The sequence below is a fragment of the Styela clava genome, chromosome 3, assembly GCF_964204865.1.
Source record: "Styela clava chromosome 3, kaStyClav1.hap1.2, whole genome shotgun sequence".
NCBI lineage: Eukaryota > Metazoa > Chordata > Ascidiacea > Stolidobranchia > Styelidae > Styela > Styela clava.
This window is the reverse complement of record NC_135252.1, coordinates 19,342,371-19,486,549: the sequence shown is the minus strand read 5'-3', so window position 1 is coordinate 19,486,549 and position 144,179 is coordinate 19,342,371. Positions and strand designations below refer to the sequence as shown.

General features: G+C 34.1%; 8 protein-coding genes and 1 long non-coding RNA gene across 13 annotated transcripts; 6 read left to right on the top strand and 3 right to left on the bottom strand.

The window, feature by feature from the left end:
- Positions 1–36,725: 36,725 nt before the first annotated feature.
- Positions 36,726–48,127, bottom strand: LOC120341958 (heat shock 70 kDa protein 1B-like). Its single transcript, XM_039410578.2, has 13 exons — positions 48,020–48,127; positions 47,485–47,614; positions 46,452–46,558; positions 45,739–45,990; positions 44,662–44,785; positions 43,714–43,867; positions 43,403–43,550; positions 42,856–43,026; positions 40,391–40,552; positions 39,534–39,764; positions 38,374–38,568; positions 37,818–37,896; positions 36,726–36,901 (listed from the first exon to the last, which is right to left on the bottom strand). The coding sequence occupies exons 1-13, from the start codon at positions 48,083–48,085 to the stop codon at positions 36,897–36,899; spliced, it is 1,824 nt and encodes a 607-aa protein (XP_039266512.2). The 5' UTR covers positions 48,086–48,127; the 3' UTR covers positions 36,726–36,896.
- A 5,412-nt stretch (positions 48,128–53,539) lies between these two features.
- LOC120341957 (heat shock 70 kDa protein 1-like) lies at positions 53,540–68,356 on the top strand. The gene is made up of 15 exons (XM_039410577.2): positions 53,540–53,826; positions 54,522–54,651; positions 55,184–55,290; positions 56,594–56,845; positions 57,163–57,286; positions 58,680–58,833; positions 59,703–59,850; positions 60,216–60,377; positions 60,580–60,732; positions 61,775–62,005; positions 62,741–62,941; positions 63,405–63,494; positions 63,631–63,747; positions 64,067–64,246; positions 65,577–68,356. The coding sequence occupies exons 1-15, from the start codon at positions 53,761–53,763 to the stop codon at positions 65,607–65,609; spliced, it is 2,148 nt and encodes a 715-aa protein (XP_039266511.2). The 5' UTR covers positions 53,540–53,760; the 3' UTR covers positions 65,610–68,356.
- Positions 68,357–68,642: 286 nt separating this feature from the next.
- Positions 68,643–133,157, top strand: LOC144420781 (heat shock 70 kDa protein cognate 4-like). 3 transcript variants are annotated; one of them, XM_078110423.1, is made up of 19 exons: positions 68,643–68,741; positions 70,696–70,787; positions 71,549–71,678; positions 71,982–72,094; positions 72,248–72,511; positions 73,298–73,421; positions 73,943–74,093; positions 77,732–77,885; positions 78,783–78,947; positions 79,762–79,839; positions 80,247–80,435; positions 81,190–81,258; positions 82,106–82,177; positions 83,574–83,675; positions 84,133–84,225; positions 84,771–84,902; positions 131,328–131,492; positions 132,439–132,516; positions 132,924–133,157. In XM_078110423.1, exons 2-19 carry the CDS (start codon positions 70,713–70,715, stop codon positions 133,026–133,028), a joined length of 2,259 nt encoding a protein of 752 aa, XP_077966549.1. In that variant the 5' UTR covers positions 68,643–68,741; positions 70,696–70,712; the 3' UTR covers positions 133,029–133,157. The 3 variants fall into 3 exon arrangements, 2 of the variants coding, with proteins under 2 accessions (XP_077966549.1, XP_077966550.1); XR_013474738.1 differs by lacking the exons at positions 131,328–131,492; positions 132,439–132,516; positions 132,924–133,157 and adding exons at positions 86,203–86,361; positions 86,623–86,702; XM_078110424.1 differs by lacking the exons at positions 131,328–131,492; positions 132,439–132,516; positions 132,924–133,157 and adding an exon at positions 86,623–86,999.
- LOC120343267 (uncharacterized) lies at positions 88,545–108,767 on the bottom strand. Of its 3 annotated transcripts, XM_078110420.1 has the most exons (26): positions 108,681–108,767; positions 107,289–107,489; positions 107,047–107,136; positions 106,310–106,378; positions 104,989–105,165; positions 104,260–104,295; positions 103,418–103,615; positions 101,854–101,928; positions 101,695–101,784; positions 101,037–101,132; positions 100,755–100,841; positions 99,330–99,392; positions 99,161–99,250; positions 98,484–98,573; positions 97,693–97,779; positions 97,278–97,367; positions 96,557–96,655; positions 96,013–96,099; positions 92,867–92,950; positions 92,712–92,792; positions 92,438–92,524; positions 91,658–91,738; positions 90,890–91,009; positions 89,329–89,412; positions 88,869–88,979; positions 88,546–88,795 (listed from the first exon to the last, which is right to left on the bottom strand). In XM_078110420.1, exons 1-26 carry the CDS (start codon positions 108,699–108,701, stop codon positions 88,691–88,693), a joined length of 2,499 nt encoding a protein of 832 aa, XP_077966546.1. In that variant the 5' UTR covers positions 108,702–108,767; the 3' UTR covers positions 88,546–88,690. The 3 variants fall into 3 exon arrangements, with proteins under 3 accessions (XP_077966547.1, XP_077966548.1, XP_077966546.1); XM_078110421.1 differs by lacking the exon at positions 99,330–99,392 and having other exon boundaries at positions 88,545–88,795; XM_078110422.1 differs by lacking the exons at positions 92,438–92,524; positions 92,712–92,792; positions 92,867–92,950 and having other exon boundaries at positions 88,545–88,795.
- LOC120343089 (heat shock 70 kDa protein-like) lies at positions 111,381–113,143 on the bottom strand. The gene is made up of 4 exons (XM_078110432.1): positions 112,600–113,143; positions 112,237–112,366; positions 111,803–111,909; positions 111,381–111,581 (listed from the first exon to the last, which is right to left on the bottom strand). The coding sequence occupies exons 1-4, from the start codon at positions 112,663–112,665 to the stop codon at positions 111,564–111,566; spliced, it is 321 nt and encodes a 106-aa protein (XP_077966558.1). The 5' UTR covers positions 112,666–113,143; the 3' UTR covers positions 111,381–111,563.
- Positions 116,251–116,997, top strand: LOC144420780 (uncharacterized). Its single transcript, XM_078110418.1, has one exon. It carries the CDS (start codon positions 116,251–116,253, stop codon positions 116,995–116,997), a length of 747 nt encoding a protein of 248 aa, XP_077966544.1.
- LOC144420783 (heat shock cognate 71 kDa protein-like) lies at positions 121,106–126,536 on the top strand. Its single transcript, XM_078110430.1, has 7 exons — positions 121,106–121,240; positions 123,185–123,276; positions 124,042–124,171; positions 124,476–124,588; positions 124,741–125,004; positions 125,789–125,883; positions 126,408–126,536. The coding sequence occupies exons 2-7, from the start codon at positions 123,202–123,204 to the stop codon at positions 126,409–126,411; spliced, it is 681 nt and encodes a 226-aa protein (XP_077966556.1). The 5' UTR covers positions 121,106–121,240; positions 123,185–123,201; the 3' UTR covers positions 126,412–126,536.
- LOC144420784 (chaperone protein DnaK-like) lies at positions 126,213–130,852 on the top strand. Its single transcript, XM_078110431.1, has 2 exons — positions 126,213–126,558; positions 130,277–130,852. The coding sequence occupies exons 1-2, from the start codon at positions 126,413–126,415 to the stop codon at positions 130,461–130,463; spliced, it is 333 nt and encodes a 110-aa protein (XP_077966557.1). The 5' UTR covers positions 126,213–126,412; the 3' UTR covers positions 130,464–130,852.
- A 904-nt stretch (positions 133,158–134,061) lies between the features above and the next one.
- On the top strand, positions 134,062–142,610 carry LOC144420785 (uncharacterized). Its single transcript, XR_013474740.1, has 7 exons — positions 134,062–134,853; positions 136,280–136,381; positions 136,829–136,921; positions 138,178–138,622; positions 139,728–139,829; positions 140,288–140,380; positions 142,411–142,610. It is a non-coding gene; the product is annotated as an uncharacterized LOC144420785 (long non-coding RNA).
- The last annotated feature ends 1,569 nt before the right edge of the window (positions 142,611–144,179 follow it).

The window sequence follows — 144,179 nt, the reverse complement described above, 5'->3', positions numbered from 1 at the left end:
TTTACAATCCCCAGTTCGGTCGTGATATTTATTTTAGTCTTATTCTGTAATATGGGCATAGGGCGTTTCAGACATTACTGGAGCGCGATAGGACCCCATTGACAAGTCCTAACGAGTGGGTAAACCGACACCCCCTGGGTCCACATGGAAGCTCGGTAATATATTCAGACACAAATTCGTATTTCCACTCAAATTTTGGTATGCAATGGAACTACTACATTTTTTGCAATATATATTTGTTGTGGCCGTTGTGTATTTTAATTTTACAAGTCTAATTTGTATCGAAGTGACAAATTGGGGTTATCATCAAATATTATACTTCCAGGTGTGCAGAGTAATTGTTTTTTTTTCTGAAATTTTTTAACGGCTATGATGCTTTGTTTTAATTAATCGCTTGAACCGTGGCGGTCGATTTTTCTGATTGTTGGAGGACCCTACAAGCGCCTAAAACCTTGCTTTTTAATATTATACCAATATACAAATGATTGTTTGTTCTGTTGTGTATACATGGGCATTGGGAGTCTTATCTTTGCGCCCCGACATGCGCATCCAGAACACTTATTGCACATGTACACTATCGTGCCACCAGACCTTTACACTAATGATGGAAAGTTGCATCCTTGGATCTTTATATCAGCAGACTTTTGAACCCGATTGTTAAGGGTATTAAGATGCGGTAAAATGACACTTAAAGGCTTGACGCTTTTTTATTGTAATGAAGTTGCGTTAACTAAAGTTTTATTAACAAATATTGAAGTTTTAAGATATCGCGACTGATATTTTACATTGAAATACCAAGGTTTTGCGTACGGTGATATGCTTATTGAACTCTTAAGACCTCTTCCCAAATTTTACTGCTCATGCCCTTTTTACGTCATTTACTGTAGCGAACAAGATTACAAAATTTACCCCCAATATATCCGTTGGTGATCATATGTTAAAATTTATTATTTATCCTTTCTTTTATCCCATTTTCTCCTCTCTTTAGCTTTAGTTCAGCGTGGAAAATGCGGAGGTGGGGTTTGGTGAGAGAGAGAGAAAGGGAGTGGTGACTAGAGGTAAGAATGGGAAGGAAAGCGTGTAGGGTGGGTGATAAGAATGAAAGTGTTGGGGTGGGTCAATGACGGGAGAGGGCAATAATGGACGCGATATGAGGAATTAAGACTGGTGGAGGTAAGAATGGAAGTGGGGTAAAATAGGTGTGGTGGGTTGGTTGTTGACGGTAGGATGTAAGGGTTGGTGACGAGGGGAGGTGAGAATGGAAGTGTGAGATTTTTGCTGGGTGGGTTAGTAGTGACTGGAGAAGGTAAGTGGGAAGAAGAGAGAGAGTGTTGGGGTGCAAGAGTAACAGGAGGTGGTGAGAATAGAGTGTGGGAGAGTGTTTGGGTGGGTTAGTGACGGGATGAAGTAGGAATTGAAGAGGGGAAGGAGGGAGTGTTGGGGTGAGAGGGAGTGTCAAGAGTAGGAGGTAAGAATGAAAGTGAGATGGGGGAGACGCAATGAAATAAACTATGAATGCTGCAATGATTATAGAAGATTACCTTAACAATTACCTAATTAGACTCATTCATGCAAAACAAAAATATTCAAAATGAGCAACGGGATACCGCAATAACTATAGAATAATTAACGTTTTATTCAATTAAACACAGTCATACTAAGTAAGAACAACGTGAAATAAACCACGAGATGCCACAGAGATGCAACAGCAACGTCTTTGAACAGGGTGTGTATCAACAACTGCGGAAAAAGATGACCAAGCATACATAAGTACACCAAGATGGCGTGCCTAGTAACGCACGATTAGCTGCGAGGGTTGAAAAAATGTATCAAACATTGCCAATTTATCAATGCACCGTAGGAGACATAATTTGTACAAAGTAAACATAAGAAAGATGCCCACGTGCTGTGTCGAACACGGCTACCAAAGATTAGATAATTTGCATATCAGAAGCCTACTACGTTTGATTGTAGATAATTAATCATTGTCAGATACTAAAAAATATTTTTCGAATGACACATTTGGGGACGCCAAGTATTATCAGCAATGGTGAATTATATTGGTATGCTTCAGATTACTAAAATCATGTGTTGGGTGTCAGAACTTATATGACTTATTCACAACTACTATAATTTGATGTAATAAACACCATAGCGCCCCCTTAGTTTAATGTGCTTAGATGTCCTTGTAAAACTGAGTATTCGTCCTGTATCTGTTCTATTGTGCGAAGTGTTTCCTATGTTTATTGTTAATATATTTTGGTGTTGTCAAATGAGTGTTGAGAACCCTCAAGGCCAGTTAGCGACGAAACATCAACAAAATGTTTCAGATTTTTAAGAAGTAAGAGCGGGTCACGCGATTGCTGTGGTGATATCTGCCCCAAATGTTACATGTACATTCATCATATCTTGTCCAGTAGCCTATTGATGAATTGGATGAATTATGACGTATATTTAGCGAGTTATGAATTGGTTAGTGAGGAAACACGCGGTGTTGCTATTGAGTCAGAGCATAGGAATCGAAACTGCAGTTTCTATTTTGGGGATCCCCTAACTTTCGTCGCTTTTTTTCGATTTTTTTTTACCTATGCAGATCAGAAATTTTTTCGACCTATTGGGTGCTTAACAATGCATTGTCTGCAATGTGGAACACTTAGGTATTTGGGTTACACGCTGCTTCGACTTTGTGGGGCTGGTCGAGTAAAATATTGAACATGCGGAAGATCGATAAGTCGGCGGTCGCCGATCGCTATATAGTTTTGAATTCAATGCTTTTTTCATTCAGTCCCATGATTTCATTTTTTCATTATTACGGTTTGTGTACAACGCTCTAAAAGTCTAAATTAATCTTCGATGCGACAACATACAGCGCAAAATGCGTGATTTCATCTTGCTTAATTCTACTTATGCAGTCAATCAACCTTTAATATATTAACGCAATGACAAGACACGCTTTCGCCTGTTTTTGACGCAAAACAACTGAACTTATGCAAAAATAACGACATAAAATGATAAAGGCATTTGTATATTTAAACTATGTAATTATTGCAAAAGGTCATCGAAATCATCATCCCAGGTAAGATTTAAAATCAATGAAAGTACGAGGTAAGGCTAAAAAGAAACGGGACTGACGCCACAGATTGCGCAACACGATTAACCATCGGTAATCAACACTTTTGCAGTGTGGCGTAATATGTGTTCTTTGTTTAACAGCTGTTTTGACACAATATCGCAATTATTTTTGCTTTTCAGGATCCATAAGTGAATGTGATAAATGCTGTGCGAGGTCTGATTGAGTTTTTTGGCGATAGGGGGTTCAATTAAAGAATGACGACTGAGCAAAGAATTAACATTAAATTTTGTTGAAACGATGAAGCCGACCTGATAACGAAGTCCTTTTTAAGTAAAATTAAGAATATCCGCGTAAAATACAATTATCTACAAAATTTTCATTTTTTGGAGAAAAATATATGACAAAAAATCATTCTATGCAACATTTTCTGTTTTGAGCCAAAATCAGTTGTGTGAAGTTTAAGCAACTGGAATTCATTTATCGTAGTTCAGTGGGTCAAAACTCGAAAAGACGTACATTTTTTTCACGCAAAAACAATGTAGTCCTAAATTAGGTAATGCATTGTGATATTTTCGATTTACTGTCCATACTAGGCCTTTTTATCTCAAATAAACATCGAAATATCACCAAGACTGCAGACTCAATAGCCGCAATAGCGTATAATATCAAACAATTAAAAATCACAGACCATTAAATTTAGCTAAAAAAATTTTTCTACGATTTAACTATTTTTTTTAAATCCGTTTCATAATTAGGTGCTTTTGATGAAAAATGGATACAACGAAATATTTTTATTCATCGCCACTTCATCGCCACGTATAGTTTATTAACTGCCTGAATCTATGTTTCACTTTTGAATCACTTTTGTATCAAACGACTTCTCACAATGTTTGCAAACATGAAATGTATTTTTATTGGGTGTTTCGATATGGCTAGAAGCAGTCGTTTGCGTCCTGTGTATTTTTTTATTACCAGACAAGATATACGATTGATGAAAACCAGTAAAAATCAAATAACTATTTGCTCTTCTAATGTCAAAGTAGAGATTGAAATAGGCGGCCATTAACTAAATTTAAAACGATTGAGTGTCACCTGTTAATACGTAGCATAGGCTGTAAACTGAAATGTAGTTGACAACATTGAAGCAAAACTTATCTGAATCGTTTTCTCGGTTTCTATCAACTCAAACATTCCTGCTATACAAAAATAGGATGGGCCATAAAAAAAATGCAGCAATCATGACAACGCTAACCAAAGGAAATCTAAGAATCCCTTCGCCACGCGACAATTAACATCTTTTCCTGGCAATGGTCGCACGTTGGCCACATTAGGTGGTGCTGATTCAATTTAATCACATAAACTAATACATTATAGTGGAGGAGGTCGCAACTGCCGTCGAATTACCGAACGTCGGACAGTCCATAGCCTCGGACAAAAATGTCTCGCCCATGTCTTGGCTTGAAATTGCTGTATTTTCCAATTTCCATTGATATAGCTAGCATAGTTATGTGTACATCTATTCTTAACTTTTAAAATAACACAGACGGCCGCTCTTGCTGAAGCTATTCTCGTCAAAATATCATTCACTACCGTCTACTGATTTAAATAACTATTCTATGTCTCTAGTCGAAATGACAATTACTGAACTATGAATCGATCGGAGACCACCGACTTATCGATCCTCCGCATGTTCAATATTTTACTCCACAATTTTGACGAAGTACGCTCCACATCGCAGACAGAGCATCAAACAGAAACTGCGATTTTGATTCCTTCGCTCTAACTCAATATTGATACCGCGTGTCCCATCACTAAGCAGTTAATACCTCGCGAATTATACCAAATAATTCATCCAAAATCAATAGACTTAAAATCTGGTCTGAGATATGATGAATGCACATGCAAATTTTGAGCAGATTCAACCTCGCTTTCGTGAGATATCGCGTAACACACGAAAGTGTCTAACAGACAGATAAATACCTATTAACACACTTACCGATCGAGGTCAATAAGTTTTCAAGTTCGGATGAATATATTTATTGAAAGAGAAACATTCATTCAATTTTTAACAAAAATCCCGGGACTTATGTCAATGGTAAATAACGAGATTGAATTGAAAGCTTAAAACTTCACTATTGAGTTCGCCGTGTGTTTAATATAAATTTATTACTTATGAATATACAAGCATTACATCAACAAAGCTATCAGTATATTATTCTCTCAATGACTCGCAAGCCCATCGTTAAAATATTTCATTGTAGAATAAAACGGCTTCCATCACTATATTTTGTATATTTCCTCATTAAAATGACTGACATCTTATTTAACTGATCTGACGTTACGAAAAAAAGTAGAAATTGAACGATGTAAACATAGGATAATACGATGAAAGTTTTGAATAATGCATTTTCACCATGACGTTGAGATGTTATGTTACGACGCGGGTTGAACTTATGATGTTTACGCAATCTCAACGTAATGAGTCATTTCCTCGTTTCGTCGCATTTACTCAGTGAGGAAAATGACTGTCCGAAGTTAGGGCAGTGAAGGATAATGTCCAGAAAAATAAATTATTTCATTAGTGAGGAATTTTAGTGAAACGCTATTACTGTAAAATTCTGATTGACGTGAAATTTGCAGAAAATGTCAAGTACCACATGAATGTTTTACTGAGCAATTTTTGCACCGTTTGGACAATAAATAGTCGGGTTATTGCTAAAAATAAGTGCACGAACTTTGTCCGAGGTTGGGCAATTTGACTGTACTCTTCATTTGTGCCAAATCAACTTGTAGAATTTATCCTACTTCTAATGCCAATATCTCTAATGCCAATGTCACTGTCAAGATGGCTTACAACCTGTACATATTATGTGTACCAGGTTAGAGTTCAGGTTGTGCGCCATCTTGGTGCACATGCAACGGAAGCGCCAACCTAGGTAAATAACGCGTAGTGAAGGCTTTCATTTATTATGATTAACAGGCCTAGTTATTCCACATAATCGGCGAACGAGTGCCAATGCTGTGTATGCACCCAATATATTATATTTATTGCAGTACGCTTCTATTAATTGAGATCACTGCTCATTGGTCGATATCTATACCAATGTATAGTTTGCCGATTTTTCTCGCCATTAACTAAACTAAGTTTCTATCGCCGCAAATTATACTTTAATATCTTTATACACATTCAAGGCACCGACTTGCTTACTTAGCAATACTGCATGAACACAAAAATAAAACGTTCGCTTCACTCGACGATAACATTCATAGCCATAAATATATATTGAAATAGTATATTTGTTCTCATCGGAAAATATTTATGGTTTTTCCGTGTGCTATTGTGTTTGAGTGTTTTGCTAAAGAGGCGGTTCCCAAAGGGGTCAATTTGATAAGTGCCGCCACGAAAATTAACAAAATTGTGTTAAAATTGCCTAATATATTATTTAATATTTTACATCTTGTATTTATTATAAATATTTAGTTGTTTTTCTATTTTAAATGCTGTTTTTATCAATCAATAAATTCATTTTATCTTCCTATATCGTTTAATTTATGTTACATAGTGCCTGCCTCTATTGTTATGTAACTGTTGCGTAATCTACTTGATGCAAATTTATCTGGACTGAGTTTAGCGAACATTGATCCTTAATTTGTTTTGTCACCATAATGAAAATATACACTGTTCATATAAAATGAAGTAAAAAAAATGCATTTCAGTCTTAAAGGAGACGCGGAACATGAGTGATGTGTTTAGTATTTTAAAGGAAAATCAGGCAAAGATGAGAAAGAAGACTTAATATTTTGCTTTTATTCTTTAAGCCTTCATATTTTCTTTGTGTAAGTGTGCAGTGAGTTTTTCCCAGATAATTTGGACCCGCACGAACGAAAAAATGAAAAGAGCGAAAGCATACAGTTAAGTGAAATAGGAAACTGCTTCATGTATATATGTGGAAATGGTTTTATAAGTTCAGTATTTATTCTTGAAAAACTTAATTTGACTTGTCCGTAATCGGCATTACAAGCGAGAAGCCTTTTAAAAATGTCAATATTACCTTTATGAAATCCTGGTATTTTAATTATATAAATTCAAAAATGAGGACGAAAAATACCGAATCAAAAACTATCATTTTGGTATATTGTGGATTCCATGCTCTGCCATTAAGATTATATCATGTTACTCCGCTCTGCCAGATGCTTCCACAATAGCGATTCATAAGCTATCAATTAATATTCGATGTGATAACGTACTTCCAAGTTAGCAAACAAATACTGTTATGAGTGACACAATTTGAAGTTCTGTATAAATATAATATCTGAATTCTGAATATTTGAAATCATCAAAACGAGTTGCTTAGGAGCACAAAATACGAATTTCGCCGAAAACATACTGAAGATACAATGATGCACTACTCTAGTATTACAATAGTTTCGACAAGATATTGACAAACATTATTATTATTTTCAGTGAGTGCTTCGAATTTAATGTTTATGGGCTTCTAGTTTCCATGTTCACCGTTCATCTCGTTCAAGTCATATACACTCTCAATTTCAATTGAGAATAAAAACTGCCGGATATGAAGTCACATATTATTTACACTCCGTGTTATTGATCATAAGTTTCATCTTCTAGTTTTAAGTATGGATCGCACCGATGTTCTCTTCAGTGTAACACCCAGATAGATTTAGGTGTTTGATTTCAAAACATTGTTTGATTTCAAAACATTCTTGATGTTAATTCAAACTTTTTATTGTTAATTCTAATATATTTGTTTAAATCGAAGATGTTCGTTCTTTTCCTTAGGTGTGGAAATATGTATGCCACATTTCTTAAAAGCACATGTCACGATTTGGATACATGTCTATTAAACTACACGATGTGTGAGTTAAGATGTCTTTTCAAATTTCAACTTGTTGTAAAACATTTACCGCAATGGTAGCAAATGAATGGTTATTGGTGATTTGACCAAAATGCTTGTGCTTGTGCCAATCGAACCGATACATGAATATATCTTCAATCTGTGTGACGGCTTATTCATAACAAACTTAACAGCTAACGTGTGAGATTCGACAAAATTTTAATTAGATCTAAATATAGTATCGACAACGGATGAATAAAATATTCAAACTTTTATTACGAATACTGAGTCTTAAGTCTTTAATATAAACATGGAGAAACTCGTTAATAAATTTATTTGTTGTTCTGATCATTTGGTCGCTTGCAAATTTCCGTAAGAAAATGCCCGGCCTTTGTCGAAATCTACCAAAAACGTGCAGAAAATGTCCGACTATGACCCAAACTAACTGGCTACGCCTCTGGCAGTTCGTCTCGCGTAACCCCGACTAATTACTAGGTTTGTTCGGAGGATATGAGCCATATTGTGCCGAACCAGAAGGTCTGGCTTATACGCTATACTTCATTTAAACGTTATTTCATGTCCCATTGTAGAGAGTTTGCACCATAAAAGGCGTACATTGCGGTCTCAAAGGAAAGGGATGGATGTGATTGGGTGAGTTATGGAAGCCAGGGGGTCCAGGGTAACCCCCCTCTTTTTGAAAAGATTTTCTGTATAATACATAGCATACATTCTTGTATCTCGAAATGCTTTTTAGACCCTCAAGACTATTGAAACTTCACATTTTTGCCGAATCCGCTATCTGTGACGGTTTAACTTGGCAATTACAAACTTCAGAAACCCCCGTTGAAAATGCCTCGCTACGACCCTAGTCCAAGAGGTAATACTAATTCAACCAAAGCGACCAGACTTTCTTCAGGCTCTAATTTTTGACGAAATTTTACAATTTTGGTCATTTTAATAATAATAAACATTCACATTTAACTAGTAAATAACATTTTGTCTCTGAATATTTCAACAGTAAAACGGGAATATTGCTTAAATCTGATTATTATTGGTCGTAGTTAATATATTGGCCACAATCGGACAAGCGGAGGTTACACTTTTTAATCAATTCAGAAAATATCCTGTCATTTGTATATTAGTTAAGTTAGTAGAGATCTAGTCTCAGCGGTGTGTTCATTGATGACTTATGTTCGTACTTGAATAGATTTTACATGAGTACTGTACCCTTTCGTCTATTTACTCATTTTACCGTTACAAAACGAAATTAGCGCAATTAGCGCAAGAGCGCTACCGATGAGAAAATCGAATGTATTTATTACTTCTTTGAAACACTAAATATATTGGGCGGCTAATTTATCACAATAGGAAGACTGTATAGCAGGCCTGCACAACATACGGCGGGTGATTCGGAAACACGCCACTTCTCGGGTCTAACAATCAAATCCGGCATTGTTATGCAAGCGCGCCGCTACTCTGATCATATTCGAAATCGTGAGATTTATGTTTTTCACTAGTTTCACTAAAAATCTAACTTTGTGTGAAATTTGTGTGCCTTTCGCGACTCCAAAAATTCGTCGCTAGACCCCTCACCCTCCAGTTTGGGAAACCCTGATTTAGATATCTCACTATTCAGACTGAATCACGCTTAAAACAATATCGGTATACAATCTCACACCCATTAGTTCATATTAGAAACCTCTTGAATAACCCCATTTTTTTTACTAGCAGTTTATGAAACTGAATTTCCTTTTTTAATTCAAATTTAAAACTTAAAAAACATTTCCGTCATTTATGAATGGTGTAAAAGTTCTCGCACAAATGATTTTGCTATGTACTGTAAAATTTAAAATAAATTAGGCAGATTTTGTAGAAAAATGTAATTTAACAGTCAAAAAAATACAACAGAGGAGATCTATTGCTACTAAACGGATTGTTCGTCTAGCCCAGTGGTCTCCAACCTTTCTACCCTGGCGGACCGGTAGAATAAAATTAAATGTACTCGCGGACCGGCAAAAATTGAAATGACCGGAACAGAAAAGCATAACTTAAATTTGCGTAATATAATGAAGTGTCGGGCACTCAATATGCTTCTAGACAAAAAGGCACCCTTAAAAACATATCACACGAAAAAAAACTATCAAATAATGTGGCCAAAAATTGAAATGGGTGAAACAGAAAACAACCCCATAAATTTGCGTAAAGAAATGCAGTGTTGGGTACCCATTATGCGTAAGAAAGACACACATAAAACATCTGACATAAACAACATGTACAAGCGATATCATGTACAAACATTATTAACTATAGTGATAGTTTTGCCGCTGGTTCGTTTCCAGTATAGGATTGCAAACGAGGCCTCAAAGAAGTTTCTGCAACACGTAGCTCTTCACCGGCGTGCGGTCGATTTCTTTGCTGAGTTTCAATTAAAGCTAGTGATGAAAATGCTTTTTTGCATATCGCAGTAACTGGTTGAAAATATGGACAATAGTTTGATTGCTAGATTACTTATCGATTGGTATTCGTTATCAAAAGATATCCTAAATTGTGACAGTGATTCTTTTTTTCAAATCTGGACTGTAAAGTAGAATCACAAATATTATTCAAGCTTTTTCTTTTTATCGGGTTCATCATATATATCCTTCTGTAGTTGATCGACGTCTCAAACAAAATGAAATTACAATGACAAGTCGTCGGTAACTTGGCACCAGGATCAAAATTCTACTGTGCCTCTTCAAAAAACTGGGAAAAATCTCTGCGGTCCATGCTTTTGCGCGTCTCGTCACCACCTGCAGGGCTGCAACAAGTTCATGTCTTACTGGAATATTATACTGTTCTTGACAGTTTTCTGGTTCAAACAAAGATATATGCATAAAGTTTTATGTGGATGGTTATATTAATCAGGAAAAGAACGCAGAACAAAAAAAGCATGCGTGTCGATTTTTAGTTTTCTGATTCTTGCGAGATTCGATTGAGCGCATTCGCAATGAATTGGAGCCGAAAAAGCGAAAAGTGTGGTTACTCGGCGCCAAGATGTCGCGGAAGACGTCGCCACAATGTCGCGAAAGACGTCGTCACAATGTCTCAATATGACGGCGGAAGAGAACTTGCGTAATAAACCAACGCAACCTCGTATCGGGTAAAGCGATTGAGACGACATAGAAACAACGAAACAACTAAATTTTCTCGCGGACCGGCAAAAAAGCTTCGCTGACCGGCACCTGCAATATTTTCCTGCACTCAGTTTATACTGCAACACGCAATACCTAATTCTAATAAAAAAGAAATATTGGAAATGAAGGGTGCGTTTTCAAGGTAGATGAACCACTAAATACATATTTGCCATCTCATATGCAAAAATACTGTACCTTGTTTTTACTCAAGAAAATAAGATTCTTCATATTTTTAAGCTCCCCAGTAATGAAAGTGTTTCATTAAATTTAATTGTTTTCCAATATTATTTTGATTTGTAGTACAACTTGAGAAATATGTATGTGGTAAAGTTTGCGGCCCGCCGGGACTTCAGATTTATGCTTGCGGCCCTCGTGGTAATTTGAGTTGTGCAGGCCTGCTGTATAGCATATATTAGAACAGCTGCAGGCGACCGGTGAACCAAAAACTATATATTAATGCTTATCCTTGCAATATAGGTCAGTATATATCGGGAGACTTGAAGAAAATCAAGTGACACTGTATGGGAAACAGCTAATTAAAAGGAAATCTCGCAAACCAATCATCTTCAATGAAGATCGTTTATTTTTCGGACAAGTGAGAACATCAATACAGAGTCTATAGAGTGTATATTGAAGCCAATCATAGTGTAATGAAGGGGACAGAAAGTTTGGATCAGGGGTTTGCAACATTTTTTGTCGGTGGGACATATAACCAACTTCAGACGTCTAGCTGGGCCACGCAAAAAATTAGATGGAAAGGCGAGAGTAGAGAATGCGTCTATTGCTTAGCCTCACAGTAATAAATGCATCGGGCAAAACGGATAAAAATTTAACGCAGCGACAAAAGCAAAAACATTATGTATTTTTACCCATGTAAGCGCCTTTTTAAACATAAACTGTCGGATTCGGATTTTATGCTTGGCGTGGGAAAATCTGAGTGTTGACAAGGGCCACACAAAATTGTTACGTGGCCGCCTGTTACCTACTCATGGTTTACTTTAGATTAGGGATCACCAAACTACGGCCCGCTGGCCAGATCCGGCCCGTGGCGTTCTTTCATTTGGCCCGCAATAATACGGAACAATGGTGAATTTAATATTCAATAGTTCAGAATAGTAGAATTTATATTGTTGAAGAAAATGGATTGGATTTCCCAATTTGGACGCTTTTGGGAATTTATTGTATCGCATTGACAAAATTAATTGTCCGGCCCCTTTCAACACAGTTTGAGTCGGCCGCGGCCGGCTCGCGGCGAAGAAAGTTTGATGACTCATGATTTAGATTATCAGTATGAGAATTATCAGCGATAATATATGAGTTAAGTAAGTATGGAGTTGAATAAAGATGATTGTTTTTTAAACTTGATATTCTCTTCCAAGACTAAATACTTACAGTATTCATATTAAAACCTTTTGAATATTTAAGCCATCCCTTGTGGATACTAATTCAGTTTCAATTAAAACAACTTTTGGCGAATCTCAAACGTTAATTGTTAAGTTTGTTATGAATAAGCCGTTACACAGAAATGAAGATGTATTTATGTTCAAAGTCTTTAAAAAAAATCTGTATTTATGGTCGTACTGTATTCATTTTAAGTGATCAAAACTGCGCGAGTCTCTCATGTATAAGTGAGAATTTTCTTGCAGAAATATGCAATCGACCAACTGATAAGAACAAAAATAATTTTTTTAACGAGTTTCTTCCAGTTTATTTTAGGGACTAAAGACTTTCGATATTCATATTAAAACTTTACCTTTTAAATATTTGAACCATCGGTTATCAATCCTATATTTAGATTCAATTAAAACAATTTTTATCGAATCTCACACATTATTTGTCAAGTTTGTTATGAATAAGTCGCCACACAGAATTGAAGATGTATTCATGTATCAGTTCGGTTGGCACAAGCACAAGAATCTCGATGGAATCCTTCCTATTCACGCGAAACTACGCATTTCCTTTTATACCCGTTCAGATGTTGTTCTTAGTTTGAGGTTAAAGGTTGGATTGATGGTGATTTCAGAAAAATTGTTTGAATTTGGATTACTGTTATTGTCCATGAAAAAGTTAATAATTTGGGCACGATAATAGTGGAATCGGTGAAAAGATCGCTCCGGAAGTATTCGTACAAAGATGACGCACAACCTGAACAACCCTAACCTGGTACACATACTGTTTTCAGGTTGTGCGCCATCTTGGTACGAATATCTATTGAGCACCGTGAAAAGTACTATGTTAGTGTGCCTACCATCTCATTCAAACTGTAATGAATTGTAGGAAAAACCGAACCGGGAAGTTTCCGCTTTTTCCGAGAATAGTAGCGCTTTACATATTTTCATATATCAGAAGAAGCGCTAGTTCGAAGTGATAGCACTTGTTTTAGATTAAAAAATACTTCAGAGATTCCGCATTTTCACGTAAAAAAAGTTAAATTTTTGTAGCAACATTTTCATTGGAAGGTATTACCGGAAGTAATCTTATACAAAGTATACGTGACATCCTTATTCTTGTTCGTATATGTGATAAAAAGTATATTAACCACCAGTTGAATCTCTTTGTGTTACGATTTATAGACTGCAAAATAGGATGTTATATTATTTTAGATTAAAAAAAACTTCAGAGATTCCACATTTGAAGTAAAAATAGTTGAGTTTTTGTGGCAACATTTCATTAGAAGGTATTAGGAGAAGTAATCTTATACACAGCATAAGTGTCTTGGCACTCCCGTAGTATATGTAACAGGTTGAGGTTAAGCCATAGTTTTATTTCGATATTTCTTATTTTAGTTCTATTACGAGTCCGTGACCGTCTGTGTTAGCTAAGTTAATATACCCCCTATCCATAGGTTTCAGTCCCTTTACAAAACTTGATGTAAAATAGGTGAACAATATTAGTTTCCTCCATATTGGTACACACTTCTTAACGCTAACTATTTTTGCGTTTCTTATTAAAGCAGTAATATGGCATTTAATAAATGTTGATATTTCAAATACAATTTTAGTTGATACTTTATTGAACAGCGAAATATGCTCTTAAGTAATCTTACGGAGAACGGCTATTTTGAATTCGGGATTTTCATTATCAAATTCAAACAAAAAGTCACTACATATCACATGAATAGCAAATTTCAGTTAGTGTTTCTATCATTATATTAATTCAAGATTTTAAACATGGACCACTACCATCTAAGACACATGTATTACCACATTGTAAATAGATATCCCATTCAATGTTGTTACTAAAATATTTACGATACGTTTGAATTGATTATTAAGCTGAATTTTGCATTTGTAGTTCAGGCTCGTTCTTCTCTCTTTACTTCGCTCTGTGGCTTCGTCAAAGAGTGTTTTACTGTACACCTACAAAGCAGCATCGTACCACCACGTTTACTGGATTCATCAGTGCAGCTGTGCCGTATCTGTTGACATTTACTGCTATTATAATCCCGTGTATATTTATGTTTCCCCAGACCTATACCTTGAAATAGTTTGGTTGCGTTGCAACATCTACAAAATTCAAAAGAACCTTTATATGGGTTATATGTGGCGGAACCTCATTTTTATTACAAATATGTTTGCCTTTACTATTCGCGTTTTCCTTGGTATTGTACAAATCGAAATCATCAAGTTTCAAAGGTCTAGAAAACAGAAAATACAGAGTTGTCTTACGAGCATTTTTTATTATTCTTGCATGTGTGATCGTAGATATTTCTATTGCTATCATACAATTAATAATCATACACTTTTAATAAAATTTAATAAATAAAATAGAAATGTTCATATATATTTTATCTTTTTAATTTTTTGAAAAAGAAGTAATGAATCTTCGAAATCGAATTCAGTATATCAAATAATGACTGCCGATGGAAACATTTCATAAATCATTCTGGTAAAATAAAAAACAAAAAAGAGTCTGCCGTTATTTAAACAGTCGTAGAAATCTAAATCCCCTCCTGCATCCAGTTTTGACAAATTCTGCACGTTTTCTTAGTGTGCACATTTTTCATTTCACGTTTTTATTTGTCTTTGTCTGGGATTCCTACCCTGAGAGAAGTTTGAAAATTGTAGAGAGAAGAATTATATCCTGTACGTTGCTTGTAGTATTACTAATATCTTTTACTTATTTGGTATGAGCGTAATATATATATATATATATATATATATATATATATATATATATATATATATATATATATAGATGCATACATTAGAAAGTGTCAAAGTACAGGTTGCACGTATTGCAAGCAAACGTTTTGTTAAAGATTGAATAACAAATACAAATAAAGTGTTTATGCGTAGTAGGGTAGGAATGAGGAGATTGAGATGAGGTGAGGAGAAAAGGGAGAACTCGTCAAAACAGGTCGGAAACCAATGCCTTAGTTCATAAAAATGCTATCAAGGGAGGCATAGTTAATGACCATTTTTATCGTCTGGTGGGGTATGATGCTTATTCGCTTCTGTCGTCCAGAACAAGTTCTTGTATAAGATTTCTCTGATATCTAACAAAATCTGCGGCGCTACCACTATTTTCTGCAGAACTAGAATCTTCCCGTTTCAGTATTGCTTACCCGATTTATTTACCATGGTTAAGATGAGTCTTGAACTCTAGATTTGTAATCTGCTATTCTAACGAGTTAAGTCTTAAGTTTTAACCGATAGAACAGTGGTTCCTAATTCAAGGCCCGCCAAATGAGCCATAGAGCAGTAGGAGAGGGGTCACCATGCCAGTTTCATTGCTCGATGAGGATATTTCACATGGTGTTTTCTTTGTTTGCTGAACATGAATTGTTCAAATATGATGGGATAAGGAATCTACCAATCAAAGTTACACTATAAATACTACTGGAATGATAAACAGGGACATGATTATTGAAAGCCTCCGGAATGGGGGCACGAGATATAAAAGGTTGGAGCCACTAAGATAAATAATTAATAATTGGCTTCTGCTGAGAAATAAATTGACGATGACTGGAACACGTTATGTTTCCTCTAAGATATCAATGGTTGGGATATGATTATGCCGGAGCCACAGTGCGACGTGCCAAGTAGAAACATTCTAATAGAAAAACGATGAAATTGATCTTGTGTAAAAAGCGCTAATTGAAATAGTATCATTGAAATATCGATTAGTCAGGAAACAAAATCATCATTGACGCTCGCAGTAAGTATAGGCAAACTATAACCTTTGGAAACATAAACAAATGAAAACACAAAACAAAATGTGCAAAAGTGCAAAGTTTGCCAAACCTTCAGGCAGAAAAATATTCATATTTCTTATATTATTTAAAGTTGGAAGTGAGAGCCTCTTTTCGGTTTTCATTTTATCAAAGTTTATTAGAGGATTATTGTTTCGGCAGTTTTTTAATGACACACTTAAGAAAAATTGAATAAAACTCTTTCAAAAAATTAATACAGACAAAAAATAGATGAACACTTCTTATTAAAACTTATTTGGGATGGAAGAGTGGGTCTGTTCAATGCTTTTACATTCGTCCTGCGGCATAAAATGGAAACAACACCATTTGCCAGTCATTCAACAGCATGCATGTAGAAATTACATTCGCCAAAAGTCTGGTTAAATAAGCGAGCGGGTTTATTATGTTGTATTCGAGTCTATTTGTGCCTTGTATGATAGCAATAGAAATATATACGATCATCCATACAAGAGTAACAAAAAATGCTCGTCGTAACACGACTCTGGATTTTCTGTTTTCCAGACCTTTGAAACTTGATGATTCTGGTTTGTACAATACTAAAGGAAACGCGAATAGTAAAAGCAAACAAATTTGTAATAAAAGTGAAGTTACTCCACATATAATCCAAATATAGGTTCCTGAGAGTGTTGTAGATATTGCAACGCAACCAAACCGCCCCAAGGAATAGGTCTGGGGAAATATAAACATACACGGGATTATAATAGCAGCCAATATCAACAGATACGGCACAGCCGCACTGACTAATCGCGTGAACGTGGTGGTACGATGCTTCATTGTTGGTGTACAGTAAAACACTCTTTGACGAAGCCACAGAGAGACATAGAACGAGAGGAACGAACCTGAACCACAAATCATTTTGATTACGTTGCTTTCATTGCATATATCCACTTCATAAACTTCTATAATACAGTCGAGTCCCAATAACAAAAATCTGGCAAGTCCAAATACTGAGGTCGATAAACTTGCAGCTTCCATGAGATATCGATAACGAACTTCAATTTTTTTGATGACGCATTTCCTTCCGGAACAGGAACCATTCTTGACCCCTCTATAGCTTAAAACTGCGACAAAGTAGGATGAAATTAGTATGAGAAAAGCTGAAATTCCTTGGAAAGCTGTCTGTCGTTTTGCTTGCAGGTCATTCAACCAGTCATCGTTAGTATCCGTAACTGCACTACCTTCAGGCGCCAACGTACAGTTTTCGGTCGCTTCCATGTTTAGACAAATCTAGAAGCTTATACTACAATAATAAATGAAAGATGAATTTTTAATGTATAAGAGTGAAATTATTCTATTCTATTCAAACCCACCGGATTATCAGTCCATGAGTTGCTATTGCCATCGAGTTTAACTTAAAACCAGTGCCGGGATTCAGGGCGCATGGTTTATGATATGATTTACATATTCAGCCCGGGGGAGAGGATAGTCGAAAGAACGATTTCATCATATGTCAAACCACGACTTCTTGTGCGGTTACCAGCTATGTTGGGTATTGGATTAGTTAGCCAGTTCTTTGTTTTCAGATTTATGTTGGCAAGAGAACCCGTAAAAAACCAGCAGTTATGTGGACCACCCTATGGCGGCGAGGAGTCCATCAATTTGCTCCGAGCATAATTATCCGCACGGGATTCGAACCTGCAAATTAATGCAGGGTAATCAGAGTGACTATAACGGCTACACTAACAAGGAACGCCGTTGATGATTCAGCCAGAAAAATTTTGTACCTAAAATCACCCTATAAAGCGGGGTATCGAATAAAAAGCTGATAATATAATTTATTGATAAAAAAAAAACGGCTGCGAATAAGTGAACCTGAACTTCTTTTATATTTCCACTTTTTTTTTGAAAGACCCATAGATAAGTCCGTTTTCACAATAAAATACCGAACTACAACTGTCAGGAATCGAAAAGTGTCAATACAATGTAGTACTTGTATATAACTGTCATTCATATAACAGGTTACATTATTTTCACAACTAAGTACCACACTATAAAAGCCAAGAATGGGTACAATAGTTTTACACCGGTGGTTTCCAACATTTTTGATATATTTCTCCTTTCTCCTATTTTGAATCTATTTTGTACTCCCTTACTATGCGAATAAAAAACTCCAATTTCGGTATTTTGTCCTTTCAATGTTTAATGAGCCATTAGCTAGAGCACTGTTTCTCAACCAGCTGGGCCACGAAAACAAGTTGAGGTGGGCCACAAACATATTAAACAGGGTTAGTTTTATTTGTGACACTAAAGATAATTTTGATTGAAGTAGCAATGGAGGATGTTTTTGTCTTTTCTGACACTGAGCAGTAACGGACATTCTAATTAATAAAGTAATTGACATGGTAGATTTTTCTCCGGAAAATTTTTTTTTTTTTTAGTTTTGCTATTGCATAAAATGGCAATGGGCCACAAACTTATGGGGCGACGAAAACGGGCCACGAAAAAACAGAGGTTGAGAACCTCTTAGCCAGAGTAATACGCGCCATTCGCTTTCTTATACAGTTTGGATAGTTCATAATTTTGCATAAATACGTATTACAATAATACTAAATTTTATGAGTAGACTATAACATCGATTACAAATTCATACTTTTATCTATCCTCGTAGGAAAAAAACAAATTCTTTCCTGTGGTAAAATTCATCTCTCGTTAGGAAACTCTGTTTTATGCAAAATAAGTCTGGATAAGATCAGAACTAGCACTTTCAGCGAACTGTCGTTTGTGTTGAGGCGAAGCGATTTATATTGTTTTATGCTCGTTGAAAGCCAACGAAAAACGGAACCCTATTAGTTATATATCAAGGATAGAAAATTTAATACCGCTTCATTTGGGATAAACAATAAATGGCGATATTTGAAATTGTATATTTTCAACATTGGTGTCGCAAAAAAAAATTGTAAACTTAATATAAATTATCAAGTACTATGTGATTGCTATAGAATCCTTGCATTATATTAAACGGATAAGCTGGCGCAAAAGAATAGAAAAAAGTTAGGTAGTTAGTTTCGTAGAAACCAACTCGATAACACAATTTATATTTTTATTTATACGAAAACCGATGCTTATGGAAACAGTATGCTGTGATCTCGCGTCACCGAAATTGCGATGCTTGTATACAAACATCTGCATCAAATCAAACGTATCGTTTATAATTTAGAAGAAACATTGAATGAAATAGCTATTTGCAGTGTAATTATACAGATGTCTGGGCTGGTAGTGGTTCATGTTTTAAAAATCAAATTTAAATAATGATTGGAACATTACCTAAAATTTGCTAACCATGTATTATGTAATGACTTTTTGTTTGAATTTGATATAGAAAATCTCGAATTCAAAATTGCCGTTCTGCGGAAGATTACTTAAGAGTATATTTCGCTGTCAATAAAATAACAACTACAATTTTTTTTGAAATATTAACTTTTGATTGATTAATGCTATATTACTGCTTTAATTCAAAAAGCAATAATATTTGGTGCTGCAAAAGTGTGTGTACAAATATGGGGCTAACTAATTTTGTTCGCCTATTTTACATCAAGTTGTGGAAAGTGACAGAAACCTATTGATATTCACTTAGCTAACTCATACAGTCGCGAACTCGTAATAAAACTAAAATAAATAGAATCGGAATAAAGTTATGGCCTAACCCTAACCTGGTACACACAATACGGGAGTACCTAATAATTTATATATATAATAAAATGTGGAGATATTTACATTAATCACGAATTAAAAAATTAGAATTACACGATAATAGAGATGAATTTTATTCAAGTTTAATTAGTGATTTTTTTTACACCTCTACAGAGAGTGAACACCCCCTCTAAATGTTTTTAACACCCCTTTCCTGTAATATAGAGGTGTGACATGACACTTCAAGAAATGAATGTAAATACATATAATTGTATTTCAGTATAAAGAAAGTGGCTTTTACACTTGTGCAGATGATCAGTCAGTTGCGTCACACATATATGTTACAAATAATATTATCACTGATATTAAAATATTTTCCACCCACTAATTTTGGAAACATCTCCGTAGCATAGGAACATACTGGGTAAGGCTATTTCCTCAATAGTTCCGCACTATGCCACCGATACTTGCATATATGGCGCATTTTCTATTTGATTTTTCTCAATTTATTTGTCTGTTTTGGTAACAGTTTAGTTTCATAGTAATATGTTTTGACTTTTGTAAGCAATACCCAATATCTAGTTTTCAAGTATGAAAAAGGCACAATCGGTGTGTGCAAAATGATTTATTTCTCGACATGGTTGATATCATGCGAAACCAATAGCTAGCTAATCAAGCATGAATATATATACATATGCAAGCGACAATTACTAACAAATCAATATGGACTCTCACATTGAGACCAAAGCTGTAAATCCGACGGAATATGCTCCACAAAGGAGATTGCATTCACGTAGTTAATTCATAAATTCGAATAACGTACACACTATGCTATTTATCTCAAGTACAGTTAACATTGTCAATTTACACCAATCGCCTATGAATATAGCAAGCAAATTTAATTTTCCAAATGCTTTATTTCAACTTGAAGCTTACTTCGTTTTGTGTCAGCGTTATTTTTATATGTGACGCTTATTCACGGGGTTCGCTGCGAACAATATCTCGCACGAGCGTCCACTGATATTCTACGAATATTAAAAATTGAAAAATGATTATCTCAGAAAATCTAACCTCGGTCAGATGTAACGTTACAGTAGTGCATTTGTGTTAATTTGTAGCAAGACTCAATAAAATAGCATCCTGCCATAGCATCCTTGCGTTACACGCATACGGATCCACTTGCGCAAAGGCAAAGAAAAGGTAGTCACGTCGCGTAACCCCAACTGATATTTATTGAAAAAAAACGAAGTTCCTCGGCTGAGCATCGCTCTCTCAACTTATTACAATATTATAATCTTCTGTGCGAATTTTTTTTTTTACATTGATCAGGTCTAACTATACTTACTTAAAAAACGCCAAACAACTCCACCGCCACCGCTCAGAATATGAAAAAATTTGAATATCGAGTTGCAATTTTTTTCATTTTTGGAATTCAGCACTAAATTCAATGATGTTCGTGTTAAGGTTAGGGTCAGCGCGATTACGTGGCAAGCACAATATGCGGTACTTAAAACGTGGATGAGGTTTTTTTTTTCAAATCTTGCCGAGGGCTTCCCACAAAACATCCACTGTGTTTCCACAAAATGATAGTTTACTGTAAAATTCAAATATATTTTACTTTTTTTAAAAACAACAAATAAATATTATGAACTCTTAATTTCTTTTCCCCGCGAAGTAATTAGATCATTTGTTTTATTGATCCCAAATGCCGCCAATTATTTTTTGATTGATTTTGTTCGGAATAAATTATAAATATTTATATCAACTTATTATAGAGAAGAGAAGCTAATTCAATAAGCCTAATTAATGACACCTAAATCAGTGTTTATAGCGAAACCCCAATAAAAATTTCAGCGTAACTCTTGTGTAATAGTATCGTCTATAGTAGGGATCCCCCCTCTTTAGATTTTGTCTAATCTCGCGCCCCACCTAGGGTTAACAACTTTGTGTTAAAAACATTCCGGGACACCTTAACGACTAGAATTTGAAAATTGATGAAACAAAAGCTTGTGAATCGCGAAAGACACCAAAAGAAATCGTGTGCGCTGTGCGTCGAAAAGTAATCATCCCGCGGCGTTATTTTCATAAATTCAAGCCTCTAAATAATTTTAACCTAATCAAAAAAACTGTTGAGTCTTTGAGGCATAAATACAAACGAATCAATCTACTCCAGTGGATCTCAAGCCGCGACCCCTTTCTATAATTTAGCAAGTCTCGCGCCCCACCTCAAAAATAACTAGCTCACAACAAGATACAAACTAGAATTTGGTTGGAAACCGGAGACTTATCGATCGAAGGTTAGGGGATCCCCCAAAACAGTGGTCTTACTCCATAGTGACACCTTATGTCCCATCACTAATTTATTAATAACTCGCTAATTATACGAAATAATTCATCCAAAATTAATAGACTTTTGATCCGAGATATCATGAATGCATATGCATAATTTGGAGCGGATTCATAACTTTCTTTCGTAACATATCGCGTGTATCTAACAGACACACAAACAGACAAATACCTATCAACATACTTACCGATCTTAAGATCGATAAGTAATAACTGATACTATTGTGAAAGTATGTTTTATTCAAAATAACGTTGAAAATGCCCAGACGGAACTTAAATAGTTGTTTTTAGCTGGCAAAATAGGAAATGTAAATATCCAAAATAGAGCGGGCAAGATCAAATCTAACGATTTTTTCTATTGTTAATTAGCTTCACCCCCCAAAAAAAGTTGTCTACGTGTTATCGAATTATCTAGAACTAACCGGCGAGATATAAATACGCTCGCTAGGAAGCTAATATTTGCTGTAGAGCTTTATGAAGTCTATGTTATTTACCGCACTGTTTATCTTGAAAAGTTTTAATCTTAAGTGTGTTGATGTTTTCAAAATAGTTTCATTTGTGCTCTTAATTCCCGGAACCTCAGCTTATTGTGAACGCATTTTTAGTGTAATGTCATCTAAATGGCGCAGCGAAAAAAAACAGATGCTCCATACAACTAATGAAAAGTGAGCTTTAATATACTTTAACTTGAAAGACACGATTCGTGAATTTTCGGAAAAAATAAAACATGATCCACAATTGCAGAAGTCAGCAAAGAGTCAAAAGAATTATAACTTTAGGAATTATAAACTTATGCAACTGCAAAATTAGAGCTTGTTTGGGTCAATGTTAAATAAACATTAAATGAAAAACACATGAAGCTTTTTTTATTATATCTTTTTAGCTTGTATATAATTTTTATTTCATTGTTTTATATTTTTCATTCCTGCAAGTTACAAAATAAATGATGACGAAAATTTATGTCCTTTATTGAAACTTTTCGAAGCTGGCAACCCTATATGAAGCTTACTTCGAAAATATTGAAGTATTTCAGTAAACCCCGATTTCGATATATAATTTCATTTATGTGACAAAACTTCCAGTGTTTGTGTAACGTTCACTTGTAGATAGGCCTACCATAAATGAAATCAGCATTAACTGTGATCAGCTGGTACTGGCTCGATCAGCACCGTAACGAGTGTACTGTACATACCACCAGAGAGTATATTCAACGAGGCAAAAAATATTCTTAATTCAAAGCGTCCGTCCCTACTTCCCGAAAATTGTAGATATGCTAATACATTAACGTGACAAAATGACAATGAATAGACGCTCCTGCAATAAAATCGTGAAAAATATATTCTGACCAGAAACCGATTCTAAACTTATTATTGTCAAATATTTTTTACATTTGTAGTGCGCTTACCAATACGGTTGGTAATATTTTATTAACCAAGCGTCTCAAGAGATAAATTTGCAATGAAATAATAATTTTTAAAGAATATGCACACCATAAAGGTGATTTGTACCGGAGATGTCAGTTAACGGTAAAAAAATTCTAACCGTTAACCATCGAAGCTCGACTAACTGATTACACAGTTAATCATTCCTAGCCCAAAGTTCTCAACCAAATCGTCCACCGTTATCACATCAGAGAAAACCTCTATGAACTGGCCAACATAGATATTATTTTGAAATACCATACCGCACAAAGATACTATTCTGAATCTTACTTTCAGTCAACGTTCTTCAATTTAGACTTACTTCGCAACATTTTCACATTTTTGGTTGCATCCAAAACTAAACGAAAGTTTTACACCAAATTTTACTCTAGTCTGAAACATAAGTAAATTTAATGAAATTTAGTTGCGCAAGGAGCATCCAGCATAGGATTGGATAACGTGCAGGTTGCTTATCATCATCAATATCATCACAATATATAGATTTAGCAGCCGCTCACAGAATAAATTTATCGACTTTTTAAAACATATTTGGGGTTGGGTCCATTCAAATATTACGATCTGGACACGTATATTATTAACTATTCGAAAATAAGCTGACTGCACCAAATATAGACACTGAGACAACACAGTAGCGAGAAAATCTGAAAATATCGACTATAGAATTATGTTTTCAGATTGACTAAGTTGATCTAATTCTAATGCGTTTGAACAAGTTTAGTCCGGTCAAATATACTATTGTCCATTCAAATATGTGCTGGTTCCACAGATACCAGGTGTTGTTTGAAACGCGTAAGTGCCAAAATACCAACTGACTAATTGTTTTGCAGAATATCTGCAGAAATAAGTTGACGTAATACAATGTTAAATTGACGGAGCAAGTCCACTCGAATTCTTACAACTATATTCGAAATATTACAACTATTTCATCCTCAAATAGTTTTTATTAGATATGCTAAAAATAAATTTCATTCAGGAAATTAAATGTTAACAGTAATTTATTTATCAAAACACATAACAGCAATACAATGTCATTATGATCGTTTTAAATAAGAAATCGGGTATAATGGAAAAGAATAACAAATTAAATCAACAGCAGTCACCGCCAACCTGGCCGAGCAAACAATACGTGGAAAATACAAAATCGACCGATATAAAAATTGCTGCGAGGGGCTGACCAGCTCGGTTATGGGTTCTATGCTGAATAAAATATTAAAACGACAGGACGATAGATGTTACGACTGCTTGTACTTTCATAAAAGGACACATTAGCCAGGAACAATGGTCTTCTCCACACAAGGAGGCAATAGCAATGTTGATAATAAATATACAAACAAAATTTTAACCTGAATAAAACAAATAGATCGAACATGCATTGAAATATAAACACGTCAATGTAAAATGAAACTCAGCGGTTTACCTACATGGGTCAACCTCAAAGAAATAAAGGCGAGACGAATCGCTTGCCAATATTTTCCCAGGTGCCACAACTTCATTTAAAAGTCATGATTTTGGTGCTTGGCGTAATAATACAAGCGGCGACCTGATGTGGCTATCCAATATGGGGAAGACACCTTCATCTAATATTGGTCCGGATTGGGCATTTGATGGACGTAAGTTAAAAGGAAAATATTTCAAACTTATACAAGTTAAAATCTTTTTTTTTTTATAAAGAGTTGGTCTTAACTCGCCCAATATATCAGCAATCTAACTTAGTTATGAATTTACGGTATAAGTTTGGCATCCAAGTTATCCTATAAACTCAACTTATTTTTATATCGTTAACAGAGGATTACCTCTACATAGAATGGAGCAGACCAGCGAATTACGGACACAAGGCGATTCGGAAAGACCCCAAATACCTGCGTGGTTGCTTTTGTATTCGTTTCGCGTGCCACATGATGGTCGATACCAAAACAGCTATTGCCTTGCTTGTGAACGGCGAAACTGTATAAAATCTAACGGATTTTCTCATATGGGATGGCAGGAAATAGTTGAAACCGTGGATATGCCAGGGGAATCTGAGGTAAGATCTTTATTAGGACATATATTCATGAAACAATCATCGTTAAATACTATTGGAAGCCAGAACTGAATAATACTGTGTTGATCATAAGGAGTAATTATAAATCAATTTGAATGATCCTAATCCTAATTTTCAATATATGTTGGTCTTCAATATTTCAGATTGAAATCGTTACAACAAGGGGAATAACATTTCGAGGGGATGTAGCACTCGATGACATCAGGGCAACATCCGGAATGTGCATTGCGGATATGTAAAGACGTCATTTACTATCGTTGAATCAACAATGTACGTTGTTTAATCTGTGATCAAGCCATGGCACATGTTTATAATTTTTACGGACCATGAGCTGAAAAAACTATGTTACGTAACACAGTTCCTAGTTTTTCAATTATATTCCATTTAATATCGGAAATATTGATATCTGCAATATTTCAAACAAGATTTAGATGCTTTAACCTACTACTAACATACTAAAAATCTTTTATAATACAAAGATTATAACTAATTTGATTCTTCATTCGCATGAACTTAGACGTTAGAATGCACACTTGTCTTTGTTACAGCGCTGAATCCATATTAGATATAGAAAACAATGATGCCCGAAAACAGCAATTTTGGAATTTATGTTCAATCAAATTGTGGGTATAGTATAGTTTTAAGTTTCTCACAATCTGCAAAAACAACATATTATGTTGTACATGTTGTACTATTTCGCGTCATATTTATCTCGAATGCTTGTATATAAAGTGTATGTATAGTGTATGTGTATGTATAGAAAGTTTCTTGAGTCGTGAAATAATTCGAATAAAACAAGTTCTTTGTTTATTTCTAAATATATTTTGCTTAAAATCATCGATTGTGTGTCTTGTACGTTAAAAAATAATCAGTGAATGCAAGATAGCTAGCAATGAGAATATATCGATTTTGTTTGGCAACTGACAGAGTGGTAAAAATGAGGTCAGCAATAAAATGGCATTAAATTAAATTAAAAAAAATAATGAGTTTCTTACACGAAAGCACAACGCTCGTTGTACAGCATGACAATCTCTCCGGGTGGCATATATGTAGTATTATTAATGCCTAGTCCAACTCCAAAAGGTATTAATGGTTATTTACGGTTAATGTTCTATAGTGGAGTAATATATTTCACGAAAAAGGGACCTCATCTTCGCTATAAATGCCAGTTCTATAAATATTATCGATTTGAAAATCGTCTTTCAGATATGTGAAATCGTTGATGTGACTCAGACGGGAAATGAACTAAAATAAACTCCCTTATAAGGGCTTGGTATTGGTTTATCATGTACTTTTAGTCATACATTCCATCCCTGGCCCTGTGATGTTTTTGAAAATATGATTTCAAGTGCATGCACCATACTTGGCAGAGGTATCGAGATTTTTCAAACGTGAAAAAAACGTAAAATTAATGATAATTTTCACTCGTAACAGCGCGCATTAGAATGTTTACGTCTTTCTACGCGCATTTCCGTCGGAAAAAGTAACATTTTTTGCATTGAGGGGGGCCTGTGCAGTAATAATTAGAGGTCATCAAAATTGACAATTGAAGCCTTGAACTTGAATATTCTGTCAATACAACCGTGAATTTTAGAGTAACCATTCTTTCTATAATAGTGGTTTTGGTGTTGTTCTGTTGGAAAATAACACAAGAAAACGTTGAAATAAAAATTAATTAATTAGGAAGAATTATTAACCCACTACTAGACACAAAATCTCCCAAGTTCAATAGAAATTTGCAATTTTGGCGTATAGAATAAATATTTTTAGAGGAGTGAGCTTAAAACATATATTGCTGAATAGAACTCTAGCACACGATATTAAAAAGCCAAAAGTGAAGTTTTTGGGATCAATGGTTGACAAAAAAATAATCCATGTAAAATGGCCCATGGGCGACCGGTTAGGGAGGGTTTTAAAACGGCCGGTTTTAACTGCAGTTCAGGGTCACCCAGGGGTTCGACTGTAAGAAAGCTATGTTGTTTAGAATCACTTCGGTATTGTACGTGTTTTAAGATTACATCTTTTGTTTCAGGTTGTACCTAAATGTTAACTAGGATTAAATTTGTGAAATTCGTTTGTATTTATTAAAATGTTTGAAAATAACTCCTGTTCATTTCGTTAGTTTGTGAATGGGAATCTTGCAGAGGAAGATTCTTCATTTTGTTTTTTAAATATTTAACCCGGGGTAATTTCGACGATCTCGGTCATTGCACTTTTGGCTGATGGAAAACTACTCTCTTTGATCAAGGCGATATCATCATCTCTCCGTTGACAGGATTATACATGCCGGCGTAAATAAAATATTTTATCAGTTTTCTGTTTTTTTTCTTATTCTTTTATTTGTGAAAGCATTGTTTGTTTGTTTTCTTTTGAAGCGATGTGGCTGCAGTATAATTTAATTAATTTGCTGCCTATTGAACCGAGAACGATAATTTAACCCTGTACAGATATTGTCTTGGTTGAAATTCTTTGGTTTACTTTGTCAATTTCTGTTTAATTTTTATTAATGTGTATATTTTTCCCTTTTCAAAAGACTTTCAAAATTACCTAATTATGATTAAATCTCCTGGCTGACACACTTTTTAGAGAGTTAATTTCACCAAGAATACCCATTGATGGACAAACTACAGCCCGTCGTTCTATGCGCCCTCTGCTATTGGAGAAAGCTGTAAAAATCTCTTACAACTACATAGTAAATTTAAAATTTTATAACATGAAAACTTTATTTAAAATATCTAAACAATAAATTGTTTAAAAGTATTAATATTTTTTCATCATTCCGGTTCTACGAAGTCAGTTTTGAATTTTAACTGAAGCTAACTGTTATTATTAACTGGTTAAGCATTATTCCCAATGTAGCCCTTTGCAAAAGAGATTTTCTGAAAGTGATCCTTGCAAAAAAGCCTTCAAACACCTACAATGTAACTTTTAATTTTCTTCCTCATCAACATAGCTGGTTTGTCATGTTTTCTTCCGTCTGTTATATAAAGTACAACTTGCTTCAATGTCTTCCTACTATTTTTTTGCTTTAATTGCATCGGTAAGTTGTAATTGCCGCTGGGCGTTTTGAATCGTTTAGTTCCTGATATTTCTAACAACGAGAATATGATCCATGTCAGTTGCATTTAAGGTGAAGATACATTATTTTGAAATATATAGAAAAAAAAATCAATCAAAAAAATCTGTTAAAAATCTGGCTTCGACCACAGCGAAGGCGACAATAATTTAGTGCATAAAAGCCATGAGTTTTTCTGTTAGCCGTTCAATCCGTTAAAAATAATAACGCAAATAAAATAAATTATTCCCTTCTTTTGATTTGACAAAGTTCCAGTTGTTAATAGGTGTCACTATCCGGATGAATTCATATACTTTTGAAGTACTTCATACATCAATTCTTGCATGACGGAAATAAGTATCATCGTAGAAAAATGTAAACTGCAATTGCAAAAATCATGTCAATAATTGTCTAATTTATTGTTTCTTCTGCTGGATTGCTTAATACCAGTTTCCATTCATAACTGCGGACGACAACTAGCACAAGCAAGTAAAGTGGGCTAAAATATCATACTGAATCATTTTATCTTTCAAGGTGGAAGAAGAGTTTAATCTTGAGTTATATACAACCTAAATCAGTGTTTAACTAACTCTATTCCAGCAGGCCCACTGGAACGATGTTAAGCAAAGGCCCTCTGACTAAAATGCTATTTGGTCAAGCCTAATTGAGAAAGAAATATAGCTCCATGTATTCTGTTTTGAAACAATTGTTTGTAGAACATTTTCGTTGAAAAAGCACTTCATGATAACTTCAAAGTGTTGAAACGTCTTATGTTCTAACTACTAATTAAACTAGTTAGATATTGTTCTGACTCCAAACCAGAAAGGTTAATAGGTTACGTGTTCAACTGAGATGTCTGTTAATTTGATATAAAAGCAAGGGATCCAAGGATTTGCCTGTATAGATTTTATTTCCTCGATAAATATATTACAATAACTCAAATCAAATAAACCAACTCACAATTCTAAGGTATTATTATTGATAGTTGACTAGTAGAAATTATCTGATTAATTGTACTTATGATCTCTTTGTTTGTTTGAGATTTGTTTGTTTTATTTAAAGCACATCCCAATTCAAACAGTCTTTTCTCAATGATTCTAGAGAAATCCATGTAAAACAGGGGTGATTCACCATATCATATGGAAATTATTCACTTCTGCATACGGCTATGTGTCGAAATAATATAGAATGTTCTAGAATCTAGAATAATCTACAATATTTTATGACGTCAAGAGTTAGATTTAGTCTTGATGTCATTATTTACAAAATTATTGGTTAATTTGTTACAGTGTTCATGATAACATAAACAATAAAACCGACGACCTCTCTCGTGCTATGGGCCTCTCCCCGATCTTTGAGCCCCGTAAAATTCTTCCTATACTATACCATTGCAAAATTTTCGGTGCTTATTTTAAGAGGGGTTTCGCCTGTAAAATAGGGTATTTGCTGCAAACCATTATTCTGATACATAGCATTCAACAATCTGTTTTTCAGAGATAACGGTAAAGAATTTTAACATAGTCTATCACAGCTATTCCTACACTAATTTTTGATTACTGCGATTAAACTGGAACTTCCAAGAAGAAAAAGTGGTCATTGAATTATTTGATTTATATTTAAATTTCCGAAACATAACTGAAAACTAACAAACAGAATTTGAAAACGCGAAAACGAGGTAATGTTCACTACCACGCCTGAAAAAAATCTGTCTGATTGAGAAAAGTATCTGAACGGATGCGATGTTACGTTACTTTTTGCATCTTGATGATTGGCCAATGTCACGAAGTAAAAAAGAAATCGATTCTCGGGGAATCATCCATTCACTTGATGTGCGGAAATCGGGAGTTTTTTGACATTACCGATGCTGTAAAAGAGGTACTCCCGAAGTATGTGAACCAAGATGGCAAACACCGGAATGTAGTAAGTGTACCAGGTTAGGGTTAGGCCATAATTTTATTCCAATTTTCCTTATTTTAGTTCTGTCACTTGATCGAGGACTAGCCAAGTGACTTCCTTAATATTTGTACCTGGAATTGTGGCCCAACCCATACCTGGTACATATACTACGTTCCGATGTCCACAATCTTGGTTCACATACTTCGGAAATACCGTAAAAGGTGAAGTAGACTACTGCTTCGCTTTGATCTTCGTGTTCATATATTTGAGCATCGATGTCTTAATTCAATGGTGTAATTGAGCCATTCTGTTCTTTACTGAATTTATAAAGGCACTAATTTTCCTTATTCTCCTATTACTATAATAGCTATAAAACATATAAAGGGTAATAAAATAATATATAATTACTGTACAATGTACATTAAACAATAGGTTTGGTTGTTCGATACAAGCGCGCTTATGTACTGTAGGGACTAGTTGCGATTGCTGTTGACATGAAGGTCCTGGAGGACGGCTCAAAAGTTGTTCAAGTTGAGTTGAGACGTTAGCAGTGACGAGATGGGAGTGCGCGTTCCCATAGTGCTAAGATGACCTCAGCAACATATGTTTTTATTATTTCGACTAATTTCAGAAATAAGTTTGAAACACCTATACCCGTGTTTCTTTTTCTTGTGTGCGAACCCCTTTTGGTTTGCCAATGTATAAGTCAGGGACTACAACAGCTCCAACTGTAATAAATGATAATTCTGAATAAGAAACAGATTTAATGCAAAATTGCCCCCACGCAATAAATTCACATGCTGGATTGCCAAAATAACTGCTCATAGTTGACATATTCCCAAGGTCAAAAAAATTCAAATGCAAACTGTTTATATTCGGGGAATTTATCGCATACTGTATCCGAAGGTTACGTACTATTTTAGAAAAGTGCTTCATTTTACCGTAAGTCGACGCAAATGCGAGATGCGATGCTTAGGGATTTGTTAAAAAATAAATTTTTAAACAATTGGTATATATCAATTTTTTTGCCTGTTTTGTTTAAAATGGCTGTATTCTATTTTTTTCGCTATAAACGTTACGAAACGCCACAATATCTATGCCAATTTTCGCCTTCTCAAGCTGTAGCGCAATGCGTCCGCACGGCGGTTGGCGGAGGAATACGCAAACGATAAGCAATTACGTGAACCACCCTGCGACGGCGAGGAGTCCAGCTATCCTCACATCACTCATGGGATTTAAAACCAGTGCCGGGTAGGCTGAGACTTATACCCTCAAACCTCGAAAGCCTTAACAATCAATTTTAAATTGTTTATAAATTGTGAACGCTCGTTCAAGAATAATGTCAGTTTAAAACTTTATAGATCTCGTATTTAGTTTAAAATCATTCGTAATATTTACCGTTCAAAAGAGTAAAGAAAGTTGAAATACGACCGAATAAATGAATTTCTATAACTTTGAACTTTATAGCTTTAAACTTAAAAAAAAAAAAAGTATGGCTATTAAAATTTACAGAATAGTCTTCACGGTAGTAAAGCCTCTATTTTATGAAAAAATAAATTGTAATCCCGTGAACCTTAGTAAAGCCCGTGAATAAATTTATTAAGCCGGTTTCATGATTTTCTTGCCTTTTTACTCGAAACGTCTACCTGATATCTCGGAAAAACATTCTCGTCAAAATCTCGTGACTTCGGTGGAAGTACTAATTTGTCGATAAAGTTACGCGGTAAAAATGAAAGTCAAAGCAAGAAGTTTTTTTTCATTTTTAAAATTATTTTTCATCAGCGTGTGCAGCTGCCAGAACACAACATTTTGACGTAGTTTCACGGCGATGCGAGGGTTTAACTGATGATGTGCGATGTTCTATCGGGTAAAACGTTAGCATCGAAAGTTACACATCTCGAGTTCAAGTACCATGATCTAATAAATTGGGTAATATTGAGTAAAAAGTAGTAATAAATATTCGCAATAACTTTCTTCATAAATGTCTTATTTAATGATTGCCAAAACAATCATTTCATAATGATTTTGGCAAAATGTAAACCAAAAAGAGTCTCCCGTTCTTTAAACTTTCTTAGAAATCTAAAACCCTTCTTGCATACAGTTTTGACGAATTTTGTACATTTCCTCAGTTTTGCACATTTTTCATATTTATTCATTTTTGTTGTTTTATATTTTATTGACCTGCACTGGTATAGCTCAAATCCAAATCCTAACCTGATTCTCTGCAACTAGAAAAGTTTAGTTAGGCAATATTGTTTTCATACGACATTTTCCCATCTCTTTCTTCTGTGTGGTGAAATTGATGTTGAGAAATTTAAACAGAGTGTCTTGTAAATAAAAAGCCAATTTTTAAATATAAATTTGTCTCATCAAAATACAGTATATCCCTGATTTATTTACGCTAAGTTGTTTAATATTTAAGATTTGTTCAAAATTTGCCCCCAAACATATATATACGCGCTATTTATTGCAGTGCAATAGCAACTCTTGCTCCTCCAAAAAGTATTTGGATTTTTTAATATTTTAATAGTATTTGTTTTACTTCAGTAAGTATATAGTCCGGCAGAATCGGGCCTTAACATTGTTTTGGGACATAAAGTTTTTTTTTCGTTCAGATATAATGTATATGACATATATAATGATACCCAGGTGGGTGTGGAGTATATAATGTTGAGCAATTTTGTTTAAGTAGATTCAAAGTATTCGGTTCAAGATGACGCACATCCTGAACCCTAACCCGGTAAACATACAATGTTCAGGTTCAGTGCTGCATTTACTTTGGCAAAATTAATATATCCTTGTGGAGATAGAAGGTATGCGTATGCGTAATCGAGATGTGCACCTGTTATGCCAACATAGTTGAGTCAAACGTTTTGAATACTAGTACATCACACACATTTTCCTGCGTGCTTCGGTTGTACGTAGTAACGCGCACATTTTTGCGCACGTGCATCAAATTTCACTTGATTATTGAGCTATAGGTTTTTGACGAGCTTTTGTGTATGATCTCATTCCATAGAATTTGTATGCTGTTCTAAAGAATACTAGTTTCAGCTTTTTCATTCATTCAAACAGCGTGTTTAAGGTAAGTTTTGTAATATTGCGTGTTGGTTTCCAACATCCTTAAATCGGTGATGCCAGTAAATCTTTAATACAAAAAGATCAGTGACATCTGCAATAAAAACAGCAGGACCCACTCAAATGAAAGCTGGGGGATAGATACTCTTGGGGCTCTGTCAAACAAAATTACATACAAAATATTGGTTGTTAATTGCAAAACATGATCATGTTGTTGGAATAACTTGGCATTTTACCACCCGTATATCATTCATTGTTGAGAATATTATTAAAATCATAAAATTTAAAAATTCATTTTCGTGAAAATTTTGTTGTAGCTGAATTTCAGGGACAGCATGACAACAGGCAAGAGAAGCACGGTCGCTTATTTTAGTTTATGACAGGGTTTATTAAAAGGGGTCTCCGTCCTTAGAGGCCGCTGATCGGTTATCTGGGAGCACGAACAAACAGATGGAAATGCGAATATATAATAACAATGTATTTTTATAGAAGAGAAGAAGCAAAAGTGTTGAGAGTCTTTGGTAGTTTGAAAAGCATTGGCATGGAACATAAGAATGAACTACATTCTTTCCCAGGGATATACTATAAAAATGAGCAATTTTCTCATTCTTGTTCTCGTGATATCATTATCTTTCACTGCGTCGTCGTGATCATCCGGCTGCATAACAATTCTCGCAAACAAATAATTGAATGTTCTCCACCGGGTGTATATCCACTTTAACCACTGGCGACTGCATTAGCAGGCTTGTATTGTTAATTGCAACAAAAACGGGTATTTTGAAATAGTACTCTTTATTTTACGCGTATGTTTCGACAGTATTTCCATATACTGTATATGGGTCGCGACCCAAAGCTGGGCTCAACAAATACCTAAAAGTTAATGATTTTATTTCCTAGTAAATTTGGTGCTTGCGTAGTTTGTGCCCCAAGATTTCGCACAACCTGAACATAGTATTGTAACATGTTATGGTTCATGTTGTGCGTCATCATGATGCACAGGTTTGACGAAAAACACTAATACAAATATCGAGCCGTAAAAAAAATTGCTCAAGGCTGCAAACTCCACACCCATGTAGAAATGACGGGCAATGACCCCAAGATGAATAATCACAAATAAAAAAAAAATTATGTCTGAAATCAAACTTGGGCCAAAAAGGTCCCCTTATCTGCCGGACTAATAGTAGTTTGGATGTATATTTGCTTAGCTGTATTAATGAATGATCTTGAGACACAAAATCACAGTCATTTGCCGCATGATAAATCTCCTCAAGAGCATTTCGCTGTAAAACAAATATTTGTGAAGCATGAAAAATCGCCGCAAGAGCATTTTGCTGTAAAACAAGTATTTGTGATTAAAACAATTAGGTTTATAAGATTAGGGTATGCTCCTAAATAACGAATCTTTTTTTAAATAAAGAGGGTCTTCAAACACCTGATTCATGCTTATATCACAAATACTTGTTTTACAGCAAAATGCTCTTGCGGCAATTTTTCCTATGCGGCGAAATTTCCTGCGGCGAGATTTCTTATGGCAAAATTTCCTGCGGCGACTTTTCCTAGAACCATCACAGTAGGTATCGGTATCAGGATATCGGTGAGTTTACCCTAAATGTCCTCGCTTTTCCAGGCCCTTTAACAATGATTCATGTTTCCAGTTTTCACGTGAATTACAATAAATATTGATCCGAGCTACGACTGTATTATCAAATCTTTAACAGTTCCGGTACCGTACCCAGTTAAAAAAAATCTTCCGACTTTCGCTAAACAAGAAATCCCATGACACGTGTTTGCGTAATCTCTACAAGTAATTTTTATTTCTGTTGACGTCATCACACAAAACGTCGAAGTGAAAAACGAATCCCATAAAACCCACAGAACTTGGAAATATATAAAAGTAATAGCCTTCTTGTGATAACAACAAACTTTAACCACCTAAAGCTATATTTCCAGTAGGGATTATGTCACAACAACAACAACAACAACTTGACGAATATAACACAACAACGTAACAACAACAACAACATTTCGGGTCCACAAATAAGAGCGACCACGGTAAGTAGCGTTTATTTGTATCCAAACAACGATGTAAATATTTAAAAAAAATATTCGGAAAAACATATTTTTCCGTTTCTAGCCTTCTTGTGATAACAACAAACTTTAACCACCTAAAGCTATATTTCCAGTAGGGATTATGTCACAACAACAGCAACAACAACTTGACGAATATAACACAACAACGTAACAACAACAACAACAACATTTCGGGTCCACAAATAAAAGCGACCACGGTAAGTAGCGTTTATTTGTATCCAAACAACGATGTAAATAATTAAAAAAAATATTCGGAAAAACATATTTTTCCGTTTCTAGCTTCGCTCGGAATAACTATGGAGCTTAAATCATTTGATTTCCCTGTTTGCGAGAAAGTGATGACGGTGGTTTACTCACAGTTGTAATTATTGCGGCATTAACAATCACTCAGTAGGATATGATAGGATTTACATATTTAGAGGGAGAGGAAAGTCGAAAAGACGGCTTAATCGTATGGCGAACCACGAAATCTTGTCCAGTTACAAGTCCGAGTTCGGTATGGGGTTAGTTAGGCAGTCATATGTTTCGGGAGCATGGACTTGATGGCGGAGGAAGCTGTAACCGACCAGCGGCTACGTGAACCACCCTACAGCGGCGAGGAGTTCAACAATCCTCTCACACATACCTATCCCGACATGCGAATCAAAGCAGAATAATCACAGGTGCGGTGGCAGAGGTAACGCTTAGCGCGATGCGCCACACCGCCGAGCCTGTTTTTGAATTTGGCAAACGTAAATTTCATGATTACTTCTATCATTTATTTGATTATTCATATTATTTATTTAAAATTCAAATCTGTTAAAAAGTCTTTGCAGAAATTAAACAAAAATTGGCATGGGATTTTATTTTGTATTTACAAGCAAACAAGAAAGCTTTACATACACAAATACAACAGATATTCAAAGCATGATATAAACGTTATACATAAAAAAAGAATGAAGCAACGAGCTTTGTTTCAAACTCTCAGCAACTTCACCTTCCCTTTGATCCAGACTTCTTGTCAATCTAAAATTATATATGAAGTAAACATTTATAAAGCTTTGGTTAATTGTGACTGGAATAGTGTGTTGAAAATTCGTTTCATAAATTATCTAATTAACAAAAAAAATCCGTTTTCTTTATGCATACCATCCTTGCAGGTACTCCTGTAGTATGCGAACCAAGATGGCGGACACCGGAACGTAGTATGTGTACCAGGTTAGGGTTAGGCCATAATTTTATTCCAATTTTCCTTATTTTAGTTCTGTTATGAGTTCGGGGACTAGTCAAGTGACTCCCGTAGTATTTGTACCTGAAATTATGGCCTAACCCAGGGGTCACCAAACTTTTTTGACCGCGGGCCGGGTTTGACTCAAACTGTGTTGAAACGGGCCGGATGAATATTTTTGTCAATGCAATACAATAAATTCACCAAAGTTGGGAAAGCCATTCAATTCATTCAACAATATATATTCTACATTTCTGAAGACCGCGGGCCGTAGTTTGGTGACACCTGGCCTAACCCTAACCTGGTACACATACTATGTTCCGGTGTCCGCCATCTTGGTTCGCATACTACGGGAATACCTCCATGCAGTACGTTGACACCTCGGTCATATTTTACCGATCCATAAGAGGAAGAAGAATTCTTTTTCATATAACTGTTTGGAGCTCCAGAAGTATGTGCACCAAGATGGCGCACAACCTGAACATAGTATGTGTACCAGGTTAGAGTTCAGGTTGTGCGCCATCTTGGTGCACATACTTCGGGAGCGCCAACTGTTTTACATATCGAATAAAATTATATGTCTGTACAGATATAATTGATTTATATTGAAAAATCATATACTAATCTTCAGTGAGAAATTTATTTTTATGCCATAAACTAGTGCATATAATAATCTTTGGATAAAACTAATAAAAAATAGAATAGTAAAACAACCTGTCGAAATTTCATGCATGCGGTTCAAAACATCTTTCAGTTCATTTGTTCTCTGTCGTATGCTTTGACTTTCGATTTTCTACAAAATAAAAAGAATAATGAATGAATATATATTTATATCTATACAGGGTGGTCGCTAGAAAAACAGAAAATTTGTCAAACAGCTATTTATTTTTACGAAGAATAACAAAAATGTTGAAAGGCATATTCCACCTATAGATGCTCAAAATGTCGTTCGTGCACTTCAGAGCATTGTCTTAATATAGAAGTCCAAGCTTGTGTTGCGCTTTAAAGATTAACTTGTGGGATATCGTTCCAATTCCACCTATACGCATTTTATTCATGACCTCAATCTGACCTTCAAATTTTCTGCTTTTCTACTGACCACCCTGTATATATACATTCATAGTGTTGTATCATAATGAAATGATAATACAAAAAATCGATTTCTTTGTTTATGTTTGAATGCCATTTTATTGTCGTTTATAAACATTTCAACTTTATTCATCAATGAATATTAAATATGATCTTCATTCAAAAGTTGAAATAAACATACTTTGTATGCTTTAACCCAATCCATAGCTGCTTGAGATTTTTGCAGAATTTTCTCCTGGTCACCAGGGCTTACACTGGTTGTGTCTTTTTGAACGATTTGCTTGATTTTGTAAACTAAATCCTCTAACTCGTTCTTTGCTGCACTCTTCTCTTTCCATTCCACATCTTCTATTCTGAATTTTTCCGCCGCAGCGATCTGTAAATACAGGATGTCCGAAAAACTTTCGCTCGAATATAAAGTCTTTATAATCAAATGATAATTTTTTTTCGAATTGTGAAGGTTGTAGTTTGCATCTGTCATACAATAAAATATATATAAACTTACAATCATTATTGTAAAATCGGGCAAAACTTTTTGGACACTCTGTATTATAGCATGTTTGGTGATTACTGAAATAAAAGTATAGACGGCAAAACGGAAATTATTCAGACAAGAAAGAAACTATGCACTCTGAGGACTGCGGTTAGGATGGGATAGAATTTACATATTTATCCCTGGGTAGAGGAAAGCCGATGCGACGTCAATACACGATTTCGACTTAGAATAGGATTTACATTTTGTCCCGAGGAGAGGAAAGCCGATACGACGGCTTAATGTCTTACAAAAGCTAAACTTGAAGACAATGAATGTCAAAAATGATTTTAATCGTCATTTCAACAAATTTTCTGAGCTAATTTCTATACAAAACATCAAAACTTGATTTTATTTTGGTTTTCGCAGCACCAGGCGTACCAGACTGAATTACCCAAATGGCCGGATTTGGCCCGCGGGCCGTAGTTTGACCATGTCAGCTCTAAACTGCAGTTAGCTACACAGTCAGGATTTTGTTGAATAGGAAAAAATAAAGAAGAATATTAAATTAAACTATTTAGTACATAATATATTTACTATGGTGGACTAAGTATAAAGTGGACTGTTGAATTTTTTGAACGCATTTATTTTCTGATAGAGTCATTTTTTTTATCATATTTACTATCTTCAAATAACTAATTATTAACAATTAGACATTCCGAAAACAACACATATATTAAATTGCTCAGCTGACTCGTTCTGTGCTCAACTGTGATGACCCTGGGAATAACATTAGCAAATGAACTAGCGATAAGTCTAACTTTATTTAATCACGACTTCAACAAGAAAAATCATTAGTATAAACAAACCATTTTTTCTATTTCATCCTTTGCCATCAGTTTCTCGTCATTAGTTATTTTTATTTTGTTTTCGCTGCCTGACTTTGGGTCGTAGGCTGTTACAATCAGAATTCCGGATCTGTCAATTTCAAAGACTGATTGAACGCTGGCAACGCCTCTCGGTGCAGGTGTAATTCCTCTTAATACAAATGTTCCAAGATGGTGATTGTCGTGAATGCAAGGTCTTTCACCTTCATACACCTAATAAGTGTAAAAATTTATTTTCAAAGTCAAAGAGACATTTATGAGACTTGACAGAGTTAACACAGTACAGAGTTTTTAAGATAAGTGTTTTATACAGGGTGTTTCCGTAAATTCCTCTTACAATTTGTTGTATTCTAATCAGTAATCGTTTTGATATTTTTACTTCATTTAATACACATGTGAGGGCCAAAACAAAATATGGTATTGATAAGTTCTCTTTGTAATTTTAAGACTTTATGGGCACCCTGTATTTTATTTAATTTGAAAAACTGTTTCACAAATATTTAATTCTTTCACAAAATATCTAAAATTGAATTTTGACCACATACAAGTTTTTTTTATTTAGTTTAATCTGGTATGTTCGAGTAATTCCAATTCCTTTGCGTTGCAAAGCGAACAACGCATGTCTAAGATCAATGACCAAAATTTTGGTGCCTGCGACTACTAGTATGCCAATGTTAAAAGGTAAGGCCCGTGGTTTTACCCAGTTATTTGTATCTGGCCCTACTGTCATAAAGGTTGCACAGAACTGATTCAAATTAAAGAATTTATTTGAAGCAATTACTGTAGCATTTGAGCAATGACCCGAATCCTGAATGTAATATGACATAAATTACACAAACCTTGAAACTAAGAGCGGTTTGGTTGTCTGCAGAAGTTATGAAATTTTGCGTCATTCTTGTCGGAATCTTTGTATTTCTTGGAATAACAACAAACATATCCGACACTCCAACATCAGTTCCAATCGAGAGTGGAGTTACATCCAGGAGTTGGAAACGCTCTTTCTAAATAGGTAGGATTTACATATTTATCTCGATGGAGGGGAAAGCCGATAAGACGGCTTAATTATATGGCGAACCACGGCCATTCGTCCGGTTACAGTCTATGTCGAGTATGGGATTAGTTAGCCAGTTATTTGTTTTATGGAAGAATGAACTAGATGGTGGAAGAATCCGTAACCAATCAGTGGTTACGTGAATCACCATACGGCGACGAGAAATCGAGCATTCTTCTAGAACATAGCTATCCCGCGTGGGATTTGAACTTGCGAACCAATGCAGGGTAATCAGAGGTGCAATGGCGAGTGTATTTCCAACGCTTAGCACAATGCACACCGCCGATTATTAAGGTTTGGTAATATGAAATAGATATGTTTCAAAATTATTAACCTACATTAATACAACGGAGCGATGCTCAAATATATGGAAACGAAAACCAAAGCGAAGAACTAGTCTGCCTAACCTTTAACAGTAGGGGAAGGTGGGGTACGTTGGGACATGGGGCACAGTGGAAAATCAGCTATCACACTGATACTATATCCGCAATCCTGTCCGTGGCTCGATGTTCCAATCCGCCCTTCGGTGAGTTACAACGTCCCCGCGAACGGACAACGGACGGGTAGAGCGGCGCAAGCTATGGGGTGAAATTGGTATTGGGAGGTTGAAAAAAAAATTTCACCGTTCCAGTTTTTTCTTTTTTTTAGTTTAGCCTTTCCAACGAGACAAACCATCGTCTGATATTCTTTAGCGTCAGTCCACTGTAAAATATTCCTAACGTTAGCGATTGGCTGTGCCTTCCGAATTTTGCCGTGGGATGGTTTGAAAATATTTGTTTCCTATGGGGAACAATGGACCGGGGTTCAGTGGGATATGCTCTACAGGGCACAATTCGACAGTGTTTGATACAATAAGTGCTTAGAGACTTAGAGATGCGTTATATTTTGTGTAATATAATGGTTTCTTTCGACCCATGGCCCAATATGGAATATATTCGAGAATCAATAATATTTCCAGATTTAGATTCGAGGAAGGAAATAATCAATTTTTTTTGCAAAATGTTTTGTCAAAATATCTGAACTATTTCAGTTGAACATTGATTTTAAAAATATTAAATCTTCAAATTCGAAGTCTCCCCGTACTTTAGACGATTATGCTGATTAATTGCTTATTTTTAAGGGCATACTTCGTTGAATTTTGACAGACTGACCCATTGTGCCCCAGGGTCTGTCCGATTGTGCCCCACAAGTGGGGTACAGTGGGACACTTGACAGACGTTTTTCAAAGCATTTTGGTAGTAAGATGTGTGTCGCAAGGGAATTTCTTTGTTGCTGAATAAAAACTACATTTACCCCTCTATGCATTAGTCCCGCAAACTTATGAGAATATGCAGAATTAACGGCTCAAAATATGCAAAAGAAAAAAAGTGTCCCAACCTTCCCCACTTTCCCCTACCAGTAGCGTCAAAACGGTCGTCAGGCGGATGAAAAACCGTGTTCTCATTAATAAAAAATAATACAGCGAAATTTTGTATGAAATATCAGTTCTCATAGGATTCATTGTAAATTCAGAAATAAACGAAAGTCAAAACCTTCTGGAGAAAAATACAATCGTTAACCACCTAAAATTCTAAAGCAATTGGTTCAGTAGTTAAATGAGAAAATCGATTTTTTTTCTTACGGTAACAAGAAAAAAAAGACTAACAACAACAAGATAATAACAAAATAATCCATATGTCCATTTCGTGTCCAATAATGTGATTATCCAATTGTATATTATTTCCATAGCAGTAATGCTTTTGATTTACCTGAACTAAAAAAAATTCACACCAAATGAAACGATTTTGGTGTCATTGTATAGTAAGAGACAGAACGCAAAAGCGTCTCTATTCGCGAGTAACTGAACATTATTTCAAAACATTATTCTGCGTCAAGTTAAGTGAAAACAATCCGTGATTAATTGCTTTCAACGGAAAATTACAATTTATTTGAAAGCATACAGTAAACATTCGTTAGATGACGCTAGCGCACACCTAACGAGTATTCGACACTTGTGCAACAATCTCACTTGACTGCTTTCATGAAGTAGTATTTGGATTTAACATTTGATGATATTAGAAATGACATCTCGTACGGAATTCTTAATGTTCGATTTGTCGGTATGCAAGTCTGTGTGCCACTTTCCTACAATTATCACGAAGTCAAATCTATTGCATAATTTACAATAGTTATACAACTAGTTATAAATGATTTTGATAAGAAAGGTATGCTCAATCAGTGCAAAGTGCCTCCACTTTCAAATTTGTGACTAACCACTTCAGATCCTCCTGAACTAATGTTTTTAGCTAATGCTGCAGCTCCATATGCTACTGCTTCGTCTGGGTTTATTTTTCTACATATCTCTTTTCCCTCGAAAAAATCTTGCAGAAGTTTTCGAATTTTTGGAATCCGAGTTGACCCTCCTACAAGGACAATATCGTCAATCTAAAAAATTAAAAATCTATTGATTGATTTGACAAATATTACAAAAATCTATTTTGTACATATAAAGGTACTCCCGTAGTATGTGAACCAAGATGGCGAACACCGGTACGTAGTATGTGTACCAGATTAAGGTTAGGCCATAATTTTATTCAAATTTTCTTTATTTTAGTTCTATTACGAGTTTGGGAACTAGTTAAGTGACTCCCGTAGTATTTTAACCTAAAATTAGGGCCTAACCCTAACCTGGTACAGATACTACGTTCTGGTGTCCGCCATCTTGGTTCACATACTACGGGAGCACCCATATAAATTTGTATCTTAGTTAAAAGATTTAAAATTATTATTCAAAGTACTTGGAGAAAATATGTTACCATACCTGGTTTTTGTTCACTTTGGCATCAGAAAGAACAGTTTTAACAGCAGTGAGCGTGCTATCAAACAGATCCGCATTCATGGCCTCAAATTTTGCTTGACTGATATTGCTTCTAAAGTCCAAGCCCATAAACAGTCCGTCAAGCTGAATTCTGGAAATGTTTATTTTGCATTAGATTTAGAAATATAGCTACATAACCCCATTTTGGCGAATCTAACATAGAGGTATTTCTTCTGCCATTTGGATAATTTTTAGAAGCTTTATACCGACTTTGATTACTTGTTTATATTTTCATTTATAATTTTTCTGCTTACTTTGCACTGGTAGACACAGAGAGTTTCCTTTTTGCTGCTTCGCACGCCACTCTCAGTCGACTAACAGCTCGTTTGTTAGTTGACATGTCAACTCCATGCTTATCACCGAACTCTTCAACAAAATGATCAACCATTCGATAATCAAAATCTTCACCTGTTGTATGTTGTAAATATTTTTTATATTTAGATTATTTCGCATTCTTTTTAAACAAGAAAGCGATGCTCAAATAAATGATCATATGAGTCGTACCTACCAACTTACCTATCTACCTGTATCAATTAATCTCCTAGTTTCGCTTAGCGTCGCGTCAAATTGCAAAATCCGTCATGCTTGGCGGATTAAAAACAATGTTTCCATGAAAAATAAAAATATAGCGATTTTTTGAATGAATATCAGATCTCATAGGATTCGCGAAAATTTACGAATAAAAAAAAGTAATACCCTTCTAGCAAAAAATACAACCATTGAATATTCGAAGCGATTGGTCCAATAGGTAACGAGAAAAATATTTTTCCATACGGCCTCAACAAGAGGAAGAATACTAACAAGATGATCAACAACAAAATATGAAAACGATCCAAAAGTCCATTTCGTGTCAAATAAATCGGAGGTTTAAAAGACAATCTGACGAAAGTGTGGTAGGATCAATATTATGTTTAATGGGAAATAATTTTTCTCTCATTTTGATATATAGTTGAATTTGAATTTGAATTCGAAAATATAGTTCCGTATCGGCATTGAACGAAGTTTTGTCTCAACTTAATAATACTGTTGTATTTACTTTAACATAAGAATCCAATATCTACTATTCAGCCTGACAAATACGCTCGAAATTTTAACATGTGATATAAATAGCAGAATTCCAAGAACTGAGATGTCTTTTTGTTTGCTCCCTCTATAACAACTTATGTAAATACAGAAAATTTCACAAGCAATTACCAACTCACCTCCGAGATGAGTGTTCCCACCAGTTGCTTTGACATCAAATATTTGTTCCTCGATTGTTGCGATAGTTACATCGAATGTTCCGCCACCAAGATCAAAGATCAACACGGTTCGTTCCTCATTGCTCTAAAATATTTCCAAATAGATATTTATTAATACCAAGAGTAACTTTTCAATCAAGTACGTATGAAACTTATAATCAGTGGTTTTCAAACTTTTTAAGCCGCGCCCCATTTTTAGAATTTGTCAAGTCTCGCTTGTCAACCTCAAACATGACTAGCTAACAATAAGCTACAAATAACAGATAATAAGGCGAAAGTATGTTTTATTCAAAAACACGTCGAAAATACGTGGATGAAACGTAAATAATGAAATGAATGAAAAGTTTTTAGATGTAAATATCGAAAATAAGGCCGGCAAGATCAAATCTAACAAATATTTCATTTTCAATTTACCCCCCCCCCCCCCCCCCCCAATAAAAAAAATTGTCTATTAAGTCTCTTGAATTGCATAGTATGGTTATTGCAACAGCATCCTTGCGTTATACGCATACCGATCCACTAGCGTAACAGCAATGAGGAAGGATTGGCAGTTAGTCTTGTGTAACCTCTACTGATAGTTTTATGATAGTTATGTTTACATTTGACCAATTAGTTACTTTTTTCTCTGTATGTGTCCCAAACAAACAATAAACAATTATTTGCTATTGCAAGAATCACGATAACACAGACGAATATAATACGCGTCTGATTTTTGTTTTCAATTCAATATAAATTAAAATTATTATGAAACCTGGAAATAACGTAATTAACGTAACCAAAGGAGAGTTGAAAACTAAGGATCATTCGGCGTTCAAATTTAAAAAGAAAAATTCGACATATATATTGGTTTTATAAGTTATTCAATAGTCTTGCTGCACACTAACACAAATATATTTTTGCAACGTTTTGTCTGACCAAGGTCTTCCACAGACATAGTACATAATTCAACTAAAACAAGACTAGCACATTTATACAATGGGTGTGTAGAAACCCAATCTTTAGTATTGGTTTTATGCTGAAGCGTTTTATTCAACTCACTTTGTTATCCAGGCCATATGCAATTGCAGCTGCAGTCGGTTCATTGATCATCGATAGAACATTCAAACCAGCGATTCTTCCAGCATCTCTAGTGGCTGTTCGTTGAGCGTCGTTGAAGTAGGCTGGGACCGTAATAACGGCGTCAGTGATTTTTTCTCCCATGTACGCTTCAGCCGCTTCCTTCAATTCGGTCAGAACCATGGCGCTTATTTCTTCGGGGAAAAACGTTTTAACTTCGTCTTTATATGTTACCTATAAAAATAGCCTTATCTTATTTTTTGCTCATCTGCCTATTTATCTATTTGAGTAAACGTTCTAGATCATTGGTGTGCAACATTTTCTGTTGGCGGGCCCTATAACCAACTTCAGACATCTAGATGGACACACAACGAATTGAAAAATTAATAAGGCTATAGCTATAGCCTTACAGTAATTAGGGCACCGGGCAAAACGGCAAAAGATTTATCGGAAAAATGGAGTATGGATTTTCACTCATGCGTGCGCCTTTTTAAACATAAACTGTCGGATTAAAATTTAATGCTCGATGAGATATGAGTGTTGAGGGCCGCACTGAATGGCTTGGCGGCCCGTTGTAGTCCGCGGGCCGCCTGTTGCACACTCCTGTTTAAGATGTCCTAAACGCGTTTAAAAATGAGTATGATAGAACAAAAAACATTTGCATATCTAAATACAATTAATATATAATGATTCACCTGCAATTTTGGTCTGTCACCCACTTCGACGATTCTGAATCCCCATAGCTTCATATCCTCTTGAACCGTTGGATCGTTGAACTTGCGGCCAATCAAACGTTTGATCTCTATCAAAAGAGATAAGCCCAATTACAATAACGAGTTGAACAACGTCAATTCAGGGTGAATGCTAAAATATGGGACAGAATATGCATTCACAGGCAGCGCAACCATTTGAAGAAGATGTGCGTAATATTAGTTTGATTGAGGAAGAAAAAGTTGCTTATATATACGTTGCTTAGGTACTCCCGTAGTATGTGTACCAGGTTAGGATTAGGCCATAATGTTATTCTGATTGTCATTATTTTATTTCTAATTCGAGTTCGGGGACTGTCTGTGTTAGCCAAGTGAATATTCCCCCTGCCCATAGAGTTCAGTCCCTTTACACAACTCGATGTGAAGTATTCGAACAAAATTAGTTACCTCCATATTGGTACACACACACACTTCTGGAGCGCCGTTGCTTTGTAATTAGTATATATAAGCCCATTGCTTCGAAGTAAATATCTACTAGCTATCTGACATATGCCATAATACCAATTTTGTTTTTGAATGGCTGCTTGAAAGACATAGATATAAAAAAAATGTATTTGCGTGATAAATAAGTTTGTTAAATATTGTCATCACAATATAACATCCAACTGTTAATAAAAAATATATAAAAGTTGCTTATATTTCTTAGCCCATCGGTAAAACAAATATATACGAATAATTTGAACACATGCCATGCATAGCAATTTTTTAAAGTATGCTTAGAATACATAGATATATATGTAAAACATCATGTTTTATACAGAATAGCGTTTAGAAATTATTACAATGAATCTACAAACGACCAAATACAAATAAAGTAGTTAAATTTCTGTAGTCTCATTGTGAGAGAAAAAAACGGTTGGGGATACTTGAGTATTCAGAAAAAACTTATAGGGGCGTACTATATAAGGATTGTTACAGTTATACTATGATTATCGTCGAAAAGTGAAAGATATCTCACGAAATAAAGTATTTTCGCAATTCATTGATGCTTCCTCCTTCGCCGCTTCTCCAACCAATTTTTGCGAATCCGTGAATGAAATCCATGATGGTGTTACTCGACTGCCTTGATCATTTGCTATTATTTCGACCTTAAAATTTTATAAGTGATATTACTTGGCTTATATTGGCTGTATGTGTATATTACATTGCTGCATATGCATATGAGTTGGCTGTATATACATATGACATTGGCTGAAGGCCTCTATATGTATAGGGCTTTGTCTGCATATGCATATCTGGTTCACTCTATATGTATATGGCCTTGGCTGTATATGCATAATTGGTTGACTCTATATGTATATGATTTGACTGTGCATATGGGATTCGCTGTATGTATACTCATATATGTATATGCATATTTTCAGCTATATTTGTATATCATGTTACCAACCCGAAGATTTCTATGACTCTCTGAGACTTTTGTTTCTTAAATCTATATGTTTGTTTATTGCCCTGTTCAACACAACTATAAAAATAACAACTTCAATACTTACTCGATTGTTCCTGTAAACAGCTACGCAAGAATTGGTTGTTCCCAAATCAATTCCTATGGCAGTCATGGTTAGGTTTAAAAGCTCTATAACATTGCTACAACTAGTCAATATGCTATACGTTGAAAAATTCAAAACCATGAGTATACTTATATGCAATACAAAATAGTATTTAATTAGCGTTATCAGAGGGTTTTAAGTTATGCTCCGGTTTGAAAAAATAATATCCTAAATTTTCTCTAGAACTGTTGTAATAATTATCCATAGAAACAAAAGGCACAAGAACTTAATTCAAAAGATATATACAAAACTATTTCATGTATGAATCGGAATGATAGTTCAAATCTCATACAAAATAACAGATACACTATTTTTAAATATGGGATTGCTGATGATTATCGTGATGACTTTCTCCATATGCTTTTTTTTAATCTTATCATTTCTCTCTTACTCATTTTTTAATAGAAACCTCGCAATATACGCCATTGTTTCATAATCTTGATGGAACCCCTTGGTTTCGGTGGAGCTTTCCAAAAGTTCGACCAATGTACATTGAAATAGTTTTATACCATAGTCTTTCTATCACGCAGCCTATTAAATATTTAAAAATAACTTTCAATAAACGCAGATATGCAAACTTCCACATTTAGGCAACTCACAATATCACAATAAAGCGTACGTGTAGTTTCACACAATAACTATTTCATCTTTTATCCCAGAACTTTCTTAAAAAACTTGTTGAATCATCACAGATGTTGCACGCTTTGGTGTACTTTTGTAGAGTGGCGTGATTAGACTAATGGTTGTGGTTTCAAATTAACTTTGGTTATATTGGTAAAATATTTTCGTGAACGACATCTTATTCACAACCAACGGATAGTAGTTCAACATACAATTTAAAAAACAGCTATTTAAAAGCAGTTTGATTGCATTCAATTCATCTTTACCCTGTCTTTACACTTTTATGAAGCCTTGCTATATCAAACAATATTTAGTCACCTCGATAAAAGAGGAACCGACAACAACATTCCACCATTCTACAAAGAAAGCCACTGGCGCGTTACAGTTGTTCCACAGTCCATTGGTCGTCGCTTGTTAATGCCTGTCAAGCTTAAGTCAGACATAAAGAACCCTTAGTTAGAGCCAATCGCACAACTTTAACATGAATTAAATGCCACGCGTGCCTGGCAAGATTAAAAATATTCGCCGTAGATAACTATTGAGACGTATATAACACGCAGACCATTGTTGTTTATAAAGCACAACCTTTTCAGATTTTTGCCAAATAAATTCAACCACACCAAAGTTGAAAACAAAATCTATTGGCAAACTCGTGCCCGATTCCTAAAAAAACGGAAAATTGGCTGGGTCATGTTCGTCTGCTTATTTCCTATTTATGTTAACGACAGTTTTAGCCAACTTACACTTAGGGAAACTGTTCCAAAATGTTATGTCTAGTCTGTGCCCTGAGATACGTTGCAATTGAATCCAAAATCACAATGCAACCGCTGTGACATGTGCATACCTAACTTACCTTTGTAACTCGACTATTAACATAAAATATTTTTTTTGCGTCTCGTTCAAGTCTCGGAAAATGTGTCAGGTTACAGTGTTCTTGACCAATACGTATTCTGTTCGTATATGATTTTGTATTGGCACTGCAGTATAAATAATACAACTATATACTTAAAAATATCTAGTTTTTTATTAAATAACTGGTTTAGGTTGTCAGTTTTTCATTACTCCAAAGGAAATGAGGTGTTACCTCGGAATGTTGCGTAATAGAAACATAATTTAACGCATCGTTGTCTTTGATACACATCATTGCTCAATGACGCTGCCTTGGCGAAATGATCATACATAAGCGAGCAAGTAGTATGAATACCAGCACACCCACTACAATCGACGACACTCCATATTATGTGAACCAAGATGGCAGGCTCCAGAACGTGGTGTGTGTACCAGGTTAGGGAATAATTTTATTCCAATTTTCCTTATTTTAGTTTTATTACGAGATCGGGGACTAGCAGAGTGACTCCCGTAATATTTGTACCTGAAATCATGGCCTAACCCTAATCTGGTATACATACTTCGTTCCGGTTTCCGCCATCTTGGTTCACATATACCTCTTGAGTACTTTATCGACTTTGCAAACAGCTGGTTGTTTGGTATACATTGTCGCCTTTTTATTATTTTTAAAGACAGGTGTCTATATGTTTATGATGGGAGTTTATTGTGTCGCTGTTCTGAGTACTGATCCTTATCAGGAACAATGTCTATTGTGTCATGTTACCCGTGCTCACACAAAAGCTAACCAATGAAGCAAAAACTAATTTTGCGGCGGCTGTATTATAGGAATTTGAATATTATGATCAGAAACGCTATAAAAACGCTTTTAATTTAATTCTTCGAGGAATATGGATCTTCGACATTATTGTTTTCCTCTACCACTAGGTTATTATCACGCAAACTTATCTATAGGCTGTCTCTTTAACATTCTACTTTACTTCCGTGCAAAAAGAAAAATCCGCAATATCACAACCCTAAGCCATACATTGGCTTAACGAGGTTTAATGGTACCATTGCTTTTCACGGTCGATTTTGTTAGGATCAACATTGTAACCGACGGATAATCATTTAAACTCTAACCTGGTAAACATACTACAGGAGTACCGGTATCCTGTTTTCTCATTTTTATTACGTCTTCTTCTTATTCACCTAAAACACAAGAGTACTTTGCAAAGAATAATATCAAGTAAAATTTTGTTGATGTGGACTTTGTAGTTCAATGCAGTCGTTTTCATTTTTGGAATGAACGTAATTGATCACTTGATTGTACTCGCAAGACCGGAACGATTTAAGGATATTTCAAATCAGTCGACGAGTTGAGTTGCCAATGGTTGCAGTTCTGTGTATTGAAGCGTATCAAATTTGCGTAACGCGTTTTATAAGTCTCGGGCGCCATCTATTGAGTCCATGAGCAACATGAATTTATCTAAAATTCAAAAAGTTAATATTTTCTAATTATCAGTTACAGGTGGTAATGACTTTTAGAAACTAATACAATATATATTCTTTATCATAAAAGATAATTATTTTATTCTCATTATACCTGTATTTGTCACAATAGTTAAAAAGGGTTACCTGATTTATTTTTTTGTATAGTAGTATGTTGCTATAAACATTCCGAATATTATAACATTTTACACAATTTGCGACAGTATAACAGTATTTATTGAATTGAGGATAATTAAATGCTCAGGTATGAATGACATTTACACTGTCTTCAATATCATTTAAAAATCAATTTTATTTTTTCAAATTAAATGGTACTCCCATAGTATGTGTACCAGGTTAGGTCATAATTTTAATCCGATTTTCCTCATTTTAGTTCTATTTCAAGTTCGAGCACTGTTTGTGTTAGCCAAGTGAATATACCCCTTGCACATACGTTTCAGTCTCTTTACACAACTTTATGTAAAGTAGGCGAACAAAAATAGTTACCTTCATGTAGGTACAAATATTTCTGGAGCGCCAATTAAATCGTGTACCTCCTTGAAATTTTATACTTTATACGACTCAGAGTGCTTTGTTTAATGCTACTCGTCCGTCGCACGGCACTTTAAGACCTTTGTGAATGCTCGATCTGTTTACTAAGAGACGTTTAGATATCGAAATAGAAACATTAAAAGAAATGACACGCGTGAATAGTTGCTGTAGCTTCGGTTTACTGTAAATTTTAGCATTACAGTATTTTTGTTTTACGTTTGTTTTGCATATAAGCACCCACTACATTAAATTCCAGATAAGATTTGAATTTCTGGTAATGCTTGGCCCCTTGGTCTTAGAGAAATCAATGATATTTTATAAGTATTATTTAAATTCAAGTTACGTAGTGTAAAAGTTTTTTTTGTTTCCAACAAACATTTAAATTCCTTAAATTAAAATTGAAGAAAAAATGATGTACATCTGATAAATAAATATGAATTTTTGTATTCAATATGTGAAAGGTTGATTATGTTTCATGAACTTACAAATACCGTCCATATTTTTAAGATTGGTCCTTATTTTGAAGGTCATGGTCTTGGAAAATACTTTTGTCTTTATTTCTGAGAAACGTCCTTATTTTGACATGTGTCCTTATTTTTCCTCAGGGATAAAGGTTCGATTGGTCAATTTGAATGATTGATTTGCTAGAAATATTATTAGAACCTCATTGCTTGCTACGCGCATTTATGACGCAATACCTGCACATAAATTGTCACAATGACGACTCGTGTAACTTGAATTAAAATAAAGTGATAATGAATAGATAGTTTCTAAGAATAAAGAATCGCTGAAGCATTTCGTTTCTAGTGCAAATTATGATTAGACACGAGTGACACTGGCATGATTACATTTTGTTCATTACGTTTTGTTCCTATCCTACTATCATGTTTCCCCGATGTCCCTTTTTTGGGTTCATGTCGATGACAGCTCTGATTATACTCTAGCTAAAGATCTTTCAAATTATTGGGAATTTTGTTATCTTGGCTGATACCATGAGTCAACCAAAATTCATTTGTTATTCTAAAATTACAACATTTATTAGTGTACTTACTGTATTTATTGATAGGCGATTTCTTTCATAAACTACAAACGAGTATATTGTACGCGGGGCGCAGTAGAGCTATCAGTAAGATGCACCGTTTGTCGCGTCGTGATATTTCCTTAATAATACTTCATATATGGTTGATTTATGCATGGCCATATCTACATCTCGACTTATAAAGGATATTAAAATTGAATAAAGAGGTCCCAACTCACAAGAGCCCCGCCTTACGTGAAGAAAATATAAAGACACCCGATATCTTCTATAATTCTTCTATAATTCTTAGGTTGTTTTATGTATAGCCACATAAAAATCTAGATTAAATAATTATAGAGGGGTGTCCGTAAATACCTTTACAATTTCAATTTTGTTATGAATTCAGTTCTCAATATATCTTAACCAAGTTTGATCGATAAATTCCCAATTGCGATTTGAATTTAAAGACTTCATTGACACCCAGTATTATATTCGTATTAACAAACCCTACCTGAAAACTAGACGACGTATAAAATTCTTCGAAGTCAGCGAGACGTAGCAGAACATAACATTCGGATCTCAACACTTTTAACAATGAATGTAAATGCGCTCAATGAAGCAAAAATGCAAAAGAATATCCTATTTGATAATAATAGGATACACACGCAATGATAATGTTTGCATCAAAGTTTTTTTCAAAAATAAAAAAAAAATTTTTTTTTTTAAATTATTTACAACTTTATTCCGTTTTCAAGCACACAAAATAAACTTATACTCATCTTATTACAATCGATAGAAACTGACCAAATAAATAACCTATTATTATAATAATACCTGATATATAATTTTCCACTGTTTTAGGGTTTGACCGAGAGTCCACTTTTAATTACATGGGCAAATTAAGATGGACGGTTACTCCGTCTTTTTTCCTTGCCAAAAAAAAACAAAAAAAATTAGGTTATGTTTTCTGTTTTCTCACTCTTTCTATTGTGAATACATTGCATTTGGGGTGTGATATTCTCTAAGCTAACAAAGACGTGGTTCGCTGCTTTTGTTCACGGAATAGTCATTTTTAGTGAGTGTAGTCAACATTGTATTAAAAAGAGGAAGCAACTTGGGGCTGAAAGTTCAGGCTAAACGTAGTGTGTGATTTAGTAATTTTTGCTCCACTTCAAAGATGACTGCAATTGGAATTGATCTTGGCACATCCTATTCATGCGTAGCAGTTTTCAGAAACAATCGGGTAAGTTAATTTTAATGAGTGACCACTAAATACGTTCAATATTGAGTTTTATCTTGTTCGGAGCGAGAAGCACGAGTAAGCGTCGTATTGAAACAAAAATTGGCCACCCCCAAAATGTGTGTTGGCTATGCACTTAAAGTTTAGTTGTCGGCATGATAGGGAATTTAAACTTTCAATACTCCCGCAGTATGTGTACCAGGTTAATGTTAGGCCATAATTTTATTCCGATTTTCCTTTATTTTAGTTCTATTACGTGTTCGGGGACTGTCTGCGTTAGCCAAGTGAATCAAACCCCCGCCCATTGGCTTCCGTCCCTTTACATAACTTGATGTAAAGTAGGTGAACAAAATTAGTTTCCTCCATATTGGCACACATACTTTTGGATCGCCACTATGCCAACTTTTATTACATTCATGTCTTACAAGATTGGACATTCCCAACATATATAAATTTCGGTTGTTTAGCATCTGCGATACTGCCATGTTTTAAAAATTTAATTTGCTATTTCTCAATAGTTATAGTAAGAAACTGCAGCTTTATGTAAGTAATATATTGGCGACCATAATAATATTAGTAACAAATCTACATAACTACACCTACCCCTCTAAAATTAAAATATCCTCATTTATCTACCGATTTTTATTCAAAGTAACCGTATAACACTATAATATTGTATCCGCTTTTGCATATGACAGGCTGAAATCATCGCAAACGATGAAGGCAACAGAGTTACTCCGTCATGTGTATCATTTACAGATACGGAGAGACTTATTGGTGATGAAGCAAAATCTGAAGAATCAATGAATTATGCGAATACCTTATTACGTATGATATATTCCCTTAATTTATGTATATTCGATAAGTAATTGAAATACGTGCTTGAAAGCATTAATTAAAATAAGTATATATACATGTTGAAGTAATTAAAATGTGGAAATTTATTAGCTGTATCCCATTGTAAAAATGTCAAAAGTGATTCGATTCGTATTATGAGTTGTTGTTTATACTACGAAATTACAATCAGCAATTGTGTTCGTTTATACCATCTGGATTGTTTTACTGATACTACTTTAGCGTGAGGTTTACCGAGTAGCACTGTTTTACATTTATATTATTTCGCGTACTCCCGTAATATGTGTACCAGGTTAGGGTTAGGCCATAATTTTATTCTGGTTTTCCTCATTTCAGTTCTATTACGAGTTTGGAGACTGTCTGTGTCAGCCATATGAATATACCCCCTGCCCATAGTAATCAGTACCCTACACAACTTGATGTAAAGTAGGCGAACAAAATCAGTTACCTCTATATTGGTACACATACTTCTGGAGCGCCTTATTTTTTTCGTTCCATATTTTAGAAATCAAGCGTTTGATCGGTCGCACATATGACGAAGAAATTGTTCAAAAAGATTTGAAATTACTTGGGTTCGAAGTTCTCAACAAAGACAACAAACCACAAATACAGGTTGAGTAACTTTTAATTTAGGAATTGTTTAAGCTTTATTCATTTCAAAAGTCATGCTGCACACCAACACAAATGTAATTCTGTAATGTTCTGTCTGACCAAAATCAGACTTCTCCAGACAAGCAGTTTCTTGTCATTATTGTAAATCAGGGGTGGCAAAGTTTTTGGATCAGAGGCCAAAGATTTTGGCCACCTAGACTGGCGGGCCATGTAAGTATATCGTAAAAAGTTACATTTTATGAACAATATTCACAGTGTTACCAAAGAAAAAGTGGCAAATAATAAACTTCTTGACGAAACTAAATTTAATGGCAATTTCAACAAATTTATTGAGTTATTTTTAGCTCAAACATCAATACTTGGGTTTAGTTTGGTTGTTGCAGCATCAGCCGGTCCAGATTGAAATATTCAACAGGCGGATTTGGCACGCAGGCCGTAGTTTGCCCATGTCGGTTGTAAACTGTTTGTACGAGGAAGTCTGAATTTGGTTTGATCGAACGTTACTAAAAGGTAGTGTGCAGCAGGACTCTTAAATTGCCTAGTATGGTGATGTTTATTCTTGCAACAGCATCCTTGCGCTATACGCATACGGATCCACTAGAGCAAAGGCATTGAGGAAGTATTGGGAGTTAGTCTTGCGTAACGTCTACTAATAATTAAATATTATAGTTTGACGAAAAGCGTTACAAAAACAAGCCGAATCCAAGCATTGTTAATGATATGCATATGATAACAGAAATATAATGCACTTGTAAAAGAATCTTAATTTGTTTTTATTTTATTTTGTAGCTTATTATTGATTCTCTTGTAGAATTTGTTTTGTTATGTTAATATTGGATGTTTCCTAATCTAAACGGAAAAATAATTTAACTTTAAAGGTAGTTGGGCCATTATGTTTGATGATGTATAAAATCTATCATTGTATTTTATGAAGTATTGAATTCTTGCTCATATCAAATCTGTAATTTGATAAATTGGCACTGCAGACGTGTGCAATATGGAGGAAACTAATTTTGCTCGTCTACTTTACATTAAGTTGTGTAAATGGACGGAATCCCATGGGCAGGTGGTATATTCACTTGGCTAACACAAACAGTACCCGAACTCGTAATAAACTAATATAAGGAAAATCGGAATGAAACTATAGCCTAACCCCAACCTGGTAAACATACTGGGAGTACCAATGAATTTGACTATATGTTTTTAAACATAAATTTCGGGGCTTCCAGCAAGAAATATTTATCTTTTTATCATTTTTGAATTATATGCAGTCATTTATAATGCAAATAATTGTGTTTGACAGGTCAATTATTTGAACAAAGTGACTACTTTTTATCCAGAAGAAGTAAGTGCTATGGTGCTTACTCATCTGAAAGAAGCAGCAGAAGCTTATATTGGGAGTAAAGTCACTGATGCTGTTATAACAGTTCCAGCTTATTTCAATGATTCACAAAGAAAAGAAACCAAACATGCTGGCGAAATAGCTGGGTTTAACGTACTTCAGTTATTGAACGAACCCACTGCAGCCGCTATAGCATATGGAATTGAGAATGAGGTTTGTTAATCTTTTAGAGACATGCGTAATAGATCTTCAGTTAATTGTTGTCATTTTTTTTCGGTATCCCCGTATTTTGTGAACCAAGACGGCGGACACCGGAACGTAGTATTTGTACTAGGTTAGGGGTCGGCCATATTTTCAGATGCAAATACTACGGGAGTCACTTGGATAGTCCTCGAACTTGGAATATAACTAAAATAAGAAAAATTGGAATAAAATTATGGCATAACCCTAACCTGGTACATATACTACGTTCTGGTGTCCACCATCTTGGTTTGCATACTAAAGGAGTACCATTTTTCAATACCATACAGGATGAAGGCGCGCGAAATATTCTAATATTCGATCTTGGGGGAGGAACGTTTGACGTTACGGTGATGTCAATAAAAAATAATGTATTTGAAGTTAAAGCAACAGGAGGAGACACTCATTTAGGAGGTAACAAACATTTCCTTGTTATACATTGTTTTTTGTACATCGTTATATTTAATGCTATGCAAACTTTTACTTTTCTTGCCATTGTTGTAAACTGCTTGTCTGAGGAAATCTAATTCTGGTTAGACGAAACGTTACAGAAATAAATTTGTGTTAGTGTGCTGCAAGACTCTTCATACTATTACATACTTAATTTAAATATTTAGTTTAATTCATGTTACAGAATCCTCGCAATATATGCATACGGATCTACTAGCGCGAAGGCATTCGGGGAGGATTGGGAGTTAGTCTCGCGCAACCACTACTAATAGTTATATTTGATGTAGAAAATTCTAAAAATGTGTATGATTTAGTCGTTATTCCTTATGTTTGTTATTCGTTGCATAGCATACAAGATAGTAACAATATTAATACAGAGTGGAAAATTTTTGTAATCCTAATTCATTACCAAAAGTTTGTTTGATCAAACACGAGTCTGAATGAAATGAGCCATATTTTTTGAAATATTCGCTATTGATTTGGAATTGGTTCAATAAATCCACCAGTTACCTGATTTTAATTTTACTCATATCGAAAATATTAATTTTTGGCGCTCCAGAAGTATGTATACCAATATGGAGTTAACTAATTTCGTTTGCCTATTTTACATCCAGTTGTGTAAAGGGACAAAAGCCTATGGGCAGGGGCTATATTCACTTGGCTAACACAGACATGCCCCTAAACTCGTAATGGAACTAAAATAGGGAAAATCGGAATAAATTTATGGCGCAACTCTAATCTGGTAAACATACTATGGGAGTACCAAATTTTGTAATCTCAATTCCATACCAAAAAGTTTGTTTAGTCAATTACGAGTCTGAGTGGAATGCGACATATTTGTTATTGATTTGGAATTGGTTCAATATACCCACCAAATTCCTAATTTTACTTTTAACAAAAATATCAATTTTTGTAAGTAAGGATCCTCACGTTGCATAAACTTTTGGGGTCATTAATTTTGTAAAATATCTGTTTATGTGTTTAAATTTGATGAAGACCTTGATAATCCAATGGTTCATTACTTTTACGTCAAAAGTTACGTCAACCTCACATAGATCATTTTTTGCTCACGTCGCGGAAATGAATTTTGACGCCCGACACAACAGCGCCAAATTGCCAATTTCCATTCAGATAAGGACTGCGTTCCGGTGTAATATTTTTGTATTTTGTTCGGTCCATGTGTGAATATATGCCAAAACTACATTAATGAGAATACATGTCTTACCTGATCTTTGACGTCAAATATCAAACATGTAAAAACCAGATTACTTACAATTTTTGTAAGTGAGGAACCTAACGTTGCATAAACTTTTGGGGTCATTAATTTTGTAAAATATCTGTTTTATGTTTAAACTAGGTGAAGACCTTGATAATCGAATGGTTGATTACTTTTCCAAGATGTTTAATGAAATGCACAATGTAAATATGATGAATAGTAAAAGAGCATTGAGTCGACTGCGAGTCGCATGTGAAGCAGCCAAGAAAAAACTATCTGTTGCGACACACGCAAAGTAATTATATTGTTTTGTTACAGCACAAATACATTTAAACTCGATTTTATTAGGTATAGTGCTAATCCAAAATGGTTTTGTTTTTAGCAATATTTTTTGCTATAATAAAAGAATGTTAACTCTTTTTTAAACAAATAGGATTTTGAGCATTTATTTTATAAATGTGGTATGCAAAAAGTTTATTACGCAAAAGCTTTGGAACACTTTCCATATAGGAGGCAAAAGGGTACTCGAAGTATGTGAACCAAGCTGGCGGACACCGGAACGTAGTATGTGTACCAGGGGAGGGTTGGGCCATAATTTAATTCCATTTTTAATTATTGTACTTCTAGTACAAGTTCGGGAACTAGCCAATTGACTCTCGTAGTATTTGTATCTAAAATTAGGGCCTAACCCTAACCTAGTAAACACACTACGTTCGGTTGTCAGCCATCTTGGTTCACATACTTAGGGAGTACCGGCAAAAGATACATATGTACCATATCGCATATGAGTTTCAAAAATTCGCTTGTTTTTTTGCCTAATAGTTGAACATGAATGAAAACAAAATTATTTTATTTAATAAAGCAAAGTTCCAGTTCTACAAATTAATTATTGTTACAGTATGTGATAGTAGTGTCATATAAAAAAAGATCGCTCCAGAAGTATGTCTACCAATATTAACGTAACAAGTTAGTACCTTACATCAAGTTGTGTGAAGGGACTGAAACCTATGCGCGGGGACATATTCACTTGGCTAACACAGACAGTCCCCGAACTCGTAATAGAACTAAAATAAGAAGAATCGGAACAAATTTATAGCTTAACCTGGTTCACATACTACAGGAGTACCAAAAAGTTCAAATAATACGTTTATGTAAATTTACCAGGATACAGATAGATGGACTCTATAACGGCATTGATTTCAAAACTACTTTCAGTAGAGCCACGTTCGAAAATCTAAATAATTACTACTTTGACAAAACCATCAAAACTGTCGAAAAAACTCTCACAGAAGCAATGTTGGACAAAAACAAGGTATGTCTGGAATATTAAAGAGGAAAAAAAGTCAAATTGTAGCTTAATTTTGGATTTAATTTCAAACCTACTCAAACCTCGCTAGAAAAACAAAAAATTTGTCAAACATTTATTTTTACCAACAAAAACTTTTACGAAGTCCTTCCACGGTATATGTTATATTACACTCATAGATGCTAAAATTGTCATCCGTGCACTCCAGAGAAGTGTCTTAACCTAGATATCCAAGAAATGAGTAAGCACGCGCGCATTCTGTTCGTGGTCTCATTTGAGCTTCAAATTTTCTGCTTTTCTAGCGTCCACCTTGTTGATCGCTTTGAAATTGAGATTCGCGAATCTAAAGTTTAAATATTATGCATTATCAGATTGACGACGTAGTTCTCGTTGGAGGCTCTACAAGAATTCCAAAAATTCGTGAGATGTTGCAGAAATTTTTCTCTGGAAAAACACTTTATAAAACCATTAATCCAGATGAGGCAGTGGCACTTGGGGCAGCAGCACAAGCTGAAAACCTTAAGTTAGGCAAGGTAAATACAAATACTTGAGTGAACAAAACCTATTTACAACATTTTTTTACTAATCCTACCTAATTTACGCACGTTTTATAAGAGTTTTTTTATATAGGCTAGTGTAAAATATTTGAAGTGACTGACGCAAAGAACGTAAGTTTGGGACGCAGATAGATTAATAAATTGTCTTCTTGCGTGATAATTTCCTTTCTTTGTTTAGTTTATTCTTCGCGACATCGTTCCTCTTTCACTCGGAGTTGAAGTAGATGGAGATTTTATGTCAGCGGTTATTCTTAAAAATACAAAAATCCCAACTACACGCACTATAAACGTAACAACAGCGCGTGATGACCAGACAACTCTGAACATTTCAGTAAGTAGTAACTTGTTTATATGTGTTAATATTTCGAGAAAGCAGTTCACCATTTATCCACGAAGGAATATTTTGTGTTTTGGTGATAAGGACAGATAGGCTTTCTAGAATATCATTTTATTTTTTATTTCATGTCCGCTTTGGGAAAATCTTATTTTCAGTCGGTCTGTCTGTCTAGCTGCAGCGTCTAAACGACTGAATCGATCTGGATAAAATTACCTGCTTGTGTTATCGTGTCACCCTTCTAAATTGCGTTTAGCCGAAAGTTCGGATTTGATGTTTTATGTCCTTGGTAGCAGCGAAACAATCTCAGTTGCAAAAATTTCAGTTTACTCAAAATTTGTCGCAATTTTCTCATTATTTAAGACGGAAATTATATATCTGAGAAGCCATTCTTTGCGTATGAAAATACTCGTTTGAACGAACCGTCTTTTCACCACGGCAATTCATATTTTTGGGAAACCTTAAGAGTGTTAGTGAACATGTTTTGATTATTAGTCACAGTATTATCACTCACACACTGATGTCGACGAGACGCGCAGCTCCCAAATGAATTGGTTATTTCTGTAAACCGGTCTCCAAAGTATGCCACCGTAATATGCTGCTTTTGGCGTTGCCAATTTGAAAACAAACACATTTTCTGTCGACCGATTCCAAACTCTTTTTCAGGTGAATTTCGTAGTACATTTGTGTGTTGATTTCTTCTTCCTAAAAGGCAATTTAAAAAATAATATCACCAGTAATAGTATTTGTAAAACGATATTTTTGGAGATTTGAGGATAATCTTGTATTAAAAAAAAACAGATCATGCTCAGTTTAGATTTTTATTACTATGACTATGCTTGTTACTCCGTACTTGTTACCTTTCGAATGGAACTGCAGTTAAACAAGAAAATGTAAAACTTTTTTTGAAGTCAAGTATTCGCATAAATATACAACTGATGTAATTCATTTTTCACATTAATATAAATTTCAGACGAATTTCAAAATCGTCCCTTTTACTTGAAACGTCATTAATTGAATAAAAATATTTGCATCGCAGATTTATCAAGGAGAGCGTGCAGCAACCATCGACAACATGTTTTTGGGAGCATTTTTACTTGAAGGAATACTTCCTGCCCCACGCGGAGTGGCAAGTGTAGAACTTTGCTTTGAAATAGATTCAAGTGGAATTTTGGATGTGAGTGCTCGAGACATGAAATCTGGCCAGAAAAATAAAATTATTATTAATGATGAAAAACGATTACTGGCGGAAAAAGATATTGCTCGAATGGTATGTAGATTGGTTTGCACTAATACATGACTTTTATAACAAATTAATTAACAATAGAGCTATGTTCAAATATACGAACACTGAGTAGTGCCTTCGCTCAACTTCAAGATCGCTGTTGAAAGGCGGAATCGTCACAAAGAGCGCTAATTTTTTTAAATTTTGATGACGTCATCGTACACAAATACCGAATCTGTTAGAGACCACAGGAGTTTCTGAAATAAAAAAACAATCACTTTCTAGCGGAAAATACAAATTTTCACCACTGAAAATTTTAAAGCAATTGGGTCAGTAATAAAGAGAAAAATGCGATTTTTTGAAAAGTGATAAGAAGAAAAATTATACCAACAAGAACAACATACTAAAAAAAAACGATTCATATTGTCCACTCCATGTACAATAATGAATTGCTGACATGGTCTCAAAAGTCGCAGAGATCATGGTACGTCAGATCACATTGGTATAATCTACCTGTTTCGCGGTCAATAAAACAAAAGAACGATGCTCAAATATATGGACACGATTATTTTCATAACGATAGAAAGAACAATGACATGATAAAGAGTATCAACAACAACATAATAACAAAAGGATTCATAGATCCACTACTTGTCCAATGATAACAAAAATGTTAATTAGCATAACAAAGTTTATTTCGTAATACAATGTACACTGAAAAATATGGAAAGAACAAAAATTTACTAAAAATTAATATCAATGGATTTTTTTCTAATCTAGACTGCGGATGCTGAAAAGTTTAAACAGGCTGACGAGGAATTGCGGAATCAACATAAATCAAAGAATGAGCTTGAAGATTTTGCTCTCAGAACAAAACAATCCGCTCAAGATTTATATTCTGACCAAAAAATCACAAAACACGAAGAAAGGCATTTAGTGGAATTATGTACAGAAACCCTTACCTGGTTAGATTTAAATAAGGTAAGAACGCATTTACTCTTGTATTTGGGCTCGACTGCCTGTTTTAGGCTACTGTTCGATACCACCTGGTAATTTGTGTATTTTATTATCTTTTTTTTTCGCGTCTTAAGTATGAATTGAATATTACAATCAAGAGAGAAATGCGATTTCGGTAATAGATAAATAAACAACCGGCTTTCAAGCAATTTTCAAAACTGACAGGCATAATACTCAATTTTGTCAAATGTTTAGAAATGCTTAGAAAATGTTTTATTTTTATTTTGATTCTCTGCCTTCCATAGAAAAAAAAAACTCTTTCGATCAAATCATCTTGGATTTCGATAGCCCATAAACTGAAGAATTATTGGAAATTTGAGAGAAACTTGTTGTAAAGATTAGCCACAGTATACCGGCTCACACAAGAATGCATCCATATACTTTGATGTACAATATTTATTAACATGTGATATTTTCAATATTTCAGAAAGCCAATCCAGCAGTACTGAAGCAGAAGAAAATTGAACTGGAATCGATAGCTCATCCGATATTTTCGCAATTGTATCTTTTTGATCATGTAAGGCTCAATATTTTTTACACTATAGTATTTAGTGAGTTACAGTCATACTTGGTTGTAATGCTTAGCAAATGTTAGCTCTATTCAGTGAAGTGGAGATGAGCCTTTTTTAAACAAAAGTGACTTTATTGTTCAGACAAAAACAAATTTGCCGAAGAATTCCAGGGAAAATTGCGCAGAATTTGACAATGTCGAAAAATTTGCAGATGCTGATTCTATTGCTGCAACTTGGTCCCCATCGCCAAATTCTAGTGTAAGATATTCAAAAATTTAGAATACTTTTTCAAAATTATCAATATCATAATTGTATGCTATTCCTATGTGCAAGCAAACAGTGTCTCACGAAGGCCCCACACCCCCATTGTCCCCGAACAGGTCAACTAGGATATTGATAAGTTTGCGGAAAATATTTCCGATGCAGTAACTTGTTCCTCATCAGCTACAGGCGTAAGTGCCTGAAAACCTACCAACGATAAATAATGACGGAAAAATGCGTAGTAAAAATCACTACAAAATTTATAGTGTAGAGAGCATGTAAAAGGAACACAAAAGTAAAACAGATTTTCATTTAGACTGATGATAGCACAACTTTCAGTAACTCCAACAATGAGAACAGAGCTGGGCCATCGAATTGGGGAAACGGGAGAAGTACTCTACGCGCTTCATTAATTAGCACCGGGCAAAATGAACAAGAAAGTTTGAAGAAAGTGACAAGTTATGATCAAGTACTTAAAAGTCTACGCCAAAAATTGGTAATCATTTATTCTATAATTTTTTTTGAACAAAATATTAGGAATGTATAAGAGGTAGTTAAAAAACAAATATATTTGAAAAAATCCAGTCATCCAGTGAAAAATAAATTTGAAACCAAAAACCAATACGATACTTCAAATACAAAGTCATTAATAAAATGATTCCTAATTTAACAATTTATTCCGGTACTTTCTATGTGATTGACCACCGATATTACCATTTTGGTTTCAATAACATACCGGGAATACTTTGGTCTTACATCAGTGAGTCAGATGTTTATTTATGTTTTGATATCCTATTGGATTTGAGGGTTCTCCTGTAATATGCGGAAGTCACTTGACTCGTAATAAAACTAAAATAAGATAAATTAGAACAAAACTATGGCCTAACTCTAACCTGGTACACATACTATGGGAGTACCGTCAGATGTTTATTTATGTTTTGATACCCTATTGGTTTTGAATGTGACTGGTTATTTAGAACTGATGATGAGAAAGATGTTTAAATTAGAAACACATTCTATTTCACACGTATGCCCAAACCTGGCAATAAATAACGTCCCGACATAGCCTGTCTTCAAGTAAACATCTGAAACAAACGGCTCGGGTTCCAAATAGCGACGATCATAATGGCGACTTCATAATAGCAACGTAGTCAAGTGAGCGACTGTCAAAACAGCGACTGTCATAATGACGACCGCATTAAAACAGCGTCTGTTTTGATAATACATGACAAATTCATCAATTGAAAATTCTAGTTTTCACAGGAATATTTACCTCTATTGTTTTTCTATGTTCTGGCAATAGCGTTGTGAAGGCAATGTACAATTATGTATAAATGCTAAAATATGCCTGAAATTTTCAGGCAATTCTGAACAATTTTTTCGTATTGCTGAAATGAAAATGTCAATACATGAAAATTGGTATTGCATTATTCAAAATCATCTGCATCATCTATCCCACGATTTATTACCTAATTTAAATAAGGGTACTGCCGTAGTATGTGTACCAGCTTCGGGTCAGCCCATAATTATATCCCGATTTTCTCTATTTTAGTTCCATTACGATTTCGGTGACCGTCTGTATTAGCCAAGTAAAGATACCCCCTGCCCATAGGTTTCAGTCTCCGTACCACAACTTGATGTAAAATAGACGAACAAACTTAGTTACCCCCATATTGGTACTTAACAGACTTCTGGAGCGCTTAAAAATATCATAATAGAATTTTTACCTGAAATTCTCATGGATATCACACAATTTTATATTTTCAATATAAATATAGTTTTAGAAGTAGTAAGCTCTGGTTAAAATTGTTTCTCTATTTTAACAGAAAAATACAAATGACGAGGAAGAAGATTTTTGAGACTTATCTTGAACATTCTTGAGAATTCCTAAATAGATTTCCAAAATTCATTACTTGAATTTATTATGCTGAACATTAAAGACGTTCACATAACAATTTGTAAAATGATTTACATACCGTAACTGGTTATTTCGTTCAAATTTGTAACTATAAATATACGATTTATTAATTTTAATGAATTTATATTATAAGCAACTATGTATGTGTGATTTGATATGCCTGGAATAATTAATTGATGATCGTTGATTGCAAAATGAAATGCAAATGATTTCCATTCTCAGTGCTATAAAGCAGGCCCCATTAAATGACTCTACCTAGCCTAGCAAATTGAAATACCGCAATCTGCATTTCCAAATAATCTTTATGTAAATTTTAACTTTATTTTTTGAGGTAAAATATTTGTATATTACGAAGCATTGTATAAGTACGAAATCTATTCGATTGAAACGAGCAATTTTTGAAGTCGATTTAAAATTAAAGACAATTCACTTGTAAGTAGAGGTTACGCGAGACTAACTCTCAATACTTTCTCAATTCCTTTGCGCTAGTGAATCCGTATGCGTATAATGCAAGGATGCCGTAGCCAGAATAAACATGACCATACTATAAAATTTAAGAGTCCTGTTGCACACTAACACAAATTATTTCTGTAACGTTTCGTCTGACGAAAATCAGACTTTCTCAGTCAAAGAGTTACGACAATCACAATAAACTGTTTGTCTGAGGAAATTTGATTTTTGTCAGACGAAACGTTACAGAAGTATATTTGTGTTGGTGAACAGCAGGACCTTTGAACTGCATAGTAAATTCAAAGACAATTCTTTATTTTGGGCCTTATCGTGGTATGATTTGCAAATATTTCCAAGAAAGATATTTTATTGGTATTTTGGTTCTGGTGTTATTATTATCATATTAACTGATACCCGACTAAATTCTTAGCTCTGAAAGTTAGACAATGTCACTCAAAAATATTTACTTTTTCATGTACCTTTGGATCATACTGGACGTGATATCTCACTCAAATATTTGGCGCTCCTGAAGTTTATGTACCAATATGAAGGTAACTAATTTTGTTCGCCTATTTTACATCAACTTGGGTGAAGGGACTGAAACCTATGGACAGGGAATATTCACTTGAATAACACTGGCAGTCCCCGAGCTCGTAATAGAACTCAAACAGGTAAAATCGGAACTAAATCATGGCCTAACCCTAAACTGGTACTCATACTTTGAGAGTACCGAAAATGTTGCGGTTCATGCAGGAACACGATATTTTTCTGTTTCTGACGACTATTTTCAGCATATTCGATGCTCAACTAAAGCTTTACCGCTACTGGTAAACGAGCATGGTGTGCATATATTTGAGATTTTACATTTGAATGAACATGTATATATATATTTTGTATGAATTTTATCGAACTCGAAACACTCATCTTTTAGATGATTAAGTAAAGGAAAGTATGAGTGATATCGTAGAGTAGAAGTATCTTTTTGATTGCAATAATTTTGTACAAAAATAGAAAAGGAACTTTTCAAACTAATTTTTTTTTACTCAACTCACTTGCTGTCAGCCCTCTTAGCCGTTGTTAAATAGCCTCACCATCGCATTAGGATTTCCCAAACTTGTGGTAATAACCACCAAATGGGGGTAATTTTGCATTTTTTGGGGTAATCTGGACATTCACTCTTCAACAAGTTTTTTTGTAATCCACGTACTTTTGACAAGTGTGCGGAAAAGCTGGACATTCATTGCTCGCATCTAGGCCATGAGCCTAGTCATCCAGTCAAACGGTTCGTAGGGACATAAAAAATGGAACCTTGCAACAGAACGTAGGCTAGAATGCTAATCTAGCATCTTAAAATCGGATCAGAAGATTCAATAGGTGTTACTATTATCACAATTTCTGGTCAAGATGAATTGGACAACGATATGACTGTTATAGTTTTATGTTGCGGGTGATTGAGCTTTTAGTAATTCGATTTAGGGGTGACGATACTAAAAAGTTTGGGAACCACTGCACCAGACAAACTATATTTGCGCTTTTATTTATACCACGCACCAAAGAAATGTGTAAATCAAAGGTCGCTCATATCACTTAGGCTTTATTGAACATTTATTGATTGTAATTGCTTTCTAATACTGGATTTTTTTTGTATAAAAAAACCCTTAATTTTTGCCATGTCTATTTGAGTTTAAAAATATCTATTGTATAGATTTGTAGTAATTTTCTCATATTGCTTGACTTATCACATCATTTGAATTGACATATCTTGTGACTTGGGCGTTATAATTTTAGCAGTACTGAATACTGAATTGAGGGCGCTCTAGAAGTATGTGTACCAATATGGAGGTAACTAATTTTGTTCGGCAATTTTACATCAAGTTGTGTAAAGGTACTCAAACCTATGAACAGAGGGATATTCACTTGGCTAACACAAACTGTCCCCGAACACATAATAGAGCTAAAATAAGAAAAATCGTAAACAAATTATGGTCTAACTCTAACTTGGTACACATATTACTGGAGTACCCAATTTTTATACAAATTCAATATAGCATTTTGTTTAAAATTATTGTAAAGTTCTAGGCGTGTGTAACGCACTAATTCTGTAGCAATTAAACGCTTAAACTCAAACTGTAATCTTTTCGCACACTAAAATTATTTATATTCTTGCAGTCGTGTTTCTTCTTATAACTGAAATATATTTGCTTAAGTTAGACTGATCTAGAACATTATATATATACAATGACCCGATAAAGAGCTAATATTTGTGTTCTTTTATACGTCTTGCATCATTGAGTTGATAGTTGATAAAACAGAACTGGTCAATGTGATGAAGGTTTGACTAAAAGATCATTTCATTTATAAATAGGCATCTGAAATATTAAATGTATTCATGTACGTCACGCGTTCCAGAAAACAATATCAGAATAAATATTTCCGTTAGGTGGCGAACAAGATTCAGGTTTATTCAGTCCTGTTGGGCACGCTCTGCTGAGTATCGAACGACTGACTGGAAACAAATAAGGTATTATTGTATTGAGTCCGCCAATAAAGCTTGTGAATAGAAGGTATACATACCCAGTGGTAACAACGTTTAACTAAAAGAAAGGAAATACATTGTAAATTGGTGAGTTGATTAATATTAAATTACGTATTTTTAATTAAGATACATGGACTATTAGAGGCATAGAATTGAGTCCTAAAATGCGGAACATTTACGCAGTGGTGTTCCTTCTATAATAATAATGACAGCTAATATGAAGAATGGTGAGGTAGGCCTACATGTTATTATGAAGAATTTCGAAAACAGGAACGTGACAACAATAATAACAATGTCGCTCTCAAAAATAATTTTCACCTCGATGAGTTTACATTCGATATTACATTCATAGTGAACTACTTCGTATTACTGATAATTGTTAGTTATATATTTATATTGATGGAATTCTAACGAAAGTAACTCACTGTACGCTGAATGAATCAGATATAGGCCCGGGCAAACAATTTAATGATTCAATATCCAATCAGATTTGTAAATATTTTGATGCTCATCTTGCGTCGCTATCATACCTATGAATCTAGAATCTAGATGGTCATATAAACAAGCCTTAATGGAGTCTGTCCAAACCATGGGTGAGCACAACCGGGTATGCCAAGTCATTTAGCGGGGCCCTCATCAACACTCAGATTTTCCCTTCAAGTATAAAATCCGTATCCTTTATGTTTAAAAATGCGCTCACATGGGTACAAATTCATAATTTTTTTACTCTTGTCACTGTGATAATCTTTCGCCGTTTTGTCCAGTGCATATATTATTATAAGGCTAGGCGAAAGTGCATTACCTTGATTAGGAGGGCCCAGTTAGATGTCTGACGTTGATTATATGGCCCACCGACAAAATGTTACACCCCGGGTTTAAACGATATATTTGTGTTTGGTCACGTTTTCCCAAAATAATGAATAATTTTATTTCGAAAGCTCACAAAACGTGTTTAATTTTTGCGTTTCCTACATTAAATTGAAGGCTGCTTTGGAAATGTATTATTGCTATTAATTTTAGTAAAAAGATTCGAAAAATCAATTCTAAAAAATAGTCTTCTTGGCATTAGTATTAGCATTAAGTTTTAGCTAAAAGTGATAATAATGAATCATGAATAAAAAACTATATGATAATTGACTTACTGATGTCACTCAGAGACCTTCTAATATGACGTATTTAGGTCATCTTAAATTAAATTTGAATGATAAGTATGTATGCTTGGTGATTGCGCATTGCAATAATGGGTACTCCCGAAGTATGTAAACCAAGATGTCGGATACCGGAATGTAATATGTATATCAGGTTAGGGTTAGACCATAATTTTAGGTGAATATACTACGTGACTTGGCTAGTCCCCAAACTCGTAATAAAACTAAAATAAGAGAAATTGGAATGAAATTATGGCCTAACCCTAACCTGGTAATCACACTACGTTCCAGTGTCTGCCATCTTGGCTCAAATACTTCAGGAGCGCCCATTATTGTTATAATTCTGTATTACCAACTTCTTTGTATAGTATTGGCTCATTTTCTGAACCAACCGGAGAATCGGCCCAGACTGATTTTGTCATTTTATCGGCATTCCGAATAACTTGTCTAAAAAACATAATGTGTGTGATACAAAAATTAGAATAAATAAAATCATTCTCTGATAAAACATATATTATAGTAGAAAATGCAAAACTATAAGCAATGAGCAAATGCGCTTGCAAAACGTCAATTTCACAATATTCACAAATTATTTTAGCATTAATAAAGTAAACCGACATAATAAAGCTTCAGAATATCCAGTTTCCAGTAATTGTTTTTTTAAACGAAGAGATTAAATAAGTTTAGTATCTATTTCTCCATTCATTTTCGAAAAAAAGAGGTTAAATATATATCGATATAAAAACTGATCTCTTTGCTTTGTGCTTGTAATATTATCCGTGGAATTGAAAGAAAATAACCTCGAGAAAATGACTTGAGCGAGGTTTTAATACAAAAATAAATAGCGAGTCTATTTATTGGTTGGCTTCATATGCGTTATTTATTATTTTTAGAACCTAGAAATTTTAGCATGAATGAAGACTGCGCAATTGGAATTGATCTAGGAACAAACTTTGTTTGTGTCGGAGCATTCATAAATGGAATGGTAAGTGTGTTAAAGTTTACCCTATTAGCATTATTTTATATTCAAAATACCAAATAGATACTGCGCAACGTACAACACTTTTTACTTGCTATTAAAATTGAAAACAAGAGAACTATTCTCAAATATATGGACACAAAGTTCAAAAACGCCGTAGTGCGGATATGCAATCTGTCACAGTGGACTATTGGCACCAGCCGCCACGATGTCATAATAAAGTGGGAGGCAGCCAACACGATGACATAAAAGCGTGTCACGATGTCATAAAAGCGTGTTGGGAACAAACAAAAGTAATATCCTTCTAGCGAAAAATACGATCATCCACCACTGAAAAGTTTCGAATCAATTGGCCCATCAGTGAATAAAAAGATCGAGGTTTTCGAGTCATATAAGACGAAAAATTCTAACAACAAGAACAACAACAACCCAATTACAAAACGATTCATATGTCCACTTCATGTACAATAATTCAAATGCATGAAGCAATGGCGCGGCGGTGTGGCTCATCGTGCCCAAGCGTTAGGAATATGCTTGTCACCGCCAATCTGATCAATCTGCGTGGGTTCGCAGGTTCGAAGATTGCTGGACTCCTCGCCGCCGTAGGATGGTTCACGTAACTGCTGATCAGTTACGACCCCCAACACCATCGAGTCCATGCTTCCGAAAACAAAAAACTAACTAATTCCATACCCGACATAGAATGGTAACCGGACGCGAGGCCTGGATAAATATGTAAATCCTATCCTATCCTAAATATTATTCAGGTGAGGATTATTCCAAATGAACATGACAAACGGACAACACCAGCTTATGTCGCGTTTACCGAAGAAGAACGTTTATTTGGTGAATCTGCGAAACATCAAGCTCCTCTCAATTTGGGTAACACCATATATGGTGAGGACATGCATTTAATTAATCACCTTTAATTAGGTTCAATGAATAAATTAGGAAATAGGAATAGGAATCATCGATGACACCGTCGATGCAACGATATTTAACAATGCCGTTTAAATAAGTTAAGTCTATGCTTTCGAAAAAAACAACTGGCTAACTAAGCTCATAACCGACTTGGAGGCCGTTGTTCGCCATATGATTGGGCCGTTTTATCGGGTTTTCTCTCCTCCGAAATAAATATGTAAATCATATTCTATCCTATTTTAAATATTCTCAGAAGTTTTGCGTTTCGTTTTGCTACAGATGTGAAACGTTTAATTGGAAAAAAGCAAGAAGATAATGGAACGCTAATTCCGATAGATGAAACATGGGGATTTTCAACCGAGATAGATGATAACAACCGAATCCGTATACCGGTAATTTTTGTTTTTTGTAGCGTATGCTTGACCAACATAGAAAATAGTTGGAATATTAGAGCTTTTAGTTGCTGTGACAATGTGCTAAAAGTTACTAAATTTTTGTGAAATTACTGACCTCTGTCAATGTATTTATAATTCGAATTTTTTTAGATATCTTATATCAAGAATGAAATAAAAGTAGAAGAAAAATTATATCCCGAACAAATAACGGCCATGATATTGGGCAGAATGAAAAAAATAGCTGAATCGCACCTCAAAACTGAAGTAAAAAAAGCTGTTATATCCGTCCCTGCAAGTTTTGAGAATGCACAAAGATTGGCTACAATTGACGCAGGAAGAATTGTCGGTTTGGAAGTGCTTGAGTTAATAAACGAACCAACAGCGGCAGCAATTGCTTATTGTTACGACAACGAGGTAGGTTATTGTTTTTATTTAACGCTATTAAGCAAGACAGGTCAGACGGAGACCACGAAAAATTCATCAAACATATCAAACTTGATCTATTCGGGATATAAAAGGAGAAATTTCAAACTAATGACAAGTTCATAGAAATCTATATTTCGCTATCGAGCGCATTTACTATATAATTAATATACACTATATATAGCATTGAGTATACTGTATATATATATATATTTATACTTGATAAACATTAGTATCTGATATCTATAGAGGTAATTTTCAACCTTATTTCTTCCATGGCGCATTTGTATTTTCATGCAAGACAAAAACTACAAGAAAAACAATAAAACTTTTTTCGCAAAATTAAACAACTCCAGTTTAATTATTAGAATGAAAATTTCTTCTCAGTAACAAAAAACAGCTATTCATTGCTATCACAATCAAAATTTAACCATAGTGACACAAATAAAACCAAATTTATCAAGAACTCCAGCAATTTTTATTATGTTTGTGGCCCATCTAAAATGCTTCTGCAGCACAGCGGTGGGCCATGGCCCTGGTTGAGAACCAACCGGTGGTCTAGCTAGAGCCTTGTCCATGAAGTCAAGGACATTGCTTTTGAAAAAGTAAAATTCCTGAAAATGCTATCGGCCGCAATGACAATTTAAATTGTTACCTTGTAAGACTGCTTTTGTTTTATTTTGTATAAAATTTATCTTACACCTTCGTTTCCTAATTTATTTACAAAATACTCTAACTTCCATATACTATATACTGTATTGAATATTTTACTATTAGGTAAAAATGAAGAAACAGATCGTTATTGTTGACTTCGGAGGGGGTTTCCTTGACATAAGTATAGCATCAGTACACAAAAATGACATTGAAATAATAACAACAGATGGAGATTCAATTATAGGAGGTATGAGCATTATTCTATCACGTGATTCATTAAAATAACACAATATAACATTTTGTTTAGAACTTGCATGTATGTTACGTTATTCAAGAGTCCCGTAATGTAGTCATCATTATTATTGCTCATCATCCTTGTAATATGCGGATCTACCAGCCTTAACTTATCGCACGTATCCCCAACATATTGCTAAAATAAACTTATATTAAAACGATCGATAAGTTATTTCGGTACTCCAGCAGTGCATATACCAGGTTAGGGTTAGGGCCTAGTTTTATTCAGATATACCATATTTCAGTCCTATTACGAGTTCGGAGAATGTCTGTGTTAGCCGAGTCAATATACTCTCTGCCCATTGGTTTTAGTCCCTTTACACAACTTTCAAAGTGGGAGAACAAAATCAGTTACCTCCATATTGGTACACGTACTTCTGGAGCACCGTTATTTCACCTGACAATTTTTAGTTGTCTCATATATATATATTATTTCGCTGAATACTTGCAATCGAAGTCTACACTTTAATTTAGGTGAAATGATTGACAACAATATATTTACCCATTACATCAATAAATTGAAAAAGCAAAACATTGACTTGTCAAAAAGCAAAAAGAACAAGACAAGATTGAAAAAAGCTTGCGAAAAAATAAAAAGAAATTTGTCTGCATCTTCCCGAGCTCGGTTAGTTATAAAACAAAGCTTCTATTGGACACGGAGTGGATATTTTTGTTATTATTATATCTTAATTTTTTTTTTATGTTATTATTTTAACCTTCTGGCGACCGGGAGTACTTTACGTAAGATGTGAGCTGTTCCAAGAAGAACGGTTTTTTGAAGCTGTTCTGCATTAATATTTCCTGGAATATGTTGGACATATTTTTCAAATTCTTTTCCGATACGTCAAAGCACTCCCATCACAACTGGTATTGTTAAAGTTTTGAGTCCCCACATCTTTTGTATCTTGATTTCTAGATCTTTGTATTTTGAGTGTTTTTCAAATATATTTTTAGAGGTGTTTCTTTCGGATGGTATAGCCACATCAATTAGCAGACAGGATTTTTTTGTGAAATCTTCTACTATAATATCAGGTCGAAATACATTTTCATTTTCTGTTACCGGTTCAAGCTTGTGATTGTACCACCTGTCTTCTGTAGGTATATGGTAGTGTTTGCAAATTTTCCAGTGCAAATAGGATGCGGTTTTGGTATGTCTTTCTGTATATTCTGTCGGTGCCAAAACTTTACACCCGGATACAATGTGGTCAACGATTTCATCAAACGATTGGCATATTCTGCATTTTGGATCAATGTTTAGTGAGCGTTGGTCGGGAGACTTTTGTCCTGAGAAGCAATTATAAATCCTTCCGTTGTGGGTTTCAGACCTGAACTTTTTAGCCATTTATGCGTTTGTTGTTCATTTTCATCCAGTGCACATGTTCTAGTGGTATATTTTCCATGCAATGGTTTATCATGCCAAATTCTTAGTCTCTGCATTAGTGGATCTTCTGTTTCGGTCAAATATATTTTCAGTCCTACAGTAGATGCTTTGTAACTTTTCTCAATTTGAATCAGACCTCGTCCATCCTTGCCTCGTGGTAAGTACAAACGTTCAGTGTCTGCTCGAGGATGATGTATTTTATTTATCGTCATTAGTTTTCTTGTTTTGGTATCAAATTGTTTGATTTCTTGCTTAGTCCACTTGATGATATTGAAACTGTACGAAACTACTATCCATACTGCAAAACTGTTAATTGCCTTGAAGAAGTTTACAGAGTTAAGTACACTACTCAAAACCGATCGAAGACTTCTCAAATATTCCTTTTTGATAATTTTTTTCATTTTTTTGTGTCTGATTCCATCAGCTTCATGTACTCCAAGGTAACGATAGTTGAATCGCTACCGAGTTCTTTTGTCGAGGTTTCTTGATCTAATTGTAAATTTGATTCTCTAAATAATTTACCTTTGCGAAAAGATGCTTTTGCGCATTTCTCGAGGCCAAATGTCATTTTGATGTCATCACTGAATGATTTCACAGTTTTCAATAACATTTCAAATTGGTTATTATTTTTAGAATACAGCTTCAAATCATCCATATAAAATAAATAAAATATTTTTTTTTTTCAAAATTTCGTAGCCACAACCGGTTTCTTTCAGCAAAGTGCTAAGCAGGGCCAAGGCAAGGCAGAACGCAAGAGGTGAATATGAGTCTCCTTGGAAAATTTCGCATGAAATCGAAATGGTGTCACTTTGTATCATTCCGTCATTGTGCCTCAGGATCAAATTTGTTTGCCAATTTTTTATTGTATATTTGAAAAAAGAGATTAGAATAGGTGACAACTTGTAAATTTCGAATACCTTTAAAAGCCAAGAATGCGGTACACTGTCAAACGCTTTTCTGTAATCAATCCATGCGGTACTCATGTGTTTTTGATAAGTTCTGCAATTTTCCAAAATCCTTTTATTTACTAGTAGTTGGCCTTTGCATCCATAAGATCTACGCCTGCAGCCTTTCTGTTCACTAGGTAACACTCCCTCTTCTTCAAGATGGGTGAATGTCCTATTAGTAATTATGGACGATAGTATTTTGTACATGGTAGGCAAACATGTGATTGGCCCAAGTTTATGGCAGATTCTGTCTCTGGGGACTTTGGTAAAAGATAGGTCAAACCCTGAGTTTACCATTTTGGTGTTAGTTCAGGTTGCTTAAGATATTTGGAAATACCCTTGCCAAATCTTTGTGTAACGCCGAAAAGTACTTTAAATAGAAATTTGGTATTTTGTCTATTCCCGGGTGATTTCCAGTTTAAGGTGCCTCTGATTACACCACATATTTCTTCATCCCTAATGTCGCTCCATTGTTGTTCGGGTAAAATGGCGTTTTCAATTTTGATGTCAGTGATCCACGTTGCCTCAGTATTATGGGACTCATTTTTACTCCATATTCCTGCCCAATATGTTTCCAATTCCGATATTGACGGGTAACGTTTTACGTCGATATCACGTTTATTCAATTCTCTATAAAACCAACTGGCATCCTCATATGTTTTGTTTTGCATGAACTGTTTTGTCGTTTGGTGTATCGTCGAAGCCTTTGCGCCTTGAGTTGTATTTTCTGCTTTAGATTTTCTCTGATTACCGCAATATTACTGTGTAACCCATCTAATTTGTACCGATTTGTTATTTTCTTCATTGTTCGTTTATTAAGAACACTACCGTTTTGTATTTCTGATAAGATAGACAAATCTGCTCTCATTTGTTTAATTTGGCTCTCAATTCTTACTTTCCATTTTGCTTTGTAATTGTGCCTTGGTCCAGTAGGTTTCCTAATTATTGCTCCAACTTTTTCAGTAACCATAGTTGAACATGCATAAATAATGTTTGATATTTCAATAACATCCAGATCAAATTCCAAATCTTGCTTCAAAAGGGCAATAGTTTTGTTGCCCTCTGCTAGCCAGATTTTAGTTTCTTTCGTTAATTGTAATTTTGGCAATTTGAGTCTGTTTTTAAAATCTTGTTCTCTGACAGAAAAATATCTTGATTTTAATTCCTTTGAGAATTGTTCAGTTTCTTCTTTTGGTTTATCTGGTAGAGGAGTTGGTGTTTGAGGTGAGTTTATGCATGGCAGTTGTAATATTTCTTGAACATTGTCACATGGGCCATTTTCGTCATGTACATTGTCATTTTGACTCATATCCCTTGATCCCAAGTATTTCTGTTTGATGGATTTGAGTTCTATATCTGTCAGTCGGTTATTCCGAATTATATCTCGTCGGACATTTGCAAGTCCATTTGCTGTCATATTTTGGACATTCAAAGAGTGGGGTCCTTCAAGCCAATTTGTAAGTGTTTGTTTAGTAATACATTTTGAGGAAGAGCTCACAGCTTTGTAGTACGCTTCCATCACTTGTATATACTCTTCACGTTTCCAACGATGTTTTTTAATTTTTTCTTTTCTTTCCGATATTTCACGTATGGGGCTCGGTTGAGGAATATCCTCTGTCGAGGGACCACTTATATCGTGATGTGAGAGTGTGTCAGTAGAAATACTGACAATATTTTTATTATTATTATTATTAATATTATTATTATGTTGTTGTTGTTTTTGTTGTATTTTTCTTCTTCTTATCGTTCTGAAAAATACGTTTTTCTTTTCTAACTACTGGATCAATTGCTTTGAAATTTCCAGTAGTTAAACATTGTTTTTTTTGATGGAAGGCTATTACTGTTTTTTTTTTATTTCTTTAATACTCCATGTCCATATATTTGAGCTATCTTGTTTTAAATGTATATACTTTTAAACATTTGTTATATCAATAGAATACCAGAAGACTTGGCTGCTGATTTGGGAGTGGAATCATCGTCTCTAATTCTTACCAGAAGTGATTTTAACCAGCTCAACAAAAGTTTGTTTAAAAAATTTGAACGTATTGTCGACAAAGTTATCAAAAGTGTTCCAGATGCTAAAAAACAGGTGAATATAGGAGAAACTACAATAAACTATTGACATAAAAGCACTGCTTACATATTTAGGTACGAAGTTTGTGCACCAGCGCTTGTGCGGCTCACAGTACCGTTTATTAGATATGCAAGGCGCAGGCTTTAATAAAGAGTGACGAAATGTGGAATATTTTCTCTTATTAAAATAAAAGTAGAAAATTCAGATGTTAGTTTGAATATGTATCCCACAAAATTTAAAAATAAATTTGAAAATAATAAAATAGGATTTCTAGCGAAATTTTCCTATTATATTATTTAGATGTTGAATCTGATTTTTTTAGTAGCATTGAACAGCTACACCAACGGTCCCCCAAGCATGATAAGATAATTAACAACAACAATTTTAATTTAAAACAAGGGTGTGCAATATTCATTATCGGTGGGCCATATAACCAACTTCAGACATCCAGCTGGGCTACACAAAAAATTTAGCGGGAAGGCACGAGAAAAGAATGCGTCTAAAGATTTAACGCTGCAATAAGTGCAAAAACATTATGTATTTCATCCATGTGAACGCCTTTTCAAACATAACATAAGTCAGTCGGATTAGAATTTATTTTCTGGTGGGAAATAAGTTGAATGTGGCCAAGGACTAAATGGCTTGGCGGGCGGAGTTGTGGCCCGCAGGCCGCCTGTTTTACACTCCTAATTTAAAACAATACATAGGTACACTTCTTATCCAATCATCATAACTATATAATATTTTAAATCAAGATATATGATAGTACATTGATTTTATACAATAAATTTCGATTGAATACATAAATTAATTAAATCATTGTTTTCAATTTTATTCAAAATGATAATTTTATCATATTCAAACAATATTTTACAATTTTTTTTCTGAATTAAGTGTGTTGATATATTTTAGTTTGACGACATCGTTCTTGTGGGAGGATCAACTCGTATTAGAGAGATCAGAAATATTCTTTCAGATTATTTCAACGTGGTGGAGTTAAACAGAACTATCAACCCGGATGAAGCTGTAGCGTTCGGCGCTACATTATACGCAGCAAGTCTGACTGCTGCTCAAGAGGTTTTTTGTAGTTATTGAACACGGAGTGGACATATGATCCTTTTGTTATTACGTTGTTGTTCCCGTTCTTGATGTTAAAATTTTTTTCTATTGTTATAGTAAATCTCTTTTCTCTTTAATTACTTGACCAATTTCTTTAAAATTTTCAGTGGTAAAAGATTGTATTTTTCGTTTTATCGTTTTCGTTTTCGTTTTCGTAAGGTTTTATTACTTTAATTTATTTCAAAATTTTCTGTGTGATTAATGAGATTTGTTTTCTGTGTGCGATGATGTCACCAAAAATAAAAATTGCCCTCCTTGTGGCGATTTCGTCTTCGCGTTAGCGATTTTGGTTCCGGAAAGTCGTGAACACGGCGGGTACCGGTAGTCTACTGTGACAAACTGTATACCCGTACTACTCCGTGTTAATATATTTGATTAACAATCTTAGGTACTCCTGAAGTATCCGCACCAAGATGGCGCACAACCTGAACTCAGGTTGTGTACCAGGTTAGATTCGATTGTGCGACATCTTGGTGCGCACACTTCAGGAGTACCTATGATTGTTAATTGGACTATGCTTTTTAGCACATACCAAATAAATATGTATGCAAACAATTTCGCTTTTGTAATATACAGAACAAACAATCTTAAGCATTTAAAGGTAGTTGCAGATATACAAGATTTTTTTTAACTTTATAGTCTTTATTCCAAACTTGAGCTTGTCAAAAGTGATTCATAAAAAATAATTTTTTTATTGTTTGTCGCGGTGCATTTTTATGCATCGTAAAATAATTAACTTTTCACTAAATTGTATATTTTGTTTTATGAACAGAGTCTCAGATACAACATCAATGATCGCATAATAAACGATGGTGGCAAACAAAATAATGAAGAGGAAATTAAGCGAATGGTAAGAATGATTTATGTGCGACTAATTTTTGTCGCCGACTTTACAACAAGGTAATATATTCTCTTGGCTAACACAGACAGTCCCCGAACTTGTAGTAAAACTAAAATAAGGAAAATCGGAATCAAATTATGGCCCAACCCTAACCTGGTACACATTCTACGGAAGTACCGATTTATGATATATATTTTCTAGTGTATGCTTAAAGTCGTTCAAAATTAATTTAGTATTAAATATCTTGCTTAATTGGACATGAGTAACGCTTTGAAAAATTTCGGTTAAGATAAATTCAAACGGTTGCCTGTAATATAACAACAAAATATTCAATCTTTTCTTGACTCACCGTTTTTAACGTGCTTGTAAATAGTTGATCCTTTGCTTTTCCTGCACAATGTATTGCTTATTTTAAGGTGAACAAAAACAAAGAATTCGATGAATATGACGAAACAATAAAAATGCAAAACAACGCCAGGAACAGCTTGGAAAATACAGCTTATTCAATAAAGTTAGAAATAAAATCTTCGAATTTATCGGAAGATGACAAAAAATCAGCTTTACAGGAGTGCGATGACGCGTTGAAATGGCTGGAAAGCAATAAAGTAAACAATTTTATTATGTGAAATAGAACATTTTTGACATTAAATAGAAATATATCAGTTATTTATTGAAAACCTCGATTGGATTATATAGGGATATGTGATAAAAGTGCGAAATTTGGATGACGTTTGATAAGATTTTTAAAAGTATTTATTTGATTTATTGGACACCACGCGAAGCGCGTCTGTGGAGTGTGGACACGACAAATACTGTTTATACACTTACATTGAATTTAACTGAACTAAGCTTTGTAGTTTAATTTGGACTTTTTGACAGTAAACAATTTATCAAAACTAATTTCAATGTTCAAGCATGATACTAGCAGCTCAAAAAAATTATGCCGCTCCAGAAGTATTCGAACCCCGGCGTTTTCCTTTAGGATACTTTGCCTTATCTAATCCCCACATTGGGCGGTCCAGAAATATTCACACCAATGTGGGGATTAAGTAAGTCAAAGTAAAGCAAAGTATTCTAAGGGAAAATGGCCTGGTACGAATGCCTCGCCAGCAAAGTATCCTAAGGCTTAAATGCCCTGGTACGAATACTACGGAAGCAAAATATCCTGAGGGAAATTGCCCTGGTACGAATACTACGGGAGCAAAGTATCCTAAGGGAAAATGCCCTGGTAAGAATATTTCAAGAGCAAATATCCTAAGGATTAAATGCCCTTGTACTAAAACTACGGAAACAAAGTATCCTAAGGAAGAATGCTCTGGTACGAATACTACGGGAGCTCAAAATTATAACATATTTTAGATCGCTACAGTGAAGGACTGCAATAAAAAGCAGGAAGAGTTAACAACAGTAATTCAAAAAAGTGTAAAGGTATGTAGGACGTTGTATACCATCCTTCACTATGCACCAGCGTTGTGTTTTGTTTATCGACATGAAATGGACTATGAATCGTTTTGTTAATATGTTGGGCGCTCCCGTACTATGTGAACTAAGATGACGGACACCAGAATATAGTATGCGTACCAGGTTAGGCCATAATTTTATTCACATTTTCCTTATTTTAGTTCTATTACGAGTTCGGGGACTAGCCGAGTGACTCCCGTAGTATTTAGATTTGAAATGATGGACTAGCCCTATCCTGGTACATATACTACAATCCGGTGTTCGCCCTCTTGGTTCAAATACTTCGGGAGTACCAAATATCAAATAGTAAATGTAAATAAAAGTTTTCATGCGTTGTGGGGAGGAAAGGGGAGCTTAAAAATAGGCCAAAGGAGGAATCCGTCAAAAAGGTTGAAAAGCACTCAGCTATTACATTCATATTCATGTCAATTTAGAATGGCGTGTAGACGTCTGCACGTCATTCTAAACATAACATTATATTGCAAACGCAGTCAACTAGATTCTAACAATATTTATTTTTATGAAGTAAACTAAGTAAACCACGTTGTTTTAAATTCATTTTTTCCGATTTTCTATTTTTTTTAGTTATTTATAGCAACAGATATTTAATTTGTATGAATAAGTTCAAATTTATAAATGGTAATTTTTTTCTAATCTTTTGATTTCATTAAGGACATGCCATGAAAAATTTCAATAATTGACTAAGTCAATTATATTTTTTTTTATTTATTCAAACAATATTATAAACATATTATATAAATTGTAATCTTTGATAAAATGTTATTTTTATCTGTATTCCAATTTTAAATATGAGGAAAATGACTCAGCGAGTACCACACGAGAAGAAATCACAACAGATACGAAAACGCCTAAAAATGAAAAGCAGGTTGCATTTTATATTTGGTACTCCCGAAGTATGTGAACCAAGATGGCGGACAGCGGAACGTAGTATATGTACCAGAGTAGGGTCAGGCCTTAATTTTATTCCAATTTTCCTTATTTCAGTTTTTTTACGAGTTCCAGAAATAACCAAGTGACCCACGTAGTATTTGTACCTAAAATTAGGGCCTAGCCCTAACCTACTACACATTCTACGTTCCGGTGTTCGCCATCTTAGTTCACATACTTTGGAAGTATATTATATTCTACTCGGAATAAAATCCATAATAATAATATCTTCTTGAGGTAATTTCATTGTTTAGATTCCAAACGTGTCCGAAAACCTCACCGCAGCAAATTTCGCCGTACACGAAAAGTCGCTAGAGCATTTTGCCGTAAACAAGTATTTGTGATTAAAACAGTTAGGTTTATAGAATTATGGTTACGGTATGCTCTCAAATAACGAATCTTTTTTTAAATAAGGCGATTTTTCATACGGTAAGTTTTCCTATGCGGCGAAATTTCCTACGGCGAAATTTCCTGCGGCGAATTTTCCTAGAACCCCTTACACCAGGGATGGGCAACTTCTCTAGTCGGCGGGCCAGATGTGGGAAAATGAAGTCCTCGGCAGGCCGGATTATAACATGAATAGTATTCAATATCTTAATCACATATTTATTCGCTAATGCAAGAAAGAAAATTATAATTCGCGTTTAAAGTAAAGTTTAAACTACAAAAAACACATAATGAATTCATCATAATGTACTAAAAGTTTAATAATGTAATATCATAATGCACTGTGGTACAGTCAGCGGGCCGGTCAAAATCTCGTCGCGGGCCGGACTCGGCCGCGGGCCGTATGTTGCCCACCGATGCCTTACACAGTACAATTTTCGAAATCGTAATTCACAGTTTGACTTATCGTCTACAAAATTAATATTGTAACATTATTTGAATCCTTGAATGCATGAAACCAAAAAATACAATCTAGCAAAGTAAATTAATCAGGTATTTATATTAAAGGTCTCAACAACGAAACAAATGTTATAGATATAAAAATTAATTTTGAATGATAAAAACCCATCACTCAAAAGTTTTCTTAATAAAAAATTGACTCTAATGAATACAGTCTTGTGGGTAACTCCAACTTTTTGATCAGAAAACAAAGAAAAACATTTTAATCGGCTTTAATGTTGATTTTATTACAATGTTAACAAACCACAATATAACATAAGAATACAAATATATAAAGGGAGTACAACACATACAAAAGAAATTTCAAATAAGCAGAACGCAACAATCAAAAATAACGATCAAACTAATATAAAAAAACATTTTTTGATACGATTAATACAATACTTGCAGAATTTCTTACTTACTAATATTCAAATTTGATTTTATAGCTAGAACAATCCGACAGAAAAGAGAGAAAAAGTGACAACACGAATATGAAAGTTGAACAACCAAACTCTTCATCCAAGAACACAAATCCAACTTCAACTGAGGTAAAATTCTAGAATGTTGTCTTTGTAATAAAGTCTCAAACTCAAGCTAACTTTCAACTGTAAGACATTTTCTGGGTTCTATACCTCCCTTTCGATATATTCTATCCGAAATTACTTTACTCAAGAGGCAAAGAGTTTAGTATAGAATTCGAGGCTTTGAAGAACCTCATAAAAAGGAACCAAAATAATCTTAAAAAAATGCATTTTTTTCAATTTAAATTGGGAAATAGATAATAATACTCTGATATTAACGCTATTACGATATCTATACACTTACAAACAATGTTTTACATGTTTAGTGCAAATATTGAATCAGTAGAAGAAGAATCTATAAATATTAGTATGTTATGTACTTCGTGCAATGAGAAAAAATTGTAAAACATTAATAGAATATCAAATTTACCAAATTGTATTAATTTCCTCTATCAAATCGAACACCTAACAAACTATAATTTAGATGACAGAAAACCTAAAACAACTAAAAGAAGTCGCAAAAGAAAGAAAATTTGAAGCTAAAAAAAAAGAAGAACAACAAAACTTCAAATCGAAGGTAGTGTTTTTATAACAATACAAATTATTATAATTTGTAATTTGAAGCAAAACATAATTATGTGTAAAATAAATAGCGAATTGTTCATGGGAAAGATATTATTAGAGTAATTTGAAACGACTCACCTCAAAGATAAATTTTGATAAATTTGGACAGCTCTCTTCTTCAATAAAGTGAGAACAGAAAACTACTCAAGAATTCATTTATTATTTTTATTTTATTGTATGTTACAATTAATATCAATTTATCAATGATTAAAAAATGAAAAATTTGCACCGAATAATTGTGTTACGTGGTTCTAATAAAACAAAGTAGTACAAGCATCAGAATTTTGTGTTAATATTTTATTAAATTTTGGTATATGGTAGTAAATTGTTTTATACTATTGAAAAGTTTATTAACTACATAATTTACGAGCAAATTTAGGTTCCTTAATTATGCACAATACCTCAAGGAGCTGAATAAAAAAACTTAAGATACCATAAGAAGGAATTCTCAACTACAATAAACCGGTTAGTTTTAATCACCCCAAACACTTACACTAGTTCCAGGGAAACTCGCTGAAAAAGAAGAAAGTCAGAAAATCAAATGGCACGGTCTCTGTTGCATCGAGTCAACATGACATGGGCAAACCAAGTACAGACCGGACAAGTGTAAAACAAAAGCCAACCCAAAAGGTCTTATTTTTCGTGGTTTGAAAGTGTGTTAATATTTTGAATTTTTTCCTGGCTTGCTATCAATAATTCTTTTTCCAAACGAATATTAAGTTAATATACAGAAAAAAAAAATTGGCCTCATAAAAAAAATCGGGGGTGGCTACGCTACTGGTATCGTTGCATGCTTACGTAGGTTTTATGGGCTCAACGAGAAAAATATTTGCGATTTTATCTACAGTGAGCTTAAGCACAAAACTGGCAACAACATAATAAGCAAAAATAGATTATAAGTAAATACTAAATGGCTTTATACACAAATTAAGCTAACGCAAGCATAAACGCTTCCGAATTTAAAATTACATCCACACGCAAAACGCATGTTAACTTTAATTTCATGGTATTACTACGACAATTTTAAGGAAAATATACAGCATACCGTGTTTTCCCCCAAAATAAGACAGACTCTGAAAATAAGACCTAGCCTGAATTTTAAAAATGATTTTAATATAAGCTCTCCCCTTACAATTCAAGACCTGGTCAATAACGTGAAATCATTTTTGACCTAGTCGATAGCAAGAAATCTCTCCTACTCGTTTCGATAGATTGATAATCCATGTTTTGCAGTTTTTTTTTAAATGAATATCAAGTAAATGGATATCAATTTTCATATTTTGTATAATTGAAAATCTCGTAATTCTCTACCTAATTTTGTTTTTGATAAATGAAAATATAAGACATCCCCCGAAAATAAGCCCAAGTGTTATTTTTCGGAAGAAAATTGAAATAAGACCCAGTCTTATTTTTGGAGAAACGCAGTATTGATCAAAGTACGCTTCTACCCAATTCATTTGGTAATTGAGATTGACATTATAAATTGTATAAAATTTTATCATGAACCATTTTCTCTTGTATCAAAATTTTATTTACAGCGTTTTGAATGGGAATAAGCTAATAATAAAAAGCTCCTTAATTAATTAAAAAATTAACTAATATAAAATTCAACATATGGCAATGAAACACCTATTTGAAAAAAAAAGATTCCGAATTCAAAAGAACTAAAACATAAAATTTAAGGTTCTCCCGTAGTACACCGGAACGTAGAATGTGTACCAGGTTAGAGTTAGGCCATCATTTTATTCCAATTTAACTTAATTTAGTTGTATTACGAGTTCGGGTACAAGTTCACACTACGGTTCGCATACTACGGGAGTACCAAATTTAATATCAGTAGAATTTATTTGTATGTTTTTTGTCAAATTGTTTTTCTGATATATCAAAAAATGTCAGATTTTATAATATCATTATAATTTATTTTTTTCAGTTTTTAAAATTATTTTAGAAGTCACTAAATATTGTCTGTTATTTGAAGTATTGACTTCAAAAGATGAATTCAAAAGAACTAAAACCTAAAATTTAAGGTTCTCCCGTAGTATATGAACCAAGATGGCCGATACCGAAACGTAGTATATATGTGTACCAGGTTAGAGTTAGGTCATAATTTTATTCCAATTTACCTTATTTTAGTAGTATTACGAGTTCGGGTACGAGTTCACACTACGTTTCACATACTACGGGAGTACCAAATTTAATATAAGTAGTATAGTATAATTTATTTGTATGTTTTGTCATGATGTTAGATTTTGTAATATCATTCATATTAATTTTTTTTCAGTTTTTAAAATTATTCTAGAAGTCACTAAATATTGTCTGTTATTCGAAGTATTGATTTTATTGTTACCAGAAAGGTGAAATAGTCAAGAAAAAGGACGGAAAGGCAAAAAAAGACCAAACACCTTTAAAAGAAGTGGAATTTGAATCGACACGATTGTAGTTTTAACACTTAAAATACAACAGAACGTTTCAAAATTGTATATTAAAACAAATATGATTTGGAAATATTATGTAATCAGTATTGTATGTGCTTATTACTTGAAATATAGAAATAAACGACGTTCAAATGTTTTGTGTTGAAAAGTTCCAGATAACAAAGCAATTAATAAAAAAATTAGTCTTGTATTTTTTTAAATTGTGTAATTGTTATAGATTTTTTAAGTTATTATGTTTTTTAACAATAGAAAAATATCGATCAGTTTTTAAATTAAAATTTGTAAAATCCCCCACCACTTCCAATCAAAGGTCATATATGCTGACAAAGGTGTGAGGGTTGTGTTTTTACGACCACAGAATGATATTTAGAGATCTCCTGTATGTCGGCACTTTCCAATTTGAGATCTTCCATAATATTTTATTTAAATAGACATCAGCATACAGAATAGTAGCAATAATTGGGTTTGAGTCAGAGATTGCATAAATTTCAAAGGGGGCGGCGCGATGGCCGAGCGTAAACGCAACTGCGTTGGAATAGCAGATTAACCATATTGGGTTCAAGTCTCACGGCACTATCTCATCCAGAGTGTATAATATGGCCTTTCAAATAATAGTACCTCCTAACGTATCGTTAGATAACAGTGGATGCCAGTACACGACCTATTTCGGAGCGAAAGGAACGAGTAAGCTTGTAAAAATAATCCAGGCGTTGCTATACTTGTGCGATATTTCAATCTTATACAAATTGAAGTTTAGCTAAGAAGTATATATACAAGCATAAATAGCAAATAGATCGCTATGTACCGCCCAACTTTCGGACCGAAGTTACATCATCATACGGTTACAAATCATCCAAAAGATCATACAACTGCATATACTTGATATAATTACCACAAAACCGACTATAAATAAAACAATGTATTTAATTTGCTAGCTCTCTTAAATTAACATTAGGTTTAGTATGGGCAATAATTGCTACCGCGCGGACTTTATCATACCTATGTTCCTGTCTAACCTTTAGTGAAATATCCTTCTTTCTGCTCAATTATGCCTAAAAAAGCATAAACCTGTCCGGATAAGCCTTGTTGTGGCATTTGTGAAAACAGCCAACCCGCTCTTGATTTTGAAGCTATAGATCCGGCGTGTTTTTCTGAGGCAACCTATGTTAGTGAGTTAGATACAACTGAGAACCCGTTGGTAAAATTTTGAATCCCATCACTCATGGGCCCCATGGCAATATAGGAAGGACTAGGACATCATGTCAATTACTGAAATGCTATTTTTGCGGTCATCTATTCAATGTTTGTTCAAAACTTCCAGCAACATTGCAGAACAACCAATATCACGCCACTGCGGTTCATTATCAATATACTTTTCGCCAGGGCCGGATTTGGACGATGAGAGGCGCTATAGCTAGGCTATGCTATTGAGTGAAATATGAGATTCTAATCATTTTCGTAAAAATTGTCCAATTATTCTAAATTAGCATATTATAGTTTAAAGGTTAAGGGGGTGGAGTTTACCAAATTTAGACAAAATTCATTGGTCGACTTCATTAAGTTTTTTTACCTTTAAATTATACGGTAAATATTCGTTGCAACTCTTATTAATTGAATAGTTCTAAATTGGATGTCAATGCCCATATGCATCGGCCTACTTTGCCTAATGGTAAATCGGACCCTGCTTTTCACTAATTATTAGCAAGTCGTCACATATTTGCGTGTGCACTTCTTCTATTCTTGTACTTTCCCTTAAAATCACATAACGTACAAACTTGTTCGTTTACTGAATACTACTCCAAGTAACATTTGTTCATTTATTCAATTATTTACGTAAAACAATATTTATCATTTAAAAAAATAAATATAAAATTTCTGTTTGATTGTCTTGCTTTAATAAAATAACGATCTCATCACGATCTCAATACCGAGCATTGATATTCGATCTATCCGGATTCGTTGACTATACAATCGTTATTTTTTTCATCCAGAAGATGGTCGCGGCTCGGAATACTTTTTTTTGACAATTTGCCAAGCTTTGTGGAGTTTGTTCCACTTTTCTGTAAACTCCTCCTCTTTTAGATTTTTCTAAAGCAATAAGATAACAATGAAGCAAGAATTCGTATTAATATATTTTAGATCAAATTTTTATATGACTTACGTTCTTGAGCCAGTTTTTGGTATCGTTGCATTTCCCGCAAAGTTTTTGTCTATCTGCCGTATCGTACTGTTCAAACGTTCCTTCAATAATAGAGACGAGGCTTCTCAGATCCTAATTGAAATTGTCAAGCTTATTTTATAAATGCAACATGTTAAATGTAAAAAGCAAGAATATTAATTACCAGATTATTCTCAAGAAAAGAGAAAAATTCCATGTAGGTAATTTTTTTTAACCAAAACATGGATTTTATTTAAAAGATCTCGACTGCATACCACGTTGTGTATCTTATTTTAATATTTTTATATGCCGGGCCGTTACAAAAGTTGGTATAATTAGTAGCTCTCCACTTATTAGTTGGTTCTTGGTTGAATTATTTATTTAGAAAAGTGTGAAACATCTCATTGGAATTACGACACCTTACGGAGGTCAATAAAACTATATTAATATTATAAAAAATAACCTGTCGATTGCGTTTTTTATCATAATCTGCATCATTTCTCAGTGGCGCCGGTGTTGCTGCTGGTTTATGTCTCATTTTCGGCATCTGTTTTCCGTACATTAAAATTTTATATTTGTAAATTGTAATGAACTTTGTACTCGGGACTCACCATATTCTAGAGCTGGTATGGGCAAACTACGTCCCGCGGGCTAAATCCAGTCCGTTTAGTGATTCAATCTGGCCGCCTGAAGCAGCGACAACCAAACTAAAACCAAACTAAAAGCAAAAATAACTCGAAAAATTTGGTAAAATTGCGATTAAATTTAGTTTCGTCACATTGTTTTCCTTTTTTGCTTTTGTAATACTGGGAATATTAATAATAAAATGTTTTTGGCTCCAAGTCTAAGGCTGTGGTTTTCAACCTTTCATGCCTCGTGGCCCCTTTCCAGCGTCTTTTTGAACTCGTGGCCCACCTGTTCACGCTTGCAAAAAAAAACTAAACGTGTTGGATTGTATTATGAAATGCAAAAACAAGCCACAGACAAAAAAGTCCAAGCTTTTTAGTATACAATGAATGGGAATCTTGCGCTTGGGACTGTCTGACGAGATTTCTCATATTTGGAACTGTCAACATCAGGACAGTTTCTATATTTTGTTTTGATATAGACGCATAGATAGGCTGTGACAAACTGAATTGCTAAGTAGTGTGTAAAAATCCGATATGCCACTTCATCGCTGCATGCATTGAAGACCGTTTTTTTTTCGACAAAAAAACAGACTTGGCCAATTTTGCGTTCTTGTCAAATCTTACTCGCTTGGCAGCCAAGAAGCCGACGTCAACCTCATTACCCTGAGTATGTTTTTTATCACGGTGGTTTTGGAGTTTAGATGGACGTAATTACTCATTGCTCATTACATACGAGCAATGCAGGTATTGAGCACATTCTCTCTCAATTCGATTCATTTTGGTAAAGCCAATCCAACGATTCATGCACAAGAAAGTGAATGCACTCTGTGATCGCAATTAACCTATTTAGATAATGAAACTCAGTGAACACCTAAACGGGGAAAGATGAGTATGCAAACGAATTCGTTTTATGAAAATTATTAGCCTTGTGTCGTGGTCCCCTTGAACTACTCTGTGTCCCCATTGGGGAGCTATCGGTCCCCGGTTGAGAACCACTGGTCTATAGATTGATGCCTGAGTGGCTTCATGAATCACTGATGCTCCATAGGTCTATATCAAATCCAGCATCTTATGGCCGAATAGTTTCATAGATATATATGTGCAGCCGTTGGAGATTAGATAAACGACTTGGAATAAGATGCAAATTGCATGAATGTGTTAATAAATGTGACGAACTAACGAATAACGCTTACGTTATTTTATACGTTTTTGTATTGTTTACGTTGGGGATTTGTATGAATAAAAAATTGTGTGTTTTTAAAACTAAAATAAGCAGGCGAACGTAGGCTAAATAGCGTATCGACAATAACAACAATATTTGTTTATAATCCCAAGTTAAATCTCAAAAGTTTTAAGGCTTTCTTCAACTGGTGGGGTAATAAAAAATCGGCTTACTTGGACAGAAAAGTTCTGGCCTTCAGGTGTGATTACCGTGTAATTAGACAGATCCGATTGATTTTGATTTTTAATTCTGCTGGGGAGTTGTTGGCGGTTGGTGGCGGTTGATTGCTCTTGCTGTTAATATTAAATAGAAAAATTGATTTGAAAATGTTTCCGCAATATTTCTTGAAATTCTGAACGCCTTTGATTGATCAGTTAAAATTTTTTATACCAACCACTACATAATGACTCAGTGGTTAAAGCACTAAACTTGTTTGAACTTCCCCATCATTGCAAGTTTTACATCTTGGTTTAAAATACCACGGCCACTAGTCTGGTGTGTAACAAATCGAGTATGCAACACCCAGCTGTCAAAGTTTCGGTTCTTTCAAAAGATTCCGCTTCTTGCTTACCATTAGGTATTGGAAGATGCTTGTTGTTGTTATATGTTTTATGGCGCTTATAACTCCATGGTTCTGCAGCGATATTGATCGATTCAAATTTAAAATTCCTTTACTAAAATATTATACAATATTTGCAAATAAATAATTATGCATAATTAATTTCAAGGGCTTTGCTTGAATCAATTACAACAAAGCCTAGAGAATTTGATACTGACGAATGACGAATCTCAATTTATGTGTAAGGCCTCTGGTTGAAATCTATCGCCTTCACAAAATCCGGAACTCCAAGCTGTATTAAATTTCTACAAATAAAACAACTCTGTCATAAGAATTTAAAATAAAATTGTTCAACTCGTTGTTAGTTCGCTTGATTACTTACATGAAGTTTTTCCGAATAGTTATTTTTATTCAGTACTGGAGTTGCGTTCCTCTTCGTATTTCCAATATTAGAAGGCTTTGGCTAAAGTTAAATATCATAAGAGTTATGTCCATAGAAAATTAACAATGACATGTCCAGCGGTTGGCGTATGAGATTCGAAGATTTGAAATATCTAACTCAGGGATAATAGATTTGTTAGGCGATACATATTTTGCACAGAAGCTTGGCACCATAATACATGTCAGCGTCTTCTTGCACATAGCCTCATTCAGAGCGAAGGCAAGCAATAGTTACTAAAACAGGAAATAAATGTGAAGTTAAAATGACTTTTTCAAGTGAGGATGCGAATCTAAGAATTATAATACATGAAGACGAGGAAACAGTACGCTATTTTAGTTTATGGGTTTTTTCATTCTGGAAAGAAATTCAATCTTAACACGCTGGAAATATATTTCATATGATCTTTCATGAATAGAAATTTTGAAAGCTGTTTTGACTACGAGGGATTCAAAATTCTGGCTGCGCACTAACACAAATATAAATAGTTAACGTTTCATCTGAGCAAAGACGTTCATTAGACATTAAATAATATTACATCATTCTTACACTATATGCATACGGACCCATCGGCGAATACCAAAGAAGAAGAATGAGGAGTTAGTAAGCAGAAATTCAAGAAGATAATGATGAGTCAATGTTACCGAAAAAACCTTTCAAATGCATTTTATCACTTTTCTACGTTTTGAAAATGCACTTAATCATTTCCGACTTATAACCTACAGAATTCGGAAGTGAAGATATCTTTGACTTATACTGACTCTGACCATTGCCGACTATCTGCCTGTTTCTGTTTTCAGCTGACATTGACTGCAAAAGAAACAAATAAATCTATTTTTACCGACTTTCAAAGAAAATGCATAATAATATAACGTAAAAATGATGCCATAGGAAAATATAATTTGATATATAGAAACATTTATAGCAAGCAGTCCATATCGAATAGGAAATGAATGAGACCAAGTTTACATTTGCCTCGTTATTTTGTCTGTGTTACCTTTTTATCCTGATGTATATCTTCTCTTTTGGGCTCGTGATATTGTATGTGCCTAGTACTTTTATTTTGTCGTTTTGGCGTCTGAAAATGTAACAGAATGAAAATCGTAAATTTATTTTCTAACAAACGTCGTGATTGAATTTTTAAAATCATACCTCGGGTCGTATTTTTCTTTCGGATAAACTTTCCTTTCTTTCTGGTTCCGAAAACCGTTTATTTACTTTATCTAAAACGGCATTCTGACAAATGAAATATAGCATTAATGCATTGTTATAATAAAATTTTCCTCGTATGTGCTGTGTTTCATTTAAAAACTGTATTTTTACAGCTTCTTTGCTAAATATTATTTAATTAAGATAAATTACGTTGAAATTGTTAATCGCACATGATAAAGGTTTTAGAAGCCTGTGGGATAGAAATATCTTAGCTTGTTATAACCAACCTTGAAGTTTTAAACTAAATATTTGTTTGAATAACAACGACGTCTGAGTACTCCCGTAGTATGTGTACCGATTTGGGTTATATCATAATTTTATTCAATTTTTTTTTAAATTTTATTTCGTTTGAGAGTACTGGGACTGTCTATATTGGCCAAGTGAATATACCCCCTGCCCATAAGTTTCAGTCACTTTACACAGCTTGATGCAAAGTAGGCTGAAAAAATTAGTTACTTTCATATTGGTAAACATACTTTTGGAGCCGAAGACTTGTAAGTTAGGATATACGCTTGCGAGTCATCAGTTGGAGCAGTGGTTATCAACCGCCGGTCCGCGACAACCTTGCTGCCGGTCCGCCAAATATATCCCAATATAAATAAATTAATTGCAAAATACAAAGTATTGACTTCATGTCTATTAATTTTATGATTTTTTAACTCTCATTGATTTGTAGTACCGGTATTCTTCTAACAAGAAAGGTTCCCAACCTTTTCTATATCGCGGCACACATATCACAAAACACGAACATTTTCTACTCATAAAGAGTGCGATAGTCGAACGCAAACAAATGGTTAATAGTTACCGATTTTACAACCGTTTTCTTACATTAATGTAAACGAGAGCGTCTTCGGAGCACCTCAAATTGTTGTAAACGTTGCGCGACCGCACGGATAATACGTGGCCCTCAAACGCGCCACCGATCACGCGCTTGGGTTTTGCTCGTCGTTCCACGTTACGCCTTTATTACTATCATATGTATTGTCAGTTTTTCACAACTTATTCATTTTTGTTACAATTCAATAAGTTTCTCCCATTTCCAAAATCATTCAATAGTGTTATTGTCGGTACTTGCGACAGAAATGAAAGAGGCAAATAAACTGTATTTCATTACAACAATATTTTATTATCGCTAAAAACGCTAAATAGGTTCAAAATTGTTATAAAAAATTTTCACCGCTGGACTTATCTTTTCACGTTATGAATTTCGTGCAAGACCCGGACATAATTTGATGGCAAAGATAATATCATTTAGCATTTCGAAAAGCTTATTCGAATTTTCAGACTGCAGAAACTATCCGAAAATAATAACCGTTTTTGTGCTCGAGATATAAAATAATCGTCGATTCCACCACGCTTTCGTGAAGTAGTGCAATTTATCAAATCTATGAAGATTTTATTGAGTTTCATTGCATCAGTGTTTGGACTACCACGCGTTTCGTCAAATTGCTGGCGTGATTACAGATCGGGTGGGCAAAATAGTATATTTCCATCGAATCGAATAATTTTAACAAATTGTCGAATATCGGGTTGAATTCGGGATTTTATTTCGATGTTTATCTTTTTGGATCGACTTCGATCTTTCTGTCACCGTTTGTAAATTAACTGTCTTATTTTTGAGCTGAAAATATTATCGTTTCTGACGCCGGAATGCGGATATTTTTGAAGACGATAGTTGACCTTCTTGATTTTACTTTTTTATTGTGGCTGTTTTATTTTCGTATTGAATAGTGAATAAAAACCATGCAAAGTCATTGCGTAAATCTTGAATGCTATTTTGAGTTCAAATTGTGATTAAATAAGTCGGCAATAATGACAATTCTACTAGTCAAATAATAATTACTTGGCAAAATTCCGCAAAATAATTCCACTCAGTCTGACTGACTCAAACTGTAAGCGCAGATGGCTTTTTTTCAAAATAAGTATCAAATAAAATGGTAAAACCTACAATTTGTGAGAATATCTATATATGGATAACAAAGCCTTAAAATCCCGGGATTTTTCGGAAACAATTGCGGGATTGGGATTAAAAAAACAATTCAAACCCGGGATTTCGGGATCGGGATTTCCCGGGGTCCCAACCCTACATAGTACGGTACCTGATTGAAAAATTCTCAGTTCGCACGTTCCGTAATTTGACAGTAGGCATATAATTTAGCGAGGTTTTATAGTAGAATGGAGTCAAACAAACAGCAAAATATTATTCAGTTCAAACAGGCCTACTACGCCTTGCAGAAACTTCATTAGAACAGCGTTTAATATTAAAAATACAGCAGCAAATTTCTCATTAAATTGGATTGTCTTCTTTTGCACCGCCTACTTTTGTCTTAATTGCATTCCTTTGATTATGTTTTGTGTTCATGATATTTGTGGTGAATTTTGAAGGTCCGCCGGTAAGCAAAAATTATTTTTAAATTTTAACGGTCCGCAAACTGAAAAAGGTTGATTTCCACTGGTTTAGAGGGATGTTTCCAACAAAAATAATACCGCAAATCTCCGATTAAATAGATATTATAGTAATATTATAACCTTTTTGTGAAAAATACAAAATTTATAAAACATAAAACAAGTACAAACAAAAATGACTGATTTCAATAACGTTTTTTGAAGTTTTTACCTTTTCGTTTTTTTTTTGAAATTGGTTTTCGAGCGTAGAGTTGCCTTTTGAGTTAAAATTCTGAACTACGAAAAATGTATTACACTATTTCTATTAATTTGTGAAAAGCGTAGAATACGAGAAATATATTTCATGTGTTTCCCTGCTTGGATGAAAATCTCAGACTTTTGTATATAAAATATTCTACAGCAGGGGTCGGCAGCCTTCTGTCGTATACGGGCCAAAATTAAAGGCCGCAAAGGTATATTGAGATATATGTAAAAAAAAAAAAAAGTTAACAACAAGAACAGTAACAACAACAACATAATAACAAAACGATTCATAGTTCCACTACGTGTCTAGTGATCAAAAATAAGACCACAATTCTTCGATTAAATAGAGATTATAGTGATATTATAACCCAATTGTGAAAATTGAAAATTTATAAAACATAAATCAAGCAAAAACAAAAATAACTGATTCCAACAACCTTCGTTAAAGTTTTTTTCGTTTCTGGATTCGTTTGAACATGGTTTTCGGGCGTAGACTTGCCCTTTTGGCTATTTGAGTTTCCAGTCTGGAAAGCAATCAAAAAGGAAAAGTAATCTCTATTATTTTGTAAAAATCGTAGAATAAAAGTAATATATCTCTTATATCTCCCTGATTAAAAGAAAATTTCATAAATTATACTTTTGTATATACGATTTCTACAGCAGGGGTCGGCAACCTTTTGTCGCTGGCGGGCTAAAATTGACTAAAAAGGCTGCAAATCTTTTTTGACGCATATTTTTCGAAGAAAGTAACAAAACGATGTATAAGTCCACTGCGTGTCCAATAATGTGCTCTTCACGCGTAGATTATAAAATTATATCATGGTTAAAATTCGCAGCCGTATAATTTGCTGTCGCCGTTTTGTCGCTAAATTCCAGTGAAGCATCGCGAGGTGAATTAATTTACTCCGTAGGTTGAAGGTTGTCGACCACTATTCTGCAGTCTACTAGCTTTTTACGTTTTTCCAATAACTAATTACTTACCAAAAGAGCTCTCGGTTCAGCTAGTTTTATTTTAGATTCTCTCTGATAAATGTCAGTGTCAGATTTTTGCCCCTTTACTCCGTGTGCTGATACAGCAGGCTGAAAAAAAGTAACAATTTTTCAAAAGAAAATTTTCCTACGCAAAGTCTCACACACTTCACTCACATGCACTCCGACGTAAAAGACATTGAGTTCAGAGCAAAGTTAAAAGCAACTACTTGAACTCTTAATACTAAATATGGCACTCCTGAAGTATGAGTACCAATATGGAGGTAATTTATTTTGTTCACCTACTTCACGTCAAGTTGTGTAAAGGAACTGAAACCTATGAGGGTATATTCATGAGACTAATACAGACAGTCCCCGAACTCGTAATAGAAATGAAATAATGGAAATCGGGATAAAATTATGGCCTAACCCTAACCTGGTACACATACTTCAGGAGTACCCCAAATATTACAAAAGCTTCGAAACCTTCCATGAAAGGATGGTCACAAATTTAAATAAATTTAGTGTAAACCCAATATAAATTACTGACGGGCCATAAAATAATGCAAACATTAAAAAAGGGTCATAACTATTTAGACCAGGGCAGGAGGGTATATTGTCCATGATTAATTAGAACGATGGAGACAAAAAATATATCTAATGGCCGCATAGACAGCATAAAAAATAAAGTAGATTATGCATTTGTTCTGGTGTGTAATTAATTAGGTCTGACCTTTCCATTATCATGCATATCTTCGAACTTTGGTTCCGAAAATTGGTTGTGTGCGATATATTTGTGTACACCGTCTTCTTGTTTTGGCCTCTATAAATAAGAAATATCTTAGGTTGTTATAACCTATCTTGAAGTATTTAGCTAAATATTTGTGTGAACGGCGATTTATTCATAAACTACCAATAAAATGTAACTCGGTTCTACGGTCAAGACGAGGACTGTAAGTTAGGATATATTCTTGAGTCTTAAGTTTTGACCTAAGTTTTAGACGAGTTTAGAGGGATGTTTCCACCAAAAATAATACCTCAATTATCCGATAAAATAGAGATTGTAGTAATAATATAACCCTATTGTGAAAATATAAAATTTATAAAACATAAAACGAGCAAAAACAAAAATAACTGATTTCAATAACCTTCGTTGAAGTTTTTTTCTTTTCGGAATTTGTTTTAAATTGGTTTTCGGGTGTAGATTTGCTGTTTGCTCCGTTTGACTTTGCACCCTGAAAATCAAAAATATATTGCGCTATTTCTATGCTTTTGTGAAAAGTTGAATACAAAAAATATATTTCAAGTGGCCCCGATTGGATGAAAATTCTAAGTACTATATTACAACTTCTACAGAACTCTGGTACTGCTGAGCAAAACTTTTACAGTCTAATGATTTTATTTATAGTTTTAGCGCATCAATTATTATAACTTGCCAAAGGAGATCTTGGTAGAGTTACTTTTGACTTAGGTTGACTTCGATTATTGTCAATGTCTTCTATCTGCCTATTTACGTTTTGCCCTGATACTCTCTACACTACAGTATATTCTACAGTATAATTTAGAAACTTGATTCTTATGAAAAAATTTATCAAAGCAAGGTCAGAAGCAAAGGAGACTGATTTCTAAGCTATGTAACTGCATCACTGGAATAGACACTGCAACCGTCGATCTGAGATATACCGAAGTCTTATCAATTCTTTGTAGATAATGCTAATACATTTATGTAAACTAAATAGTAAAAATAATATATATAATTGATGGAAAATAAAGTAAACTTACGAGAACAGTTATAACAGTCTGGCGTGTAGGATATATTGTTATTGGATATTTGAAGAGATAAAAACAAATATATATAAAGAGTTATTCGGTGGCTTAACAGCGAGTAAAAAAAATGATGCCGATTGTTCGCTTGTGTTGGTATTTAACAAAGTCTGACCTCTTTAGTCTCATGTTCACCTTCTATCTCTTGTTCTGAAAGTTGTTCTTGTTCGGTAAGTTTCTGTACCTCGTCTTCTTGATTTGGCCTCTAAAAATTAAATAATTTAGAACTTAAATATTAAAGCTACGTTTTCAACAGAATTGGTACTATTGAATTTGTCTTGAATCATACCTTGGTTGTTGTAAGTTTGTGACGTTTTACGTCACACTTACATGGCTCGCCAGTCCAGGCGGGCAATATTTTTGGCTCGTGGTCCAAAAACCTGGGTACCCTGAGTAGTTGTTTTAGTTACCGAAGTATACAATTATGTGGAATTCGCTGCCCCACAGCTGTTTTCTTGGTCGTGTTAACATGAAATAAACGATATTTGATAGCACGTGCATATATAGATATTTGCTACTGGATTTTCAGTGGTCACCAGTAAACAATGATGTCTGAGCTGGTGTGAGGGAACTTCCGTAGTGTGTGTACCTGGTTAGGGTTAGACCATAATTTTATTCCCATTTTCCCTATTTTAGATCTAAATCGAGTTCGGGGACAGTCTGTGTTAGCCAGGTGAATATTCCCCATGCACATGATGAAGGAGATAAAATAAATACATCTAAAAAGACTTTAGAGATGATCAGTCGGATTGAAAAAATATTTGTTTGTTTTATTATTCCATATGAATTTACCCTTTGATGATCACCGATATATTCTTTTTCTGATTCGTACAACTGAGCTTGTCCGGCACGTTTGTTTACACTACCTTCTTGTCTTTGCCACTGAAAACAAAAGAATTAATTTAATAAATTAGAAACATAGTTATCAACAGAATCGCCTTGATTGAATTGTTCAACACACCTTGGATTGTTGTAAGCTTCCTTTATCGGGCATGTTTAAATTCACTCCAAGTAGATCAGCATTCTTGAAAAAAAAAAAAGTACTACCAAATTTTGCAGGGAGAGCACTTAAGTGCTTATAAAAATATGGTCCTAATATGATTGGTGAGTAAGAGTAAATATCCTTTATGTATACATCTTATCGTGGACTAAGTCAAAAGACTGAGTCAACACAAAATCAATAATAAACTTTTGCGTCGTTTTCAAGCATGATATATGCTTGTCCGAGTTTTATGAACCCTGGTTGTGCATCACTCCTTTTTGGCATATTTCCAATTCTACAAGTTTTATATCTGTAAGTATTTGAAATTTAAGATATGCACATAGGAGTATGTTATTACTTGAAAGAAAGCTATCTGAGCAGGCGAGTAATCGTTTTAGCTCGTAAACTAGGTAATAATCGCAATAATAAAAAAAACAATCAGCGTCCTCGCTGGGAATTTCTCGCTATGAACCCGCTCTTTTGTTTCTTGAATAGTTAGCCTTCGACGCCGTCTCAAGCGACATGCTTGGATTTGTATGAAAGCTTACGTAATTGTCTATATCGAGAGACTTTGTTGTCGAGTCAGTTTCGCTAAACAAACCGCTAAACCGATAAACAAAACAAAACTTAAAAAAAAAAAAAGTTATCTCATTTACAACGCACACGGTTAAGCGAATATCGCACGCATCACGAGACACAACTGACATAAAGCGGCGAAATACCGCTTTCCGATGAAATTAAACTGAAGGTTCTCGCACGTTTGAACAAAAAGTTATGACATTTTTAGGAGGGGTATACAAAATACTCCAGTCAGAAAGGCTACATAGGGATTCATACATTGCTTTAATAATTTTTTCAGTAGCGTAGAAGTGAAGCGCAGAACCAATATGGAGGTAACTAACTTTATTCGCACATCTAGTTGTATAAAGGACTGAAACCTAAGGGTATATTTTCATGGCTAACACAAACAGTCCTCAAACTCTCAATAGAACTAAAATAACGAAATTCGGAATAAAATTATGGCCTAACCCTAACCCGGTACACACACTACGGGAGTACCCATTTTCCGTATCGTTTCTTGTTCCCATTGTTGAACGCAATTTTGATCTTTTTGGCTTGATACAGTCGTTTTTCAAGATTGGGAGAAAAGGCAAAAAACTGATATATTGATTTGAAGACACTATATTTTCAAATCCATCAGACATGCTTGTGAGGTATCAGTCGTGACGTTATTTTGAAAGCGTTAAGATATCTACGTCTATCAATAATTCCGCCAAAATTTCCTGATAAAAATATTAATTGAATAATTATCAATTAAATATTTCAAAAAGCACGGACTTTACGAATGAGAAGAGGAAGAAATGTGATCAAAGAAAAAATAAAATAAATTAATTTTATTGGCACCTGTGTTAGAGTTTCCTTTTCAATTTTTTTCTGAACTTGGGGGTTTACAGGAGTAGATTTCCGATTCGCGCCTTTTGATTTTGAACCCTGAAAAATGAAAAATATATTTCGCAATTCTTTTGTGGAAGTTAAATACAAAAAATATATTTCATGTGACCCCGATTGAATGAAAATCTCAAGAACTATACTACTATAATACAATACACTAAACTACTTCCAAACAAACATTCATATTGCAGACTATACTAATTTCATACGTTTTTAGAAACACGAATTACTTACCAAAGCAGCTCTCCGTGCAGCTATTTTTGACTTAGATTGACTTTGGTCAATGTCAATGTCGGATTTTTGTCCATTTACGCCGTGCACTGATACATGCTGGAAAAAATTTATTTTATTTCTTAAAAGAAAATTTGCCCAACGCAATGTCATACGCATTCACTCGGACGCAAAGGAGACTGATTTCTGAACAAAGTTATGGGTAATTTCTGTAACATTTTTCATACATATATCACAACCCTTTATAAAAGTAGGATGATAAATTTATGTAAATTTAAAGTAAAAGTAATATAAATTGATGATGGACCATGAAAAAAAGTAAATATAGATAAGGTGTGATAACTTTCTAGGCTACTGTGAGAAGGATATAAAGGTTGTCCGTAAACTCTTTTTACAATTTCAATTTTGTTATGAAGTCAGTTCTCAATATATCTTGACCAGGTTTGTTGTTTTTTAGTTATTCATCACATTTGTGAGGGCCAAAACAATATATGATATCAATAAATTGACTTTGCAAATTTAAAAAATTTTAGGACTTCAGAGAATTGGAAAGATAAAAACAAATATTATATACATAAAAATATATTCAAGGACACATAGCAAGCAGAACAGAAAAGGCCGATTATGCGTGCGTGCTGATGTGTAATTAAGTGAGCCTGACCTGTCCATTATCATGTATGTCTTCGAACTTCGGTCCTGAAAATTGGGCCTGCGCGGTACATTTGTATACATCGTCTTCTTGTTTTGGCCCCTGAAAAGAAAATAAGAACCTAAAACAATAAACTCAACTTACAACAGAATCGTGATAATTGAATCGTACCTTAGGCTGTTGCATATCTTCGAATGCACGTTTCACGCCGTCTAACATCTTTTCCACTTTACTCAATGTAGCATCCTTAATATAAAGAAGTAGTTTTAGATTGATATTTGTTGTTGTTTTGGTGGAGGAAATACATAAATTTTACTTTGTATTTGGTGTAGTGTTTCACTAAAATAGTTCAAGTTATTTGGTAATTAGTGTAATTAATATTCATGCACGCTCTATAGACTAGTGGTTCTTAACCTTCCCGAGCCTGCCGAGCCCCTGCGCTATTGGGCATGCTCCCTCCGAACCCAATCGTACTGAACGGTTGAAGTTAGGAGCCTAATCGTAGCTTTATAAAGGGAGAGCTAATTTCGTGCAAGGTTTTAATAAATGAACATTATGGTTTAACCTTGATGCCAATACCCCGTGTGGAAATAGTCATTATTTTGTCACAATTGTGTCGGCCACAAGGAAAACAGATGTTTTTTGTTGTAATGCGGGTATGCGAGTGAAAAGCGAAAAACGAATAAAAAAATAGTAACTTTGAAAATTCAAAAGATGATAATATGCCTTGAAAACGTTGGTAGTTCAAGTCATTCGTTACTCAAACTTCAAACTGCATTTAAATGCGAATATAAAAGCTTTTGACAATTGTTTTATTTTACAGAAATAGAGATAGGATATAACTCGGCGCCATATCGAGGTGTCCGGAACGGATGATGATAATTTCAAGTAAAGCCCTTCAATTAGGTTTTCTTTGTCGCAAATTTATCACCTAGTGTCTTAGAGAAATTCAAACACGCTCTGATTTTGCATTCATTCATGTACATTACTGCTAGTCTTCAATTTACCCGTAAAACTGAGTTTATAAGTCTTGTTAGTAAGGTAAATTATAAATTAGGGTCACGCAAATATTTAGCTTAAAAATCCTTGGTTTGTCAAAACCATCCAAGATATTCAAAGGCATAAGCAGAAAGCATCTAAAAGCGGTATCATAGAGTACAACACCAAAGCGCGCGACATCTGTGGAGATATGAGTTTTCAATTCAACGTACTTATCTAAGAACATCGACTGGTCCACTAAAACTAATATCTGCGCGAACTATACACGCAGCTAAGCTAATTTATTGGATGTTAAACGCTTAGGTTTAAATATTTGCGATGAACTATAGTTATTTTTGCAGTAAGTCACATAATATAAAACTATTTCAGAGACCTTCGCCAAACCCCTGGAACAGCTTCAACGAACCCCATTGGTTTGATCGAACCCAGGTTAAGAACCAATGCTATAGACCAATGGTTTTCAAGCAGTGGGGCGCGCCTCACAAGGGGGCGTAGACAATTTTCGAGAACCAAGGTGTTTTTTGCCTTACTATCTGTTATTTGTAGCTTATTGTTACTTGACAAATTCTAAAAAGGGGGCGCGGCTTAAAAAGTTTGATACTGCAGTATAGACTAATCAAACTGTACAAAAGCAGGGTGAAAGCTGCGTTCACTGTTGCAATGAAGATTGGACAATAAACGGAACCAGGGTTATGATACATAGTTGAGGGAATTTAGACTGAATTTACAGTATCACCTGATGTTCGTTTAGCCAAATCAATGTATCATCGCAATTTTTAAGAAATAGTTTTGCTTCGTCTCGACCAATTTCAATGTTGCTGCTTGATTTGACGTTTTCTTTGACACGATAAATATAATTTTCTAATTCGTTTCTTTTTTCGTTAAGTAACCATAAATCTTCATCTTCTTTGCTAAATATAGCATTTTGATGAATCTGAGTGAAATATATTGAATTAATAGAGAAACCGATTTATAAAATCGATTTTTTTTATATGGCACTTACTCGCGAATTTTGCTCTGAACAAGGACATATACAGACAGTCACTGATATGTACTATTTATTAGTACCGTGTTTCCCCGAAAGTAAGACAGTGTTATTTCAATTTTATTCTGAGAAATAACACTAGGGCTTATTTTGGAGTATGTCTTTTATTTTTATTTTTCCAAAACAAAATAACAAAGTAGAGGATTACGAGATTTTCAAACAAACAAAATATGAAAACTCATATCCATTTACATATAAATAACACGTTAAGTTCTTATTTCAAGAGAAGGTCTTATGTTAAAATCATTTTTAAATTCAGGCTAGGTTTTATTTCCGTGTAAACACGATGAGGAACGGAATTTGATAGATTCAGCATTGTCTACAAATTTTTTTTTTCTACAGTTTGAGGTTTGGCATGGAATTTGAATCCAAGATATGCAACCTCCAATGCCATCTTAGTTGATCCTAATGTTTCAACCACCTCGCCTAATCTCCCAAAAATTCGAATCAACATGACGAAGGCGGTCTATAAACGGAATACAAGTTTGATACTGGGTAATTACTATGTTAAGTTTCAAAATATATAGAATTACCATTTTACGGATGTCATCGCTGTTTGTTCGGGGATCCTGGAATGAAAAAATCGAAGGTTACATTTTTTTGAACCAAAATTCATCACAAAATTAGAGAAACTTCCATTGAGAAACTTCATTATATCAGAATCGAAAGAAATCTTAATTTCTACTTCCAACTTTGAAAGGCTTCAACAATTCGTCTCCAACAATGTTGGAAGCATTACTATGTTATTAGAACAAAATTGTGTTTTGATTTTGAACCCCTCTGGACCCCGGAATCAAATGAAAAAATATTGGAACTTAGGGCGAAAAACTGCGATCGCTACCTAAATTTCTTACCAAATCATATCAAAGTAACTCTCATAGCCCTTCCCACTAAATAGGTTATACATCACTAAATTATATTTGGCACAAAACATATTATCCGGACTTGACTTCTAACCTTAACGAACATAATTGCAAAATAATGGAATAGAAATATTAGAACCGATAAAAGCTAAAAGCTAGTGAGCGTTTATTCGCTTTTCTAACCATTTCACTAAATTAGTTCAAGACATATAGTCCATCTTAGTATGTAGGCTAGTTGGCTTATTTATCATTATGCCAAAGACTACGCATTTGTTTTAAATGTAAAATATAGTAACCGTAACATCAAAAAACAACAGGAAACCCTGTGTCATAATTTGTCTGGTATACAATGTTTATAATAAAGCAACTCAAATCGAGATTTTAAATATGAAATAGGACCTCTTCTATTTTGCTGTTTTTGAAAATATTATCTGCTGCATAAATAGCAGCACCACATGCTACGGCTTCGTCAGGATTAACTGTTTGATTTAGAGTTTTTCCGTCAAAAAAGTCCGAGAGGATTTTCCTTATTTTTGGTATTCGTGTCGATCCTCCCACCAGAACGATGTCATTGACCTAATAATGAATGATTTACATAGATATTAGAATTATTCTAATAACATCGATTATATACATTCAGTACTATATTTAATACTAAATATATATCCGTGTATTTTGTGAACTTCACATATATGGAATTCACTACTGAAGCTAATTAAAAATAAAAATATTTGTTAGATTTGATCTTGTTCGCCTTATGAAATTTGAATTTTATTTAGAAATTTCAACTACTGCATTATCTATTTTCAATCCGCGTATTCCCAACGTGTTTTTGAATAAAACTGACTTCGCTTTACTACTTTTCATTTGTAGCTTTTTGTTAATCAGTTATCTTTGAAGTGGGGCGCAAGACTTGACATATTCTATAAGGGGGGCTTAAAAAAAGTATTCCCAACGTGGATGGAAACGATATCTCTAAGCAATAAAGAAATCTAAATATCCAAAATAAAGCCGGCAAGAACAAATCTTACAAATATTTTTATTTTTCATCAGCTTCACACCCCCTCAAAAAATGTCTTCGACACCCCCAAAGCCCCCCCCCCCCCCCCCATTGTTGTGGGACGTGCCCCACCGATTGATAACAAATGCCGTAAAACAGTTTATAGGTCCACTTCGTGGTCATTACACTGATGAGACGAAAAATATTTCAAATAAAACAAAGATATCAGTAAATTTGATTAACGATATGCTTCAATTACGCAAAGTTAGAACACACAGATAAACGCTAAGCGTTGCTCATATCATTTATTAACTGGAGTGTAGTTCTGTGGAAGAACGACATTCAGCTAAAATGTAGCGACATTTCATACCTGCTCTTTTGTTATATTTGCCACTTTAAGTTAAGTCAGAAATCCTAAAAGCATATCGGAACAATATTTCACAGAGAGCAGTCTGTTTAATATTAAGTGGTGTTTTTAAGAATACTTTCAATTTTCAAATAAATCCAAATATTGGAAAATCCTAGACGAGTTTGTCTAATATTTTGAATATTGTTCTAATTTTTGTTTTTGCAATTTTATGTAAAACACGAGTATAACAAATTTTGCATGCATGCAGTAGAATAGTCAAATAGTCAAATAATTGCCAAAATATTTGCCACCTCTAAATCGTAATAATCATGAATAATCGTTAATCGATTTGTATTTGGCGGTGTGTGTACCTTGTCTTGTTCTATGCGAATTTGATTGAATTCTATCTTCTTGTTTTCAGATGCAATACCATCTGCAATCTGAAATAAATATTAATTAAACAAATTATGCATACCGCTTGAACTTTTGATGGAAACAAGTTAACAATTTATTTGTCCGTAGATTTCAGTGTTATCTATAATTAGTATTGCGGCAGCTCTGGCGCAAGCCAACGTAGCCGCCAGTTAAATTAAACAAAAAAAAATTATTATAGCAATACATTTCAAATGCTCGTTTTGACCATGTATTAAACATTTTGTGTAAGAAAATAATCATTATTAGCAAACTTGTTAGCTATTTGAAGAATTGGCGCAAACGCGAATAATGTACCATGGGCCCTTACATTAAACTTTTCTCTACAACTTTTCACCCTCTATAATTTTGGCTGCGCCCCTGATTGTTTATGTACGCACAGTCCTACACAAATTATTTAAACATAATTTATATTAAAAGTTCTCGAAAACAATTATTGTGACATTTGTGAGTCAAGTTATTTTTTCAACTATAATATTTTATTAATTCTAATCTGCAAATAGCAATCATTCCTAATATTTATATTGAAATTTTGTAGGATAATTCATAAATCAAGCTAGATTTTACTTTGTACTTATTCTGAAGCTGGTTTTGTCTGTCTATTTTCAAAAAATAAATTATAACCGAATAACTTTTTCAACCAGAAACCTTGAAAAAAAAAAAATAATTGAAATACCTGTTTATCCCTGCATATTCGTATGAATATTGGGTGGCAGCAATTCTGAAATTCAATTTGTTGTTGAAATAGAGTTTGCTTTGAAGCATTCTGAAAGAAATGTATAAGATTTCAATACTCCTTTAAACCTCTCGTACTCAAGACTGGTTAAATTTAACTGAATTTGTAATTTTTGAAGAATTTGGCATTTATATAAGAAAAAAGTCAAATTGTTTTTGTTACCAACAAAAATCAAAAATCACCTTGTTTTTGTTTAGCCAGTGAGAAACTGATTCACATTTATTCAATAATATACATTTATCTTCTTTGTTCAAATTTCCCTGTGAATCAAGAAAAATGGCGGATTCCTCTGCGTTGAAAACCAAAGTTTCCAGATTTATTCTCATGTCTGCGATGTTTCCGAGCTCAATATCATCCAATTTATATTTTTCAGCCTCTTGCACCTAAGAAGAGTAACACTACAATTTCAAATTTTAAATTATTTTGCTCGATGTGGAATTTTATGCATTGCCATTTCACCACAAAGCTCAAGGAATAAATCAATAATGTTTTATATCAGGTCCAAGGTTCAAGGTTGGCGGGCCCCAAAAACTTTCGAGAAGGTCTCGCGGGCCGCAGTCGTAGAGAACCCAAATATGATCAAAACATCGCAAATTTCATCACTTCACATATATTTAGAAATGAGAAATCACCGTTCCAATCAGCTTTTAAAAAAAACTATAAAAAGACTTTAGTTATTTTAAAATTGCTTTCCGTGGTATTTTTGGTATCTTTTCTCGTGTTTGGTTTTGCAATGACGCTTCAAATAATATTCTTTCGTGATAGATATTACTCGAAAACAATTTTCGTGACTTGTTTCTTCACAGTTTACGTTTTTTATACTCATTGTATGATGAATTGGTATATTTGACTAATTTTATTACTTGTGGCGTGAGCATGCCTGGTGCTATCGTCAAAGAACAACCATGTCCGTCTAAGTTGGGACCCCGGACCCAGATAAAAAAAGACTGGATCGCGTGGCGCTAACTCAGTTCTGCGGTTCACAACGGCTGTCGCATGGCCGACGCTTGAAAATAGAGTGTTTTTACTAAAATAAAGGCACAAAACGTCTCTACAAATGAGGAGTTTCTTGACGCGAGCTTGAGATGCGAAGTTTAGATGAAAAGCGCAACCCATCTCATCGACTTAGTTCTGTCTGCACCACACAATTCATTCCCCTTGTACCGAACACAGGAGGTCATTCTCACATTGGCACCGTCTTAACGTTTATAAATACAACATTGAAATTCCATGATTTTAACAAACATGAATCCCGGCATTTGAATTAGGAAAAGGGCTATTCCCAGTTGGAATAGTTTAAATATAACTCAAAAATGTTCTACCAATGGATAAAAATATCTGCCAATGATTTAATGCACGCTAAAATTGTTTTGTGGGCCGCGGGGCCGCACGGAACGTGTCGGCGGGCCCATGCTGCTCGCGGGCCGCGGTTTGGAACAACCTGTTTTTTATATTGAAGCGTTTTAACGCTAATATTGGTTAGGTTAGAAAATGTATCACACATCTGTGCTACTTTTTTTTATAGCAAGGTAATACCAGAGGTTTTGTGGTTTATGATAAACTTCAAACCTCACCATAAGTTCTATTTCTTCCATGGTTTCAATTTAGCAGCTTCAAGTTTTAAATTGTTTTTGTTCCCAGTAATTTTATCTTTTGCTGTAACAGTTAAAATACTACTGGAATCGATATCAAAGCAGACATCTATACGGGGTACACGTCGTGGGGCAGGAGAAATTCCCGATAAACTGAAGAAGCCCAAGTGTTTGTTGTGCATGGTCGACGTTCTTTCGCCTTGGTAAACCTGTATTATAAATATTGAACAAAATTGTGAATAAATTTTGATATTATGCCACTACATTGTCAAACACACACATATACATACATATATATATATAAATGAGCCTTCTTTTGTGGAGACCACAACGTTACGCCTATCTTGGCCAACTTCTCAAGTACAAAAGATATACATATACCAATAGAAGTAAACGATTTAATTCAATCAATTTGTCAAAGGCTAATTTTAAATTATACCGACTAGAAATGATAACAATACTAACCGAAAAGCTAATTACTGTTTGATTATCAGCAACAGTGGTGACTGTTTTGTAGTGTTTAGAAGGAATTTTCGAATTTTTGTTAACAACCACCGACATGATATCACCGACAACGTTGATGCCGAGTGGCAAAGGCACAATATCATAAAGAGTAAACTCTTTTATCTGAAATAGATAATAAATAATATATTCATCTTTTTACAGCGCATATATGAGGGCACAATCAAGAAATCAATTATCATTCTAAATTTACGCAATTTCTATTGCTGCAGAGATCTTGAAATTTTAATTTTAGGATTTCACATAGTATTGCTATAGCACACTTTCTGAATTAGTCGTCACCAAATAAGGCAATCGAATTACAAAAATATACAAAATTCTAGACAAGTCTTGTTGATTAGTATTCGACAAATTTGTTTTATAGAGTTAATGTTGCTTTACAATGAAGTGGTCCCCAGAATATAAAATATTACTCTGTCCCCATAAAAAAGCTTCTAAAAATTTTATTAAAATGCCTCATGTATAAATAAATGCAGTTTTTTCTTTAATTTTTTCATGTCCATAACGCATTCATTAAAATTTTATATTGAAAATGTAACAAAAACTGTATTTACTTTTGCAGATGCATCTGTGCTAAGATCAACAGCAAGTGCGGCAGCCCCATGTGCCACAGCTTCATCCGGATTTATGGTTTTATACAATTCTTTGCCATTGAAATACTCTTGGATCATATTACGCAGTTTTGGGATTCGAGTTGATCCACCAACCAATACGACTTCGTCAACCTGAAATTATGATGAATACTAAGAAAATGCAATATATTGAGAGTTTTTAAGCAATATTCGTTCATCACACTTGAGAAAATTTTAAAACGCTTTCGTCTAGTCAATAACTTTAATCATTGAAATCATAAATAGACAGAAATGACCAAATATATTTAAAAAATATGTGTGTAAAGGGGGGAATAAGACTAACATTTTGTTTTATTAATTTTTCCACCAAAAACTGTTTATTTTTTACTAATCGGTCGTGGCATTTGATATTTACTATCTTCTTTTTATGAAACGCTTTCTGAAAATTTACAATACAAAAAGAAGGTATTAAGTTCTAAAGAATCGACCGTCGGTATCTTTGTTTTACTAGACTTTTTCGCCGAGGCCTAATATTCCTGGGCAACATTTCTCGGTTAAAATTATAGAATTGCTATTGGTCCCTTTAATTTATTTCAGCACCTTTTCTTTATTAAACTTTGCGTCAGATAGTGTAACATCCACTGCTTCGAGCATTTGCTCGAAGTAATCGTAGTTCAATTCTTCAAATTTAGCTCTACTAATAGTTGTTTTGTAATCTTTCCCGTTGTGAAAGCCGTCGACTTGAACTCTATAATGTAAAAGTTTACTTTTTATCTGCATGATGTAGTTCCGCAGGGTATATTAGTGTATCTTCATGATAAATTTTACACAAACGCAAGAATAAAAAACAATGCTGTGATCGACGAAGAATAGCATGACGAGTTAATTGAATACCTTCACCTCAGCTGTGAATTTGGTTAATGATGCAGGCTTAAAAAGATTGCTTCTTAAACTTACTTTGCTATCATATTTACGGATAATTTTCGTTTAGCTGCTTCACATTGAATTCTAAGTCGGCTCATTGCTCTTTTGTTTTCTGATATATCAACTTTATTTTGTTCGTTAAATTCTTCAACAAAGTGTTTCACCATCCTGTCGTCAAAATCTTCCCCTGTAAATTTGTTATGCCTAGTAATTATTGGAGTAACGAGTAGTAAGAGTAAAGTTGAGTTTAAAAAGGAGAAAATATGTATATAGTCTAAAAATCTTCATACTTTTAGTAAATGAATAGACTATTAATTCGTAGCTGATGACGTAGTCGATCAATGCAATTCTTAGATGTTTTACCAATAATCAGAAATATTACATTACCTCCCAAGTGGGTATCTCCTCCTGTTGCTTTGACATCAAACACTCGATCTTTTATTGTAATCAGTGTCACATCAAATGTTCCACCACCGAGATCAAAAATCAAAACGTGGCGCTCGTCTTTTTTCTGTAGTCAAAAAAATTGTTACAGATGTTGAAAAAGTAATATATTATTAATAAATTCACATCAATATGCCATATAGTACTGCATTTAACAAGAAATCTAACATGAAACCTTTTGTATTCATTGGAGATGATTATTTTACCTCTCTATCTAATCCATAGGCAATTGCCGCAGCCGTTGGTTCATTTATCATTTGTAAAACATTGAGACCGGCTATTCTTCCAGCTTCTCTTGTAGCCTTACGTTGAGAATCATTGAAATAAGCTGGTACTGTTATAACAGCGTCGGTGAATTTGGAACCCATGTAATTCTCAGCGGATTCTTTTAGCTGCTTTAATATCAGCGCACTAATTTCCTCTGGGTAAAATGTTTTTGCTTTATGTTTGTAATTCACCTAAATATGGGGAATTGTTTAAAGACATTAGTTATTGATTAAGCAAAATAAACATTGACATGATAATGATTGCCGAAGTGGCCTTATAGTGTAATATTAAAAAGCTTTATGTTAAATAAAAAACAAGCGTGCACTTGGTAATATAGTTGAAACTTGAATGTAATTTCATGAGATCAATGCATACCTGTATTTTGAGTCTATTATCTTGATTAATAATCTTGAATCCCCAATATTTTGAATCTTGTTGGACATTTGGATCATCGAATTTTCTGCCGATAAGTCGCTTGATTTCTATGAAAAATATAGGATGATAATGGAATATATAGTTTAAAGAAATAAGTGTTTCAGATATGTGTTTTAAGATAAGTATCAAGTGACATGCACATTTATTTATTGTTTAAATTTTTTAATACTAACTTTAGGAGAATATTTTTTTAATTATTTGTGCCAATCTGTGGAAATTATTTTTTGTCAATTTGCATTCATTCATTTTGGAGGGTTTTTTATTTTTTCCAAATTATATCTGATTTTCAATGAGGTCTAACAATAGCAATACGAGAATGAAATAACTATTAATTCATCGCGATTTTAGAGAAAAGTATATTAATAATTACTTACGATACAAAGTATTTTCAAAATTAAATGGTATTTCTTCCTTTGCCGCCTTCCCAGTCAATACCTCGATGTCGGAATAAGAAACACATGATGGTGTTAATCTGTCTCCTTCGTCGTTTGGAACAATTTCGATCTGAAATCAATAATAGATTAACATAATGATTGTAATACAATTTTAATATTTAGCCAAGTTTTGCTGAATGCTATAACTGAAACCTAAAATGGATTTTTTACTAAACAAGGAAACGTTGTTTTGACTGTTTTGTCTGTTTCTCGAAAGAAAACTCGGAAGAAATAGACATGATGTATGATTTAAAATTTTGAAATAAACTACTATACTAACTTTTACTAAAATGGAATACCTACTCTTTCATTCCTAAGGACAGCGACACATGAATATGTTGTCCCAAGATCAATTCCAATAGCCGACATGCCTTCGTAGACTATTTTAGGTCATCTAAACTCTAAAGTATCGTATTTAATTATGTTAAACATAACCAACTTATACAAACACGTTGCAAGTTTCTATCATCTATCGACAAATTCACAGCATGTGCCTGAAGATTCTGAAATTTGTGAACAAATATCTGGTATACCTGAACTCAAATCCTTACATAAATTATGAAAAAGGCTGACAGGCAATTAATTCTACTGCTATCGTTTTCTTGGTAACTCTTTGCTAGGTTATAAACTGATACAATAAAGAAGATTTATAAAAAAATTTCCATCATACTTACTCGATACTCATTTCCTCTTATAATTTATGTAACAATAGCTTTTAGTCGTCCCTTGCGTCATATAGTATATACTATGCGACTCTGTGTATTTGTTCAATAAACAACGCTCGTCCATGCTCGATACAAGTATACCGTGCCGAGTGAAATGCGCAATATGTTAAATCGTGTGTGGCAACATTAAACAAATAAGCTCCTATATTTGTGTATTGATATGAATAAAAAAAGGTTCAAACTTGAATTAATGAAAAATAAAATAATTTAAATTACTTGCAAATTCTTAGTCGTGAAACAACAAGCTTGAACGAAACAAAACTAGTTACCTCCATATTGGTACACACACTTCTGGAGCGCTGAGTTTTGTACATAAATGCATGGACTTAAAATATCATATCGTATTGTCCCCGTATATAAATATAAAGTTATCATTCCCCCTTTTGAGGTTTTCTCGAATAGTTAACGAACGTGATACGCCGAATGATTAAAATTTTAGCTTCAATATATGTTATAACGGCAAAATTCGAATTTATTATTGGATATATTTAAGTAATAGGAAGTTTTTCTGAGTAACGGTTTAATCTTCGCTGTTACTTAGAGTTACTTCCACCTGCATTATATCAGTACAAATAATGATTGGAGCTTTGAATTATCAGTAAGAAAATATAGACACAATACTATTATAGCAAACACTTCCAATCCTTGCCAATGCACATGCATCTGTAATTGTATTATTTTTGACCAGGGATACTGACTTTGGTCACGTCGTCGCCTCACCTTTCCTATCTTTACGTGTAGTTCTACAGCAAAACACTATAAACTATCGCAATCACTGTTATATCAAATCCTTGTATAAATGGTACTAGACTATTTGAGCTTTCACGATAGACTGTTCCGATTCGCTTCAATATTAAACTTCCTCTTTTCTCGCAAAGCGAACTGAAACACTCATTCCAGATAAGCGAAGCATGTCGCATATGAAGCAAAGGTTTTCGTTTTGTGAGTCAGGGTTTCCCTATTGTGTATGTCCCAACACTACAAACAATTCATTCAAGCGATGCGCTCAGGTATTTGGTGACAGCTCTATTTACAGTAACTATCTCTGAGCCGTGCCGTGTTTTTTATTTAACGAGCAAACAGACCTCTGTATGTAAGTCGCTTCGTTTGCACAAATTTATCATTATTTACTTGAGTTGGGATTTAAAATGTAATGTTGCGTTGTACAGCGATCTATTGGTAATTGTAAACGATCTTTCTGGAGTAAGTAATGCTGGACGAAGTGCTCGCAATAATGTGTCGCTATCGAACGCAAATACCTGATCAAACTTTGAAACATAAATGTGAATTCAATTTTGATAAAATCATAATTTATGTATAATATATTCAATTCGAACATTTTAGAATATCTATTGAAAAAATAACATACAAAAATACCACATTATTAGCGCTAAATTTCAAATAATATAAACAAGAATGCAATGCTCAAATAAATGGACAAGAAATCCAAAAAGTCGTAGCTCGGGTATGCACTCTGTTACTGCGAGACTTTTGGTATTAGCCATCACGATGTCATAAAACAAGTTCCACTAATTTAAAAAATTAAACAGCGCATTTTGAATACAATATCAGATCTCACATAAATTTAGGAAATAAAAGTAATAGCCTTCTAGTGAAAAATACAATCTTTAACCACTGAAAATTTTATTCTCGATTCATTTAGGCTACGCTAGCCTTCAAATATGCATACATATGAACAAGATGAAATTCTCAGAAGCCTGCGACGTCTGGGTGGACCTAGATCCGACCGCCAGGATATCTGTTACTCAATCTGTTGAATACAGAAGCGCTCAGAAACTATCACTTTTACACCATGGTCCATAATAGCCAGCAGACTGAGAATAGCATGTTTATCATTAACCCAAAATTATTTTATGTGTGTATTTTAGCGCAACAAGTGTGGTAGACTTGATTTGTGTGAAGTTCAGATTTGCGAACATTGCAATTTTAGCAACAAACCCAGATTTATTGCTAAATATTTGAATTACCAACCAAGAAGTACCAATAAAATATTTCGAGAAAGAACATGTAATTCACAATATTTTTTGAGAACCATAAGTTTCTGATCAGCGTATGTCTTGTCCAACCAATTTCTATGGTGGACCATCTTGCCAGATTTCAGTGTTTGTCAAACGACTTTCATTATTATTGTTTTTAATTACTCATAACAATCTTATTGTACAGTGGTTTATTATTTCATCTTTAGGGGTTTTATGCGTTTAAACGTGCTGCGTCGTTTGACAGTCCTCATGCCCAATACAACAGAATACAGAAAGTTTAAGACAGTAATAACATGCGCTCCGGAAATGTGTGTACTAATATGGAGGTAACTAATTTTGTTCGCCTATTTTTCATCAATTTTTGTGAAGGGATTGAAACCTATGGGCACGGGGTATATCACTTGGCTAACACAGACAGTCTTTTAACCCGAAATAGAACTTTAATAAGGAAAATATGAATAAAATTATAGCTTAACCTTCACATGGTACACATACTACGGGAGTACCCAAGAACATGAAAAACTCTTCTGCCTTTAATTTATGAAACGAAATCATTTTTTCAGGGGTACTTACTTCCTATTACGTCATCAACGGACTGTACTAATTTGCTGTCGACTCATGTTGATGGGTTATTTAAAAAAGATTAGGCCTTGCAAACTCAAATAAAGTCTTCTATTATAGAAGCAGTCAGAAAATAGAGTTATTTGTTACATGGAAGAAAGTTTTGCTTAATTACAGATCAACGGGCCCTGTCTTTCATTTTCCAAAAAAAACATAAAAGCAAAATTAAAAACACTAAATTGTCATTGTGGAAATTGGAACTTAGTTGCTACAATTATACTGTTGTTCATCGAGCCGGGATTGATAATGTAGCCCCTGATACTGTGTCTCGAATAAGTTGCCTTTTTGGCAATCCTGATTTTGACCTCAAAAGTATTCATGAAGAACTTGGTCACCCGGGTGTTAGGAGATTGTCACATTTCATCAGATCTAAGAATCTGCCTTTCTCTACTGAAGATGTAAAACACATTTGCTCCAACTGTCAGCAATGTGCGAAGCTAAAGCCGCGATATTTTAAAGGCAATTACAAGCATGAATTAATTAGAGCAACTCGTCCGCTGGAACGAATCAGCATTGATTTCAAGAGTCCCGTTTGCGGTAAAAAGCAGTATATTCTGATAATTGTTGACGAATACAGTCGTTTTCCATTCGCCTATTCTTGTAAAGATATGACTTCTACAACTGTGATACAGTGCCCTTCTTCCTTATTTTCACTGGTGGGATTACCTGAATACGTACATAGCGATAGAGGCCTGTCATTCTTATCAAGAGATGTTACGGAGTTTCTTGCAAGAAGGGGCGTTGCTAACAGCAATTCCACTCCGTACCATCCAACAGGAAATGCTCAGTGTGAAAGGATCAATCAAACGTTATGGAAGACTATAAAGCTACTTTTGGCTTCTCAAAAATTATCAGAGGCTGCCTGGCAAATTGTCTTACCTGATGCCTTGCATAACGTAAGATCTTTATTATGTACGTCTACTAACTCGACTCCACATGAACGGTTGTTTGGTTTTCAACGACGATCGATGCTGGGCCAATCGCTCCCCGATTGGCTACTTTCAACGGGTAGTGTGTTGCTTCGAAAATTCGTTCGGACAAAGACCGAACCTCTCTGCGACGTGGTGGATCTATTGGATGCCAATTCCAAATATGCACTGGTACGCCACTCAGATGGAAGACAAACTACAGTTTCTGTGAAAGACTTGGCGCCATGTCCCGACCAATCTAAAGCTAAACCAACCGAGACTCCAAATGATTTGAATGACGCTGGTTTGCCAGAAGCTCAGGATGAATTAAATTCTACTTCGGATGAAAATTCGGAAACTCCCGTAGAAGATACTGAAAGCCCTCAACGTCGTCGCTCTGGTAGAATATGTAAGAGCCCGGATTGGTACGGAGATAGAATCTCTTAACTTTATTCTACGAAGTGCTATTTTCATTTTGTAATTTCCGTGCATACTTTATATTCTGTTATATATATACATGATTTTTCTGGGTGGGGTGATTGTGATGAAATTGAATTAGCGCCACCTAATGTGGCCAACGTGGCACCATCGTCAATAGTCTCGTGGCTATGCGAAGGTTTTATTTGGTCAGCGTGCGTCAGGATGGCTACATCTTGTAACTTGTTCTTTTTCTTGTTTTAGTATAGTAGTAATCTTTAAGTTAATAAAAGCCTAGAAAACAGTCTAAATGAGTTTTCCTCGAATGGTTTCACTACAGCCTGTCTTCAAGTAAACATCTGAACCAAACGGCTCGGGTTCCAAATAGCGACGATCATAATGGCGACTTCATAATAGCAACGTATTCAAGTGAGCGACTGTCAAAACAGCGACTGTCATAATGGCGACCGCATTAAAACAGCGTCTGTTATGATAATACATGACAAATTCATCAATTGAAAATTCTAGTTTTCACATGAATATTTACCTCTATTGTTTTTCTATGTTCTGGCAATAGCGCTGTGAAGGCAATGTACAATTATGTATAAATGCTAAAATATGCCTGAAATTTTCAGGCAATTCTGAACAATTTTTTCGTATTGCTGAAATGAAAATGTCAATACATGAAAATTGGTATTGCATTATTCAAAATCATCTGCATCATCTATCCCACGATTTATTACCTAATTTAAATAAGGGTACTGCCGTAGTATGTGTACCAGGTTCGGGTCAGGCCATAATTATATCCCGATTTTCTCTATTTTAGTTCCATTACGAGTTCGGTGACCGTCTGTATTAGCCAAGTAAAGATACCCCCTGCCCATAGGTTTCAGTCTCGTACCACAACTTGATGTAAAATAGACGAACAAACTTAGTTACCCCCATATTGGTACTTAACAGACTTCTGGAGCGCCTAAAAATATCATAATAGAATTTTTACCTGAACTTCTCATGGATATCACACAATTTTTTATTTTCAATATAAATATAGTTTTAGAAGTAGTAAGCTCTGGTTAAAATTGTTTCTCTATTTTAACAGAAAAATACAAATGACGAGGAAGAAGATTTTTGAGATTTATCTTGAACATTCTTGAGAATTCCTAAATAGATTTCCAAAATTCATTACTTGAATTTATTATGCTGAACATTAAAGACGTTCACATAACAATTTGTAAAATGATTTACATACCGTAACTGGTTATTTCGTTTGAATTTGTAACTATAAATATACGTTTTATTAATTTTAATGAATTTCTATTATAAGCAACTATGTATGTGTGATTAGATAGGCCTGGAATAATTAATTGATGATCGTTGATTGCAAAATGAAATGCAAATGATTTCCATTCTCAGTGCTATAAAGCAGGCCCCATTAAATGACTCTACCTAGCCTAGCAAATTGAAATACCGCAATCTGCATTTCCAAATAATCTTTATAAATCTTTGTAAATTTTGACTTTAATTTTTGAGGTAAAATATTTGTATATTACGAAGCATTGTATAAGTACGAAATCTATTCGATTGAAACGAGCAATTTTTGAAGTCGATTTAAAATTAAAGACAATTCACTTGTAAGTAGAGGTTACGCGTGACTAACTCTCAATACTTTCTCAATTCCTTTGCGCTAGTGAATCCGTATGCGTATAATGCAAGGATGCCGTAGCGAGAATAAACATGACCATACTATAAAATTTAAGAGTCCTGTTGCACACTAACACAAATTATTTCTGTAACCTTTTGTCTGACGAAAATCAGACTTTCTCAGCCAAAGAGTTACGACAATCACAATAAATTGTTTGTCCGAGGAAATTTGATTTTTGTCAGACGAAACGTTACAGAAGTATATTTGTGTTGGTGAACAGCAGGACCTTTGAATTGCATAGTAAATTCACAGACGATTCTTTATTTTGGGCCTTATCGTGGTATAATTTGCAAATATTTTCAAGAAAGATATTTTATTGGTATTTTGTTTCTGGTGTTATTATTATCCTATTAACTGATACCCGACTAAATTTTTAGCTCTGAAAGTTAGACAATGTCACTCAAAAATATTTACTTTTTCTTGTACCTTTGGATCATACTGGACGTGATATCTCACTCAAATATTTGGCGCTCCTGAAGTATGAGTACCAATATGAAGGTAACTAATTTTGTTCGCCTATTTTACATCAATTTGTGTAAAGGGACTGAAACTTATGGACAGGGAATATTCACTTGACTAACACTGGCAGTCCCCGAGCTCGTAATAGAACTGAAACAGGTAAAATCGGAACTAAATCATGGCCTAACCCTAAACTGGTACTCATACTTGAGAGTACCGAAAATGTTGCGGTTCATGCAGGAACACGATATTTTTCTGTTTCTGACGACTATTTTCAGCATATTCGATGCTCAACTAAAGCTTTACCGCTACTGGTAAACGAGCATGGTGTGCATATATTTGAGATTTTACATTTGGATGAACATGTATATATATATTTTGTATGAATTTTATCGAACTCGAAACACTCACATTTTAGATGATTAAGTAAAGGAAAGTATGAGAGATATCGTAGAGTAACGGTATCTTTTTGATTGCAATAATTTTGTACAAAAATAGAAAATGAACTTTTCAAACTATTTTTTTTTTACTCAACCCACTTGTTGTCAGCCCTCTTAGCGGCTGTTAAATAGCCTCACCATCGCATTAGGATTTCCCAAACTTGTAGTATTTACCACCAAATGGGGGTAATTTGGCATTTTTTGGGGTAATCTGGACATTCACTCTTCAACAAGTTTTTTTGTAATCCACGTACTTTTGACAAGTGTGCGGAAAAGCTGGACATTCATTGCTCGCATCTAGGCAATGAGCCTAGTCATCCACTCAAACGGTTCGTAGGGACATAAAAAATGGAACCTTGCAACAGAATGTATGCTAAAATGCTAATCTAGCATCTTAAAATCGGATCAGAAGATTCAATAGGTGTTACTATAATCACAATTTCTGGTCAAGATAAATTGGACAACGATATGACTGTTATAGTTTTATGTTGCGGGTGATTGAGCTTTTAGTAATTCGATTTAGGGGTGACGATACTAAAAAGTTTGGGAACCACTGCACCAGACAAACTATATTTGCGCTTTTATTTATACCACGCACCAAAGAAATGTGTAAATCGAAGGTCGCTCATATCACTTAGGCTTTATTGAACGTTTATTGATTGTAATTGCTTTCTAATACTGGATTTTTTTTTGTATAAAAAAACCCTTAATTTTTGCCATGTCTATTTGAGTTTAAAAATATCTATTGTATAGATTTGTAGTAATTTTCCCATATTGCTTGACTTATCACATCATTTGAATTGACATATCTTGTGACTTGGGCGTTATAATTTTAGCAGTACTGAATACTGAATTGAGGGCGCTCTAGAAGTATGTGTACCAATATGGAGGTAACTAATTTTGTTCGGCAATTTTACATCAAGTTGTGTAAAGGTACTCAAACCTATGAACAGAGGGATATTCACTTGGCTAACACAAACTGTCCCTTAACACATAATAGAGCTAAAATAAGAAAAATCGTAAACAAATTATGGTCTAACTCTAACTTGGTACACATATTACTGGAGTACCCAATTTTTATACAAATTCAATATAGCATTTTGTTTAAAATTATTGTAAAGTTCTAGGCGTGTGTAACGCACTAATTCTGTAGCAATCAAACGCTTAAACTCAAACTGTAATCTTTTCGCACACTAAAATTATTTATATTCTTGCAGTCGTGTTTCTTCTTATAACTGAAATATATTTGCTTAAGTTAGACTGATCTAGAACATTATATATATACAATTACCCGATAAAGAGCTAATATTTGTGTTCTTTTATACGTCTTGCATCATTGAGTTGATAGTTGATAAAACAGAACTGGTCAATGTGATGAAGGTTTGACTAAAAGATCATTTCATTGTATAAATAGGCATCTGAAATATTAAATGTATTCATGTACGTCACGCGTTCCAGAAAACAATATCAGAATAAATATTTCCGTTAGATGGCGAACAACATTTAGGTTTATTCAGTCCTGTTGGGCACGCTCTGCTGAGTATCGAACGACTGACTGGAAACAAATAAGGTATTATTGTATTGAGTCCGCCAATAAAGCTTGTGAATAGAAGGTATACATACCCAGTGGTAACAACGTTTAACTAAAAGAAAGGAAATACATTGTAAATTGGTGAGTTGATTAATATTAAATTACGTATTTTTAAGATACATGGACTATTAGAGGCATAGAATTGAGTCCTAAAACTTACGCATTTACGCAGTGGTGTTCCTTCTATGATAATAATGACAGCTAATATGAAGAATGGTGAGGCCTACATGTTATTATGAAGAATTTCGAAAACAGGAACGTGACAACAATAATAACAATGTCGCTCTCAAAAATAATTTTCACCTCGATGAGTTTACATTCGATATTACATTCATAGTGAACTACTTCGTATTACTGATAATTGTTAGTTATATATTTATATTGATGGAATTCTAACGAAAGTAACTCACTGTACGCTGAATGAATCAGATGTAGGCCCGGGCAAACAATTTAATGATTCAATATCCAATCAGATTTGTAAATATTTTGATGCTCATCTTGTGTCGCTATCATACCTATGAATCTGGAATCTAGATGGTCATTTAAACAAGCCTTAATGGAGTCTGTCCAAACCATGGGTGAGCACAACCGGGTATGCCAAGTCATTTAGCGGGGCCCTCATCAACACTCAGATTTTCCCTTCAAGTATAAAATCCGTATCCTTTATGTTTAAAAATGCGCTCACATGGGTACAAATTCATAATTTTTTTACTCTTGTCACTGTGATAATCTTTCGCCGTTTTGTCCAGTGCATATATTATTATAAGGCTAGGCGAAAGTGCATTACCTTGATTAGGAGGGCCCAGTTAGATGTCTGACGTTGATTATATGGCCCACCGACAAAATGTTACACCCCGGGTTTAAACGATATATTTGTGTTTGGTCACGTTTTCCCAAAATAATGAATAATTTTATTTCGAAAGCTCACAAAACGTGTTTAATTTTTGCGTTTCCTACATTAAATTGAAGGCTGCTTTGGAAATGTATTATTGCTATTAATTTTAGTAAAAAGATTCGAAAAATCAATTCTAAAAAATAGTCTTCTTGACATTAGTATTAGCATTAAGTTTTAGCTAAAAGTGATAATAATGAATCATGAATAAAAAACTATATGATAATTGACTTACTGATGTCACTCAGAGACCTTCTAGTATAACGTATTTAGGTCATCTTAAATTAAATTTGAATGATAAGTATGTATGCTTGCTGATTGCGCATTGCAATAATGGGTACTCCCGAAGTATGTAAACCAAGATGTCGGATACCGGAATGTAATATGTATATCAGGTTAGGGTTAGACCATAATTTTAGGTGAATATACTACGTGACTTGGCTAGTCCCCAAACTCGTAATAAAACTAAAATAAGAGAAATTGGAATAAAATTATGGCCTAACCCTAACCTGGTAATCACACTACGTTCCAGTGTCTGCCATCTTGGCTCAAATACTTCAGGAGCGCCCATTATTGTTATAATTCTGTATTACCAACTTCTTTGTATAGTATTGGCTCATTTTCTGAACCAACTGGAGAATCGGCCCAGACTGATTTTGTCATTTTATCGGCATTCCGAATAACTTGACTAAAAAACATAATGTGTGTGATACAAAAATTAGAATAAATAAAATTATTCTCTGGTAAAACATATATTATAGTAGAAAATGCAAAACTATAAGCAATGAGCAAATGCGCTTGCAAAACGTCAATTTCACAATATTCACAAATTATTTTAGCAATAATAAAGTAAATCGACATAATAAAGCTTCAGAATATCCAGTTTCCAGTAATTGTTTTTTTAAACGAAGAGATTAAATAAGTTTAGTATCTATTTCCCCATTCATTTTTGAAAAAAAGAGGTTAAATATATATCGATAAAAAAACTGATCTCTTTGCTTTGTGCTTGTAATATTATCCGTGGAATTGAGAGAAAATAATCTCGAGAAAATTACTTGAGCGAGGTTTTAATACAAAAATAAATAGCGAGTCTATTTATTGGTTGGCTTCATATGCGTAGTTATTATTTTTAGAACCTAGAAATTTTAGCATGAATGAAGACTGCGCAATTGGAATTGATCTAGGAACGAACTTTGTTTGTGTCGGAGCATTCATAAATGGAATGGTAAGTGTGTTAAAGTTTACCACATTAGCATTATTTTATATTCAAAATACCAAATAGATACTGCGCAACGTACAACACTTTTTACTTGCTATTAAAATTGAAAACAAGAGAACTATTCTCAAATATATGGACACAAAGTTCAAAAACGCCGTAGTGCGGATATGCAATCTGTCACAGTGGACTATTGGCACCAGCCGCCACGATGTCATAATAAAGTGGGAGGCAGCCAACACGAAGACATAAAAGCGTGTCACGATGTCATAAAAGCGTGTTGAGAACAAACAAAAGTAATACACTTCTAGCGAAAAATACGATCATCCACCACTGAAAAGTTTCGAATCAATTGGCCCATCAGTGAATAAAAAGATCGAGGTTTTCGAGTCATATAAGACGAAAAATTCTAACAACAAGAACAACAACAACCTAATTACAAAACGATCCATATGTCCACTTCATGTACAATAATTCAAATGCATGAAGCAATGGCGCGGCGGTGTGGCTCATCGTGCTAAGCGTTAGGAATATGCTTGTCACCGCCAATCTGATCAATCTGCGTGGGTTCACAGGTTCGAAGATTGCTGGACTCCTCGCCGCCGTAGGATGGTTCACGTAACTGCTGATCAGTTACGCCCCCCCCCCCCCCACCATCGAGTCCATGCTTCCGAAAACAAAAAACTAACTAATTCCATACCCGACATAGAATGGTAACCGGACGCGAGGCCTGGATAAATATGTAAATCCTATCCTATCCTAAATATTATTCAGGTGAGGATTATTCCAAATGAACATGACAAACGGACAACACCAGCTTATGTCGCGTTTACCGAAGAAGAACGTTTATTTGGTGAATCTGCGAAACATCAAGCTCCTCTCAATTTGAGTAACACTATATATGGTGAGGACATGCATTTAATTAATCACCTTTAATTAGGTTCAATGAATAAATTAGGAAATAGGAATAGGAATCATCGATGACACCGTCGATGCAACGATATTTAACAATGCCGTTTAAATAAGGTAAGTCTATGCTTTCGAAAACAAATAACTGGCTAACTAAGCTCATAACCGACTTGGAGGCCGTTGTTCGCCATATGATTGGGCCGTCTTATCGGGTTTTCTCTCCTCCGAAATAAATATGTAAATCATATCCTATCCTATTTTAAATATTCTCAGAAGTTTTGCGTTTCGTTTTGCTACAGATGTGAAGCGTTTAATTGGAAAAAAGCAAGAAGATAATGAAACGCTAATTCCGATAGATGAAACATGGGGATTTTCAACCGAAATAGATGATGACAACCGAATCCGTGTACCGGTAATTTTTGTTTTTTGTAGCGTATGCTTGACCAACATAGAAAATAGTTGGAATATTAGAGCTTTTAGTTGCTGTGACAATGTGCTAAAAGTTACTAAATTTTTGGGAAATTACTGACCTCTGTCAATGTATTTATAGATCGAATTTTTTAGATATCTTATATCAAGAATGAAATAAAAGTAGAAGAAAAATTATATCCCGAACAAATAACGGCCATGATATTGGGCAGAATAAAAAAAATAGCTGAATCGCACCTCAAAACTGAAGTAAAAAAATCTGTTATATCCGTCCCTGCAAGCTTTGAGAATGCACAAAGATTGGCTACAATTGACGCAGGAAGAATTGTCGGTTTGGAAGTGCTTGAGTTAATAAACGAACCAACAGCGGCAGCAATTGCTTATTGTTACGACAACGAGGTAGGTTATTGTTTTTATTTAACGCTATTAAGCAAGACAGGTCAGACGGAGACCACGAAAAATTCATCAAACATATCAAACTTGATCTATTCGGGATATAAAAGGAGAAATTTCAAACTAATGACAAGTTCATAGAAATCTATATTTCGCTATCGAGCGCATTTACTATATAATTAATATACACTATATATAGCATTGAGTATACTGTATATATATATATTTATACTTGATAAACATTAGTATCTGATATCTATAGCAGTAATTTTCAACCTTATTTCTTCCATGGCGCATTTGTATTTTCATGCAAGACAAAAACTACAAGAAAAACAATGAAACTTTTTTCGCAAAATTAAACAACTCCAGTTTAATTATTAGAATGAAAATTTCTTCTCAGTAACAAAAAACAGCTATTCATTGCTATCACAATCAAAATCTAACCATAGTGACACAAATAAAACCAAATTTATCAAGAACTCCAGCAATTTTTATTATGTTTGTGGCCCATCTAAAATGCTTCTGCAGCACAGCGGTGGGCCATGGCCCTGGTTGAGAACCAACCGGTGGTCTAGCTAGAGCCTTGTCCATGAAGTCAAGGACATTGCTTTTGAAAAAGTAAAATTCCTGAAAATGTTATCGGCGGCAATGACAATTTAAATTGTTACCTTGTAAGACTGCTTTTGTTTTATTTTGTATAAAATTTATCTTACACCTTCGTTTCCTAATTTATTTACAAAATACTCTAACTTCCATATACTATATACATTATTGAATATTTTACTATTAGGTAAAAATGAAGAAACAGATCGTTATTGTTGACTTCGGAGGAGGTTTTCTTGACATAAGTATTAGCAACAACAGATGGAGATTCAATTATAGGAGGTATGAGCATTATTCTATTACGTGATTCATTAAAATAACACAATATAACATTTTGTTTAGAACTTGCATGTATGTTACGTTATTCAAGAGTCACGTAACGTGGTCATTATTATCATTGCTCATCATCCTTTTATATGCGGATCTACCAGCCTTAACTTATCGCACGTATCCCCAACATATTGCTAAAATAAACTTATGTTAAAACGATCGATAAGTTATTTCGGTACTCCAGCAGTGTATATACCAGGATAGGGTTAGGGCCTAATTTTATTCAGATTTACCATATTTCAGACCTATTACGAGTTCGGGGAATGTTTGTGTTAGCCAAGTCAATATACTCCCTGCTCATAGGTTTTAGTCCCTTTACACAACTTTTAAAATGGGAGAACAAAATCAGTTACCTCCATATTGGTACACGTACTTCTGGAGCACCGTTATTTCACCTGACAATTTTTAGTTATCTGATATATATATATATATTATTTCGCTGAATACTTGCAATCGAAGTCTACACTTTCATTTAGGTGAAATGATTGACAACAATATATTTACCCATTACATCAATAAATTGAAAAAGCAAAACATTGACTTGTCAAAAAGCAAAAAGAACAAGACAAGATTGAAAGAAGCTTGCGAAAAAATAAAAAGAAATTTGTCTGCATGTTCCCGAGCTCGGTTAGTTATAAAACAAAGCTTTTCCACGGAGTGGATATTTTTGTTATTATTATTTCTTATTTTTATTTTTTTATTTTATTTTTATGTTATTATTTTAACCTTCTGGCGACCGGGAGTAATTTACGTAAGATGTGAGCTGTTCCAAGAAGAACGGTTTTTTGAAGCTGTTCTGCATTAATATTTCCTGGAATATGTTGTACATATTTTTCAAATTCTTTTCCGATAAGTCCATGCGCCCCCACCACAACTGGTATTGTTGAAGTTTGGAGTCCCCACATCTTTTGTATCTCGATTTCTAGATCTTTGTATTGTGAGAGTTTTTCAAATATTTTTTTAGAGGTGTTTCTTTCGGATGGTATAGCCACATCAATTAGCAGACAGGATTTTTTTGTGAAATCTTTTACTATAATATGAGGTCGATTTGCTCCTATAGTTTTGTCAGTGTGAACAGTAAAATCCCATAAAATTGTTACATTTTCATTTTCTGTTACCGTTTCAGGCTTGTGATTGTACCACCTGTCTTCTGTAGGTATATGGCAGTGTTTGCAAATTTTCCAGTGCAAATAGGATGCGGTTTTGTTATGCCTTTCTGTATATCCTGTCGGTGCCAAAACTTTACACCCGGATACAATGTGGTCAACGATTTATCAAACGATTGGCATATTCTGCATTTTGGATCAATGTTTAGTTTCATAATTCTATTCTTGTGAGCGTTGGTCGGGAGACTTTGGTCCTGGGCATCAATTATAAATCCTTCCGTTGTGGGTTTCAGATCTGAACTTTTAGCCATTTATGCGTTTGTTGTTCATTTTCATCCAGTGCACATGTTAAAGTGGTATATTTTCCATGCAATGGTTTATCATGCCAAATTCTTAGTCTCTGCATTAGTGGATCTTCTGTTTCGGTCAAATATATTTTCAGTCCTACAGTAGATGCTTTGTAACTTTCCTCAATTTGAACCAGACCTCGTCCACCCTTGCTTCGTGATAAGTACAAACGTTCAGTGTCTGCTCGAGGATGATGTATTTTATTTATCGTCATTAGTTTTCTCGTTTTGGTATCAAATTGTTTGATTTCTTGCTTAGTCCACTTGATGATATTGAAACTGTACGAAACTACTACCCATACTGCAAAACTGTTAATTGCCTTGAAGATGTTTACAGAGTTAAGTTCACTACTCAAAACCGATCGAAGACTTCTCAAATATTCCTTTTTGATAATTTTTTTCATTTTTTTGTGTCTGATTCCATCAGCTTCATGTACTCCAAGGTAACGATATGTTGAATCGCTACCGAGTTCTTTTGTCGAGGTTTCTTGATCTAATTGTAAATTTGATTCTCTAAATAATTTACCTTTGCGAAAAGATGCTTTTGCGCATTTCTCGAGGCCAAATGTCATTTTGATGTCATCACTGAATGATTTCACAGTTTTCAATAACATTTCAAGTTGGTTATTATTTTTAGAATACAGCTTCAAATCATCCATATAAAATAAATAAAATATTTTTTTTTTCAAAATTTTGTAGCCACAACCGGTTTCTTTCAGCAAAGTGCTAAGCAGGGCCAAAGCAAGGCAGAACGCAAGAGATGAATATGAGTCTCCTTGGAAAATTCCGCATGAAATCGAAATGGTGTCACTTTGTATCATTCCGTCATTGTGCCTCAGGATCAAATTTGTTTGCCAATTTTTTATTGTATATTTGAAAAAAGAGATTAGAATAGGTGACAACTTGTAAATTTCGAATACCTTTAAAAGCCAAGAATGCGGTACACTGTCAAACGCTTTTCTGTAATCAATCCATGCGGTACTCATGTGTTTTTGATAAGTTCTGCAATTTTCCAAAATCCTTTTATTTACTAGTAGTTGGCCTTTGCATCCATAAGATCTACGCCTGCAGCCTTTCTGTTCACTAGGTAACACTCCCTCTTCTTCAAGATGGGTGAATGTCCTATTAGTAATTATGGACGATAGTATTTTGTACATGGTAGGCAAACATGTGATTGGCCGGAAGTTTATGGCAGATTCTGTCTCTGGGGACTTTGGTAAAAGATAGGTCAAACCCTGAGTTTACCATTTTGGTGTTAGTTCAGGTTGCTTAAGATATTTGGAAATACCCTTGCCAAATCTTTGTGTAACGCCGAAAAGTACTTTAAATAGAAATTTGGTATTTTGTCTATTCCCGGGTGATTTCCAGTTTAAGGTGCCTCTGATTACACCACATAAATCTTCATCACTAATGTCGCTCCATTGTTGTTCGGGTAAAATGGCGTTTTCAATTTTGATGTCAGTGATCCACGTTGCCTCAGTATTATGGGACTCATTTTTACTCCATATTCCTGCCCAATATGTTTCCAATTCCGATATTGACGGGTAACGTTTTACGTCGATATCACGTTTATTCAATTCTCTATAAAACCAACTGGCATCCTCATATGTTTTGTTTTGCATGAACTGTTTTGTCGTTTGGTGTATCGTCGAAGCCTTTGCGCCTTGAGTTGTATTTTCTGCTTTAGATTTTCTCTGATTACCGCAATATTACTGTGTAACCCATCTAATTTGTACCGATTTGTTATTTTCTTCATTGTTCGTTTATTAAGAACACTACCGTTTTGTATTTCTGATAAGATAGACAAATCTGCTCTCATTTGTTTAATTTGGCTCTCAATTCTTACTTTCCATTTTGCTTTGTAATTGTGCCTTGGTCCAGTAGGTTTCCTAATTATTGCTCCAACTTTTTCAGTAACCATAGTTGAACATGCATAAATAATGTTTGATATTTCAATAACATCCAGATCAAATTCCAAATCTTGCTTCAAAAGGGCAATAGTTTTGTTGCCCTCTGCTAGCCAGATTTTAGTTTCTTTCGTTAATTGTAATTTTGGCAATTTGAGTCTGTTTTTAAAATCTTGTTCTCTGACAGAAAAATATCTTGATTTTAATTCCTTTGAGAATTGTTCAGTTTCTTCTTTTGGTTTATCTGGTAGAGGAGTTGGTGTTTGAGGTGAGTTTATGCATGGCAGTTGTAATATTTCTTGAACATTGTCACATGGGCCATTTTCGTCATGTACATTGTCATTTTGACTCATATCCCTTGATCCCAAGTATTTCTGTTTGATGGATTTGAGTTCTATATCTGTCAGTCGGTTATTCCGAATTATATCTCGTCGGACATTTGCAAGTCCATTTGCTGTCATATTTTGGACATTCAAAGAGTGGGGTCCTTCAAGCCAATTTGTAAGTGTTTGTTTAGTAATACATTTTGAGGAAGAGCTCACAGCTTTGTAGTACGCTTCCATCACTTGTAAATACTCTTCACGTTTCCAACGATGTTTTTTAATTTTTTCTTTTCTTTCCGATATTTCACGTATGGGGCTCGGTTGAGGAATATCCTCTGTTGAGGGACCACTTATATCGTGATGTGAGAGTGTGTCAGTAGAAATACTGACAATGTTTTTATTATTAATATTATTAATATTATTATTATGTTGTTGTTGTTTTTGTTGTATTTTTCTTCTTCTTATCGTTCTGAAAAATATGTTTTTCTTTTCTAACTACTGGATCAATTGCTTTGAAATTTCCAGTAGTTAAACATTGTTTTTTTTTGATGGAAGGCTATTACTGTTTTTTTTTTATTTCTTTAATACTCCATGTCCATATATTTGATCGTCGCTATCTTGTTATAAATGTATATACTTTTAAACATTTGTTATATCAATAGAATACCAGAAGACTTGGCTGCTGATTTGGGAGTGGAATCATCGTCTCTAATTCTTACCAGAAGTGATTTTAACCAGCTCAACAAAAGTTTGTTTACAAAATTTGAACGTATTGTCGACAAAGTTATCAAAAGTGTCCCAGATGCTAAAAAACAGGTGAATATAGGAGAAACTACAATAAACTATTGACATAAAAGCACTGCTTACATATTTAGGTACGAAGTTTGTGCACCAGCGCTTGTGCGGCTCACAGTACCGTTTATTAGATATGCGAGGCGCAGGCTTTAATAAAGAGTAACGAAATGTGGAATATTTTCTCTTATTAAAATAAAAGTAGAAAATTCAGATGTTAGTTTGAATATGTATCCCACAAAATTTAAAAATAAATTTGAAAATAATAAAATAGGATTTCTAGCGAAATTTTCCTATTATATTATTTAGATGTTGAATCTGATTTTTTTAGTAGCATTGAACAGCTACACCAACGGTCCCCCAAGCATGATAAGATAATTAACAACAACAATTTTAATTTAAAACAAGGGTGTGCAATATTCATTATCGGTGGGCCATATAACCAACTTCAGACATCCAGCTGGGCTACACAAAAAAATTAGCGGGAAGGCACGAGAAAAGAATGCGTCTAAAGATTTAACGCTGCAATAAGTGCAAAAACATTATGTATTTCATCCATGTGAACGCCTTTTCAAACATAACATAAGTCAGTCGGATTAGAATTTATTTTCTGGTGGGAAATAAGTTGAATGTGGCCAAGGACTAAATGGCTTGGCGGGCGGAGTTGTGGCCCGCAGGCCGCCTGTTTTACACTCCTAATTTAAAACAATACATAGGTACACTTCTTATCCAATCATCATAACTATATAATATTTTAAATCAATATATATGATAGTACATTGATTTTATACAATAAATTTCGATTGAATACATAAATTAATTAAATCATTGTTTTCAATTTTATTCAAAATGATAATTTTATCATATTCAAACAATATTTTACAATTTTTTTTCTGAATTAAGTGTGTTGATATATTTTAGTTTGACGACATCGTTCTTGTGGGAGGATCAACTCGTATTAGAGAGATCAGAAATATTCTTTCAGATTATTTCAACGTGGTGGAGTTAAACAGAACTATCAACCCGGATGAAGCTGTAGCGTTCGGCGCTACATTATACGCAGCAAGTCTGACTGGTGCTCAAGAGGTTTTTTGTAGTTATTGAACACGGAGTGGACATATGATCCTTTTGTTATTACGTTGTTGTTCCCGTTCTTGATGTTAAAATTTTTTTCTATTGTTATAGTAAATCTCTTTTCTCTTTTTTACTTGACCAATTTCTTTAAAATTTTTAGTGGTAAAAGATTGTATTTTTCGTTTTATCGTTTTCGTTTTCGTTTTCGTAAGGTTTTATTACTTTCATTTATTTCAAAATTTTCTGTGGGATTAATGAGATTTGTTTTCTGTGTGCGATGATGTCACCAAAAATAAAAATTGCCCTCCTTGTGGCGATTTCGTCTTCGCGTTAGCGATTTTGGTTCCGGAAAGTCGTGAACACGGCGGGTACCGGTAGTCTACTGTGACAGACTGTATACCCGTACTACTCCGTGTCAATATATTTGAACATCGCTCTCTTGTTTTATATATATGTATGTATACATATTTAGGTCAGTATATCATTTTTCAATAAAAGTGGAAAAAATATACTAAATGTGATTGGTATATTATTTGGTATGTGCTAAAAAGCATAGACCAATTAACAATCTTAGGTACTCCTGAAGTATGCGCACCAAGATGGCGCACAACCTGAACTCAGGTTGTGTACCAGGTTAGATTCGATTGTGCGACATCTTGGTGCGCACACTTCAGGAGTACCTATGATTGTTAATTGGACTATGCTTTTTAGCATATACCAAATAAATATGTATGCAAACAATTTCGCTTTTGTAATATACAGAACAAACAATCTTACGCATTTAAAGGTAGTTGCAGATATACAAGATTTTTTTTAACTTTATAGTCTTTATTCCAAACTTGAGCTTGTCAAAAGTGATTCATAAAAAATAATTTTTTTATTGTTTGTCGCGTTGCATTTTTATGCATCGTAAAATAATTAACTTTTCACTAAATTGTATATTTTGTTTTATGAACAGAGTCTCAGATACAACATCCATGATCGCATAATAAACGATGGTGGCAAACAAAATAATGAAGAGGAAATTAAGCGAATGGTAAGAATGATTTATGTGCGACTAATTTTTGTCGCCGACTTTACATCAAGGTAATATATTCTCTTGGCTAACACAGACAGTCCCCGAACTTGTAATAAAACTAAAATAAGGAAAATCGGAATCAAATTATGGTCCAACCCTAACCTGGTACACATTCTACGGGAGTACCGATTTATGATATATATTTTCTAGTATATGCTTAAAGTCGTTCAAAATTAATTTAGTATTAAATATCTTGCTTAATTGGACATGAGTAACGCTTTGAAAAATTTCGGTTAAGATAAATTCAAACGGTTGCCTGTAATTTAACAACAAAATATTCAGTCTTTTCTTGACTCACCGTTTTTAACGTGCTTGTAAATAGTTGATCCTTTGCTTTTCCTGCACAATGTATTGCTTATTTTAAGGTGAACAAAAACAAAGAATTCGATGAATATGACGAAACAATAAAAATGCAAAACAACGCCAGGAACAGCTTGGAAAATACAGCTTATTCAATAAAGTTAAAATAAAATCTTCGAATTTATCGGAAGATGACAAAAAATCAGCTTTACAGGAGTGCGATGACGCGTTGAAATGGCTGGAAAGCAATAAAGTAAACAATTTTATTATGTGAAATAGAACATTTTTGACATTAAATAGAAATATATCAGTTATTTATTGAAAACCTCGATTGGATTATATAGGGATATGTGATAAAAGTGCGAAATTTGGATGACGTTTGATAAGATTTTTAAAAGTATTTATTTGATTTATTGGACACCACGCGAAGCGCGTCTGTGGAGTGTGGACACGACAAATACTGTTTATACACTTACATTGAATTTAACTGAACTAAGCTTTGTAGTTTAATTTGGACTTTTTGACAGTAAACAATTTATCAAAACTAATTTCAATGTTCAAGCATGTTGATACTAGCAGCTCAAAATTATGCCGCTCCAGAAGTATTCGTACCCGGCGTTTTCCTTTAGGATACTTTGCCTTATCTAATCCCCACATTGGGCGGTCCAGAAATATTCACACCAATGTGGGGATTAAGTAAGTCAAAGTAAAGCAAAGTATTCTAAGGGAAAATGGCCTGGTACGAATGCCTCGCGAGCAAAGTATCCTAAGGCTTAAATGCCCTGGTACGAATACTACGGAAGCAAAATATCCTGAGGGAAATTGCCCTGGTACGAATACTACGGGAGCAAAGTATCCTAAGGGAAAATGCCCTGGTAAGAATATTTCAAGAGCAAATATCCTAAGGATTAAATGCCCTTGTACTAAAACTACGGAAACAAAGTATCCTAAGGAAGAATGCTCTGGTACGAATACTACGGGAGCTCAAAATTATAACATATTTTAGATCGCTACAGTGAAGGACTGCAATAAAAAGCAGGAAGAGTTAACAACAATAATTCAAAAAAGTGCAAAGTTATGTTGGACGTTGTATACCATCCTTCACTATGCACCAGCGTTGTGTTTTGTTTATCGACATGAAATGGACTATGAATCGTTTTGTTAATATGTTGGGCGCTCCCGTACTATGTGAACGTAGATGACGGACACCAGAATATAGTATGCGTACCAGGTTAGGCCATAATTTTATTCACATTTTCCTTATTTTAGTTCTATTACGAGTTCGGGGACTAGCCGAGTGACTCCCGTAGTATTTAGATTTGAAATGATGGACTAGCCCTATCCTGGTACATATACTACAATCCGGTGTTCGCCCTCTTGGTTCAAATACTTCGGGAGTACCAAATATCAAATAGTAAATGTAAATAAAAGTTTTCATGCGTTGTGGGGAGGAAAGGGGAGCTTAAAAATAGGCCAAAGGAGGAATCCGTCAAAAAGGTTGAAAAGCACTCAGCTATTACATTCATATTCATGTCAATTTAGAATGGCGTGTAGACGTCTGCACGTCATTCTAAACATAACATTATATTGCAAACGCAGTCAACTAGATTCTAACAATATTTATTTTTATGAAGTAAACTAAGTAAACCACGTTGTTTTAAATTCATTTTTTCCGATTTTCATATTCTTTTTAGTTATTTATAGCAACAGATATTTAATTTGTATGAATAAGTTCAAATTTATAAATGGTAATTTTTTTCTAATCTTTTGATTTCATTAAGGACATGCCATGAAAAATTTCAATAATTGACTAAGTCAATTATATTTTTTTTTACTTATTCAAACAATATTATAAACATATTATATAAATTGTAATCTTTGATAAAATGTTATTTTTATCTGTATTCCAATTTTAAATATGAGGAAAATGACTCAGCGAGTACCACACGAGAAGAAATCACAACAGATACGAAAACGCCTAAAAATGAAAAGCAGGTTGCATTTTATACTTTTTTGCATTTGGTACTCCCGAAGTATGTGAACCAAGATGGCGGACAGCGGAACGTAGTATATGTACCAGAGTAGGGTGAGGCCTTAATTTTAGTCCAATTTTCCTTAGTTCAGTTCTTTTACGAGTTCCAGAAATAACCAAGTGACCCACGTAGTATTTGTACCTAAAATTAGGGCCTAGCCCTAACCTACTACACATTCTACGTTCCGGTGTCCGCCATCTTAGTTCACATACTTTGGAAGTATATTATATTTTACTCGGAATAAAATCCGTAATAATAATATCTTCTTGAGGTAATTTCATTGTTTAGATTCCAAACATGTCCGAAAACCTCACCGCAGCAAATTTCGCCGTACACGAAAAGTCGCTAGAGCATTTTGCCGTAAACAAGTATTTGTGATTAAAACAGTTAGGTTTATAGAATTATGGTTACGGTATGCTCTCAAATAACGAATCTTTTTTTAAATAAGGCGATTTTCATACGGTAAGTTTTCCTATGCGGCGAAATTTCCTACGGCGAAATTTCCTGCGGCGAATTTTCCTAGAACCCCTTACACCAGGGATGGGCAACTTCTCTAGTCGGCGGGCCAGATGTGGGAAAATGAAGTCCTCGGCAGGCCGGATTATAACATGAATAGTATTCAATATCTTAATCACATATTTATTCGCTAAGGCAAGAAAGAAAATTATAAATCGCATTGAAAGTAAAGTTTAAACTACAAAAAACACATAATGAATTCATCATAATTTACTAAAAGTGTAATAATGTAATATCATAATGTACTGTGGTACAGTCAGCGGGCCGGTAAAAATATCGTCGCGGGCCAGACTCGGCCGCGGGCCGTATGTTGCCCACCGATGCCTTACACAGTACAATTTTCGAAATCGTAATTCACATTTTGACTTGTCGTCTACAAAATTAATATTGTAGCATTATTTGAATCCTTGAATGCATGAAACCAAAAAATACAAGCTAGCAAAGTAAATTAATCAGGTATTTATATTAAAGGTCTCAAGAACGCAACAAATGTTATAGATATAAAAATTAATTTTGAATGATAAAAACCCATCACTCAAAAGTTTTCTTAATAAAAAATTGACTCTAATGAATACAGTCTTGTGGGTAACTCCAACATTTTGATCGGAAAACAAAGAAAAACATTTTAATCGGCTTTAATGTTGATTTTATTACAATGTTAACAAACCACAATATAACATAAGAATACAAAATATATAAAGGGAGTACAACACATACAAAAGAAAGTTCAAATAAGCAGAACGCAACAATCAAAAATAACGATCAAACTAATATAAAATATTCAAATTCGGAGTTTTCATTTTTTGATACGATTAATACAATACTTGCAGGATTTCTTACTTAATTACTAATATTCAAATTTGATTTTATAGCTAGAACAATCCGACAGAAAAGAGAGAAAAAGTGACAACATGAATATGAAAGTTGAACAACCAAACTCTTCATCCAAGAACACAAATCCAACTTCAACTGAGGTAAAATTCTAGAATGTTGTCTTTGTTATAATGAATTTCAAACTCAAGCTAACTTTCAACTGTAAGATATTTTCTTGGTTCTATATCTCTCTTTTGATATATTCTATCCGAAATTACTTTACGCAAAGAGTTTAGTAAAGAATTTGAGGCTTTGAAGAACCTCTTATCCAAAAAGAAACCAAAATAATCTTAAAAAAATGCATTTTAAATTGGGAACTAGATGATAATATTCTGATAATAACGTTGTTACAATATCTATACACTTACAAACAATGTTTTACATGTCTAGTGCAAATATTGAATCAGAAGAAGAAGAATCTATAAATATTAGTATGTTATGTACTTCGTGCAATGAGAAAAAATTGTAAAACATCAATAGAATATCAATGTTACCAAATTGTATTAATTTCCTATATCAAATCGAACTCTTAACAAACTATAATTTAGATGACAGGAAACACAATAAAAATAAAAGAAGTTGCAAAAGAAAAAAAATTAAAAGCTAAAAAGAATAAAGAAACACAAAACTCCAAATCAAAGGTATCTCTTTTGTAACAAAGAAAATTATTACAGTTTTTAATTTGAAAGCAAAACAATTGTAGGACCTCCTGAAGTATGCTTACCAAGATGGCGCACAACCTAAACTCAGGTTGTGTACCAGTTCAAGGTTCAGGTTGTGCGACATCTTGGTAAGCATACTTCAGGAGTATGCTAAACCTAAACTCAGGTTGTGTACCAGGTTAAGGTTCAGGTTGTGCGACATCTTGGTAAGCTTGGTAAGCTACTTCAGGAGTACCCGATTGTGTGTAAAATAAATATCGAGTTGTGTATGGGAAATGTTTTATTAGAGTGATTTGAAACGACTCACCTCAAAGTTGAATTTTGAGATATTTGAACTGCTCTCTTCTTCTATGAAGTAGTAACCGAAAGATACTTAAGAATTCATGGGGGTCGTGCATTTGGAGTGAAACTTCAAGTCTTACGCCTTTTCCAATACCATTTTTGCCTGGCTTGCTATTAATAATCCTTTCTCCAAACGAACGAACCAAAACAGATTAGTGTGGCTGCTTATATCCAGCCATTTTTTGAGCAAAATGCACGAGTGAGCGTCATATTGGATCTTGGAAGTGGTTACGCCGCTGGTATCGTTGCATGCCTACGTGTTTCGTTTGCTCAACGATAAAAATAGTTGCGATTTTATCTACAGTGTACTGAGGCACAAAATTGACAATAACATAACAAGCGAAAATAGAATATAAGTAAATACAAAATGGTATTATACATAAATTAAGCTAACGCTTAAGTTTTTTAAAATTACATCCACAGGAAAAACGCCGGTAAACTTTAAATTCCTGGTATTACTGCGACCATTTTAATATAAATACATAGCAGATTAAAGTATCCTACCCAATTTATCTGGTAATTGGTAATTGACATTATAAAATTATATCAAATTTTCACATGAACCATTTTCTCTTGTATCAAAATTTTATTTTCAAGGTTTTGAATAATAAACTAATAATAAAAAATCTCCTCAACTAATTAAAAAATTCAACATATGGCAATGAAACACTTATTTGAAAAAAAAAATATTACGAAAACGAAAGAACTAAAACATAAAATTTAATATCAGTAGAATTTATTAGTATGTTTTTTTACCAAATTGTTTTTCTGATATATCAAAAAATGTCAGATTTTGTAATATAATTCATATAAATTTTTTTCAGTTTTCAAAATTATTTTGAAAGCCACTTAATATTGTCTGTTATTCAAAGCATTGATTTTATTGTTTCCAGAAAAGTGAAAAAGTCAAGAAAATGGATGGAAAGGAAAAAGAAGACCAAACACCAATAAAAGCAATGGAATTTGAATCGACACGATTGTAGTTTCAACTCTTAATACAACAGAATGTTTCAAAATTGTATATTAAAATGAATTGTTTTGGAAATATTCAGAAATATTATGTAATCTGTTTTATATGCGTTTATTACTTAAAATATAGAAATGAACGACAATCAGATGTTTTGTATTAAAAGTTTCAGATGACAAAGTATTTAATAAGATATTTAGTTTGTAATAAATTGTGTAATAAATATTATAAACATATTATATAATTTGTAGTCTTTGATAAAATGTTATTTTTATCTGTATTCCAATCTTAAATATGAGGGAAATGACTTAGCGAGTACCACGAGAGAAGAAATCACAACAGACACGAAAACGCCTAAAAATGAAAAACAGGTAAGCTTGCATATTATATTTGGTATTCCCGAAGTATGTGAACCAAGATGGCGGACAGCGGAACGTAGTATATGCACCAGATTAGTGTTAGGCCATAATTTTAATCCAATTTTCCTTATCTCAATTCCTTTACGAGTTCGGGGACTAACCAAGTGATTCCCGTTGTATTTGTACCTAAAATTAGGGCCTAGCCCTAACCTAGTACACATTTTACGTTCCGATGTCCGCCATCGTAGTTCACATACTTCGGAAGTATAGTATATTTTACTCGGAATAAAATCAATAATAATATCTTCTTGGGGTAATTTCATTGTTTAGATTCCAAACGTGCCGAAAACCTCGCCGCAGAAAATTTCGCCGTGTACGAAAAGTAGCTAGAGCATTTTGCCGTAAAACAAATATTTGTGAATAAAACATTTAGGTTTATATGGCTAGGGTTACGGTAAGCTCTTAAATAACAAATCTTTTTTTAAATAAGACATTTTTCATACGGCAATTTTTTCTATCCTGCGAAATTTTCTACGGCGAAATTTTCTGCGGCGAATTTTTCTAAAACCCCTTACACAGTACAATTCTCGAAATCGTAATTCACAGTTTGACTCATCGGCTACAAAATTAATATTGTAACATTATTTGAATCCTTGAATGCATGAAACCAAAAAATACAAGCTAGCAAAGTAAATTAATCAGGTATTTATATTAAAGGTCTCAACAACGCAACAAATGTTATAGATATAAAAATTAATTTTGAATGATAAAAGCCCATCACTCAAAAGTTGTCTTAATAAAAAATTGACTCTAACGAATACAGTCTTGTGGGTAACTCCAACGTTTTGATCGGAAAACAAAGAAAAACATTTTAATCGGCTTTAATGTTGATTTTATTACAATGTTAACAAACCACAATATAACATAGGAATACAAATATATAAAGGGAGTACAACACATACAAAAGAAAGTTCAAATAAGCAGAACGCAACAATAAAAAATAACGATCAAACTAATATAAAATATTCAAATTCGGAGTTTTCATTTTTTGATACGATTAATACAATACTTGCAGGATTTCTTACTTAATTACTAATATTCAAATTTGATTTTATAGTTAGAACAATCCGACAGAAAAGAGAGAAAAAGTGACAACACGAATATGAAAGTTGAACAACCAAACTCTTCATCCAAGAACACAAATCCAACTTCAACTGAGGTAAAATTCTAGAATGTTGTCTTTGTAATAAAGTCTCAAACTCAAGCTAACTTTCAACTGTAAGACATTTTCTGGGTTCTATACCTCTCTTTAGATATATTCTATCCAAAATTACTTTATTCAAGAGGCAAAGAGTTTAGTAAAGAATTCGAGGCTTTGAAGAATCTCATCAAAAAAGAAACCAAAACATCCTTAAAAAAATGCATTTTTTTAAATTTAAATTGGGAAATAGATAATATTACTCTGATATTAACGCTATTACAATATCTATAAACTTACAAACAATGTTTTACATGTCTAGTGCAAACATTGAATCAGAAGAAGAAGAATCTATAAATATTAGTATGTTATGTACTTTGTGCAATGAGAAAAAATTGTAAAACATTAATAGAATATCAATTTTATAAATTGTATTAATTTCCTCTATCAAATCGAACACCTAACAAACTGTAATTTAGATGACAGAAAACCTAAAACAACTAAAAGAAGTCGCAAAAGAAAGGAAAATTTGAAGTTAAAAAAAAGAAGAACAACAAAACTTCAAATCGAAGGTAGTGTTTTTATAACAATACAAATCATTATAATTTGTAATTTGAAGCAAAACATAATTATGTGTAAAATAAATAGCGAATTGTTCATGGGAAAGATATTATTAGAGTAATTTGAAACGACTCACCTCAAAGATTAATTTCGATAAATTTGAACAGCTCTCTTCTTCAATAAAGTGAGAACAGAAAACTACTCAAGATTCATTTATTATTTTTATTTTATTGTATGTTACAATTAATATCAATTTATCAATGATTAAAAAATAAAAAAGTTGCACCGAATAATTGTGTTACGTGGATCTAATAAAACAAAGTAGTACAAGCATTAGAATTTTTTGTTAATATTTTATTAAATTTTGGTATATGGTAGTAAATTGTTTTATACTATTGAACAGTTTATTACCTACATATTTTACGAGCAAATTTAGCTTCCTTAATTATGCACAATACCTCAAGGAGCTGAATAAAAAAAATTTAAAATACCATAAGAAAGAATTCTCAACTACAATAAACCGGTTAGTTTTAATCACCTCAAACACTTACACTAGTTTCAGGGAAACTCGCTGAAAAAGAGGAAAGTCAGAAAATCATATGGCACGGTCTCTGTTGCATCGAGTCAACATGACATGGGCAAACCAATTACAGACCGAACAAGTGTAAAACAAAAGCCAACCCAAAAGGTCTTGTTTTTCGTGGTTTAAAAGTGTGTTAATATTTAGAATTTTTTCCTGGCCTGCTATCAATAATTCTTTTTCCAAACGAACATTAAGTTAATATACAGAAAAAAAATTGCTCTCATAAAAAAATCGGGGGTGGCTACGCCACTGGTATCGTTGCATGCTTACGTAGGTTTTGTGTGCTCAACGAGAAAAATAATTGCGATTTTATCTACAGTGAGCTTAAGCACAAAACTGGCAACAACATAATAAGCAAAAATAGAATATAAGTAAATACTAATTGGCTTTATACACTAATTAAGCTAACGCAAGCATAAGCGCTTCCGAATTTAAAATTATATTCACACGCAAAACGCCTGTAAACTTTAATTTTATGGTATTACTACGACCATTTTAATGAAAATATACAGCATATCGTGTTTTCCCCGAAAATAAGACATACTCTGAGAATAAGACCTAGCCTGAATTTTAAAAATGATTTTAATATAAGCTCTCCCCTTAAAATTCAAGACCTGGTCAATAACGTAAAAATTATTTTTGACCTAGTCGATAGACATAGATTGATAATCTATGTTTTGCAGTTATTTTAAATGGATATCAAGTAAAACGGAAATCGGTTTTCATATTTTGTATATTTGAAAATCTCGTAATTCTCTACCTAATTTTATTTTGATAAATGAAAATATAAGACATCCCCCGAAAATAAGCCCAAGTGTTATTTTTCTGAAGTAAAAAGGAAATAAGACCCAGTCTTATTTTCGGAGAAACGCAGTATTGATCAAAGTAAGCCCTTACCCAATTTATCTGTTATTTGGGAATTGAGATTGACATTATAAAATGTAAAAAATTATATCGTGAACCATTTTATTTTGTATCAAAATTTTATTTACAGCGTTTTGAATGAAAATAAACTAATTATAAAAAGCTCCTTAATTAATTAAAAAATTAACTAATATAGGATTTAACATATGGAAATGAAACACTTATTTGAAAAAAAATGATTACGAATTCAAAAGAACTAAAACATAAAATTTAAGGTTCTTCCGTAGCACACCGGAACGTAGAATGCGTACCAGGTTAGAGTTAGGCCATCATTTTATTCCAATTTAACTAATTGTAGTTGTATTACGAGTTCGGGTACAAGTTCACACTACGGTTCGCATACTACGGGAGTACCAAATTTAATATCAGTAGAATTTATTTGTATGTTTTTTGTCAAATTGTTTTACTGATATATCAAAAAATGTCAGATTTTTTAATATCATTCTAATTAATTTTTTTTTTCAGTTTTTAAAATCATTTCAGAAGTCACTAAATATTGTCTGTTATTTGAAGTATTGATTTTATTGTTACCAGAAAAGTGAAATAGTCAAGAAAAAGGACGGAAGGGAAAAAGAAGACCAAACACCTTTAAAAGAAGTGCAATTTGAATCGACACGATTGTAGTTTTAACACTTAAAATACAACAGAACGTTTCAAAATTTTATATTAAAAAAAATATGATTTGGAAATATTATGTAATCAGTCTTTTATGTGCTTATTACTTGAAATAGAAATAAACGACGTTCAAATGTTTTGTATTAAAAAGTTTCAGATAACAAAGCAATTATTAAAAAAATCCGTCTTGTATTTTTTTAAATTGTGTAGTTTTATGTTTTTTAACTATAAAAAAATATTGATCAGTTTTTAAATTAATATTTGTAAAATACCCCACTACTTCCAATCAAAGGTCAAATATGCTGACAAAGGTGTAAGGGTTGTGTTTTTACGACAACAGAATGATATTTAGAGATCTCCTGTATGTCGGCACTTTCCAATTTGAGATCTTCCATAATATTTTAGCGTGAACGCAACCGCGTTGGGATAGTAGATTAACCATCTTGGGTTCAAGTCTCACGGCACTATCTCATCCAGAGTGTATAAAATGGCCTTTCAAATAATAGTAGCTCCTAACACATCGTTAGATAACAGTGGATGCCAGTACACGACCTAGTTCGTAGCGAAAGGAGCAAGAAAGCTTGTAAAATTAATCCAGGCGTTGCTATACTTGTGCGATATTTCAATCTTATACAAATCGAAGTTTAGCTTTGAAGTATTCATACAAGCGTAAATAGCAAACAAATCAGTATGGTATTCGGTACCGCCCAACTTTGGGACCGAAGTTACATCGTTACACGGTTAGAAATTATCCAAAATATCAGACAACTGCATATACTAGATAGAATCGACTCGCACCGCCATCTCCAAGACTAAATTTTACGTTACAGGGTCAGTAAATACAGGCAAGTAACGCAAAACCGATTTTAAATAAAACAAAATATTAAATTTCCTAGCTCTCAACTTAAAGTTTAGCGCGGACTTTATCATTTCTATGTTCCTGTCTAACCTTTAGTGAAATATCCTTCTTTCTGCTCAATTATGCCTAAAATGCATAAACTTGTCCGGATAAGCCCTGTTGTGGCATTTGTGAAAACAGCCAACCCGCTCTTGATTTTGAAGCTATAGCTATCCGGCGTGTTTTTTCTGGGGGAACCTATGTTAGTGAGTTAGATACAACTGAGAACCCGTTGTTGAAATTTTGAATCCTATCACTCATGGGCCCCATGGCAATATAGGAAGGCCTAGGACATCATGTCAATTACTGAAATGCTATTTTTGCGGTCATCTATTCAATATTTGTTCAAAACTTTCAGCAACATTGCAGAACAACCGATATCATGACACTGGGGTTTGTTATCATCACACTTTTACCAGGGCCGGATTTAGACAATGAGAGGCCCTACCTAGGCTATGCCATTAAGTGAAATATGAGATTCCAATTATCTTCATAAAAACTGTCCAATTAGTCTAAATTAGCATAATATGTTTTAAAGGTTAATAGGTGAAGATTTCCAAATTTAGACAAAATCAGTTTTTCGAACTTACTTAATTTTTATCCTTAAATTATACGGTAAATATTCGTTGCAACCCTTATTAATTGAATAGTTCAAAATTGGATGTCAATGCCCCTATGCATCCGCCTACTTTGCCTAATGGTAAATCGGGCCCTGCTTTTCACTAATTATTAGCGAGTCGTCACATATTTGCGTGTGCACTTCTTCTATTCTTGTACTTTCCCTATCCTT

Bases quoted from the DNA above. Each gene is read 5' to 3' on its own strand.
- LOC144420781 (XM_078110423.1), top strand. From the start codon at position 70,713: ATGAATGAAGACTGCGCAATTGGAATTGATCTAGGAACAAACTTTGTT. The intron at 72,095-72,247 runs GTAATTTTTGTT...GAATTTTTTTAG, and splicing joins ACAACCGAATCCGTATACCG to ATATCTTATATCAAGAATGA. The intron at 80,436-81,189 runs GTAAACAATTTT...AACATATTTTAG, and splicing joins AATGGCTGGAAAGCAATAAA to ATCGCTACAGTGAAGGACTG.
- LOC120341958 (XM_039410578.2), bottom strand. From the start codon at position 48,085: ATGACTGCCATAGGAATTGATTTGGGAACAACCAATTCTTGCGTAGCT. The intron at 43,551-43,713 runs GTAAGCAGAAAA...AAACATTTCCAG, and splicing joins TCTGTGTCTACCAGTGCAAA to AATTCAGCTTGACGGACTGT. The intron at 37,897-38,373 runs GTATGTTTATTT...TTTATTTTGTAG, and splicing joins ATTGGGTTAAAGCATACAAA to AAAATCGAAAGTCAAAGCAT.
- LOC120341957 (XM_039410577.2), top strand. From the start codon at position 53,761: ATGACTGCAATTGGAATTGATCTTGGCACATCCTATTCATGCGTAGCA. The intron at 57,287-58,679 runs GTAACAAACATT...TGTTTAAACTAG, and splicing joins AGGAGACACTCATTTAGGAG to GTGAAGACCTTGATAATCGA. The intron at 60,378-60,579 runs GTAAATACAAAT...TTCTTTGTTTAG, and splicing joins AAAACCTTAAGTTAGGCAAG to TTTATTCTTCGCGACATCGT.
- LOC144420783 (XM_078110430.1), top strand. From the start codon at position 123,202: ATGAATGAAGACTGCGCAATTGGAATTGATCTAGGAACGAACTTTGTT. The intron at 123,277-124,041 runs GTAAGTGTGTTA...AATATTATTCAG, and splicing joins GAGCATTCATAAATGGAATG to GTGAGGATTATTCCAAATGA. The intron at 124,589-124,740 runs GTAATTTTTGTT...CGAATTTTTTAG, and splicing joins ACAACCGAATCCGTGTACCG to ATATCTTATATCAAGAATGA.
- LOC144420780 (XM_078110418.1), top strand. From the start codon at position 116,251: ATGACTTCTACAACTGTGATACAGTGCCCTTCTTCCTTATTTTCACTG.
- LOC120343267 (XM_078110420.1), bottom strand. From the start codon at position 108,701: ATGGAAGAAATAGAACTTATG. The intron at 101,785-101,853 runs GTACGATTCAAT...TTTTCTTTTCAG, and splicing joins AAGATATGCAACAGCCTAAG to GGGCCAAAACAAGAAGACGA. The intron at 97,368-97,692 runs GTTATTGAAATC...TCTTATTTATAG, and splicing joins AGAAAAAAACTTCAACGAAG to AGGCCAAAACAAGAAGACGG.
- LOC120343089 (XM_078110432.1), bottom strand. From the start codon at position 112,665: ATGTCGGCTATTGGAATTGATCTTGGGACAACATATTCATGTGTCGCT. The intron at 112,367-112,599 runs GTAGGTATTCCA...TATTGATTTCAG, and splicing joins CTGTCCTTAGGAATGAAAGA to ATCGAAATTGTTCCAAACGA. The intron at 111,910-112,236 runs GTAAGTAATTAT...TATTTTTCATAG, and splicing joins TTTTGAAAATACTTTGTATC to AAATCAAGCGACTTATCGGC.
- LOC144420784 (XM_078110431.1), top strand. From the start codon at position 126,413: ATGATTGACAACAATATATTTACCCATTACATCAATAAATTGAAAAAG. The intron at 126,559-130,276 runs GTTAGTTATAAA...TTATATCAATAG, and splicing joins TCTGCATGTTCCCGAGCTCG to AATACCAGAAGACTTGGCTG.